The 126,971-nt window shown below is 52.4% G+C and overlaps 1 protein-coding gene across 1 annotated transcript; it reads right to left on the bottom strand.

Moving 5' to 3' along the window:
• Positions 1-23,898: 23,898 nt before the first annotated feature.
• LOC149273622 (plectin-like) lies at positions 23,899-126,128 on the bottom strand. Its single transcript, XM_089506104.1, is given in 38 exon segments — positions 23,899-30,207; positions 30,645-34,025; positions 35,294-35,392; positions 35,493-35,597; positions 35,770-35,853; positions 35,937-36,293; positions 36,433-36,571; positions 36,777-36,955; positions 37,048-37,205; positions 37,322-37,505; positions 37,619-37,745; positions 38,648-38,802; positions 38,904-39,056; positions 39,303-39,428; positions 40,142-40,237; positions 40,339-40,443; positions 40,738-40,899; positions 41,006-41,080; positions 41,208-41,520; positions 41,751-41,905; positions 42,186-42,279; positions 43,762-43,889; positions 44,383-44,478; positions 45,706-45,825; positions 46,026-46,132; positions 48,775-48,889; positions 51,292-51,462; positions 52,341-52,433; positions 52,564-52,641; positions 55,769-55,804; positions 58,302-58,391; positions 60,807-60,821; positions 63,513-63,574; positions 119,978-120,173; positions 124,072-124,147; positions 124,336-124,463; positions 125,258-125,315; positions 125,923-126,128. Coding segments are annotated over 38 exon segments (14,331 nt in total).
• Positions 126,129-126,971: the final 843 nt, after the last annotated feature.

The raw sequence follows: 126,971 nt of genomic DNA, 5'->3' as shown, positions 1-126,971 counted from the left end.
CCCCTCGCTGTATTACCCTCTACCACTTCTGCTGGGAGGCTGCTCCAAGTATCTAGCACTTTCTCAGTAAAGTAAAACTTCCTTCAATTCCATCTAAGCGTCTGACCCTCTAGTTTTAGATCATGACATTTTTTTTCTTCTTTCTTTTAAATAAATTGCAGTCCTGCGTTGAAATATTTAAGTGATGCTCTGCTTTTTATGTCCTGTTTACTCATTGTATAGCTCTGTAGAATATGATGGCGCTAAATAAACCAACAAATAATAAATACTAATAATACTAAATAATAAAAATAATAATAGCATTATTTTTGTTTATTACCCGCTTCCCAACAGTTTTCACAGCGCTCTCCATGGGACAAAATCCCACAGACAGATTAGCCTGAAGAAAAGCCCCAAATCCTTATCATTCCCCGCACTGCGGGACCAGAAGAAACAAAATCACAAAATAATCCCATCCTCATATTATATATTATATACTCTCCTGCCGTATAACTAATCCCGTCCTTATAACCCGTTATATCCTGTATATTCCTCATATTATATATTATATACTCTCCGGCCGTATAACTAATCCCGTCCTTATAACCCGTTATATCCTGTATATTCCTCATATTATATACTCTCCTGCCGTATAACTAATCCCGTCCTTATAACCCGTTATATCCCTGTATATTCCTCATATTATATACAATAGACTCTCCCCCCGTATAACTAATCCCGTCCTTATAACACGTTATATACTGTATATTCCTCATATTATATATTATATACTCTCCGGCCGTATAACTAATCCCGTCCTTATAACCCGTTATATACTGTATATTCCTCATATTATATACTCTCCATCCCGTATAACTAACCCCATCCTTATAACCCGTTATATCCTGTATATTCCTCATATTATATATTATATACTCTCCGGCCGTATAACTAATCCCGTCCTTATAACCCGTTATATCCTGTATATTCCTCATATTATATATTATATACTCTCCGGCCGTATAACTAATCCCGTCCTTATAACCCGTTATATCCTGTATATTCCTCATATTATATATTATATACTCTCCGGCCGTATAACTAATCCCGTCCTTTTAACCTGTTATATCCCTGTATATTCCTCATATTATATATTATATACTCTCCGGACGTATAACTAATCCCGTCTTTATAACCCGTTATATCCCTGTATATTCCTCATATTATATATTATATACTCTCCGGCCGTATAACTAATCCCGTCCTTATAACCCGTTATATCCCTGTATATTCCTCATATTATATATTATATACTCTCCGGCCGTATAACTAATCCCGTCCTTATAACCCGTTATATCCCTGTATATCCCTCATATTATATATTATATACTCTCCGACCTGGTTTTAAAGGAGATGTCCCATAGAAAAATTGTCTTATTCTCCCTAAGCATACCCCCAGTGCTGTATACAGTAATATAACCCCCCAGCGCTGTATACAGTAATATAACCCCCAGTGCTGTATACAGTAATATAACCCCCCAGCGCTGTATACAGTAATATACCCCCCCAGTGCTGTGTACAGTAATATAACCCCCAGAGCTGTATACAGTAATATAACCCCCTAGCGCCGTATACATTCATATACCCCCCAGCGCTGTATACAGTAATATAACCCCCAGCACTGTATACAGTAATATAACCCCACCAGCGCTGTATACAGTAATATACCCCCCCAGCGCTGTATACAGTAATATAACCCCCAGCGCTATATACAGTGATATACCCCCAGCGCTGTATACAGTAATATAACCCCCCAGCGCTGTATACAGTAATATACCCCCCCAGTGCTGTGTACAGTAATATAACCCCCAGAGCTGTATACAGTAATATAACCCCCTAGCGCCGTATACAGTCATATACCCCCCCAGCTCTGTATACAGTAATAAACTCCTTTTATCTGCAGACCTGGAGCCGCCGTCGCTGTCGGTCATGTGATATTTTGGGTGACTTTCCGGGCACAAAAACCACACTGAGCTAATGCTTTATGGTGATGCTAATGAAGTCCGTCCTCCATAGACTTGAATTACTCAGAGAGTCCGGCTGGGTGGTTAAGACTGAGCTGTTCTATTGTTCCCCACAGGCAGTATGATAAGGAGTCGGGGTGTTTAGTAGATCGGGGGTCAGATGACAGAGCGAGAATCATACAAATGGCTGATATGCAGCGGCCTGACAAAACATTACATTATGGGGCAAAAACTACAAGTGGGGTAAAAAGAAAATAGCGGAATATTAAGGAAATATATTTGAATCTAATACGAGGAATAAATAAATGGTGAAAGCATTGAATACATTTGATAGTGTAAACTCTGTAGGCAGCGACGTTCCCAATATCTACATCCCGACGGTAAATACTTCATCACAGAAAGAAAAAATCCAGAAAGGACCCCACGAGTCAGTTCTCTGCCAAACGTCTCAATCTCCCCCCGCTGGGAGCCGGGAGCAGTCAGGATGCGCAGGTTTTGTCTGGGGGATTAAACGGTCACCGGGTCTCGGGATTAATGATTGGCAGGAGCCTGATGGAGGGCCGGGGGCGGAGGATCCAGGCCCCCAGACGGCAAAAAACAATAATCCCCCTCCCGGCACCAGACTATCTCTAACCCTACAGTCTGTCCAATGCCCACAGAGACGATTTGCCCCACCTGGAGGCTATCTACCCTGCTACAGCATATCTGCCCCACGCAAAGCATACCTTCCATCCTCCAGAGTCTATCTACCCTACGGGGGGTGCATCTTCTACCCCTATCTACCCTGCCTTCAGTCTGCCCCACAAAGTGTATTTGCGCTAGCGGGGTATATCTTTCTCATGCAGGGTGTATCATCTATTAACCCCGTCTGGAGTCCATCTCAGAGTATATTTGGCCCTGCAGAGCGTATCTGCCCCGCCGAAGACTACTCCCGCAGCCGAACATGCATGGTGAGAAGACGATTGATACTCTCTGACAGCGTGAGCACTGGCTGTGGGGTCCGCAATTTTAAGGCGTCCTCTTTGGAGCCCCCCGCTTTCTCATGGATCCGCACAATGTATAATCTGAGACAACAGAAGCCAAATCCCAGCGACACGCCCCGGCCTCCCAGTCCCCCCCAGTCCTCCCCAGTCCCCCCCAAGTCCTCCCCGGTCCCCCTGGTCCTCCCCGGGCTGTTCTCACTTCATTAAGATCCCAGCTCCCATTAACACCCCATTCCATTTACCCAAAACTAGACAAAGAGGGGGAAGAAAGCCGCACCGGCCCGCCAGCTGCCCCGGCCTCGCACGCCTTTGTCCCAAAGAGTCGCCTCGTTAGTTAACTTCCATTGATATGAAAGGAGGAGAGCAGCCGCCATCTGCCAGGAGATCGACACAATGTGCGCGCTCGCCGAGTGGGCACTCTCTGGGCACCCCCGGCAGACGGGAGACCCCCGCTTGGGGCTGGTCCGCTGCCGAGAGGAGTTGGCAGGAAGAAGTCAAATAAAGAGGCGCTGAGATAGATTTATCATCCTGACACGGATCCCCCGCACGGGACACGAATCCCACGCTGAACACCCGCCAGGCCAACCCTCCCTCCGACAGCACAAAGGCAGAACCACGTGCCGGCACCTGCATCGGGCTGTTGCCATGACTACAGGTGGAATTTCCCTAAAAATGCCATGATAAAAACACAAACACTTAAACCCTTGGTTTTTGACACATTTTCAGCAGGTAAATTTATTACAATAAAGTGCTGCAGAAACGTCAGCGTCCCGGAATTCCGACGGTCAGAGGAGTGCAAACTCCTTTCATTAAAATTTTGTGAATAAAGGGAAGTTTGTAGAACAGATTCAGAAATTCCTGCAAACGCGGAAGTGCCGGCTGCTGCCACTAACCAGGAGTCAGAACACAAGGGGTTAAAGAACACGTCTGGCTCATACAGATGTACTTCAGGATCTCCTGGGCTGACTGTGGGCAGCAGAATGACGATCGTAGCTATCCCCACAGATCTAAGAGTTGGGAATGTTACACGGATTCTCTCTTCCAGTTATTATTATTTATATATCGCCGTCATACTCCGCAGCGCTGTACAATGTGTGTTACTATTATTATTTATATATCGCCGTCATACTCCGCAGCGCTGTACAATGTGTTATTATTATTATTTATATATCACCGTCATACTCCGCAGCGCTGTACAATGTGTGTTATTATTATTTATATATCGCCGTCATACTCCGCAGCGCTGTACAATGTGTGTTATTATTATTTATATATCGCCGTCATACTCCGCAGCGCTGTACAATGTGTGTTATTATTATTTATATATCGCCATCATATTCTGCAGCGCTGTACAATGTGTGTTATTATTATTTATATATCGCCGTCATACTCCGCAGCGCTGTACAATGTGTGTTATTATTATTTATATATCGCCGTCATACTCCGCAGCGCTGTACAATGTGTGTTATTATTATTATTTATATATCGCCATCATATTCTGCAGCGCTGTACAATGTGTGTTATTATTATTTATATATCGCCGTCATACTCCGCAGCGCTGTACAATGTGTGTTATTATTATTTATATATCGCCGTCATACTCCGCAGCGCTGTACAATGTGTGTTCTTATTATTTATATATCGCCGTCATACTCCGCAGCGCTCTACAATGTGTGTTATTATTATTTATATATCGCCGTCATACTCCGCAGCGCTGTACAATGTGTTATTATTTATATATCGCCGTCATACTCCGCAGCGCTGTACAATGTGTGTTATGATTATATATATCGCCGTCATACGCCGCAGCGCTGTACAATGTGTGTTATTATTATTTATATATCGCCGTCATACTCCGCAGCGCTGTACAATGTGTGTTACTATTATTATTTATATATCGCCGTCATACTCCGCAGCGCTGTACAATGTGTGTTATTATTATTATTTATATATCGCCATCATATTCTGCAGCGCTGTACAATGTGTGTTATTATTATTTATATATCGCCGTCATACTCCGCAGCGCTGTACAATGTGTGTTATTATTATTTATATATCGCCGTCATACTCCGCAGCGCTGTACAATGTGTGTTATTATTATTATTTATATATCGCCATCATATTCTGCAGCGCTGTACAATGTGTGTTATTATTATTTATATATCGCCGTCATACTCCGCAGCGCTGTACAATGTGTGTTATTATTATTTATATATCGCCGTCATACTCCGCAGCGCTGTACAATGTGTGTTATTATTATTTATATATCGCCGTCATACTCCGCAGCGCTGTACAATGCGTTATTATTATTTATATATCGCCGTCATACTCCGCAGCGCTGTACAATGTGTGTTATTATTATTTATATATCGCTATCATACTCCGCAGAGCTGTACAATGTGTGTTCTTATTATTTATATATCGCCGTCATACTCCGCAGCGCTCTACAATGTGTGTTATTATTATTTATATATCGCCGTCATACTCCGCAGCGCTGTACAATGTGTTATTATTTATATATCGCCGTCATACTCCGCAGCGCTGTACAATGTGTGTTATTATTATATATATCGCCGTCATACGCCGCAGCGCTGTACAATGTGTGTTATTATTATTTATATATCGCCGTCATACTCCGCAGCGCTGTACAATGTGTTATTATTTATATATCGCCGTCATACTCCGCAGCGCTGTACAATGTGTGTTATTATTATTTATATATCACCGTCATACTCCGCAGCGCTGTACAATGTATTATTATTTATATATCGCCATCATACTCTGCAGCGCTGTACAATAAATTATTATTATTATTATTTATATATCGCCGTCATACTCCGCAGCGCTGTACAATGTGTGTTATTATTATTTATATATCGCCGTCATACTCCGCAGCGCTGTACAATGTGTGTTATTATTATATATATCGCCGTCATACGCCGCAGCGCTGTACAATGTGTGTTATTATTACTTATATATCGCCGTCATACTCCGCAGCGCTGTACAATGTGTTATTATTATTTATATACCGCCGTCATACTCCGCAGCGCTGTACAATGTGTGTTATTATTATTTATATATCACCGTCATACTCCGCAGCACTGTACAATGTGTTATTATTATTATTTATATATCACCGTCATACTCCGCAGCGCTGTACAATGTGTGTTATTATTATTTATATATCGCCGTCATACTCCGCAGCGCTGTACAATGTGTTATTATTATTATTTATATATCGCCGTCATACTCCGCAGCGCTGTACAATGTGTGTTATTATTATTATTTATATATCGCCGTCATACTCCGCAGCGCTGTACAATGTGTGTTATTATTATTATATATATATCGCCGTCATACTCCGCAGCGCTGTACAATGTGTGTTATTATTATTATTTATATATCGCCGTCATACTCTGCAGCGCTGTACAATGTGTGTTATTATTATTATTTATATATCGCCGTCATACTCCGCAGCGCTGTACAATGTGTGTTATTATTATTATTTATATATCGCCGTCATACTCCGCAGCGCTGTACAATACATTATTATTATTTTTATTTATATATCGCCATCATATTCTGCAGCGCTGTACAATGTGTTATTATTATTTATATATCGCCATCATACTCCACAGCGCTGTACAATCTGTGTTATTATCATATATGATTTATATAGCGCCATCATATTCCGCAGCGCTGTACAATAAGGACATTTCCTGCCAGGTAAAGGCTCTAGAAAGTTCATCATGTGATGAAATGGAGCAGTCGGGGCTCCTCTGTATCTGTGCAGGGAGAGGTTCCAGCTGATACATTATATCACCCCCTCTCCCTCCTGATACAATATATCACCCCCTCTCTCCCTCCTGATACATTATATCACCCCCTCTCCCTCCTGATACATTATATCACCCCCTCTCCCTCCTGATACATTATATCACCCCCTCTCCCTCCTGATACAATATATCACCCCCTCTCTCCCTCCTGATACATTATATCACCCCCTCTCCCTCCTGATACATTATATCACCCCTCTCCCTCCTGATACATTATATCACCTCCTCTCCCTCCTGATACATTATATCACCCCCTCTCCCTCCTGATACATTATATCACCTCCTCTCCCTCCTGATACATTATATCACCCCCTCTCCCTCCTGATACATTATATCACCCCCTCTCCCTCCTGATACACTATATCACCCCCTCTCTCCCTCCTGATACATTATATCACCCCTTCTCTCCCTCCTGATACATTATATCACCCCCTCTCTCCCTCCTGATACATTATATCACCCCCTCTCCCTCCTGATACATTATATCACCCCCTCTCCCTCCTGATACATTATATCACCCCCTCTCCCTCCTGATACATTATATCACCCCCTCTCCCTCCTGATACATTATATCACCCCCTCTCTCCCTCCTGATACATTATATCACCCCCTCTCCCTCCTGATACATTATATCACCCCCTCTCCCTCCTGATACACTATATCACCCCCTCTCTCCCTCTTGATACATTATATCACCCCCTCTCTCCCTCCTGATACATTATATCACCCCCTCTCTCCCTCCTGATACATTATATCACCCCCTCTCCCTCCTGATACAATATATCACCCCCTCTCTCCCTCCTGATACAATATATCACCCCCTCTCCCTCCTGATACATTATATCACCTCCTCTCCCTCCTGATACATTATATCACCCCCTCTCTCCCTCCTGATACATTATATCACCCCCTCTCTCCCTCCTGATACATTATATCACCCCTTTTCTCCCTCCTGATACATTATATCACCCCCTCTCCCTCCTGATACAATATATCACCCCCTCTCTCCCTCCTGATACAATATATCACCCCCTCTCCCTCCTGATACATTATATCACCCCCTCTCCCTCCTGATACATTATATCACCCCCTCTCCCGTCTATCCTCTGTACATATGAAGGACTTTCTGTCTGTCTTGATACATTCTCTGCCGTCTCTTTCGCCCGGCGTGTTGTTTGTCCACGCACTCGGCCCATGTTGGCCCACGTTGGAGCTCTGTGTGCGATTAAAGGTTCTTTAAACTTTAGAAAAGGACACAAAGAGTGAACTTTTTTTTTCAGAGGAAAGAATTTGCGTAATAAAATTAGATATTGTTTTTCCCTGAAGGAGCTTGATTTGAGACCCCCGGTGACCTTTGACCTGCGTGAATCACGGCTGCACCCCCCTGATTCGCTTTGTCTGTGTGAATGGGAGGCTGCAGGGGGGGTCAGTGGCACATCCTGGAGGCTCTCAAAAGACAAAAACATCAGCTCACAAAAGGAGCGGACAGTCACTCCGGCTTCAATTCCACCAAAATAAAAGCTTTTGTGGGAAAAAGAAGATGGCAAATTTCAATGAGAAAAGTTTTCTCATGCGCAGTGGGGTCTGATGCTGAGGAACTCCCGGGAATCTCCGGCTTTAACCCTTACCAGGCCTTCCCTGAGCCGAGCTGGGGAGTATGTAACACTACTCACTCCCTGGGCAAACTGTGGAGCAGTCACCATGGAAACAGGACATCCCGCTGACTGCTCTGTGCGAAGAACCTGGAAATGCTAGATCTGCTAGGCCGGAGTCTGTTTCTGTCTGAGGTCCCACTTGCCCCCAGTAGCCCCCTGGGTGGTCCGGCTCCATCAGGAACCCCTGCCACGTTTTACTGTGAGGAACGCCAACCTTGTCTGTCTCTCTTTAATGTATCATTTAATATATGGAACCAATCAGAGGCGCCAGACTGCACCCCATGCTGTTTATACCCCCCAGCTTTTATACCCCAAACTGATTATAAACAACACTTTTTATACCCTGTCATTCATACCCCTCACTGTTTATACCCCACACTATTCATATACCTCACCATTTATACCCCTCACTGTTTATACCCCTATACAATGTTTATACCCCTCACTGTGTTCATATCCCTCACCTTTTTTACCCCCACTGTTAATAACCCATGCAAGTAAATGAATTGCTGAAATCCTGAAGTCTGGCCTTGATTAGGACCCTGATAAATCCGGCATTCACTGCTTATTCTGTTGGGCCGCTGCATTTATATTATCCGGGTACCTCAGGGGAGGTGGCTACAAAAACAAAATGGCTGCTCCCTGTGATCTTATTCTGTTGGCTAAATTCATGTCAGGCCTGGTGACCAAAGGGTTAAAGTTAAAATATAAAAGATGAATGGGATAAATTCCTATTTTTTGTAACAAACTCCTCATAAATACTCAAAGTGGGTAAAAATAGAGTGATCCGTAAATTCTCTGCTCCTGATAAATTATATCACCCCCTCTCTCCCTCCTGATACATTATATCACCCCCTCTCTCCCTCTTGATACATTATATCACCCCCTCTCTCCCTCCTGATACATTATATCACCCCCTCTCCCTCCTGATACATTATATCACCCCCTCTCCCTCCTGATACATTATATCACCTCCTCTCCCTCCTGATACACTATATCACCCCCTCTCCCTCCTGATACATTATATCACCTCCTCTCCCTCCTGATACATTATATCACCCCCTCTCCCTCCTGATACATTATATCACCTCCTCTCCCTCCTGATACATTATATCACCCCCTCTCCCTCCTGATACATTATATCACCTCCTCTCCCTCCTGATACACTATATCACCCCCTCTCTCCCTCCTGATACATTATATCACCTCCTCTCCCTCCTGATACATTATATCACCCCCTCTCCCTCCTGATACATTATATCACCTCCTCTCCCTCCTGATACATTATATCACCCCCTCTCCCTCCTGATACATTATATCACCCCCTCTCCCTCCTGATACACTATATCACCCCCTCTCTCCCTCCTGATACATTATATCACCCCTTCTCTCCCTCCTGATACATTATATCACCTCCTCTCCCTCCTGATACACTATATCACCCCCTCTCTCCCTCCTGATACATTATATCACCCCTTCTCTCCCTCCTGATACATTATATCACCCCCTCTCTCCCTCCTGATACATTATATCACCTCCTCTCCCTCCTGATACATTATATCACCCCTCTCTCCCTCCTGATACATTATATCACCCCCTCTCCCTCCTGATACATTATATCACCCCCTCTCCCTCCTGATACATTATATCACCTCCTCTCCCTCCTTATACATTATATCACCCCCTCTCTCCCTCCTGATACATTATATCACCCCCTCTCCCTCCTGATACATTATATCACCCCCTCTCTCCCTCCTGATACATTATATCACCCCCTCTCCCTCCTGATACATTATATCACCCCCTCTCCCTCCTGATACATTATATCACCCCCTCTCTCCCTCCTGATACATTACATCACCCCCTCTCCCTCCTGATACATTATATCACCCCCTCTCCCTCCTGATACATTATATCACCCCCTGTCTCCCTTCTCTCCTCTGATACATGTTATCCCCCGCTTCCAGTAAAATCAGAGAGACCCCCACAGAGGGAGACCCTGGAACCTGCCCCGGTGGTCCATTAAGCAGGAAGATATAATGGAATTTTTTCATGTTCTGTCACTATGTAAATTTATATGAGCTTTAGCACCACAGAGGTCTCTTCTTCAGATGACTCAGAGTTCCCTAAAACTGAATTTTTTTTCTATGTTGGCCCAATAAAAGGTTTTAACTTCGACCAAAGTCTCCGCTTCCTCCTGGACTAATATCAGTATGGCAATCTTCCCGATGGGATCCGGTGTGAGATTTTCACCCCATATCTCTCTAAATGTATCTGATATCCGTTAGCGTGCCCTTGTGGCGTGAAATCGCACGGGCCCTGTGACGTGCACAATGCCAGGGGCCAAGCACGACTATCCCACCCCCATCATGGAGCCCACAGAACATGCGCTGCTGGCGTCCCTCCGCTGACACATTTTACAGTCTGAGCTGAGTTTTTGGAGCTTTTTATAAAGAGCAAAACAGGAGCAAAGTGGTAGAACGGGAGCAATGGATGGGGATTCCATTGGTTGCTATGGCGATTGCTCAACTTTTACCCCTGTTCACCAGTGACGCTCTTTATACCTGTGCTTGGGTCTCTGTTTACTTGTCTCAAATAAATCAGATGATTTTCTTAATTGGGGGTAATTGGATAGAGGGTCAGTTAAAAATGTAATTAAACGGGGGCATTAACGGTGCCGGGATGGGGTGGATTGGCAGAGATATAGAAGTTGTTTGCAAACGGTTTGGTTTTCTGGGCAGGGTGGTGGATACATGGAAGAGCCTTTTAAAGAACATTCACTTGGGCTGACATAGGAATTTTGGAGAAATCTCCTTAACGTTCATGCACATCATGCAGAAGACAGTAAATTACCTCAATGTCTTAGGATGCTCCTCAACGTAGTCCGGGTGGTCTGCAGGGACAGATGGTGGGGGTCCTGGATCCACCAGTAACCGCTGCCTCCCAGTATCCACTACTTCCTGGCACCAGTTATCTCCCGGTATCCAGTATCTCCCGGTACTAGTTATCTCGCAGTATCTCCCGGTACCAGTTATCTCCCGGTATCCAGTATCTCCCAGTACCAGTTATCTCGCAGTATCCAATATCTCCCGGTGCCAGTTATCTCGCAGTATCCAGTATCTCCCGATACCAGTTATCTCCCAGTATCCAGAATCTCCCGGCACCAGTTATCTCCCAGTATCCAGAATCTCCCGGCACCAGTTATCTCGCCGTATCCAGCATCTCCCGGTACCAGTTATCTCTCAGTATCCAGTATCTCCCGGTGCCGGTTATCTCGCAGTATCTCCCGGACCAGTTATCTCCCAGTATCCAGTATCTCCCGGTACCAGTTATCTCCCGGTATCCAGTATCTCCCAGTACCAGTTATCTCGCAGTATCCAATATCTCCCGGTGCCAGTTATCTCCCAGTATCCAGAATCTCCCGGCACCAGTTATCTCCCAGTATCCAGAATCTCCCGGCACCAGTTATCTCGCCGTATCCAGCATCTCCCGGTACCAGTTATCTCTCAGTATCCAGTATCTCCCGGTGCCGGTTATCTCGCAGTATCTCCCGGACCAGTTATCTCCCAGTATCCAGTATCTCCCGGTACCAGTTATCTCGCCGTATCCAGTATCTCCCGGTACCAGTTATCTCCCAGTATCCAGCATCTCCGGGCACCAGTTATCTCCCAGTATCCAGTATCTCCCGGTACCAGTTATCTCCCAGTATCCAGTATCTCCCGGTGCCAGTTATCTCGCCGTATCCAGTATTTCCCGGTACCAGTTATCTCCCAGTATCCAGCATCTCCCGGTACCAGTTATCTCCCAGTATCCAGCATCTCCCGGTACCAGTTATCTCGCAGTATCTCCCAGTATTCCAGAGCTGCACCTGTTACTCGGCCGGTCTGATGGATCCGTAAGCCGCCTATGGGCTCGGAAATCCGGTACTCGTTCACGGGACTTCTGGAAGGTTCTGCTCAATCCGGTCCCGTAAAGTCCTCCGCTGGCCCTCGGCCCCCGGTCTGTCTCCCCGAGCCGCCTCCGAGCTGGGAAATAAGCGGGAGTCTGCATTGTCTTTCCACCTCTTTATCCTGCCCCGCTGGTGGGATGGGAGGGGGAGAGGGGGCTGGGAACCGGGGGGGGGGGACACATGGAGAAACAAACTTTCCAGGGATGAGCTAAATTGTAAGCTCTTGAGCCCAGAAAGCCAGACGGAGCAGGAGAAGCACGAACGACGATTCATAATAACAAGGAAGACATTTTCTACATAACTAATCTCTTTGGCAAGTGGCACGGAAAAACGTTTAGTAAACATGGCCCAGGACACAACTCCCCCCCCCCCCCACGAGCACCGAGGGGCCACAGAACATCACGGGGAAAAAAAGTTCTGCGTTTGTGGCGCAGGTTACAGCGGGGAGATCCGGGCTGAGGACGGACTGCAACTCCCATAATGCTGGGCCAGCCTGTGTGCTGAAGGATGGGCTGGCTGAGTCATGTGGGAGTTGTAGTTCCAAAACAGCTGGGGACTTCTTTGGTTCAGGTGATGTGGGAAGGAGAATGCGCGGGGTTAATTTGCAAATATAAATGTAATAAATATAAGCATTTTAAGGTTATTTTGCTAGTTTTTAGTAGCTTCATTTTTCAAATTTCACTTTTCTTATCTCAGAGACGCCAGATTCTAATTCCAGAGGTTTTCCCCCCAAACCCAGAGTTATAATTCTTACATTTGTTTATATGGCGCCCGCAGATGCTGTAGCGCTGTTACAGGGGGAGAACATTATTCCAGGAGGAGAAGAGCTTACAATCTATTAGGGGGAACGAGGGGCCGTTTTAAAATACAAATTCACGTGAATTCACCTTGATTTCTGTTACACGCAGAACACACGGATTACACATGCAGAACACACACGGATCATACAAATGGATCACACGCAGTTCACACACACATGTATCATACACACGGATCACATGCATTACACACACGCTGTCATACAACCAGTTGATAAAACTTGTATTTCCTAATCTTGGCACAGGGTAACAGACCCCGGGGCAAAAGCAGGGCACAGGGTTAGAGCGCGGGGCAGAATCAGGGCACAGGGTTAGAGTGCGGGGCAGAATCAGGGCATAGGGTAAGAGTGCGGGGCAGAATCAGGGCACAGGGTTAGAGCGCGTGGCAGAATCAGGGCACAGGGTTAGAGTGCGGGGCAGAATCAGGGCACAGGGTTAGAGTGCGGGGCAGAATCAGGGCACAGGGTTAGAGCGCGGGGCAGAATCAGGGTACAGGGTAGGAGCGCGGGGCAGAATCAGGGCACAGGGTAAGAGCGTGGGGCAGAATCAGGGCATAGGGTTAGAGCGTGGGGCAGAATCAGGGCACAGGGTTAGAGCGTGGGGCAGAATCAGGGCACAGGGTTAGAGCGCGGGGCAGAATCAGGGCACAGGGTAAGAGCGTGGGGCAGAATCAGGGCACAGGGTTAGAGTGTGGGGCAGAATCAGGGCACAGGGTTAGAGCGTGGGGCAGAATCAGGGCACAGGGTTAGAGCGCGGGGCAGAATCAGGGCACAGGGTTAGAGCGCGGGGCAGAATCAGGGCACAGGGTTAGAGCACGGGGCAGATATGGGGGGTTGCTGACGGACGCATTTATTCTTTTAATGAAATGATTGAAAAGGCGTCTCTGCACTAAACGGCGCGCCTCGCCTCGCTCTCTATTTATAAGGAAACGGGGAATCTCTGCGGGGCAAATGGGAGCAGGGGCTGTGTGGGGTAAATGAGCCAGACGAGGGATAATGCGGGGTTAATCTTCCAGCATCCTGACACAAATTCCTCCCCATTTACCCCCCTGCCCCCTCCCCGCATTGTTCCTAAACCCCTTGGAGTCTCCCTGACAACACCAGCTGGGGCGTCTGGTATGGCAGGAGTTAAACGGAGCTGCCTTATTGTTACTGAGGGTGTGGGGGGGGCAAGAGGGTACGATGGGGGGCAGGAGGGTGTGGGGGGGCAGGTGTATTCCCAGAGAAGACTGGTCGTTCTGCGGCCCACGGGCCCGGCCACTGGAAATATTCACTCAAATCTCCAGATTTTCCAGCCAATTAGAATCATAACCCCCCCTCAGACCCAACTCTGCCCACTGCAGTCTGAGCACCTGCCACCCCTGCTGGGAGGCGGTTCCATGTATAGTCGCAGGATAGCAGGCAATGTATGTGACAGTGTTTGATCCATGAGCTCTTTCTGGCCCATGTCTGCTAAGCAGTGCTCTGTCCCAGTTCCGTCTGCATCTCTCTGAAGTTTTAAAGTGACAGATGGGGTGGATTTGGGGCGTATTACCCAGCGGGGCAGATGTCGATCCGTCTCATAGGAAGTGGAGAGCCGGGATTAACGATAAGATGGAGCGGCGCTTTAAAGATTGCGCCGGGCGCTCGAGAGTTAATTCGAGAGATGAGCGCCGAGTCCTCACAATCTACAAAGTAACAGCTTCTGCGATACATCATTCCGCGCGCCGCTTATTACATCATAATAATCATTTATTCCAATAAATAACCCTTCAGCCAATCAGAAACACATGAAGCCCCCCCCCCCCGTGTACTGCGCTACCCTGTTTGTTGGTGCCATAGAAATAAACTCTTGAAACGATTGATTGCAGGTTTTTGGGGGGGCAAAGAAACAGTGTCCGGGTGATGTGGACCCCCCGGAGTCTGGGGCGAGAAAGAACCCTCCCTCCCCTCCCATTCTGGGGCAAAAGACCAGAGGAGGGGCATCTCTCCAGCTCAGGCCATTTGGGAGAAGCATGGATGCCACTCAGTGCCAGGCTGAGCCGCACCATAAACCTCTGGGGCATCCCCTCGATCTGTTATTCCAGCGATTAGCCGCGCATGACAGGCGCCATTGTCTGTCCGCTGGGCACCGCGCTGGGAGAGACGAGGGACGGGGGGATTATTACAGGGTCCGGGAACAGGCGGGAAGAAGTGGGGGCAAAGAGAGGGGTCAGGAGGGTAATTAGAATTTGGATTTATACCCCGTCCCAGAACCAATTAATTACGGCCCCCCCACACTTCCTGAATGTAATTAGCGCTGGCCTGAGACGTGGGACCCCGGGGGCAAATAAACAAGGGCGGGTCCTGGAGTATCACTCGCTCGTTGATTGCAAGCTCTGTGGGACAGCAAGTGTGGGAATTCCTTGTGACGCGGTGAGGGCAGGCGGGGGCAGGGAGGGGATGGAGCCCCCAGATGACGCCCCCGGTTCTCCGGAGCCCCCAATGCTGTCCGTTGTACCACGCGAGCCTCCTTCTTACCTCCGGGGGGTCGTCGTTTAAATCCGGCAGCGAGGTCTCCATCATCTCCAGGAGCAGCCACAGCGAGCGGACCTGACCCTCGACCTCCGACCTCCACGTCCTCCATAACTCCCTGCGGGGGGGCAGCATTAAAACCCCCCTATCACGAGACAGACCCCTCTATCACGAGACGGACCCCCCTATCACGAGACAGACCCCTCTATCACGAGACAGACCCCCCTATCACGAGACAGACCCCTCTATCACGAGACGGACCCCCCTATCACGAGACAGACCCCTCTATCACGAGACGGACCCCCCTATCACGAGACAGACCCCTCTATCACGAGACGGACCCCCCTATCACGAGACAGACCCCCCTAACACGAGACAGACCCCTCTATCATCCAGACTCGAGACGGACCCCTCTATCACGAGACGGACCCCCCTATCACGAGACAGACCCCTCTATCACGAGACAGACCCCCCTATCACGAGACAGACCCCTCTATCACGAGATGGACCCCCCTATCACGAGACAGACACCTCTATCACGAGACAGACCCCTCTATCATCCAGACTCGAGATGGACCCCTCTATCACGAGACGGACCCCCTATCACGAGACAGACCCCCCTATCACGAGACGGACTCCCCCTATCACGAGACGGACCCCTCTATCACGAGACGGACCCCCCTATCACGAGACGGACCCCTCTATCACGAGACGGACCCCTCTATCACGAGACGGACCCCCCTATCACGAGACGGACCCCTCTATCACGAGACGGACCCCCCTATCACGAGACAGACCCCTCTATCACGAGACAGACCCCCCTATCACGAGACAGACCCCTCTATCATCCAGACGGACCCCCCTATCACGAGACAGACCTCTCTATCACCAGACGGACCTCTCTATCACGAGACAGACCCCTCTATCACGAGACGGACACCCCCTATCACGAGACAGACCCCTCTATCACGAGACGGACCCCTCTATCACAAGACGGACCCCCCTATCACGAGACAGACCTCTCTATCACCAGACGGACCTCTCTATCACGAGACAGACCCCTCTATCACGAGACGGACACCCCCTATCACGAGACAGACCCCCCTATCACGAGACAGACCCCCCTATCAGGAGACAGACCCCTCTATCACGAGACGGAACCCCCTATCACGAGACAGACCCCCCTATCACGAGACGGACCCCTCTATCACGAGACGGACCCCCCTATCATGAGACAGACCCCTCTATCACGAGACGGACCCCCCTATCACGAGACAGACCCCTCAATCACGAGACGGACCCCCCTATCACGAGACGGACCCCTTTATCACGAGACGGACCCCCCTATCACGAGACAGACCCCTCTATCACGAGACGGACCCCCCTATCACGAGACAGACCCCTCCATCACGAGACGGACCCCCCTATCATGAGACAGATCCCCCCTATCACGAGACAGACCCCCCTATCACGAGACAGACCCCCCCCTATCACGAGACAGACCTCTCTATCATCCAGACTCGAGACGGACCCCTCTATCACGAGACGGACCCCCCTATCACGAGACAGACCCCTCTATCACGAGACGGACCCCCCTATCACGAGACAGACCCCTCTATCACGAGACGGACCCCCCCCTATCACAAGACAGACCCCCCCTATCACGAGACAGACCCCTCTATCATCCAGACTCGAGACGGACCCCTCTATCACGAGACGGACCCCCTATCACGAGACAGACCCCCCTATCACGAGACGGACCCCCCCATCACGAGACGGACCCCCCTATCACGAGACGGACCCCCCTATCACGAGACGGACCCCTCTATCACGAGACGGACCCCCCTATCACGAGACGGACCCCTCTATCACGAGACAGACCCCTCTATCACGAGACTGACCCCCCTATCACGAGACAGACCCCTCTATCACGAGACAGACCCCCCTATCACGGGACAGACCCCCCTATCACGAGACAGACCCCCCTATCACGAGACAGACCTCTCTATCACCAGACGGACCTCTCTATCACGAGACAGACCCCTCTATCACGAGACGGACCCCCCCTATCACGAGACAGACCCCCCTATCACGAGACAGACCCCCCTATCAGGAGACAGACCCCTCTATCACGAGACGGAACCCCCTATCACGAGACAGACCCCCCTATCACGAGACGGACCCCCCTATCACGAGACGGACCCCCCTATCACGAGACGGACCCCTCTATCACGAGACAGACCCCCCCTATCACAAGACAGACCCCTCTATCACGAGACGGACCCCTCTACGACACAAGGTCTATTACAGTCTCTATAAGAGACATCCGCGTTACGCTGAACGTCGCAGGAATGTGAGAGACGCGCCTCATGAGACGAGACATCGAGCGTAACGGGGTCTTACAGCCGAGACCCCATCACAGTAGGGAGCGCCGCTGAAGCTCTGGACTGTCTAATCCCTGAGTTTACAGACAGTCTCTCCTGTGTGGGCGACTCGATCCTCTCTAATTCGCTTTAATCTCTTAATAAAATGTAATCAACCTGCAGCGGCTCCAGACGGAGACCTCCGTGACCTGCGGCCCACTCATAATACAATTACCACGCAGGGCAGGGGCATTATGGGGACGATTTACCTACACAGGGGGCAAAAAATAATACACTAAACACTCTGCCACCAGGAATGCCTTTTAACCCCCTATATGCCAGATTATGCAAATTAGCATGGCAGGTATTTGTTCGCAAGAAAAGTCGCAGCCCTAAACATGTCAAATACCCCCAGAGGGGCTGTTTTGTTTTAGGGGAGTGAGAATAGGGGGGCCACGGGGGCCGCATGTACACGCAGGTCTGAGAATATACCGGGGGGTATTTAACCGCCTGTCTATGGGGGAACCTTGAAATGGGACGTCGGCTCATGTGGAGTGCTGCCCCCTGCCGGGCGTATAACAGAGTAACGGATTTACCCCACGCACTGCAGGGGCCCCTAGGCCATTGCACAGCCCCAGCATGGCAGTGGGGGCCGCCCCGGAGCATTTCCCCTGCCCCGGGGGTAACTTACCTCTGCTGGTTGGCAGCCCCAGCGCTGATCCCTGAGGAAGAGTTCAGAGGAAAACTCTGCGGGAGAAAGAGAGAGAGCGTTACCGGCCCTCCGGCCCTTCAGCTGTTTGATGGACACTAGATGAGGGTGATGGGAGTTGTGTCCGGTCACAGCTGTTACCCCATTCACCCCTTTGGGGTATTTAACGTTCGCCCCCGCTCTTCACAAGAGGCGCGCCGGCCGTTCCTGACGATCTGCTGGACTCACTTTATTTATTATTAACGCCCCCTGTATAATGTATAGATAAATCAGTGACCGGCTCCCTGTATAATGTATAGATAAATCAGTGACCGGCCCCTGTATAATGTATAGATAAATCAGTGACCGGCTCCCTGTATAATGTATAGATAAATCAGTGACCGGCCCCTGTATAATGTATAGATAAATCAGTGACCGGCCCTGTATAATGTATAGATAAATCAGTGACCGGCCCCCTGTATAATGTATAGATAAATCAGTGACCCCCCCGTATAATGTACAGATAAATCAGTGACCGGCCCCTGTATAATGTATAGATAAATCAGTGACCGGCCCCTGTATAATGTATAGATAAATCAGTGACCGGCCCCTGTATAATGTATAGATAAATCAGTGACCGGCCCCCTGTATAATTTATAGATAAATCAGTGACCGGCCCCCTGTATAATGTATAGATAAATCAGTGACCGGCCCCCTGTATAATGTATAGATAAATCAGTGACCGGCCCCCTGTATAATGTACAGATAAATCAGTGACCGGCCCCTGTATAATGTATAGATAAATCAGTGACCGGCCCCTGTATAATGTATAGATAAATCAGTGACCGGCCCCTGTATAATGTATAGATAAATCAGTGACCGGCCCCCTGTATAATGTATAGATAAATCAGTGACCGGCCCCCTGTATAATGTATAGATAAATCAGCGAGCTGCCCCCCTGTATAATGTATAGATAAATCAGTGACCGGCCCCCTGTATAATGTATAGATAAATCAGTGACCGCCCCCTGTATAATGTATAGATAAATCAGCGACCGGCCCCTGTATAATGTATAGATAAATCAGTGACCGGCCCCCTGTATAATGTATAGATAAATCAGCGACCTGCCCCTGTATAATGTATAGATAAATCAGTGACCGGCCCCTGTATAATGTATAGATAAATCAGTGACCGGCCCCCTGTATAATGTATAGATAAATCAGTTACCGGCCCCTGTATAATGTATAGATAAATCAGTGACCCCCCCCCGTATAATGTATAGATAAATCAGTGACCCCCCCCCCCGTATAATGTATAGATAAATCGTGGGGTTAGGGCACCGCGTGGTGGGATGAGGGGGGGTGGCTGATGTGGCCCCCACTTCATAAATAAAAGAAGAAAATCCAGAATTTCAAAGAATGGCCGCCTTTAGAGTGCGAATGATTTCCTGTTCGCCTCCCCCAGGTCCCCAGAGGGCTCCGGCCGCGCATGCCGGGGGCTTCCTCGTGGTTCTCCTGGACAGGGGGCTGTAAAGTGAATCCTTGTGGTCTGGACCTCTGGTGTGAGCAGCATTCGGCAATCTGAACAGCACACTGGGCAGACCCCCCACAATCCACACGTCGAAGGGGTCAGCAGGGCTCCTGTAGCTGTAATACCCCAAATACCCCTGATTTCACAGCTCAGGGAAGTTAGCCCCATAATCCTACACATTGTGACCGGCCGACCCGGGAGCTCCTCCCTGTATAATGTATAGATAAATCAGTGACCGGCCCCCTGTATAATGTATAGATAAATCAGTGACCGGCCCCTGTATAATGTATAGATAAATCAGTGACCAGCCCCCTGTATAATGTATAGATAAATCAGTGACCGGCCCCTGTATAATGTATAGATAAATCAGCGAGCTGCCCCCCCCCCTGTATAATGTATAGATAAGTCAGTGACCGACCCTCTGTATAATGTATAGATAAATCAGTGACCGGCCCCTGTATAATGTATAGATAAATCAGTGACCGGCCCCTGTATAATGTATAGATAAATCAGTGACCGCCCCCTGTATAATGTATAGATAAATCAGTGACCAGCTCCCTGTATAATGTATAGATAAATCAGCGAGCCGGCCCCCTGTATAATGTATTGATAAATCAGTGACCGGCCCCCTGTATAATGTATAGATAAATCAGTGACCCGCCCCCTGTATAGATAAATCAGTGACCGGCCCCTGTATAATGTATAGATAAATCAGCGGTAGAGAACATGCACCGGCGCTTGCAGTCCACACACATGTAATGATGGATCATGTAGACGTCACGGGCCGTGCCCCTCCCCCACACACGGACACGGACACGCTTCTGTATGATAACAGTTTACTGGTTGCATTGAGAGGCAGAAGTCACGGCGTTTACATCCACGTATGTACAATCTGCTAGTGTTGGGGGCCAGGGACTACGCTCCAGCACCGGAGGGGTTAAACTGCTGGGCGGGTTCAGGCAGCACCGGAGGGGTTAAACGGGGCTCTTATTACCCTCATTATCTATAAAGGAAATGCAATATATACACCGAAAAACCACAAGCATTCCTGTGACGGGTAACTGGATAATAAATACCCCTCGAAGGGCAATTAATCCAGTAAAAGGCAGAGTCTGTCAGCCATTGTCAGGACCCAGAGACCAATGAGAAGAGAAGGCACGTGAGACGCGGCCACGCGAGGATCCGCCGCCCAGCGGGGGCACACACAGGACGTCACGTGGAGTGTCGGGTGAGGATGAGGATGATCTGGAGGATGAGGATGCGTCTCCCTTCATGCAGACAGGACCTCCTCGGGCGGCATTAACCCAATCAGCGCTTAAAGAGACAGCACAGACAGGGTTAATGACTATAGGGGGTGGACGGACAGACGGAAGGGGAGGGATATGTTGGGGAAGGGGAGGGATTTCCAGCGGGCATCACAGCAGAGGACGGCAACGGAGAAGCACCCCCTTCCAACAGGACAGATGGTACATCCCGATGCTCTATAAAAATGAAAGGAATGAGGTGATAATGTGACAGTGACTGCGACGCAGCGAGCGGCAAGGACTGCGACAGCAACAATACCTGCCACTAACTGCGACAGCGCAAGACAATACCTGCGGCAGCGCAAGACAATACCTGCGACAGCGCGCGAGACAGGGGCACAGCGTGTTTTAGACAGCGTCAGTCCCCGTGAGGAGAGCCTGTGTGCAGCTCGCACTTACCCCCATATAATGCTAAGCGCCATCACCGGTCTGCCCCCTCCCTGTATCACTAATACCCCCTCTCTGTACGGGGGCAATACCCGGAACATCCCGCAGGGCCGGGCCCTGATTTACTAATTCCCAGTAGCCCCTCTCCCCGGGGCAGGCAGCATACAGGTACCTGGATTAGGGGGTGCGCAGGCGGTCCTGGGGTGCCCAGAGTTTCTGGCCGGTATCCGATCCGAGGGACGTCGGGGTGACAGGAGGAACAATCACTTCCGGAACCGGCTGGGGACAGACCCTGACGGGACGGGAGAGCGCGGTTAGTGGATGGCAGGGGCATAATAACATCCAACAACACAGAACCATGAACCCCGCTAACTGCCCCCACCCCAGTTACCCCCTTAAACTGCCCCTGACCGGGTCCCCCCCTCAATACTGATAATGGGGATTCAGAGCAAAACTTCCAACTTTCCCCTAAAGAGCATTTCAGAGTCTCAGGAAATAGCGGTCGGCCTTCGGAAAGAGTAACGCGGCTCCACATGCGGCCTATGAAAATGTCTCGTTACGGAGCAGACGCCGCGCATGGCCCGGGCCTCCTCGTCTGCAGCACATTAATCCCGAGGCACGCGTCCAACTAAACCCTCTCAATGACTGGAGTCCCGCACCAGTAATTAGACCAATGGAAAAAAATTGAAAAAGGCACAAGCTGAGCAGCCAATTAGGAAGAAGGAGCCAGTTGCATGCTGGGAATATTACAGGATAGCGGGAGATCTAAGCAGAACGAGTTCAGGTTAATGGAGAATGAGGATTAAGGAAACATATACACGGGTTTAGCACTCGAGCCGCAGTCGAGTGCCGGATGCTCGGCCTCGGCACATCATTCTAGGTCGGAGGTTCTGGAGTCACCGTCCCAACCAGGTAAAACCAACGGATCTGGGGCAATTGGAGTGTTTTGGAGGCAGGTGACGGACACCAGGCAGGAGCAGGACGTGCGCACAACGATCGCTTACTGAAGCCGGTTTCACCAAAAAGCAGTGAGCCTCATAAGGAAAGGACAGTGAGGGACATAGAGTTAGTCGAGGAGAAAGCAGGCAAGAGGGGAGCAGCCCTCCCCGTAATGTCTGACCCACAACGGACTTACAGTTGGGAGACCTTTGGGAGCCTCATGGAGGGGCATCTCGGAAGACGGGAGTGAGGAACACACAAGAGGGTTGAGGAGGAGGAGGAGGAGGACGGGTCGATGGCGATGGGTTTTCTCTCAATGGTCAGAGGATTGCGTATACGTTGCGTGAGGTTCTACTGCCGATGAAGAAGGGTCCAAAAAATGGCTTTGACTCTTGATTGTCCGCATAATGGTGGAGGGGGAGTGTTGGTTTCGTTATATTCATGAAGGAGGTAGGTCATTGGGGACATAAGGTAGGCAGCAAAGGGAAGACAATGGTTTTGATGGTCCATTGGGCTTAAGAAGTTGGGGCCCTGGATCCTGCGCAGGTTGATAAGCAGGTAATCCTGTGTAGGGGGGATGGACGATGAGTTCTGGGTTAATTGCTGCCTTTTCTGGTGGGTTTCGCTCTGCGGGTGGACAGTAACAAGTGCACACCATGCGAACCAGGGTAAATTCTGGGGCTCGATGATAGTGTTTTCAGGCATCGTAGTCATCTCTCAATATACAAACAAAAACATGAATATATGATGTTACCTGGCTAAAGTTTTCTTCTTTCTAGCTTTTTGGTTAAAATTTTAGGCACTGCTTTGTAGTACAGTAAGTAATAAACTGAGTGTTATAGATTTATATATATATATATATATTTATAAAATAAAAAAGTAAAGCTTCACCACATGCAGAGCAGGAAAAGATTGTTAAAGTTCATGAGATCAAAGGGGGTTTTGAAATTCCTATACTAGACCAGGCAAGGGGGCTCCAAACACGCCGAGACCCCGGTTTGCTTCTTGGCTGCAGCTTTGACTTAAGTTTAACAGTGCATCTGTCAAGTCTGCCACGTCAAACGGGATGCCCTGGGGACCAGTGGTGTATCTGCGACCATAGTTGCTAGAGGAGAACGAGGAAGAGGAGAAGCTCATTGAGAAGCCGGAGTTGCCAGTGGCATCGAAGCTGCCTCGTCTTGAGCCGGACCTGGATCCTGTTCTAGAACCGGACCTGGAGCCCGAGGCTGAACCGGAGCCGCTGACGTTGTATGGGCTGTAGTATCCTTTGCTGGACTGAGAGGATGCTTCCAGAAGTCTTAGGCCGGTCCCATCTTCCACCATGCTCTTCTCCATGGCTTCTTTGTAGGAGATCTTGAGTTTAGTTTTTGGGCAGGTCAAATACTTGGAGTACGTGTTCACATCTCGCAGTTTTTGGGCAGTACGAGCATCGATAGTGCCTTTCCGTAGGGCTTCATCCAGGTTGACACGTCCTTCAACATCTGGCTCTATAAGGCCACCGGTGAGGTACTGAACTTCCAAAAACCGCTGGCCGGCCTCGTAATAAAGCCAACCCTTCTTCAGAGCTTGGGCTGCTGACATTTTTGTCTTTGTCCTCGGGTCTTCAAATCCATTGTATGCCTTCTGGGCAAGGTTAATTCTGTCCACCATGATTTTGTCCACCAGACCCTTGTTGACGGCATCAATAACTGAGAATTTTTGCCCTGTGACGGGGTCAATGATTCCTCCTGTACACGCTTGGGCTTCTAGCAACCTCTGTCCGGTGATGTTGTCCACAAGGTTGCGATGCATGGCCTCGGTGACCGATACTTTTTCTAAGGTGTCAGTGTCCACGATACCTGCGATGGGGCCGGTTTCTTCAGTCGGATCACTCCAAGATACAGACTGAGCTCTTCCAGCTGGGCTTGCTGGATAAGAAGAAGAAGAGCCGACGGAAGATGATCTTGAGCGGAATCCACCCATATTCCCAGATAGCATGTCTGCAAACTCTGTGATGGACAAGGTGCCTGCGCGATACTGGTCCAGTGATGACTGATCAATTAGGCCTTTTGCAATTGCATCATCAATATCATATTGTCGCCCTGATCTTCTATCTGTGATCATAGACTTTACTACCCCATCGGAAGAGGAGATGGTGACCTCTTCCCACTCACATTCTTGCTCAGAGAGTTCCATGTAGGTCTGGTGATCGATAAGACCTTTGCGATAAGCTTCATAGACAGACATCTCTTTACCGGTCTCTGGGTCAACAATTACCACCCTGCGCTTACGTACTGAGGATTTGGAAGAGGTCTTTCTTTCGCGTTTCTTTTCTTTAAGGGGCAGAAGACAGAGGCCAGTTTGTGGATCTGTGATGCATCTCTCCATGAGCTGGAGGTAGGTCAGATTCTCCTCTGTGTTGGGATCAAAGAATCCCTTGGTGTCGTCACTTGGATCGGTGAGGATCTCATTCATTTCCTCATCAAACAGACCTCTTTTATAGGCTACCTCCACTGGCAGACGGTGACTTTCCTCTGGGTCGATGATGCCTCCGGTTGCAATCTGGGCTTCAAGTAAGCGGATTCCATGATCTTTTAGAATCAGCCCTTTCTTCATGGCTTGGAAGAGAGAGATTATCTTGCCCGAGTAGGGGTCCTTATAACCGGTCACCGCTCTTTCTGCCGACAGGAGCTTATCTTTGAATTCTGGACCTACAATGCCCATGCGCACAGCCTCTTCCACTGCTAACTTGAGTCCCTTGATTGGGTCAATCACATACCCGGTGGCTGCCTGGGCTTCGAGTAACTCAAAGGCGGTTCCTGGTCTGATCATACCTTTCTTCATAGCTTGATAGATGGAGAATCTCTCTTTGCTGGACTCCACGTAGACACCAGCAATGCAGCTCGTTCCCTCAAGGAACTTCTGCAGGTGTCTTGAAACTTCCTCGACAGAGGTTAGCCCATCTTGTAGCTGCTGAGCTGTAACTGCGTCGATTACTTCTGAGCGCACAAGTTCTTCCATAGTGATCTCTTTCCTCAATCCTTTGAATGTCAGCTTCCTCTTGTCTGCGAGGGGCAGAAGGAACATCTTGGTGTTTTCATCACGGTGGCACCTCTTGAGAAGCTGAGAATAGCTGAGCTTTTCATCGGTGGAAGGGTCCACATAGCTCCGGACTTCACTTGGTTCGGACAACATATCGACGGTGTCTTTGTTGAGATACCCACGCATGTAAGCAGTTTCATTTGGGATGTGGAAGCTGAAGCGTGGGTCAATGATGCCACCTGTCGCCAACTGGGCATCCAGAAGCCTAAGAGCTTGGTCAGCGGGGATGAGGTCTTTCTTCATTGCTTGGAAAATGGAGATCATCTGCTCCGTGTAAGGATCTCTGTAGCCTGTGACCGCTCTTTCGGCAGAGAGGAGTCGGTCGTGAATTTCAGGTCCGACGACCCCCTTTCTCACAGCCTCGTCTACCGTCAGGAGCTCATTCTTTACAGGATCGATAATGAAGCCAGTGGCCGCTTGGGCGTCCAGCAGTAAATGGGCCACGTCAGGAGATATGAATCCTTTTTTCATCGCTTGGTAAATGCTGACGGTTTGCCTAGAGCCAGGAAGCTGTAGCCCAGCAACGCACCCTGTACCATACAGGTATTTCCAGACGCTCTCGATCTGTATAATCTCTTGAATGGTCTTCGTCCCTTGCTTAAGCATGCTGTAGATTTCCACCGTGATAAGTTTAGACTCGTACAATTCCTCTGCCGTAATGCGGCGACGTACGAAGTCATACGAGTAGAGCTCCTGTTGACGGATAATTTCGGTTTTCTCAATAATCTCGATGATGATGATAATCATACGCTCCTTTGTCAATCTGCCCGCGCGGAATTCCTCCATCAGCCGGTCTCTCTCCTCCTGAGGGAGGAGGTCGGATTGCATGAGCTCCCATATGGTCATGGAAGAGCCGGCCAAGCTTCCAGAAGGAATGTCTACTTTAGTTTCTTCAAACACCTTCCTGGTCTCTTCCTCACTGTAGACTTTGCTGGTCTCCGCTGCAGCCGTCTTCTCTTGCTTCTTTAAGGGAAGGAGGCAAAGGCCGGTGTCTGGATCTCGGATGCATCTTTCCTTCAGCTGCAGGTATGTAAGGTTTTCATGGGTGTTGGGGTCGAAAAATCCTTTGGTATCATCTGTGGGGTCAGAGAGGATTTTGTTCATGGCTTCGTCAAAGTATCCACGCTTGTAAGCGACTTCCACTGGGACGCGATGGCTGTGAACGGGGTCGATAACGCCCCCTGTAGCTATCTGTGCTTCTAACAGGCGGATTCCGTGGTCTTTCAGGATGAGCCCTTTCTGCATAGCTTCAAAGACAGAGATTGTGTTTCCGGAATATGGGTCTTTGTAGCCGGTCACGGCTTTTTCTGCAGACAGAAGTTTCTCGTGCAGTTCGGGACCAACTACACCGGCTTTCACCGCCTCGTTTACATAGAACTTCTGGTTTTTCACAGGGTCGATGATGAACCCAGTGGCGGCTTGGGCTTCAAGAAGTACGAGAGCAGTGCCTGGCCTTAGCAAGTTCCTCTTCATGGCTTGGTAAATGTTCATTTTTACTTTGTTCTCCTCAATGAACACTCCAGCAATACTATCGCTGCCCTGGAGATAGCGCCTCACGGAGTCTGTTTCTGATAACTCTTTTACGGACTTCTTGCCGTCTTTGAGCTGTTCGTATTGAGACTTATCGATTATTTTGGACTCCAGTAGTTCCGTGGCGGGTACGGGTGCTCGAAGACCAGTAAACGTCAGTCGTTGCTGTTTCTTGGTTTCCGTTTCTTCCACGATGGTGATCATGATCTTGATGATCTTCTCGATCGTTACTTTACCGGTTTTGTACTGACGGATCAGTTCTCTCCTTTGTTCTTCCGTAAAGTATTCAGAATTAATTAACTCCCAAATAGTTATGGTCCTTCCTTTAAAGCTGCCGCTTGGAACTTCAACAGTTGTCTTCTCAAAGGCTTCCTTGGCTTGGGAATCATTGTAGACCTCTTCCAGTTGTGACTTTATGGCTTCTTCCGACAGAGGTAGCAAATAATGGCCGGTTTTCTTGTCTACTTTGCACTTTTTCTGTAGCTGGCCATACGTCAGGTGCTCTTGGCTATTTGGATCATAGAATCCAGTGTTTTCATCAACGGGCTCGGAGAGAAGTTTAGTAGTCTCCTCGTCCAGGTGCCCTCGCTTGTAGGCAACATCGAGAGGAAGACGGTGGCTATTTACTGGGTCGATTATTCCACCGGTGGCCAGCTGAGCGTCTAGGAGCCGAATGCCACCATCTTTAGGGATGAGGCCTTTCTTCAGTGCTTGGAACAGTGAAAGGGCCTGGCCTGTGTATGGATCTTTGTAGCCAGTGACGGCCTTCTCGGCAGAGAGTAGCTTCTCGTGATACTCTGGGCCCACGGTACCGGCTTTGACGGCTTCATCCACAGGGAAGAGCTTGTTTTGAACGGGGTCGATAATGTATCCCGTACCTGCTTGGGCTTCGAGTAGAGCAAGGGCTGTAAGGGGCTTCAGTAAATTTTTCCTTATGGCTTCATACAAAGTCAGCTTCTCACCAGATTTTTCCACCTGGACTCCAGCTATGGCTGTGCTTCCAGACAAGTACTTTTTCACAGAGTCCACCTCGGACACTTCTTTCACGGTCTTTTTACCTTGGTGGAGTTGGTTGAAAAGGTCTTTATCGATGATCTTACTCTCTACCAGCTCAGCCGCTGGGACAGGATCTCTCAGGCCGTCAAAGCAAAGCTGCTTCTTCTTCTCGTTCTCCTCCACTACGGTGATTATGATCTTAATGATTTTCTCAACAGTGATTTTGCCAGATTTATACTGCCTAAGGAGCTCCCGTCTTTGCTCTTCCGTAAAGTACTCAGAGTTTATTATTTCCCAGATGGTGACCGTCTTTCCTTGAAATTTGCCAAATGGAACCGAAACGGTGGCTTTCTTGAAGACATCTTTGGTTTCCAATTCGGTATAAACCAGTTCTCTCTTGCCAGCTTTGTCGGTCAAGGGCAACAAACACAGTTTTGTTTCAGGGTCTATCACACATTTCTCCATGAGCTGCAGGTACGTCAGATTTTCTTGGGTATTGGGATCAAAGAAGCCTTTTGTATCATCGTTGGGGTCAGACAGGATCTTGTTCATTTCCTCATCAAAGTAGCCACGCTTGTAAGCGACATCCAGAGGTAACCGATGGCTATTGACTGGGTCAACGATCCCTCCTGTAGCAATTTGAGCTTCCAGCAGGCGGATTCCGTGATCTTTTACGATCAAGTCCTTTTTCATGGCCTGGAAGAGAGAAATCTTGTCTCCGGTGTAAGGATCTTTGTAGCCAGTAATTGCCCGTTCAGCAGACAGCATTTTGTTGTGCAGTTCAGGGCCGATGACGCTTTCCTTCACCGCTTCGCTAACCGTCAGTTTTCTGTTCCTCGCCGGGTCGATTATGAATCCAGAGGCCGCCTGAGCTTCCAGCAGAATGAGGGCAGTTCCAGGGGTGATGAGGTTCTTCTTCATGGCATTGTAAATGCTTATCTTTTCTTCGCCTGGTTTTATTAGAAGCCCGGCAATACTGCTCCTGCCTTCCAGGTATTTCCTGACGTCGTCTCTCTGGGAAAGCTCATGTACGGACACCGACCTGTTGGCCAACTTATCCAGCATCTCTTTGGTGAGGATGCCAGCCTCGTAAAGCTTATTGGGAGAGACTTTCTGCCTTAAACCATCAAACGCGTTCTCCTGATCGCCATTCTGAGTGCTTCCATCTACAGCGGTGGTGTTGCCATTTGGCATGATGGAAGTCTGTGTGATGATTGTCTTCTCACGGATGATGGTTTCTCTTGTTTTCTCCAGAGCTATTTTATGCTCCTGCTCCAGCTGCTCCAGCTTCTCCCGCAGCTTTCTATTCTCCTCTTCGAGGAGCCGTTCTTGCTCATGTCTCTTTCTTTCGAGATCCTGAAGCTCTTCTTGTTTTTGACGTACTTTTTCCTCGGCCTCCATCTGCTTCCTTGTTGCCTCTTCCATGGTGACAGCCAGGAGTCTCTTCTCCTCTTCCAACTGGCTGAGCTGCCGCTCCTTCTCGGCCTTCAGGTTTTTAGCCTTGTTGACCTCGGACTCGAAGAGTTTCTCTAGCTTGGCCTTCTCCTCTTCGATGTACTTTTCTTTTTGGATCAGTATCTCTTTCTCGGAAAGGAACGTGGTTTGAAGTTGTTGGGTTTCTTGGCGTAGTATTTCCCTTTGACTCTTCTCCAACTGTAAAAAAACAGACGGACGAAGCAGGAGAAACGTCAAATATGTGAACATAGTAATTGGTAACACGTCACGTCTATCTGCGGGGTCAATGTTCTGGGGGAGTCAGCAGAACGCTGCGTATATATTGCCTATATTTACACCCTTTATTATTGGCTGAGCCAAAAAATGAATCAGCTGGCTGTGGGGCAAGGTCTAAGTGACCCAGATATCGTATAGCGCTTTGGAATATGATGACGCTATAATAATCAATAATAGTGTTTATGACTTAATATTAAAAAAAATGAAATGGGAAAAAAACATGAAACTTTTGGGAAATAAATGAATAAATCTAGTAAAATACGAGAGGTACCGCTGGGAAATACTGGCACCGTGTTGTGACTTTCTCTAGGTTACTAGCTGGACAGACAAATAACAGCGAAAGACCGTAAATGAAGTACCTCTTCGGACTTTTTCTGGAGCAGCTCTGCCTCCTGCTTCAGTTTCTGCTTCTCCTTCTCCAGTTGGGAAATGGCTTTCCGGAGCTCCTCTGCCTCCTTGTCGCTGTGCTGCCTTTGTATCTCCAGAGTCTGCACCACCGTCATTTTCTCTTTGGTGGACAGTTCTGTCTCGTGCAGCTTCTCGCTGATTTCTTCGGCCTGCTTCCTGAACTTCTTGGCATCTTCCTCAGCTTTGGCCTGAGCTTTGCTCATTTCCAGCACCTGCAGCTTGAGACGTTCGGCTTCAGCGCTGATGTCCAGCTGGCGCCGTCTCTCTGCCTCCAGCGTCTTCTGGAAGCCCTCGGTCTCCTCGGCAAGCTGCTGCTGCATCATCTCCTTGTCTTCCTGGAGCTTCTTCGCCTGTTCCAGAGCCAGCTCTTTTTGCTTCTGAAGCAATTCGGCCTCCGCTTTCAAGCGTGTGGCTTCCTGGACCGCTTGCATCTTCTCCTTCAGCATCTTCTCGGCCAGGGCTCTCTGCTCGGAAAGGTCATCCTCCGCGATCTTCCTCAGACGCGCAGCCTCCTGAGCCTCTATACTCAGACGAGCCGCCTCCTCGGCCACCTGCTTCATCTTCTCGGCCTCCTCCTGCAGGAACTTCTGGGTATTGTCTTTGTCCTTCGTGATGAGTACCTTGTTTTCCTCCTCGATGCGGATCTTGAGCTTGATGAGTTCTTCCATCTGTATCTTGACTTTAAACAGCTCTTCCTCCACGAGCTTCTTCTGCCGCAACGAGTCCGTCACTTCCTCCTTCAGGCGGTTCAACTCATCGTCCAGAATGGTCTTCTGATGGTCGGTTTCCTCCAGCTGAAGCTTCACCTTGGTTAGCTCGCTCTCGACCTGCTCTTTTTGTCTCAGAGTCTTCTCTGCAAATTTCTTATGTTTTTCCATTTCGGCGTCGGCCAGCTGCTTCTGTTTGAGTGCAGCCTGCTCTGCCTGGGCCCTCTTCGCCGCCTCCAGCTCTGCATCTTTGCGGATCCTCTCGGCTTCCTCCTGCGCTTGGGCTTTAGCCTGAGCCTCGTCCTCGGCCCTCTGCTTCAGGCGTTCGGCTTCCTCTGCCTGCTGACGCGACAAGATGGCTTCATGCTCGGCTCTGGCACGTGCGCGGTCTGCTTCCTCGGCGGCACGCTTGGCCTTCTCGGCCTCTTCCTTTAGCTTATCGAAAACGCTCTGCTCCTGTTTCCTCGTCTGCAGCAGCTCCTGCTCCTTCTGCTGGACGGCGGCATAATAAGCTTTCTCCTCGGCTTCGATTTTATTTCGGGCAGCCTCCTGAGCCAACTGAATCTGTCTTTCGGCCTCCTTTTCGGCTAGTTCTTTCTGTTTTTTGGCTTCTTCTGCCTTGGCCTTCAGCCTCTCCACTTCTTCAAGGGCTGATTTACGTTGTCTGGCAGCCTCCTGTTCTGCAGCTATGATCTTCTTGACCTTGTCTTCCGCTTCTCTGCGCCTGTTCTCCTCCTCTAGAGCTAACTGGCGCTGTCTCTCTGCTTCTTGCTCAGCCCTTTCCTTGCTTTGCTGGGTTTCTTCTGCGATGTTCTTTAGTTTCTGTAGTTCCAGCTCCAGATCAGACTTGCCGGCTGAAGCCTTTTCAAAGCTTATTTTGAGAATTCGGATTTCTTCCTCAATCACCCTCCGGTGCTTCACGGTCTCTTCGACGATGTTCTTCTGTCTCTCCAGCTCGCTGTCAGAGGACTGTTTTAGTTGGAGGATCTTCTCCTCGATGTCCTGCTTGTGTTGGGCCGCTTGCTCCTCCAGCATCTTCCTCTGATAAGCCTCGTCTTCCGCCACCCGTCGCAGACGCTCATTCTCTGCCTCCTTCTCCTTCAGGGCAATTTCGGCCTCGGTTTTCAGACGCGTGGCCTCGCTGATCGCTGCCAACTTTTCTTTCAGGATTCTCTCGGCCTCTGCTCTCTGCCGCAGGGTTTCCTCTTCGGCCAGCTGTCTTTGCCTCGTAGCCTCCTCCGAGAGGGCGCGCAATCTAGCGGCTTCCTCTGCCAATTCCCGTAGCTTGTTGGCCTCAGCTTCTAGAATCTGCTTGGACTTCTCACTCGTAGAGCGCGATTCTTCCTCTGCCTTGGATTTGGCCTGCAGGAGGATCTCCATTTCTGTGCGCATCTTGGCCAGCTCTTCCTCGAGCCCCTTCCTTCTCTGTATAGCCTCATTCACCTCGTTCTTCAGGCGGTAAAGATCTTCCTCGAGGACTATGCGCTGCTGCTCTCCATTATCCACTTCGGCTTTCAAACGTATGAGCTCCTGTTCGGCGGAAAACTTGTGCTGGGCTGTTTCGTCGGCGAGCTTTCTCTGTTTCTCCAGCTCGTCCTCAGCCAGTTCCTTCTGGCGTAAGGCAGACTCTTCAGCCTTGGCTCTCTTTCGGGCCTCCCGCTCTGCGTCCTCTTTCTGCTTCTCAGCCTCTTCCTGGGCCAGAGCTTTCTTGTGGGCAATTTCTTCTGCTTGGAGCCTTAAACGCAAAGCCTCGTTGGCCTTCTGCCTCCACTTCTCCAGCTCCTTCTCCGCTTCCTCTCTGGCTATCTCAGCGTCCAGCTGCTGCTTCTTCAGACGCTCGGCTTCTTCTTGCAGGTGGGTGACCGTGATGTGCTCCTGCTTCAGGGACATCTCCAGCTGAGTGGTCTTCTCCAGGAAGGACATGCGCTTGCTCTGCAGCTGGGTCTCTGCGCTTTGCTGGGCCATCTCCTGGGCCTGTTTAATCTGCCTCTCCTTTTCTAGTTCCGCCTGTTTCATCCTCCGCTCTGCCTCCTCCGCCTGCAGCCGTAACTTTTCCAGGTCTTCCAAAGCCTTTTGCTTTTCCCGCGCTGCATCTTTCTCCGCTTGTACCTTTCGCTGAAGTTCCTCCTCGGCCTCCCTCTTCTTCTGGGTCTCGTCCTTCACCTGTTTGCGCAGGCGTTCGGCCTCTTCCTGCGCGAGCTTCTTCTGCCTCTCGGCCTCCTCCGCCCGGGCTCTCAGGGCACTCAGCTCATTCTCGGCGCTGGACTTCTGCTTCTGACTGGTGTCCAGCTGCAGCCGGATGATCCGGATCTCCTCCTCCACCTTCTTGCGGCTGTACTCGGCCTCCTCTATCAGCTTCAGCTTGGCTTTGATCTCCATTTCGGAGTTTTGCTTCATGTGTTGCAGCTCCTGCTGAATGTTCTTCTTTTGCTGCTCAGCGTCCACCGCGACGACCTCTCTTTTGGAGACCTCTTCCTGCATGTTGAGCCTCAGTTCCCTGGCCTCGTTCTCGGCCAGAGCTTTGGCTTGCTCGTGGGCCTGGGCGAGCTGCCTTTGCTTCTCCAGTTGGGCCTCTACCTCGGCCAGTTTCCTCCTTTCCTCTTCCTTCAGCTTCTCGGCCGCTCTCTGAAGGAGGGTAGGAACAGAGGGGGGGGGAGGTGGGTAAGAGGGGACGGAGAGGGGCAATGGAGACAAAAAGGGAAAAAAAAGAAAAAGAAAAATAAAACAGATGGAAAAAAATAATTCTAGGCTTAAACTTAACTAAAAACAATGGTTGAACACAAAGGGATGGACGGGGTATGTGGGGTGATGGGGGTACCCAAAGAACTACAGGAACGCTTCCATCGGGGGTGAAGTCACACGGGTCACATGATTTAAAGGGAAAGTGTGCCAAAGATTTTTTTCGTGGTTTATCAGCGATGAACGTTTACAAAAAATGCAAATTTCCATAAGAAATGGCTCTGCGTTCTGTTATAACAGATCGTCCTCCAGCAGGACGGATGAAACCGGCGTGCGATTATCCTACTGCTCAAAAATTAAAGAGTTCATTCACTAGAAGTATTACGTGATTCAAGAAGATTAACGCAGTCGGGGTGAAGATCGGGGGCCCAAATGTCACATGATCATTGTGAGCCCCTGGAGGGATTGGGACCCCTAGGATTTTTTGTCTTGGGGGGGAGGGTATAACGTACCTATAAGCCTTTGGCAGAACCAAAGAAAACCTGGACGAGTTTGTTTCGCCAACCCACCAGCAGAGGGAGCCCCCCACCGGCCAGAAACCTCAGCATTCCCACGGCTCCGTGTGGTGAATACTTTCTAAAGCCTGAAAACCCGAGTGAAGACAGACGGACGGGGGACGGACGGGGGACGGACGGGGGGACAGACGGACGGGGACGGGGGGACAGACGGACTGGGACGGGGGGACGGACAGACAGACGGGGACGGGGACACAGACGGATGGGGGGGGACAGACGGACGGAGTCCGGAATGCTCTGCGGGGTCAGGGGAAGGAGCCAGACTCTGAATCCCAGCCGGTTTAACGCATATAATGGACGTCACCCGTGGGTTACTTTGTTGGCGGAATTAACCCTTACTCTTAAAGACTGGCTCCTCATCTCAGCAAAGCCGTCCAACCCGCAGACTAACGCCCCAACACCCGGGACTGCAGCACCTCCCCAAACTCTTGGCAGCGATGGCCGATCGCCCGGGATCATGCCAGGAGATCCTGAAATCCTTCTGCGCTTCACAGTCCTTGGGTCACTTTACAAGGACCGACCTTTTATCCCATTAACTCCGTCACTGCCATTAGGTCCCTGTGCCATTGGCACAGACCCGGCTACCCGTCATTCGTCACAATGAGTTAACCCATTGCCGGTTGCTTTCTGAGCTCGTACCTCCTCCTCCTCCAGGCGTCTGAGGGTCTCGGTGATGAATTTGATGTACTGGCTGGTCAGGGTGGTGAGTTCGCTGTATTTGGTCCTGAGCTCCACGTACTGCGGGAGAAACGGCGCATGGTTACACGGATTACCGCCAGAGCCGCGTGCGGGTAACGAAAGGCCCACCCCGACCCGCGAGATCTCGCCGGTTCCTCACCTCCTGGATGATGTTGTCCGACGCAGACTGCACTTTGGGTTTTTTAAGCGGCGACGAGGCCGGCTCTACCTGGGCTTTGTACGTAACGAGCTGCAGCTCGAAGTCCTAACGAAAAAGGAGAAACAGATTAAATATAAAGGGGGGCGGAAGGCGACCTCCCGGGGCCGTTACAGCCGGACCGAGCCACCGGAGGTGAACCGAGTAAGGGCCATGTCGGTTAACTGTGAGTCAGTCTCTGTTGTCCCCCGGGGGGTCGTGCCGAGGGCGAGACGCTCACCTTGATGGCATCGATGTATTGCTTGGCGTATTTCTGGCATTCATCCACCTTCTCCCGGTTTTTCTCGCTCTCCTCCAGGAGTTTCTGGCGGGATGAGTTACGCGTTAGAGAAATCTCCCCTCCGTTCCCCGCACGGCAGTTCTTGTTTAAAGGGTCCCTTCCCGTACCTTCTCCTGAAGCAGCTGCTCCTTGACGGTCTTGCTGTCTGTGATGGGCACAGACTGGATCTTCTCCTGCCGCTGCTTGGCGTCCAGGATCCACCTGATCAGCCACTCGTAGCTCTCGCGATAGTAGCGGAGCTGCTTGCCCAGCTGTTCCAGCTCTCTCTGCCGGATGTCGATCTGGAAGACAATGGCCTGCCAGCGCTCCAGCAGGAGCTGCACCTTCTCCCTGTATCTCTCCAGGTCCACGTCCCGCTCGCTGTGAGCCCGGACCATCCTCTCGCTCACCTCTCTGGCCCGGCTCAGCTCAGTCTCCAAGCTGCTGAAGAGGGGCTGGTGACCTTCCACCTGGTCGCGCATCCTCTGCGAACGCAAAGCAGAGAGCGCACCATGAAAACAGAGCGCGCGCCAAGGACAGAGAGCGGCCGTCGGACATTTCAAGCTCTCCTGACGAAGGCGGCTCGTGAGACGTCCGATATATAAAAGGAATTCTGTAACGAACCTTGAGGTCGGTCTTGGTGCTCTCCAGGGTTTTGAGGTCCGACGGCACAGACTGCACTTCCTTCAGCTGGTCCTCGTAGGTTTTCACCACCTCCTCGGCTCCGTGAGTGTTTCGGATCACCAGGTTGATGGTCTTCAGCCTGGAGGGGAGAGATTAATAAGTTCGTCTATAAGCAGCCTTAAAAAATACAGGTCCTGCTGACCACCTCAAACACCGACCCATTACCCACCATCAGAAGCATGGGAGATGCCCCCAAGTTCTTCGTAACACCCCCATTACTCTACAATGAAGGCACCCCGGCTGGTCAATATCTAAAACCTATGGAGTGCACGGAGGGGACTCACTTCTCCAGATAGATAGAGGACAAGCTGTATACCCGACCCATCTTCTGCAGCGTTAATTCCAGCTCAGAACGGAGGTTTGGAGCAGAGGCACCGAGGTCCGGCTGGGCCAGAATTTTCTGCGTCTTCTCGTTCACCTTGTCCAGGCTCTTCTGGATGCTCTCCAGTTCAAATTGGATTTGCTGAAAGGTTTTGGAGACATTAGAGTAGCCGGCAGAGGCAATGAGGGAGAGAGACGGACAGAGAAAGGCGACGGCCAACCCAAGGGACCTACCTGCTGCTCTCCGATCCTCTGGGAACACTCTTTGATGGGGTCCTTGTCCAGGGGGGCCCGGATTTTGCTGACGGTTCGGGATTCGCAGCCGTCCAGCTGCAGCTGGATGTTCTTGAGTTGGGAGATGTAGTTCTTACAGGTGCTTTCGTCCTGCTCACCTGTACAGCAAAAACAGCGGGTCAGGAGCACGGAAAATCCCCCCCTGCAGCACTAATAACACGCACGGCCCTCGGGTCACGGTATAGAGACAATGCTTAGTTTACGGTTTGGTTACCCTTCTCGAGGCTGCGCGAGAGCGTCTCGTATCTCTGGGTACAGGAGTTGTATTCTCGCTCCACATTCATGCGGTCGTCGGGGTGGAAGTTCTGGGAATCCTGACTGTCCCTCATGAAATCTTGGTAATGGATCTCCAAGTTTCTGAGTATTTGCTTGTGCTCCTCCGAGGTCATACTGCGAAACTGCACAGAGAGAGACATGTCAGTCCACGGAGGGCCTGGGGGCGCCTACGGGCAGACGGGCAATTCTGGCCCAATCCCCACCATGGAGTACGTCAGGTGATGCAGATACTGACCGAGACCAGAGACCACGACTGGATAAGCTGGATGTCTCTGAGCAGGTACTGGTAGGAGAGTAAGCTCTTCAGGTCAATGTGGAGCGTGTGCCACAGTGTGAGAAGATTCTGGTGACTGCTGTCTAGGCTGTGTTGGTGACATAAAGAGAAGAAGATGAAACGGAGCGTCAGGCGGGAGAGAGCGAGAGACGGAGCGTCAGGCAGGAGAGAGAGAGCGAGAACCGGAGCGTCAGGCGGGAGAGAGCGAGAGACGGAGCGTCAGGCGGGAGAGAGCGAGAGACGGAGCGTCAGGCGGGAGAGAGCGAGAGACGGAGCGTCAGGCGGGAGAGAGCGAGAGACGGAGCGTCAGGCGGGAGAGAGCGAGAGACGGAGCGTCAGGCGGGAGAGAGCGAGAGCCGGAGCGTCAGGCGGGAGAGAGAGAGAGCGAGAGCCGGAGCGTCAGGCGGGAGAGAGAGAGAGCGAGAGCAAGAGCGTCAGGCGGGAGAGAGAGAGAGCGAGAGCCGGAGCGTCAGGCGGGAGAGAGAGAGAGCGAGAGCCGGAGCGTCAGGCGGGAGAGAGAGAGAGCGAGAGCCGGAGCGTCAGGCGGGAGAGAGAGAGCGAGAGCCGGAGCGTCAGGCGGGAGAGAGAGAGCGAGAGCCGGAGCGTCAGGCGGGAGAGAGCCGGAGCCGGAGCGTCAGGCGGGAGAGAGCGGGAGCCGAAGCGTCAGGCGGGAGAGAGCGAGAGCCGGAGCGTCAGGCGGGAGAGAGCGAGAGACGGAGCGTCAGGCGGGAGAGAGCGAGAGACGGAGCGTCAGGCGGGAGAGAGCGAGAGACGGAGCGTCAGGCGGGAGAGAGCGAGAGACGGAGCGTCAGGCGGGAGAGAGCGAGAGACGGAGCGTCAGGCGGGAGAGAGCGAGAGCCGGAGCGTCAGGCGGGAGAGAGAGAGAGACGGAGCGTCAGGCGGGAGAGAGCGAGAGACGGAGCGTCAGGCGGGAGAGAGAGAGAGACGGAGCGTCAGGCGGGAGAGAGCGAGAGACGGAGCAGCACTTACCGGTTGACAGCATCCTGCGCCTCCTTGTTGGGGGGAGGAACAATAAAACAGACGGACGGGACGAGCGCGTCACTACCCGCCGGGCTGAGAACCTTCCACTTGTACGGCTGAGAATTATTCACGAGCAAACACTCATCTCCCTTGTGTACAGTGATCTGCGGGGACAAAATATAGCGTTACACACGGATACACGCGCATCGCATGGTACTAACGGCGGGTCCGTGGCGTGACACACGCGGTGCCGCCGGCTCCTCACCTCCAGCTGTTTGTAGTCACATACGGCCTGGACGGGCTGCTGGCCCCTCGGCGGGTTGGCAGGACTGCGAGGTTTAAGCTGAATGATAGACTTTGCACGTTTGGCGAGGCCGGCGACCTGAGCCTTATGTTCCGTCAGCTGCTCCTTCTCATCCTGCGAAAGGGAGAGACGTGTGAGGGGCAAACCCGTGGGGGCAAACGCAAGGGGGCAAGAGGCGAGCAGCTAACACAGCGACTCCAGCTATATCCAAAAGAACCCAGATATCCCTAACTGCTATCTATGGATTGCGAGCTCTTGTGAGCAGGCCCCTCCATCACGTTATCAGTGAACCTCAAATAAACCAAAGTAAGCCCCAACTTCATCCAGCGTGATAACAGTCTCAGTGTCTAGCACGCTCACCATGCTGTCCTGCACAAGGTCCTCGAGCCGCGTGACGGTGATGGAGCGGTCACACGTGTACTTCCTGCGCATGGTTTCCTGGATCTTCTTCAGTTGCTCTTCGGTCTCCTTCACGTCTGCAAAAAACTGGGGTGGGGGGGCAGAGTGGATGTTAAACCCAAAGAGTTGTAGAGTGATTGCAAGGGTCTGCGTATAAAGTTTGTAAATTCAATTCTAAAGGCAACAAAGTAAAAAAAAACAGAAAGGTTCCAAAAATATCCATGGAAAGGATATCAGACTACAAAAACCTTGTTGCGCATGAGACGAGAGCCGCATTCCTAAACAGAATCACAAAAGACACGGACATCGGTACACCCCCCGGCACAGAGACAGGCCATGTTAACCCTTTGTTTCATGGAACTGTATAGATCAAATGCAGAGCCCTAAAGGGGGATCTAATTTCCTTACAGTGACAAAACCTGTCCCCTCTGCTCCCCCTAGAGGTGCTACGTGGAGTTACACACTGTATGGAATGCTATGTATCAGTGCGGTGTGTTCTGGCGCCACCTAGTGGCATTACCTGGAGTTACACACTGTATGGAATGCTATGTATCAGTGCGGTGTGTTCTGGCGCCACCTAGTGGCATTACCTGGAGTTACACACTGTATGGAATGCTACGTATCAGTGCGGTGTGTTCTGGCGCCATCTAGTGGCATTACCTGGAGTTACACACTGTATGGAATGCTATGTATCAGTGCGGTGTGTTCTGGCGCCACCTAGTGGCATTACCTGGAGTTACACACTGTATGGAATGCTACGTATCAGTGCGGTGTGTTCTGGCGCCATCTAGTGGCATTACCTGGAAGTAGGCCGTGTTCTCTTTCAGGTGAGCCTCGATACAGCAGCACAGCTGTAGCATCCAGCTCCACTGGGTCTGCATCGCAGCCTGGAACGCCTGCAAAGAGAGAACACGGAACCATCAGCACCAGCCATGGAAACGAACGGCACGTGGGGCAGAGCCCGGCAGAGTTTAGGATTACATGGGGCACGTTTTACCTCTATGGTGCTCCTGGCGGGGTGGTCATCTAGAAGCAGCTTGTCTCCTGCGCTCTGGATCTCCTTAATCTTCTTCTCCTTCAGCTCTAGTTCTCTCATGAGCCCCTGGTAGGAGAGACAGAGGTCTCAGAACTCCCCGTGACCATCCCCATCGACAAGGTTAACCCTTTATATCCCTCACTATATTCAGCACCCCAACCCCTGGCCGCGTTAACCCATTATACCCCTTGTACTCTCCCACCCACCTGGACAGCTTAACCCCTTACACCCCTTGGCAGAGATCCTGAACTGTGCGCCCCTCTGCTAATCCCTTTATTAGACCAATCATATATTTTGGACTACACGCCTGTGCTGGGATGCCCTGCCACGTATCCCCCCCACTCTTTCAACTCCACTCACTGAGTAGTTGTCCTTCTTGCTGGTCATGTTGGAGTTTCGCTCACTCCAGTCGAAATTCACCTCTTCCTCCTCTTTCTCGTTTAACCACATAAGTTCTTTGGTGGCGGCTGCCACAAAACCGTGCAGAGACTCGAGGTGCCGCAGCCGGGCCTTGGAGGAATTCTGTAACAGAAAGCCAGACGCGTCGGCCTCCAAGTCTGCGGATCGGCCCCTCTCCCGCCCCCATAAATACAGTTCATCGTCCCGACAGACAGCGAGACCGTCTTACCAGTAGCCTGGCGTATTGTAAATCCAGTTTCCCTAAATACTCCTGGTACGCTCCACGTGCTCCTGAGAACTGCCCCTAAAGGGGGTAAAGAGAAGGGGTTAGGATTTGGGAGATAAAAGGCAAACATGGTACGTGTGAGTAAGTCAGCCATTGGGGTATAGATCATCCAGTCATTAATGCCCCTTGTGTTGAAGGCGCTCACCTCATCTGCCCGCGCACGCTCAATCTTCGCTCTGAAGTCGTTAATTGACTGATGGAGACCACGGTGGCTTCCAAGATGGGACTCGACGCTCGGGAGGTCAGAGCCCCACTCGGCGGCGCTGATGTGTTTCTGGTTGTCCTCTATCCAGCTGAGCAGATTCTGGAGGTAGCGCAGGGTGGCGTCTTCCATGTCTGGCCGAGGGGTCCGCACTGGGCTTGTGGTGGTCGAAATGATGACCTGGGGGGCTCCTGACTTGATGCGCAGGTTGTATTCTGTCCGAATAGCCACCAAGCGCTCGTGGAGACGGTACACCCTGTGGACCCACATAAGAACGGTGACCACAACGCGAGAGCGTCACACACACAAAACTGCCCCGGGAAAAGCTTACGGTTAAATCAAAAGTTAAATCTTTCAGTGCGGGGGGGGGGGGATTCACGAGGTCCCCACTACACGGAACGCACTGGGTTGGGGTTAAGACATCAGCCCGTATGACATATCTGCCCCCCTCTCCTTGCACAATAGCCCCGACGAATGGATTTTTACCTCCGGTACATCTGCTCGGCCTGCGGGTGTCTTCCATCTTTCAGCGCCTGCACGTCGTTGAACAGAACCCGGATCATGGCGTCCGCTTTGTCCAGATCCCGCTCGATGTCTGCGGAGCGCTGCGGCTGCTTCCCTGCACTCAGCAGGCGGATGTCCTACAAGAGAGCGCGCGAGACAGTCAGAGATCTCACTCCTCCGAGACCCTATCCATCTACACAAAACGCTCGTCATCTCGTGGGGAAAGCGTAACGTCACGCAGCCGGAACAGCCCGTGTATAATGCACGAGTGTACTCTGTGCTTTGCATTAAGTTCGGTACAGCCCAAGTGCCCATACGAGCTGTGCATATGTGCGTATATTCACTAATTGGCGCAGTCCCCAAACAGAAGCCACCGTGCATGCCCCCGGGGGCCAGTAAGAGACACCCCACACTCACCGTCTGCAGCAAGGCGTCCGCCTGGTTCAGCTGCTCCTCGCACAGACCTGACTCCATCTGTAATTTGCTGACGATCCTCTGCAGCCGCTCCAACCTGCGCAGCAGTGAAGAGACAGCACACAATAAGCGTCTGTGCGCGGCACCAGGACCTCATGACCAACTTGTTTATCAAAACCCAATTTAATCATCGGCCAGACGCTGCCTATTAAAGCCAATGCCCCTTGGCTGAGGAGCTGGCAGTCAGGGGCGGCTCAATATTTTTTTTTTATTATTATTATTAAAGCAAAAGGAATAAAACACGACTTGTTTAGTGGTTTCCCACCTGAAGACAGATAAAAGGACTTTATTCCAGGTGTAACAATTAAGAAAATAGTATTTGTTTTATGATATTGTGGGTGCAGTTCCCCTTCCTGCCTGTGGGTTTGGCGGGGGCGCTGTTCGTGAGAAGAGCACCAGCTGAGAACAGCAGAAGACAACAGCGCCCCCTCAACACACAATGGCCAACAAGGGAAGTGCACCAGGTTCCCTTACAGAAAATAGGATTTTCATTAAATTTAACAGGTAGCCCCCGGCAACCACATCATTTTATTTTTACGCAGCTGGAAAAGTTTTATTAAAAACATTTTTAAAATGTTTTTTGAGTGAATCCAGAGTAAAAGCGGTCTAGCAATGAAAGAGTTAAGCTTCTATACTCCAGCTTCTAATTTATTTTTTTCTTACAAAAAGTAATAAAAATTACCCCCCCCCCCCCCAAACCAGGCCCCTTCTGCCTCAGGGAGGAGGTAATAAGCTGCAGACAATGTGATCTGGATTCGATGCAATGCTCTGCAGGCCCCGCCCCCTTCCGCAGAAGCTCTCACCTATGCGCAGCGCGCTCTCTCCCCGCTCCCGGGCCGTGCCGCAGTGAAGTGAGGCAGCGAACGGGTCCCGGGGCTCGCGCCGCCCGCTTCCTCCCAGCCCCGGCGCCTGGATCCAATTACTCAGCCGAGTGACTCACTCACTAAACTTTCCACTTAAAGCGGCAGCAGCCCTCACCGCGTGTCACACGCTCCAGATTCCGCATGGTTTTAATGCGATTCTGGGCAGATTTGATTAAATCGTTTATTTGCGGGTTTTTTTTTGTTTTTTTTAAAGATCTGATTCTTGGGCTAGGAAGGGAGTTAAAGGGTTAAATCCCGAATGTTTCCGCTATGGGTGACGGCTGAATGCACCGCCGCTGCTGCTGTGGCAGGATCACGTTATATACATGTATGTTTCACGCCCCACCGCTGGCTCTGAGTCACGGGAAGCTCCAGCCGCTCTCTCTCACACGCTTCGTGGTTTGCCCCCCACCCTCCTGGCCGACGTCTCCAAAGCAAACACTGGTTACTAGCGCTGACGCGGGCACTGATTCCGCCCCGGGGCAAAACCCGCAACCTCTTCATAATCAGTGTGACCGGTCTGCTTAGTGAGGAGAGCCCCAAACTCCCGGGAACATAGCAGCTGCACGCCGGCCCGTCAGCCCCGTAAAACTCAGAGCCGGCTGCCGCTGGCAGTTTCTTCTCCCTCTTATGCCCCCACGCTCCGGGTCACCCACCTCTCCAGCTCTATCCGCAGCAGCTTCTCTCTCTCCAGGATGGACACATGCAGTTTGCCCCACTCTTTCTCCACGTCCAGCGGGTGGTAGCCGGGGGGCACCTTCAGCTGCCCAGATTTCACTGCCCCCTGAAACGAGGAAGAGAAAAGGCATCTTAATAGAGATTAAGGAGAAAGCAGGGACCCGGGGAGGAATAAGAGGGAACAAGGCAGGGGACAGCAGATTAGACCTTTATTGCAAGGAGTCATTGTGTGAGACTGAAGAAACTGGTGGGACCAGTAAAACTCAGGAGCCGGCGGGTGTGGGGGGAATCGGTAACGGGAGCCGGCGGGTGTGGGGGGAATCGGTAACGGGAGCCAGCGGGTGTGGGGGGCCAATCGGCAATGGGAGCCGGCGGGTGTGGGGGGCCAATCGGTAACGGGAGCAAACAGGTGTGGGGCCAATCAGTAACGGGAGCCGGCGGGTGTGGGGCCAATCAGTAACGGGAGCTGGCGGGTATGGGGCCAATCAGTAACGGGAGCTGGCGGGTGTGGGGCCAATCAGTAACGGAGCTGGCGGGTGTGAGGCCAATCAGTAAGGAGAAGGCGATCCTCCAATCGGTGAGGAGACCCGCCCACTCACCTCCAGGGACTGGTACTGCAGCTTGGACTGGTTCTTGTCGGCTTCCTTACTGGGGAGATCGGTCTCCTTAAACTTCAGGAACTGGCGCCACAGAATCTGCAAACACACGGAGAACGTCAGCGGGGGGGCAGAGATTACACCGGGGAGGGGCAGAGATTACACCGGGGGGGGGGCAGAGATTACACCGGGGGGGGGCAGAGATTACACCGGGGGGGGGGCGCTGGGGCAGATGATGGGTGCTGGGTAAGAGAGGGTTACACTCCAGGGGCATCTCGTCAGGAGCAGCTGTGGAGCTGGCATCTGGACATAAAGACTCATTTCAGCAACATGACCAAGAGTAAGAAGGAGGTCACGCGGGTCTTATCTACATCGTGTAGCAAGATAAACACCATCAGCATCCCAATCACAGGACACAGAACCGCGCCTCCCGACCCGTCACACCCAAAGCGTCTGGTGACCCTCTGAAAGCTGGCAGCCAGGAGCTGGCAGCCACTACCACCCCCCGCCTCTCTCTCTCTCTCTCCCCCCCGCCTCTCTCTCTCTCCCCGCCTCTCTCTCCCCCCGCCTCCTCTCTTCCCCCGCCTCTCTCTCTCCCCGCTTCTCTCTCCCCCCGCCTCTCTCTCTCTCTCTCCCCCCGCCTCTCTCTCTCTCTCCCCCCCCCGGCCTCTCTCTCTCTCCCCCCCGCCTCTCTCTCTCTCCCCCCCGCCTCTCTCTCCCCCTCCCTCCCCCCGCCTCTCTCTCTCCCTCCCCCCGCCTCTCTCTCTCCCTCCCCCCGCCTCTCTCTCTCCCTCCCCCCGCCTCTCTCTCTCCCTCCCCCCGCCTCTCTCTCTCCCCCCGCCTCTCTCTCTCTCTCCCCCCCGCCTCTCTCTCTCTCCCCCCCCGCCTCTCTCTCTCCCCCCCCCGCCTCTCTCTCCCCCCCCCGCCTCTCTCTCTCTCCCCCCCGCCTCTCTCTCTCCCCCCCCCGCCTCTCTCTCTCTCCCCCCCGCCTCTCTCTCTCCCCCCCCGCCTCTCTCTCTCCCCCCCGCCTCTCTCTCTCTCCCCCCCGCCTCTCTCTCTCTCCCCCCCCCGCCTCTCTCTCTCTCCCCCCCCCCGCCTCTCTCTCTCTCCCCCCCCCGCCTCTCTCTCTCTCCCCCCCCGCCTCTCTCTCTCTCCCCCCCGCCTCTCTCTCTCTCTCTCTCCCCCCCGCCTCTCTCTCTCTCTCTCCCCCCGCCTCTTCTCTGTCCATCTCTCTCTCCTCGGAGCGTGAGTCATTGAGCTCTCTCAGGTGCGGAGATGAGTTGGGGTTCGGGGTGAAATGAAATAAGCCGTCAGCTCGCTCTCTACCTCAATCTCTTCGTAGCTGGCAGGGAACCTCCGCTCCTCGAAGATGACGGTGTAATGGCGGATCCACTGCAGCAGCACGGTCACCCTCTCGTAGTACTCGTGCCACCGCAACTCCAGTTCCTGCCGAGAGACGGAGAGGTCACTAACCAGGTGCCGGGAACCAACAAGGTTGCTCAATATGGTCTCAGAGATTATCGCCCACTGGCACATGACATAAATGTTTATTCTGACAAGACTGGACCAATTTTGGGGTAAAATGCTAGTTTTTTTTTGTTTTTTTCTCCCAGTTCACCCTACTTATTCCTCCCCTGGATACTCACATTTGCTCTGACTCCATCCTGCACGTCAGGCACTCTGGGCATGGCGTCATACAGAGACGACACATATGTGATGATGGATTTCTCGTCGGGCTGTGGGACGTCCACGTCTGTAACAGAATGAACGCGTTTCAGCAAAATTATGGAAATTCTGAAAATCCACGAGTCTTCACAGCGCCATTTAAATAAAACGATTGGTTCATAATACATGCTACAGTTCTTTCAGTTTTCCTTTTTAAATGGGTCAAACTTTCACATTTACCTGGAAAAAAAGTACCAGAGGCTATGCTGCACTGACAGCAGACATCCTGTAGGTGGAGCACTAGAGACTGATTACACACACCGCCAACATAACTGCATATAATAACGTAGAGTAATTCTGTATCACGTATATTTATCATATATAATGTATATAATAATGTACAGTAATTCAATATCACGTATATTTATCATATAAAATGTATATAATAATGTACAGTAATTCTATATCACGTATATTTATAACATATAATGTATATAATAATGTAGAGTAATTCTGTATCACGTATATTTATCATATATAATATATATAATAATGTATAGTAATTCTGTATCACGTATATTTATAATATATAATAATGTACAGTAATTCTGTATCACGTATATTTATAAATATATATAATAATGTACAGTAATTCTGTATCACGTATATTTATAATATATAATGTATATAATACATGTAGAGTAATTCTATATCACGTATATTTATAATATATAATATATATAATAATGTACAGTAATTCTGTATCACGTATATTTATAATATATAATGTATATAATAATGTAGAGTAATTCTGCATCACGTATATTTATAATATATAATGTATATAATAATGTAGAGTAATTCTATATCACGTATATTTATCATATATAATGTATATAATAATGTACAGTAATTCTATATCATGTATATTTATCATATATAATGTATATAATAATGTAAAGTAATTCAATATCACGTATATTTATCATATAAAAAGTATATAATGTAAAGTAATTCTATATCACGTATATTTATCATATATAGAGTAATTCTATATCACGTATATTTATCATATATAATGTATATAATAATGTACAGTAATTCTATATCACGTATATCTATCATATATAATATATATAATAATGTAAAGTAATTCTATATCATGTATATCATATATAATAATGTACAGTAATTCTATATCACGTATATTTATAATATATAATATATATAATAATGTACAGTAATTCTGTATCACGTATATTTATAATATATAATGTATATAATAATGTAGAGTAATTCTATATCACGTATATTTATCAAATAATATAATAATGTACAGTAATTCTATATCACGTATATTTATCATATATAATATATATAATGTACAGTAATTCTATATCACGTATATTTATAATATATAATATATATAATGTACAGTAATTCTATATCACGTATATTTATCATATCTAATATATAATGTACAGTAATTCTATATCACGTACATTTATAATATATAATATATATAATAATGTACAGTAATTCTGTATCACGTATATTTATCATATATAATATATATAATGTACAGTAATTCTATATCACGTATATTTATCATAATGTATATAATGTATAATTCTATATAATATATATATCATATATAATGTACAATAATTCTTTAAAATGTATATTTATCATATATGATGTATATAATGTGTAATAATTCTATAAAAACAATGTATAGTAATTGTATATCAATTGTTTCATATAGCGCCATCATATTCAGTGGCTCTGTACAATAGGAGGTGTACATTAATTCTATATAACAATGTATATGAATTGTATATAATAGTATATATATAGTAATCATATACAATGTATATTTATTGTATATAATAGTATATATCCGGTAATCATGTATATAATGTATATTTATCATATATAATGTATATAATAATGTATATTATGCAGGTAACGGGAGATCATTTTTGGCATTATCCGTGTACCATAATCCTATTTCTGCACATTGGTTGAGCTGTATGATGACAGCGTCGAGGTCCGGACCGTACTTATCAGACAGACATGAAATTACACATTCGCTGCCCGGTCTGCCCGCTTCGCTTCTAATTAAAAGAGAATCTTCAACCCAGATTTTACTTCTGTATTACTACCACTTCTGCTGGAAGTCCGTTCCATGTAAAGTGAATTTTGTAGCTACCCGGGTTATCCCCAGGCGTTATTCCCCTCACCAGCTTGTGTGAGATCATCAAACAGACCTGGCTCTGCATTGAGATATTTTGGGTAGGAAATCCTTTATATCACTTTTTTCTTTGCATGCTTGGATCTGACGCCCAGCGGGGTTGATTATGAAGTGAAATAGGAATCAGGAGATGTCAGATTTCTCGTGACCCGGAGGCTATTCTCTGAGCTGCGCATGCTGGAAGCCCCGGGGTACACACACATGCACTGTAAGAGCTATTTAATAACCGGGCCCTTTAAATAACATCCCTGCGGGTCTGCAGCGAACGCGCCGGCCGGATCAGGGCCACGAACGTCCCTTTAACATTAAAGAGCCCGCAATGAGATTCAATAACTTCTAACCAAAGGGCTAGACGACGACTCCCATCACCCTGTAGGAAAATTGCTTATAGCCCGGAATCATGGGAGTTGTAGTCGCCCATAGAAGCGACAGATACAAAGAATAAGTGTGTGCCGGGCGGCCGGCGGTCAGCTTACCCTCGGGGTCCAGCAGTCTGGTGACTCCCAGGTCCTTCTCTGCCACGCCAAACGCCTGCTCCAGATTCTGCAGGTTGGTCTGGCGGTAGACACGGGTCATGTCGATGAGCATGGTCTGACCGGAGAGGAAAGGTTAAATTATTATATCCGCGCAATAACCGCATGTACGTATACAGGAACCCAGAGCGAGGCCGAAACACTTTAACCCTTTCAGCGTGTGGCAGACACGCCAGGAGCCACATACACACAGATAACACGCGAGACATGCGCGATCACGTGGATAGATCAGTGCGCGGACTGCTGCAGACACACAGAATTCCGAGACACTTAATCTGGTTGTGATGGTTTCAGGGTGCTTTCCGGCAGCTGACTGACACGCAGTATGACAGACGGGCAGTTTAAATGCCCCACAGGCTCTCCCGTCACCTCCCCGACAGTCGTTCTGGGGACAAGCGTTCCTCCAGCACCGCGCATGTACACAGACAGCACGTCCCGAGGGCATCGCAGACAGAAAGGCGCCCGGACGGCACGGAACCTGCGGCATTTACCCATCCGTCATACATCGACGCACCCGCCCGCCCCGCGCGGGGCACACAGACCCCACCGTAACATTTCTCGCAGCTCCAGCTCGGAGCGGATCGAGTAGACGGAGCCCAGGTAGGTGCTGCCGCGGTCGCTCCTGCACACTCGGATCCGTTCCCCCCACCGCCTCCTGCGCCTCTTCCTGATCCTCCGAGGAGCAGAAGCCGTTTTCGGAGGGCAAGTCATCGCACAGCATCACCACCTTGTCCAGCTGCCCCGCGCGGGGCGAGGACCCCGGCCGATGCCTTCTTCTGCCCCTTTCTCCTCCTCTTCTGTCCGCTTGGATACATGATGCCCCGAGATCTGTCCGCGGCGCGTCTGTCTCACCTGGCAGGGCTTCTTCTCATCGAAGGTGTTTAATTACCCCTCCTTCTTGCCATCACACCCGATACCTTCAGGGGCTCGAGTCCTCGGCCAAATCCTCCGCCTCCGCTCTCCGGTTACATAATAAGCCCCGGCTCCGTCTCCTAGCGGCCCCCGTGCCGAACGTATGAAGAGAGCACATCCACGGGGAGACACGGAGAGGGGAGTGTGTGTGCGAGACACGGCGCGGGGAGTGTGTGTGTGTGTGCGAGACACGGTGCGGGGAGTGTGTGTGTGCGAGACACAGCGTGGGGAGTGTGAGACACGCGTGACGCCGCGCCCCTGCTTATACATGTTACAGGGTGTTTCAAAGAGAATTAGGGAAAGAAAACGTGAGGGAGGGAGAGAGACGCACAAAATGTGGCCTCCGGCTACCAACTCACAGGGCTGCGCATGTCTGCACCCGAGAGTAATTCCAAGGATCCTGCAAAACCCAGGGAGAGCCGGACAAAGGTGCTGCGCCGACAGCTCCCCGGCGCCCCGTCCGCACCGATGCCAGGGGCTCCGCATAAAGTCATGGAGGGGGTCTGGGTGGGATCAGGAGGGCATGAGATCTGGTGAGTGTGATGGGCCGCTCAGGACCAGCTCCGTGCATGGCTTGGAAGTTCTGCACGCTATGGGTGAGATGCTCTGCAGGGTGTGGGAGAAATGCTCTGTAGTTCTCATGCAGTGGAGATGCTCTGCAGGCCCCATGCATGGCGGAGAAGCTCTGCACGCCCTGGGTGAGATGCTCTGCAGGCCCCATGCATGGCGGAGAAGCTCTGCACGCCCTGGGTGAGATGCTCTGCAGGCCCCGTGCATGGCGGAGAAGCTCTGCACGCCCTGGGTGAGATGCTCTGCAGGCCCCGTGCATGGCGGAGAAGCTCTGCACCCCCTGGGTGAGATGCTCTGCAGGCCCCGTGCATGGCGGAGAAGCTCTGCACGCCCTGGGTGAGATGCTCTGCAGGCCCCGTGCATGGCGGAGAAGCTCTGCACGCCCTGGGTGAGATGCTCTGCAGGCCCAGTGCATGGCGGAGAAGCTCTGTACTCCCTGGGTGAGATGCTCTGCAGGCCCCGTGCATGGCGGAGAAGCTCTGCACGCCCTGGGTGAGATGCTCTGCAGGCCCCGTGCATGGCGGAGAAGCTCTGCACCCCCTGGGTGAGATGCTCTGCAGGCCCCGTGCATGGCGGAGAAGCTCTGCACGCCCTGGGTGAGATGCTCTGTAGATCTCATGCAGTGGAGATGCTCTGCAGGCGCTAGGCGTGGGGGTCCGCCCAGGATCATGGTTTGAAGCCGACACGACTTCTCGTCCCAACAGGTTTAAAGAGCAAAAAGGAATGTTCTGCGGCTTCCTCCGGGCACCAAATTCCTCTACGAGTGAAGGCGGGGCTACGGCGAGCCGGCCAATCAGAGGACGCCCCCCTTGGAGCTGATATTACATAAGCAGGGTCTGCGCTGCCCGTCTAAACACGATGACATCACCCTCACACCCGACACATGCGCGGCACTTCATTTAACCCTCTGCTCGCCGCGCACGGGAAACTCCTTAATATACCAGAAATTAACCCCTCGGGGTATCGCCCAGGGGCCACTTACTTGTGCCGGTGGATGATGGCGTTGAAGAGGCGCCCGTCCCGCCAGTTGGTGGTGAAGTTGTCGCAGCGCATGCCCTGGTAGCCCTCCACCATGCGCTGGGACCACAGCAGCAGCTTCTCCTTGGCCGTCATGTCCTCCGACTGACCGCTGACCTGAATATCCGAGATCTGTGGGGGAGGAGACGCGTTTCACTCGCACGCCAGGATCTCTCGCACCCCCAATGCCTCCCCCCACCGCCAACCCCCCACGTCTCACGCAGCGAGCGCAAACTGTCAGCTCTTGGGCTCGGAATGAGGGGCCGCGTCCGAGGGCCCCCCCGCAGTGTGACTTTATTAAGAATCATTGGGATCACTGCGCTGATGGGGTATCGGGGGGTTTATTGCCCGCTCCCTGCAGCACCCAAACTGACCATTAGGGGGTAGCATCGGGGGATCGTTGCTATGGAAACGCTGGGCTCCATGAATTGGGACAGGGAGGACACGTGGGGGGAGTTAACGTACCCCACACCCCCCCAGGCAGCCGGGGGGGGGGGCACAGGGGTAAAGGGTAAAACGCACGGGCCGGCACGGACCCTCTTCGGTTACACGTTAGGGGCCACGCGTCCGTCTGCAGCCCAGGAGCTTAATACTCCATATTGCAGGCGACGGCACTGCGCTAACCCCTATCCCCGGCCCCGCTCGGCCCCGGGAGCCGTTTCGTGGCATCAGGAAGCCGCGGCTCCCCCTTCTCCCCCCCAGTGGGCAGGAAGCGATAATCCCCGAGCTCAGAGGCAATAAAGCGGAGGGTGAGTCACGGAGCACCACGCCCTGCGGTCACGCCAACCGCAAAGGGCCACGTGACGCGCCAGCCAGCTGCACGCGGCAGCACCGGGGAGGAAAAAGGGAAGCAGTTACTTTGGGCAGAGTTACGGGGCATAAGAGGAAATTAGAGGGTTTGGTGGAAAGACCCCAATTATCTCCACGCACGGAGAGTCCTATTTATACCCCCGCCACCCAGCATCTGATAAAGAGACCCCCGTGGCTGCCCCCCGAAATGTCCTCCTCACCTGGAAGTGAAGGATTATGGTCCATATTAAGCCCAGCGTCAGCTTGGGGTTCCCGTCAGCGATGTCATCGTTGCGGATATTCACCAGTTTCACCTGTGAGGACGAGACGGGTGAGCGGGGAGGAATAATAGGACAGGTGTTGGAAAGAGATTGGAGGGCAGCAGCGGTGGGACCCGCAGACAGGTGTGTGTTTGCGACGTGGCTCCGCAGGGGCCACACTCACCTGTCTCTGCTTCAGGAAGTCCAGGGCTATCTGCACATTCTGGAGCTTGTGGAATCGCATGCGGCCCTTTTCCCGAGGCTGTAAAATAATGGAGACCTGGGGGGTCAGTAAGGAGCCGCCAGGAGGGCCACGCACCGCACACGCACCGCACACGGAACCGCTCTGCGGCGTGTGACGGCTCCACACCGGGACAGAGCGGTCAGCATACGCGTGTACGGAGGTCCCTGAGAGGAGTCAGACCCCCCAACCCCCCCGGGGGTCACACATTCTGGAGGAACACGCAGGGGCCACACATACTCTGCCCCTAAAGCAATGCCGAGTACAACCATATACAGACACAATGACCGCGTCGGCTGCGCTCCCTGCCGGGGCTCGAGACCTCCCACCGAGTGTAAAGAGACCACGGAGGACACGCGCCAAGCCCAACACCCCCTGATTAGCCCTCCCCGGTCAGGGGCAGTACAACCACTCGCGCCCCATTCACCCCCCCAGCCGGCACACGGAGGGAAACCCGATAATATTGCATGTAAACAGCCTCGTCTTAAAGCTGCCAACAGCCCCGAAAATTCCCAAAACGGGCCCGGCTGAGCCCTGTGCAGGCATTCTGCATGACCTGGAGAATATATAATATTATTATTATTATTAATCGTTATATATATATATATATAATATATATACAGCCTGAATATATATAATATTAATTATCTTTTTATATACAGCCTATTTATATATAATAATATTATTTATCATTATATATATATATTTTACAGCCTGATTATATATAATATTTTTATTATTCATCGTTATATATATATAATATATATACAGCCTGAATATATATAATATTAATTATCTTTTTATATACAGCCTATTTATATATAATATTATTTATCATTATATATATATATTTTACAGCCTGATTATATATAATATTTTTATTATTCATCGTTATATATATATAATATATATACAGCCTGAATATATATAATATTATTATCGTTATATATATACACAGCCTGAATATACGCAAGCACACGGCTCCAAAATCCCGCAAGCATTTGGCAATGCCCGACAGGCAAGCAGCGTTTAACCTTTCAGTGCCAGTGACATGCCTTGTGCTCACCCCACGAGTGTCTAAAGGGTTAACTACAGCAAAGCATAGAAAACAATGGGATTCAGAATGAAATGCCAAGAAAACCTACAGCTGCAGACCCCACGCATTGCGCTGCCACCAGGGGGAGCCGTTACCCGAGCCCAGGGAAGCTGTAACCGGGGCCCCCATAGTGTGTCCGGATTAAGACCCCCCATAGCAGCAGAATACAGGATTCCCACTTCATTCCGTAATCCTGCTAAATCCCAACGACGCCTAACAGCGGGACAGCCCCACCAGCAGAGGAGCATTTTCCTGTTGTAAGGGATTCAAACTCCTATCAGTCCACAGTGAGGACAGCCTTATCCCTACCCTCACTGTATTAATCCCTACCACTTCTGCTTGGAGGCTGCTCCACTTATCTACTGCCCTCTCCGTAAAGTAAAACTTCCTTCCGTTCCATCTCAGTCTCTGATCCTCTAGTGTTAGAGTCCGGTCTCTTGTAACTTTTCTCCTCCTTCGAAATAAATTCCCTCCTGTCCTTTATGTATTTAAATGTCTCCCCCATTCTCCTAACATTAAACTGCACCCGCCGCACTCTCCCCCATTCCTCTAACATTAAACTGCAGCCGCTGCGCTCTCCCCCATTCTCCTAACATTAAACTGCAGCCGCCGCGCTCTCCCCCATTCTCCCAACATTAAACTGCAGCCGCTGCGCTCTCCCCCATTCTCCTAACATTAAACTGCACCCGCCGCGCTCTCCCCCATTCTCCTAACATTAAACTGCAGCCGCCGCGCTCTCCCCCATTCTCCCAACATTAAACTGCAGCCGCCGCGCTCTCCCCCATTCTCCTAACATTAAACTGCACCCACTGCGCTCTCCCCCATTCTCCTAACATTAAACTGCAGCCGCCGCGCTCTCCCCCATTCTCCTAACATTAAACTGCAGCCGCCGCGCTCTCCCCCATTCTCCTAACATTAAACTGCAGCCGCCGCGCTCTCCCTCATTCTCCTAACATTAAACTGCAGCCGCCGCGCTCTCCCCCATTCTCCTAACATTAAACTGCAGCCGCCGCGCTCTCCCCCATTCTTCTAACATTAAACTGCAGCCGCCGCGCTCTCCCCCATTCTTCTAACATTAAACTGCAGCCGCCGCGCTCTCCCCCATTCCCCTAACATTAAACTGCAGCCGCCGCACTCTCCCCCATTCCCCTAACATTAAACTGCAGCCGCCGCGCTCTCCCCCATTCCCCTAACATTAAACTGCAGCCGCCGCGCTCTCCCCCATTCCCCTAACATTAAACTGCAGCCGCCGCACTCTCCCCCATTCCCCTAACATTAAACTGCAGCCGCCGCGCTCTCCCCCATTCCCCTAACATTAAACTGCAGCCGCCGCACTCTCCCCCATTCCCCTAACATTAAACTGCAGCCGCCGCGCTCTCCCCCATTCCCCTAACATTAAACTGCAGCTGCCACGCTCTCCCCCATTCTCCTAACATTAAACTGCAGCCGCCGCGCTCTCCCCCCATTCTCCTAACATTAAACTGCTGCACAAGGAGCTAATAGGACGGGAACATAAAGAGTTAATAGAGCAGATCCCGCTGAACCCTGAACATTCACGAAATGACCAGATTACCCCTGCCCCCCCCCCAAGATTACTCCCTGCCCCCCTCCCCCGGGATCATGCCATGTTTACATTAAATACATTAACGAGCGGGTAAGGCAATCGGCCCCGGGAACGGTCACTAAACCCGGAGTTCGGTAATAACTTGGAGGGGGCCACGGGGGCCGAACCCAGAGGGGGGAGGTAACATGAAATTCATTGAATTTTCTATTTTTCAGCACTTTTTACTTAAGTCGAAAGAACTTGGGGTTTAGTGAATCCGGCCCTTTACTGGATGGGGCCGGACGACAATGTGAACTAACATCGGAGCGTCAGCTCTGCAGTCAACAGCGCGCACGCACGCACGCACGCACGCACACACGCACGCACACACACACACACACACACACAGGCCATCAGTAACAGGAAGTGACATCACACACGTGACCGGCCATAGGCAGAGCGGCATGCAACAAGAGCGTGCAAACACCGGGGGCACCAGGGGCACTCACCAACCGCAAGTTCCTGATAACGTCCCGTTCCCGCGGCTACCAAGCAAGAGCAAGAAGGGGGGTAAAGGGCAGAGGGCAAAGGTCAGGGCAGAGAACAGCAAACAGGTATCAAAATAAATGAAAGAAAACAAAGGTGTATCCAGGTGTTAATTGGTTAATACCACACGGTGATGATGGAGGGAGGAATGGATGAGATGAACGCATGGGTCAGCGTGTATTACCCCCCCCCCCCCCCCCCCGAGTCTGCTACTGCCCCTCCACTCCTAAAACCAGCCGGGGGCCACCAATGGCACGGCGGAATGCGTGGGTCAGCGTGTATTAATTAACACACACCCCCCCCCCCCCCCCCCGAGTCTGGTACTGCCCTGCCACTCCTAAAACCAGCCGGGGGCCACCGATCTCCGACCAATGGCACGGCGGAATGCGTGGGTGAGCTTGTATTATTATCCCCCCCCCCTGCTACTGCCCCGCCACTCCTAAATCCAGCCAGGGGCCACCGATCTCCGACCAATGGCACGGCGGAATGCGTGGGTGAGCTTGTATTATTATCCCCCCCCCCCCCTGCTACTGCCCCGCCACTCCTAAATCCAGCCAGGGGCCACCGATCTCCGACCAATGGCACGGCGGAATGCGTGGGTGAGCTTGTATTATTACCCCCCCCCCCCCCCCCCCCGAGCCTGCTACTGCCCCGCCACTCCTAAAACCATCTGGGGGCCACTGATCTCTGACCAATGGGTCAGCGTGTATTACACAACCCCCCCAAACCCCCGGGCCTGCTACTGCACGGCACACGCGGCGGGGCCTCCATTCACGGATCCGTCACGCCAACAGCACACATTCCTCCCGCCTTTCCTGTTATTGTCCAGACGGGGCTTTCCTTTTGTTTGTTTTTTGAATTGGAGAATGAAGGGGTTAAGTCTGACACCCCGGGGTCAAACGATTTCATTCAAAATTCCAAATCAGAACTTCAGACCAATCAGAACGGTTACAGTTTTTGGGGTGAACGTGTAAGTTGGGGGTTTAATGAATTCACTTTCTAATCTTTTTTACTGCATATTTAACCCCTTTGGCACCGGAAAGCATGGAGCTCAGGGAGTAACCTGCAAAGCATGAGTAGTAGATACCTAGAACCGCCTTCTGATTGTAGAGGGGTTAATTGTGAAACCCCCAGCCATTAGCTGCCTATTTATTTACCAAATAAGAAGGGTGCGGCCGGAGGGGTAAATAAAGGGACTGTGTGCAGAGATCCAGGTGCGTTACGGGGATGAGGTCATCAGATTATATTTCCCTGGGTACATAATGTGCCGCTACTCACCGACCAATCACAGAAACAGGGCTATTCATACTATTTATAGGTGGGCTCACACCGTGGCTGGCGCCAGACGGAAGAATGACTGCAAAGGGTTAAAAGCACTAGGTTTTTATGTCTTCTCTCCACCCCCCCTCCATTAAAGAGTCCAAGGAGCTCTGCTGTCTTTATACAGGGGTTGAGATTCTTCAGAGACCGAGACAGACAGACATAGACAGAGGGGGAGACAGACAGACACAGACAGAGAGGGACGGGTCCGGACAGGCTTTATGAGACGCTGACAGCGGAGCTCTCCTCATAAAATCTTTCCCTCCTCGCCGGTCGGCGTCAACAAAAATCTCTCATTTTCTCCCAATAAACCCCCTTTATCTGCAGACCCGGAGCCGCCATCGCTGTCAGTCATGTGATATTTTGGGTGACTTTCCCGGCTCAAACACCGCACTGAGCTGATGCTTTATGGCGATGCTAAAGAAGTCCGTCCCTCCATAGACTTTCATTAGTCAGAGAGTCCAGCTGGGTGATTAAGACTGAGCCATTCTATTGCTCCCCACAGCCAGTATGATAAGGAGTCGGGGGGTTAGTAGATCGGGGATCAGATAGAGCGAGAACCTCATACAAATGGCTGAAAACGTTATATTATGGGGCAAAAACTACAACTGGGGTAAAAAAGTAACAGCAGAATATTTAGGAGATTTATTTTGAATCTGAATCTGCTCTTAAAGGTCTCCTGAGTCTCCTACAAAAATGTTATCTTTCGATCAGATACCGGATTTACCAGAAACCAGAGTATTTCAGGTCAGGTTTCTTTTTTATCTCGGCCATCTGCCCAGGTGGATCATTAACCCTCGGAATACATTCCATTCCAGTAACTCCCCGACCTCTGTATAAAACCTCTGCAAGGTCAAAGCCATAAAAGTCGTAACGGTCCTTATCAGCAGAAGGTTCCTCTCTCCCACATTAAGCTGATAGGACTTTATATCCTCTCCCCCCTCTCCACTGAACTCCGTTGATAAGACTAAGAGCTGCAGCTTCTCCCAATCAATTCATTGCTATTAACCCTTCACACATCTGACTGCAGGGAATAGACCCCCGGGCGGCCGGTGAGAGGATGAGGAGACAGACAGGATGGAGAGTGTTAGTGGCGAGAGGTTAGGGAGACGGCGGACACATAGCGGAGCGAAAGCTTGGGCCGGTTCTGCGCCGTCCGGCTGAGCGCTCACTCACCAGAGTCTCCCCGGAGAGCACCTCGAGGAGCGAGATGAGGTTGTGTCCATCCCGTAAATCTTCATACAGATCATTGACGTGGCGATGAGCCTGCGGAGAGAGAGGGAGAGAGTTATTAGAGCGCGCCCCAAGTTATTCAACCGCAGGGGGTCCGTGCCCCCCAAAATACCCATCAGCAGGGGGGTCGGTGCCCCCCCAAAATACCCATCAGCAGGGGGATCGGTGCCCCCCACAATTATCGGTGCCCCCAACCCAATTATCAGCCCCAGAGAAGCGTTCCCCCACATGTGTTAAAGCAGAAGCAAGGAAACAGCAGCAAAGGAGGCCATGACCTGTCAGATAAAAGCCCTGAGCTCTGTATTGCCTGGGCTGGTTTAACCCTTTCGCTGCAGCGCACATCCGGCACTGAAAGGGTTAGACCTGGCATCGCATGCGGCTCGCGCACCAACGCCCAGGGATCTGCCACCCCCCTCTGGGGCAGAATGTAACCTTTCATCTGGAATGTGGTGGAGACCTCACCCACGGCCACGTTATCCACGCTGCATGCGCAACGAGGGACTGCACTTAGTGAACATGGGCCCAAGCTGGGGGTAATAGAGTTTAACCCCTTGAAGTCTACAAACACATGAAGTGGCCCTTCTGAGTGACCAAACTAATCGGGCCAACCTGCAGTATGTCAGTGATCAGCGCTCGGAACCGGTGAGTCTGACACGAGAGGGTCGAGATCCCACCCAAGGGGCCGGCGAGACCCCCACGGAAAACCTGCCAGTGAAACGTGCCAGAACCTGGTTAACATTAACTCCCGAGATATTACCGGCCTTCCTTAGACTAAAAGATCTGGGGACGAGGATTCAAATTTGAGCTTCTCAAAGGGGTTAGGTAGCGTGGGGTCAGTTTATAGAGTGTCAGCTCCCGTGGCCACCGCGCTCTCCCATTCGTAGCCCCTGAAGGTCTGTTCCTGGCCGGGGTGGAAGGTTTTCCTGGCACACGATACGCTATTCGTATAATTTCATTGTACGGAAGGGAAAATGCGAATAAAGCGGGCTATGAATCCGCACGTCCCCGGACCCCCCGCCCAGCACAGCCCGGACCCCCGCCCAGCACAGCCCGGACCCCCGCCCAGCACAGCCCGGGGGCCGATAGCACAGAGCTCATTCACATCACGCTCTCCGTGTCTGTAATAACACTTTAACTTCCAGCAACTACCCAGAACTAATCATTTGGGATAATATCTGGAATTATGGGGGCCGGCCCTGGGTATTAAAGGGGTTTATTCTTATAACGGATAGATAAATCAGTGACCGGCCCCCTGTATAATGTATAGATAAATCAGTGACCGGCCCCCTGTATAATGTATAGATAAATCAGTGACCGGCGCCCTGTATAATGTATAGATAAATCAGTGACCGGCCCCCTGTATAATGTATAGATAAATCAGTGACCGGCCCCCTGTATAATGTATAGATAAATCAGTGACCGGCCCCCTGTATAATGTATAGATAAATCAGTGACCGGCCCCCCGTATAATGTATAGATAAATCAGTGACCGGCCCCCCGTATAATGTATAGATAAATCAGTGACCGGCCCCCCGTATAATGTATAGATAAATCAGTGACCGGCCCCCTGTATAATGTATAGATAAATCAGTGACCGGCCCCTGTATAATGTATAGATAAATCAGTGACCGGCCCCTGTATAATGTATAGATAAATCAGTGACCGGCCCCTGTATAATGTATAGATAAATCAGTGACCGGGCCCCCTGTATAATGTATAGATAAATCAGTGACCGGCCCCTGTATAATGTATAGGTAAATCAGTGACCGGCCCCCTGTATAATGTATAGATAAATCAGTGACCGGCCCCTGTATAATGTATAGATAAATCAGTGACCGGCCCCCTGTATAATGTATAGATAAATCAGTGACCGGCCCCTGTATAATGTATAGATAAATCAGTGACCGTCCCCCTGTATAATGTATAGATAAATCAGTGACCTGCCCCTGTATAATGTATAGTACAGTGGATGGATGCGTCAGGAAATTAGTAGCACACTCAGGATGCAAAGTGTTAAACGTGGAGGGACAGAACACTTAAAGGGAGGGCAGTAAGGCATAGAAAGAGTTAATTAAAATAAAAAATTAAGGCATGGCCACCCAGCACAGGAAGAGTTAAGTTACGTGCGCGGCTTCACCTTATTAGTAAACATTCTCTTTATCAGCTGGAACACACTGGCGCAGATGTTTAGCCATGGCTATCACCTCTGCTGGGCAACCGCTTCAGAAAAAACTGCTAGTTCTCTGAAGTGGTTATTCCAGGAGGTGGGTGACCCTCTTGGGCGCTGGTGTCAGGGGTTCCGAAACCAAAACTGCATGCGCAGCGCCACACCGGCATTCAGGGGGTTCAGCACAGCCACGCCTTCACACGCATGTTAACATGATTATGAGATTCAGGAGTGAGGGGGCCACATGCGGACAGGAAGGGGCATCCAAGACACACACGTACCTCCGCTCTCCAGTGCTGCAGGACGGACGGGGCACGCGGGAGGGAGGACGGGGCACGCGGGAGGGAGGACGGGGCACGCGGGAGGGAGGACGGGGCACGCGGGAGGAAAGAGGGGGACATAAGACAGGAAAGAGAAAAGAAAAGAAGAGATTTAGCAGCTCTGACGGCAACAGCCCGACAACCAAGGGCAAGTTAATGGATGGGGGGCACCGCCGCGTTCCAAGCGACCCATCCGCATTTAGAACTTTGCCATAGAAAAGTTTATCTGTACGACTCCCATGACTCCCAGCCAATCGTATGGCGCAGTCTATTAAGAAAACATGATTCAGGTGCAACTTTTGAGACGTGGTCACCCTAGCAACCATAGAATTTCCCCCAAACAAGTACATTGGTTGCTATGGTGATAAAATCACTTTTCAAACTTTGCACCAAAATAATTTTTTATACATAATCCCCGCCGCGCGCAACATTCGCTCGCACGGAACCCGCCGCCCCCAACATTCGCTCGCACGGAACCCGCCGCCCCCAACATTCGCTCGCACGGAACCCGCCGCCCCCAACATTCGCTCGCACCGAACCCGCCGCCCCCAACATTCGCTCGCACCGAACCCGCCGCCCCCAACATTCCCTCGCACCGAAGCCGCCGCGCGCAACATTCGCTCGCACCGAACCCGCCTCCCCCAACATTCACTCGCACCGAACCCGCCGCGCGCAACATTCGCTCGCACCGAACCCGCCGCCCCCAACATTCACTCGCACCGAACCCGCCGCGCGCAACATTCGCTCGCACCGAACCCGCCGCCCCAACATTCGCTCGCACCGAACCCGCCGCCCCCAACATTCACTCGCACCGAACCCGCCGGCGTGCAACATTCATTCGCCCCCCCCCCCCCCAGGTCATCTGGATCCCTTTTTTTTTCTCCCCACACTCCAGGCGAGGGGCCCCATAGTTGTGCATTTATCTCCAGGTCCCCCCCGGGACATCCTCCACCATCTAATGCCAGGAACCGGGGCCACGCCAATTCACGCAGACACGCGATTTTACCACACAATGAATGCGGCCTTATATCAGAGAACGCCGTGACTTCACAAATTACACCCCGGGGCAATAAATTCACACAGGGAGACACCACCCAGCGGCCGGCTGAGAGTGAAATCACAAGACTGTCTAATACAGGGGGGTGAATACACTATACAGAGAGGCAGAGAGCCCATATATGGGGGGGTGAATACACTATACAGAGGGGCAGAGAGCCCATATATGGGGGGGGTGAATACACTATACAGAGGGGCAGAGAGCCCATATATGGGGGGGTGAATACACTATACAGAGGGGCAGAGAGCCCATATATGGGGGGGGTGAATACACTATACAGAGGGGCAGAGAGCCCATATATGGGGGGGTGAATACACTATACAGAGGGGCAGAGAAACCGTATATGGGGGGGCAGTTTATGCACTGAGAGGGGGTATTCCATGCCCTTGTACTGTGCTAGGGGGGCAGGTTTAGATGAAAAGCAGCACACGGTGAGGGGGTAACACACGCAGGGAGACAGTTCCGTGCCCCGGGCCAAACCACATACAATGTCCAGACACTGGCCCCATTCACACGGGAAAGGGCACAGACCGGGGGAGGAATAACCAACATTAACCTTTTCTGTACAAGGAGTGTTGGGGTGGAATATTGTGTATAACGGGGTATAGGCAGCTGTAAGGGGGCAAATGTAATTACATAAGGGCAGTTACTAATAACTTACAGGATGTGAGGAGGGAGGGCCCACTGCAGCATATAGGGGGGTATAAGACAGACAGGGAGGGCCCATCGCATGGTATGGGGAGCTGCAATTATGATTGGGCTTTAGCTGTGGACTCCCAGCAGCTGGAGGGCCAAAGAGGGCCGTGTCTGGTACAGAAGTATCCGAGGGGTCCTGCAGTCTGTATGGGGTGATAATAAAGGGGCCCCGTGGCTCCTGGGCACCGTGTGGAGGGCCCCCCAGCTGTGAGCAGTAAAAGATGTTGAGGTTTTCCTGTCAGACCGAAACCCGGTGGAATGCGCCCCAGGGGTGGGAATTCGCACGTTCCTCCAGCTGCAGCAGGGCAAACCGGGACGGGCCGGGGGCCGGTGCACCTTCAGGGGATACACCCTGCCCGCTCCATGCAACCCCGGAACCGTGACACGGAGCGGAGACCACGGAGGGCTCCAACACGGCACCGGGTTACACATTCTGCGAATATCTGAGCCGGCCACTTCCTGTGTGAGTCAGGGGCCGCCTGGCAAGCGTGCCATTTCCTTTGTGGTAAGGCTGGTGACTGTGATGCTTCCATGGTAACTACATTCCCCACACATTGAGGATAGGAAAAAAATGATTCTGGGCAAAGTTGTAAAAGTGCAGCAGTTGCCATGGAAACCAGCGAAACACGCCTGCCCACCGTGTATAGTACTTCGGGGGAAGCACGTGTCACAGATGACATCACATTCCCGCCAACCACTGCAAGGTATTTCCGCGGGATGCTCTTCCCTGGCAGGTGTTTTATTCCGCCCCGCGCATTAAGCACACGCCAAGGGAGCGGCAGAGAGGGGTCGCAATATGGTGGGAGTCCCTGATTTTAAATGTACGTCCCCAACGCCTGGAGATGCAAACACCCGCAGCGCCCCCCCTCCCGGCTGGGGGACCCCCAGACCCCCCCAGCCGCAGCGATCCTCACCTTGATGAGATGCTTGTTCACCCATTTTGTGAAGGTTTTCTTCTGCACGCGGTCTCTTTCATCTGCAAGAGAGACGGAGACGAGACGGTGATTAGAACTCCGCTTACCCCCCGAGATACCCCGAGCCCCCACGCCAATTACCACAACATAACCCCCCCCCGAGGCTGTGACAATTTCTATTTTAGAGGGCACACCTGGAGACCACCTCTACTGGGAGCAGAGAAACTGCAGGCACAGCCCGGCCCATAATACCAACAAGAATTATTAAACGTACATTTTATTTAAATAACTATGCGGAATTACCCCCAAACAGCACATCCGGGGGGATACGAGGGGCAGGTAAGATCTGCTGCAGATAGGCAGGTGAGATCGGAAACCCCAGGGGCCCCGGAGGGCAGCGTGGAGCAGTCAGGCCAGAGACCGTCTGCAGCCACACTCCCCAGCATGGGAGGGGTTAATGCACACTCTCCATAAAGCCGGCAGGTTTAACTCGTCCAGCGACCGGAAGCAACTCCCATCAAGCTACAGGGTGACGCTTTACGGCGCTGCAAAACCCCAGCTACAACACAACGGCCGGCACCGGTCACTGCACGCACGCCCCACTCCGGTACCGGTCACCGCACGCACGCCCCACTCCGGTACCGGTCACCGCACGCACGCCCCACTCCGGTACCAGTCACCGCACGCACGCCCCACTCCGGTACCGGTCACTGCACGCCTATCCCACTCCGGTACCGGTCACTACACGCCTATCCCAGTCCGGTACCGGTCACTACACACCTGTCCCAGTTATTACAGGCCTATCCCAGTCCGGTCCCAGTTATTACACTCCTATACCAGTCCGGTACCGGTCATTACACTCCTATCCCAGTCCGGTACCGGTCATTACACTCCTATCCCAGTCCGGTACCGGTCATTACACTCCTATCCCAGTCCGGTCCCAGTAGCAGCCGTTATTCCCATTGGCTCCCGGTTCTCCCCAGGCGGTACCTTTCTTGCCCTCTGTGGCCCTCAGCACAGCCAGGTACAGGTTATCCTCTGAGCTGGTTCTCTGTCGGAAGGCGCTGTCCTGATTGGACGGCAGAGCAGCATTGCTGCGGTACCGATTCTGTTCCATGGAGCTTGCAATCCACCCGTTACTGCTGCCAATCCACAAGCTGCTGTCTAAGCGGGTTTGTCTGTCTGTCTCGCAGCCTCTCGCACACACAGCTCTCCTCCTTCTGCTGTCTCCGTGTCCCTCCTTCCCTTCCTCCCCTCTCGCTGGCTCTCCCCAAAGTGCCTGCAGGCTAAACAATTCCAGGCCTGCCCCGTCTGCCCCGGCCCCTCTCCTCCCTCTTCCGAGGTGTGTGCGAGTGAGCCACACTTCAAGGTGTGCCCCGGCGCCACTCCCCAGGGCTCTCCCACCCCCCCATTACTCAGAGACACTGCACAGGAAACCTCTGGATGATACTGACTGTGCTGGGGAGCGGCTCCATGTACAGAAGCCACTGACACTACGGGGTATACGGAGGCTGCCCGGTGGGGGGCTTTATACAGGGGCTACACGCGGCTATATATAGATTGTACGCTAATAATAACACACATTGTACAGCGCTGCGGAGTATGACGGCGATATATAAATAATAATAACATTGTACAGCGCTGCGGAGTATGACGGCGATATATAAATAATAATAACACATTGTACAGCGCTGCGGAGTATGACGGCGATATATAAATAATAATAACACATTGTACAGCGCTGCGGAGTATGACGGCGATATATAAATAATAATAATAACACACATTGTACAGCGCTGCGGAGTATGACGGCGATATATAAATAATAACACACATTGTACAGCGCTGCGGAATATGATGGCGATATATAAATAATAATAATAACACACATTGTACAGCGCTGCGGAGTATGACGGCGATATATAAATAATAATAACACATTGTACAGCGCTGCGGAGTATGACGGCGATATATAAATAATAATAACACATTGTACAGCGCTGCGGAGTATGAGGGCGATATATAAATAATAATAACACACATTGTACAGCGCTGCGGAGTATGACGGCGATATATAAATAATAATAACACACATTGTACAGCGCTGCGGAGTATGACGGCGATATATAAATAATAATAACACATTGTACAGCGCTGCGGAGTATGAGGGCGATATATAAATAATAATGAAGTCCTGCTTCCCCACAGGGCCCCTGCGTGGTATCGCCGGGTATCGTCAGGGCGATCAGAGCCCGGTCTGACATGTCCCGGACTGTGATGGGCTCCGTGGAATCCGGGTGCCCGGCCCCTGCCACGCGGGTTGGGCCGAGCCTCACATTCCTGTAACTTGCTTTGACAGAGCTGGCTAAATATCTCGCAGCTACGCATTCCTGCCGGCTGCCGCTTCCCCACCTGCGCCCCACCCCCGTACCTGCCAGAAAGCGGGGCAGCCGCGCATGGGACACAGCCGTGCAGCATCGCTCCGCAGCGCGCAGCCTGGCAGGAGCCGACCCCCGAGATTTGGCGCGGGGGCACATTACAGAAGGGCTAATAGCCAGAGAGCCGGGGCAGATCGGGGGTTGTCTGTGAATAGGGTTTGGAGAATATACTCTGCCACGGGGACGGGAGCTTAACAGAGCCACCCTGGGCTCCCGAGGGCCGGGCTCCTCCCTACACACTATGGGCCCTGGCATTGGAAGGGGTTCTGTTTTTGGGGAGGTGGGTACAGGGGGTCCCAGACACGGATCTGACAGGACAGAGACCTCTATGGCCAGTATTTGCACCTGGATCTCCAGCAGGTTTCAGAAGTCAGGGAGCCACCCGGGTTTCCCATCCTCCCCACAGCGACCCGCTACTGGGCTGAGGTGGGCCGAGTGTGAATACTGAGCCCACAAACACGGAGGACCTGATGGAGAACTGTGTGTGGCTAGCTGTCTACTGTATGAAAATTACCCCCCGTGTTGTTTAAATACCCCGGTGTTTACAAATAAACAAGTCCTGGTTTCACCTCAACAAATACTTCCATCCTTTATCGTCCTGAGGGGATTAAACATGCATGGGATAGACGAGACCGACGGGGGCCGGGCTCCTGGTGGGTTCTGGGCTTCTATTACCACCTCCCCTGGGAGGCCAATCCACAGAGGGTGAATGGAATATTTGAGTAATGAGTCTCCACTGGGTGCTGCTTCCCTTGGGACGCTGCGCATGAGTCACGCAGGGAGCCGCACCTTCTGCTGCAATAACGAGCGTCAGCTCCTCTGCTCAGCACTTACTGCTGATCGTATCTCACAGGGAAGGTCAATGTTCAGCACAGAGCGCACTGAAGGGGGCAATAAAACTGCGCAGAGCTGCCTCCCAGGGTGTAACTGTATGACGGCCCGCAGGAACCCGGGGGCCGAACCGGACAGCGCTGGCAACGGGACTCCCAGCGGGCTGCTGCTGCGCGCTTCTGTGTCTCTGCATGTGCGGGGGGGGGCGAGTGTGAGTGCAGGGGGGGGCGAGTGTGAGTGCAGGGAGGAGCGAGTGTGAGTGAGTGCGCTGCGCCAGAGGCTGTGGATCTGCTGCTGGATTTGTTTGTTTTCAGGGAGGATGAAGAGTCGGACGAGAATATCCGATCCGCTGAGCAAACTGTTTACACCTTACACTCACCCCCCCCCCCCGTATCTGCCTCACTCACCCCCCCCCGTATCTGCCTCACTCACCCCCCCTCCCCGTATCTGCCTCACTCACCCCCCCCTCCCGGTATCTGCCTCACCCCCCCTCCCCGTATCTGCCTCACTCACCCCCCTCCCCGTATCTGCCTCACTCACCCCCCCCTCCCCGTATCTGCCTCACTCACCCCCCCCTCCCCGTATCTGCCTCACCCCCCCCTCCCCGTATCTGCCTCACCCCCCCCCTCCCCGTATCTGCCTCACTCACCCCCCCTCTCCGTATCTGCCTCACCCCCCTCCCCGTATCTGCCTCACCCCCCCTCCCCGTATCTGCCTCACTCACCCCCCCCCTCCCCGTATCTGCCTCACCCCCCCTCCCCGTATCTGCCTCACCCCCCCTCCCCGTATCTGCCTCACTCACCCCCCCCTCCCCGTATCTGCCTCACCCCCCCCCTCCCCGTATCTGCCTCACTCACCCCCCCTCTCCGTATCTGCCTCACCCCCCTCCCCGTATCTGCCTCACCCCCCCTCCCCGTATCTGCCTCACCCCCCCTCCCCGTATCTGCCTCACCCCCCCTCCCCGTATCTGCCTCACTCACCCCCCCCTCCCCGTATCTGCCTCACTCACCCCCCTCCCCGTATCTGACTCACTCACCCCCTCCTCCCCGTATCTGCCTCACTCACCCCCCTCCCCGTATCTGCCTCACTCACCCCCCTCCCCGTATCTGCATCACTCACCCCCCCTCCCCGTATCTGCCTCACTCACCCCCCCTCCCCGTATCTGCCTCACTCATCCCCCCTCCCCGTATCTGCCTCACTCATCCCCCCTCCCCGTATCTGCCTCACTCACCCCCCCTCCCCGTATCTGCCTCACTCACCCCCCCTCCCCGTATCTGCCTCACCCCCCCCTCCCCGTATCTGCCTCACTCACCCCCCCTCCCCGTATCTGCCTCACTCACCCCCCCTCCCCGTATCTGACTCACTCACCCCGCTCCCCGTATCTGACTCACTCACCCCCTCCTCCCCGTATCTGCCTCACTCACCCCCCTCCCCGTATCTGCCTCACTCACCCCCCCTCCCCGTATCTGCCTCACTCACCCCCCCTCCCCGTATCTGCCTCACTCACCCCCCCTCCCCGTATCTGCCTCACTCATCCCCCCTCCCCGTATCTGCCTCACTCATCCCCCCTCCCCGTATCTGCCTCACTCATCCCCCCTCCCCGTATCTGCCTCACTCACCCCCCCTCCCCGTATCTGCCTCACTCACCCCCCCTCCCCGTATCTGCCTCACTCACCCCCCCTCCCCGTATCTGCCTCACTCATCCCCCCTCCCCGTATCTGCCTCACTCATCCCCCCTCCCCGTATCTGCCTCACTCATCCCCCCTCCCCGTATCTGCCTCACTCACCCCCCCTCCCCGTATCTGCCTCACTCACCCCCCCTCCCCGTATCTGCCTCACTCACCCCCCCCCGTATCTGCCTCACTCACCCCCCCCCGTATCTGCCTCACTCACCCCCCCTCCCGTATCTGCCTCACTCACCCCCCCCTCCCGTATCTGCCTCACTCACCCCCCCTCCCGTATCTGCCTCACTCACCCCCCCTCCCGTATCTGCCTCACTCACCCCCCCTCCCGTATCTGCCTCACTCACCCCCCCTCCCGTATCTGCCTCACTCACCCCCAACACACCTGAAACCTCAGACCCCTAATCTACCCTGAAAGCAACACCGACTCCCCCCACGCACCTGCCCCTGTCTCAACAACACTCCCCAATTCTTATAATGTCCCTTGCTCTGCATTGTATCACACTTGAGTGTGAGTGTGAGTGAGACCACCTGACTCCCCTCCTTGGATCTGTTATCGTGTAACCTGCATCCTCTCCTCCTCCACAGCGTGAGAGAAGAGTGCCACCCAGTGGGAGCGCCGGGGAACGGCACAGAAGTAACAAAATAAAGTACATTCAGGGCTGTGAGCGATCACTAAACACGCAGCCGGAGACATCCGCCACCCGGCACTGCTGGCCATTTAACGCTTCCAATACCTAAAATCTGCCGTCAGATCGGCCCCACCCGGCCCCCAGCTGTAACGACTCAAACCTTAATCAGTCGTTGGTCTCGTCTTAGATTCAGGAGCCGTATGTCTATCCCACGCGTGTTTAATACCCTCACTGTATTACCCTCTACCCACTTCTGCTGGGCGGCTATTCCGCGTATCCACCACCCTCTGAATCGAGTTCCTATGCATTAGATCCCACCTAAAGTAAAGCACGGCTCCGTGGTAAGGTACATATGTGTGACGTTTTATCAACATTAACCCCTCCGGTGCCTTGCAGGGATCATTATTTGTATTGCAAAGCCCCCAGCACACAAACAGTTACAGCATGGGCAACTCACAGCCCCCTTTTACCCGGGTCGGGGGTATTTTCGCCCACAGGTCTGGGTGGAGGCGCTTGGAATGCGTGCCCTGGATGGGTTTCTACTTTCTGATTGGCCAGGGGTGGCAGTTAGTTATACCGGCCAACTCCCGGTTTAGTGAATAGAGCCCTAAGCCCCAGCGGGAGGGTTCTTTTTGCTGCCGGATGGCAGAGTGTCGGTGGGAACGCGAGCCGTGTCAGGCGTGTCTGCGCTTTCATCTGAATAAAAGGATGCTGCTTAGGAAATGAATCAGCTCCCCGCAGGCCTCAGCGGTCTCCTCTATAAATATCCGCGATTCATCTCTCAATACAGAGAAGTCATCTCGGAAGAGGTTGGGGCAGTTTTGTATCCATGGCCCCCAGAGACAGCACTGAAACCCCACACCGGCCCATCACTGCTTGAATGGTGGTGGGGTGGTGAGATTCTGCCCCCCCGGGGGGTAAAAGCTCAGATATCCTCTGTTCACCTGGTTTAACACTTTCTTGCCTGGGGAGCTGAAGATCATGTTCAAGGTGATGGAGCGACTACATTCCTGCCCCGGAGCTCGAAGGGTTAAGAGGGCACAAATCTGCCCCAGAGCCTCCAGCTACACTACGGAAGACATGCAGTCGTGGCCCTTACTGCCCCGCAGCGAATGACCCCGCGTGATCTGCCCCACACCTGCTGTGTCACCCTTCAAAAGCATTCCTGTCTGCAGTCACGGCGTCTGTCTGTCCCGCAAGAGACAAACCGCCAGCCCAACCACGGCCCCAAAACACCCCGGGCACCCCCACGGCTACAGGCAGTCTGCGAGGTGACAGGGGCAACAACTGGAGCAAGACTCACGACTTCCTACAACCAGTATGCATTCCACCATCCCACGCCTGCCACCAACCTGCCCCCCCCGTATCTGGATCCCACGTCTACCACCAACCTGCCCCCCCCCCCCGTATCAGGATCCCACGCCTGCCACCAACCTGCCCCCCCCTGTATCGGGATACCACAGCTGCCACCAACCTGCCCCCCCCTGTATCGGGATACCACAGCTGCCACCAACCTGCCCCCCCCTGTATCAGGATCCCACGCCTGCCACCAACCTGCCCCCCCCCCCCCCGTATCAGGATCCCACGTCTACCACCAACCTGCCCCCCCCCCGGATCAGGATCCCACGCCTGCCACCAACCTGCCCCCCCGTATCAGGATCCCACGCCTGCCACCAACCTGCCCCCCCCCCGGATCAGGATCCCACGTCTACCACCAACCTGCCCCCCCCGTATCAGGATCCCACGCCTGCCACCAACCTGCCCCCCCCCCCGGATCAGGATCCCATGTCTACCACCAACCTGCCCCCCCGTATCAGGATCCCACGCCTGCCACCAACCTGCCCCCCTTGTACCGGTTTGCCCCTCCCCACCGCCCTGTATGACCCGCGTCTCTCACTCGCATTATATCGTTTTTGCTTTAGTATTTAGTGCACGAGGCGGCGCAGCCCAAGGTAATCCAGTGCAAGGGAAGCTCTGATTGGTCCGTTATTCTGATTGGATCATCGAGGTGTACGCAATGGGGGCTTTCCTCCAACTTTATTCAGAAAACCCGATTGCCATCCGCGCGGCCGATCAACATAGCGACGCTGTGTATCACCACACCGGCACTCGGTAACCGCCCGGTAACAGCGGCCTGCTGAGCGGTTTGTTTCTCTAGCGTTGCTGAATCCAACACAACTGTACACAAAAGCCACGATAATACCCCAGGGTCAAATCCTACCCCGCCGCTAACCCCTCCCACGCCGACAGCTCGGCAGCATGCGCAAATGACCTGCCGGAGCATCCGGTGACACAACAGACAACAGTCGCTGTCATTTATCAGGCATGGCGGCTAATGCAGGGTGACGGTGCTGCTTCCGCCCCCCCGGGGGTAAATATATTACCCCAAAGTGCACGCTGCCCCCACCAGGGCCACAAAGGAAAATCCCCCTGAATCCCCTCTCCGAAGGTGCAGCTCAGGTGACACAACAAGGGACCCATGAACTCTGCAAACCCCTTAAACTACCCCATTACTAATGCCCTTTAAATAGACAGCTTCTGGAATTGCCCCCAGACCCCCGCCATCTGATTGGCCAAGAACCCGGAAAACATCAGCGCAGCAAACAAGTTGTATAAAGTGTGGCATCCGTGAAATGGTTAATAAATTCCAGCAACAGGCCAGCACCTGAGGGGTTAATCCATCTGCACTGAGAGCATTAACTCCTTCAACACAGTAACTATGCCCTCCATTAACCCTTAGTGTGCCTGAGCACTACATACAGAAGCACTTGCAGGGGTTAGTGCCTGTCCGAGTACAGGGGGCATTAGTTGGTGGCAGTGTGTGTGGGGGGTATTTCTGGGGCAGTGGGGGGGGGGGACAGGGGGGAGGAGGGGGCAGTTGTCGGGGTCCCGCACCCACCTACACAGCAGAGCTTCTTGTACAGGTACCGTTTCCGCTCCGGCTCCGAATCCCCGCTCAGCCAATCAGAGTGCTCCAGGAGCATCTCCCTCTTAAAGGTGTAGTACCAGGTGGAGGACGCGGGCCGCTCGGCCGACTCAGCCATCTTACTCTGCCCCGGACACGCAACACAAACACGCGTGAAAAGTTACGCGGGAGCCGCCTGAGAGTGAGCGGTGACGGTCGGGGGCCCCGCGGTTCGCATTCGGTGTTTCCGACCGGGGAAGAGGCTCCGACCGGCTCTCCCTCCTCGGCTCTCCTCCCTCTCTCTCCCTCTCCGTGGAAACCGCTCCACGCCCATCAACAGCACAGAAGCCGCCCAGAGTCCCGCCGCCCGCTCTGCCGCTCTCACTACCCTCAGCCAGGCCGGGGGCAGCGGGGGAGCTGCGGCCCGATGACAGGCGCCGGGCCCCGAGTTAACCCTTTAAAAGCATGAAAGGCAAGGGACTCGCCGTAAAGGGTTAACCCCCCCCCCCCGCAGACATGTCAATGCAATTAGATTGTCAGCTCACAGGAACAGAATGAACACCTGAGAGACAGGTGGGAGCTCCCTGCCTCAACTACTCCCTGCCCCTTTCATCACAGTCATTAATTCATATAGCGCCATCAAAGGAGGAGAGAAGTTACAACAAGAGACCGGAATCTAACACTAGAGAGTCAGAGACTGAGATGGAAGGAAGATTTACTTTACTGAGAGGGTGGTAGATAAATGGAACAGCATCTGAGCAGAAGTGGTAATACAGTGAGGGGGTAGGATGGTGAGGCTGGCGGTTGGTTCGGAGGGGAGGACGCCTCGTTACACGGATTACAATCAAGTTAAACAGGTTTGCCGGCATCGTTACAGCAGGTTAGGGGTTACAGGGCAGCTGTTGTAGTAGTAGGTGCGGTGCCATCCCTAGGAGGAGGCCAGGGAAGTTGGGGGGTAAATGCAGCAGGGGCAGTTTGGGTATATATACATCGTTTTATAATTGCCCCCCCATTGGCTGGGGACAGCGCTGGTAGGGGGTCTCTCCAGTGTTTGCAGATTAAGGTGTGAATATGCCCAGCGAAGGGTTAACAGATAAAGACGCGCTGATACATTTCGTGTAATAGATTGTAAGCCCAGTGGCCGAGGGTCCCCTGCTGTGGCATTAGCCTCTAAGCTGTCTATGATACGGGGTCTCTGTACCATTAGAGTGCAAGCTCCTTTACATGGAATCCCATACACATGCCTCTGGCGAGCGGGGGGTTAATAACAGCGGCACGTGCCCTCCATAAAGCACTATGGACCCAAGAGCTTACGCTTCAATGAGGAATCGTGGGGTACGATCATCCGAGAGGTCAAACCCCCCCCCCCCCGCAGACCCCCGACGTCACACATTGTCCCCAAAGAAAGAACCTTTTGTCCCCATTTTAGAACGTGGGCAGTAAGAGCGGCCCCCAGGGGCCGGGGCAGCCACGTCGCAAGGCATGTGGGCGTCACTCCAGAGACATGGCGTTAGAGTGCCAGCTCTTCAGGACACTTATCCAAGACATCCTGAAGTGCCAGTAACCAGGCCGGCTCCCTGTCCCGGGGCAAACAGTACACCCCCCCCCAGCTGCCTGCCCTGGTATGTTACCATGGAAACGTCCTGCCGAGAGGGCACGGGAATGCCATTTGCCCCCCTGCCCCGCTGGATTAATAAAGTAACCCCTTCCCGGACAGAGGCGGTCTCGTCCCTCAATGTCTGCAGAATGAGGGCCACAGCCACGTATCCGCGAGCCACTAATAAATCAGAGATCCTCAGATAAGTGGAACAGCCTCCCAGCAGAAGTGGTAGAGACTAATACGGTGAGGGAATGTAAACGTACACGGGGTAGGCGTATAGCCCGGATCCCACAGTCACATCTGCTTCTCCACATTTTACCCCGTGGCCCCCCACCCCCCCCGCTCCCCTTCCCCCCATCTCCCCGCTCAATTTTTCCAACTTAAAAGAAAAACGAAGAGAAGAAAATCCTCTTTTATGTCGTTTTTTTACACATGGAAGTTTCCAAAAATAATAAGCGGAAAGCGAGGATTCTTTGTGTAGCGATGACTCAGATCGGCTGGGGGGGGCATCCCCGGGGGGCTTTCACAAACCCCGCTACTGGGAGTAGTGCCCGGCGGCGGCGGCGGGGCGTCCGTCCCATTCCCAGTGTATAAAATCCCGGCATGAATGGAGATTTTCCTCGCAGAGTAAATATTTCCAGATTTTTGGAAATTACACCCAGAATGTTCATTAACCCTTTCATAGCCAACAGACTGAGGCTCTGCACGGGCTTCCCGATACCAGATTAACCCTTTCATAGGGGAGGAGTATAAAGAGGACACGGAGGGCTCCCAGGTGTCAGTTTAACCCCACGTTAGCCTTTAGCAACACCGAGCATAGGGGGTGCGATCCGCTCGATGCAGCGTCTTGCTTATCATTTGGTCCATCATCTTTCCCATGTCTATCCCATGCATGTTTAATACCCGCGCTGTATTACCAGATACCACTTCTGCTGGGAGACTGTTCCACTTATCTACCACTCACACTTCTTTAGAGCGCGGGTGAGTGTGGCTGGGCATGTGAGATGTCCCTCTGCCGGCTGTGAGTCAGACCCTCTCTTTCCATAGATCTCGCCAGCGCCCCGCCAATCGCTTGCCACGGTGGCCAGGAAAAGTGTGGGTGGGGTGCGTTTCCTGTGGCTTTGGGATGAGTAAGCATAGAAACACGCGACTGCCCGCCGGACACCAACACGCATCATACACATCGATTCACTCAAATGCTGGGGGGCTAGATAAGTAGAACAGCCTCTCAGCAGAGGTGGTAGAGGGTAATACAGTGAGGGGATTAAACATGCATGGGATAGACATACGGCTCCTGAATCTAAGACGAGACCAACGACTGATTAAGGTTTGAGTCGTTACTGACGGGGGCCGGATGGGGCCGACCTGGGGCAGCTTTTCCCGGTAATAATATATTTTGGGTGCGGAATAAGCTGTCTCTCCGCCGCCGCCGTCTCGCTCTGAAGGGGGCTCTCTTTGCCCGCAGATGGAGGCCGAGCGTTTCCAGCCGCAGGGAGCCGGCCGGGTGCCAGAAACGGATTCCAAATCCCACGTCTCACAGCCGGGGGGCGGCGTGTACCCCGCGTGTAATGCAGAGCAGATGTGCGCCTAATGCATGCCCTGCCAGCGAGTCTAGACCCAGGAGCGCCAGCCAGAGCGCTAACGCAGAGAGCTAATACAGAGAGCTAACGCAGAGAGCTAATACTGTACTGTATAATGTATAGATAAATCAGTGACCGGCCCCTGTATAATGTACAGATAAATCAGTGACCGGCCCCTGTATAATGTATAGATAAATCAGTGACCGGCCCCCTGTATAATGTATAGATAAATCAGTGACCGGCCCCTGTATAATGTATAGATAAATCAGTGACCGGCCCCTGTATAATGTATAGATAAATCAGTGACCGGCCCCCTGTATAATGTATAGATAAATCAGTGACCGGCCCCTGTATAATGTATAGATAAATCAGTGACCGGCCCCCTGTATAATGTATAGATAAATCGGCGAGCCGGCCCCTGTATAATGTATAGATAAATCAGTGACCGGCCCCCTGTATAATGTATAGATAAATCAGCGAGCCGGCCCCTGTATAATGTATAGATAAATCAGTGACCGGCCCCCCTGTATAATGTATAGATAAATCAGTGACCTGCCCCTGTATAATGTATAGATAAATCAGTGACCGGCCCCCTGTATAATGTATAGATAAATCAGTGACCGGCCCCCTGTATAATGTATAGATAAATCAGCGAGCCGGCCCCTGTATAATGTATAGATAAATCAGTGACCGGCCCCCTGTATAATGTATAGATAAATCAGTGACCTGCCCCTGTATAATGTATAGATAAATCAGTGACCGGCCCCCTGTATAATGTATAGATAAATCAGTGACCGGCCCCCTGTATAATGTATAGATAAATCAGTGACCGGCCCCCTGTATAATGTATAGATAAATCAGTGACCGGCCCCCTGTATAATGTATAGATAAATCGGCGAGCCGGCCCCTGTATAATGTATAGATAAATCGGCGAGCCGGCCCCCTGTACCGCGTGGAGTAGGTGACACATTGTAGGTTTGGGTTTTTGTGATGTTTCCATGGTTACCAGAGAATCACAAACGGGGTGAATCCGAGGAGTTACAAGAAACCCCCCGGACTGAAACACCTTCCGTTACTGCAGTAGAGTGTAAGCTCTGGGGGTTTGTTGCTGGCGCAGAGCAGTGGATTGTGGGAAGGGGGGGCGGGGGAGGCATATTATGCCAATAAAGCTCTTATCGGCGTCAGACGGCAGCCGCAGCGGCTGCCAAAACCCGTGACGCTTCCTGCAACCGCGCAGACATTAACCCTTCCCCGACCGGGCGAGTCTCTCGCCCCACTGCATCGCCCAGCCGGCAGCGCGAGCCCCGCTACAACTACTCCCAGCCGGCAGCGCAGCTCTCTTGTCCGTATCGCTCCAGCTGGTTACAGCCCCTGGGTGTCCAGGAGGTGTTTGTGGACATAATACCTCCGGTACCCCTCTGCCCCCCCACCTGATCCTGGCCAGGTGCCCCCCAGCAACCTGTCGGAAACACGTAAATAATTTCCAATCGGCGCAGACTCCGCCCTCCGCCGGTAGATAGCGAGCGACCTTGAAAGGAGACCGAGGAGGCTTCCCAGGAATAAGAGCAGCAGAGATTAATAACCACAAATTATTAACCCCTCCCTGACATGTCAACAATCTGTCTGCCCTACAAGAGTCTGCCCTACAAGAGTGTTTCTGGGGCAGAAAGCCGGGCACTAAGCGAGGGGATTAAACACGCATGGGATAGGCATATGGATAGATAAGTGGAACAGCCTCCCAGCAGAGGTGGTAGAGGGTAATACAGTGAGGGGATTAAACACACATGGGATAGACGTGATCCTAAGACGAGACCGACGACGAGTGAGTCGTTACAGCCGGGGGCCGGATGGGATCGGCGGGTTCTGGGTTGCTATGATGTCATGCGCAGGAATACTGGCGTCGATTGGATTGGTCCCTTGTTGCTGTGGATACTGCGCGGTATAATTAGATTGCCCGCTCTTTGCGCCTCCTCCCCGCGAATCACTTTACGACGTTGTGTTCAGGTTTATAAATCTATATTTAATGCTCGGCCCAAAATACCTCATCCGGACACCCCTCCCCCCGGGATTCCCTTCTACCACCGGCGGGGTGTCTGCAAAGGGTTAAAGATAAACATCAAACAGGCGCATGGATTTCTGCGAACCCCCCATATAACGCTCACTGTCGGTTTTTACTTTACTGAAAGGGGGGGTGGATAAGGGGAACAGCCTTCCAGCAGAGGTGGTAGAGGGTAATACAGTGAGGGGATTAAACATGCATGGGATAGACATACGGCTCCTGAATCTAAGACGAAGGATCGAGTCATTACAGACGAGGGCCGCCAGGGGCCGATGTGCGGGGAGGCCGCCAGGGGCCGATGTGCGGGGAGGCCGCCGGGGGCCGATGTGCGGGGAGACCCCCGGACCGCAAGTATAGCAGGGTTCTCGTCCCCTGCACAGCACTTCCATACTGGGGGTAAAGTCCCCCCCCCGGGGCAGATCGTTTCGCCCGGCACCTGCAGAACCTCACCTTCTGCCCTCCTGTTTACATTAAACCCCATCATAAAAATATTTTGCCAGAAACATTTGCCCCTGGCGGGTTAACCCTTCCCCTCCCAAAGGAATCCCGATGGGCCGGTCTGTTGGGAGAAGCCATCGCACAAACCGGACAACGCCTGATTCTACGGCAACAAAGCCTCTCGTCCAATCAGCGGCCGGATACTGCAGGGGGGGACAAACCATCCACATTAATACAGATTTGGGTTCTGCCGCAAGAAGGGCATACGGGGCGGATACGGGGGGGGGGGGGGGGGGTATATTAATAGCCATAGAGCCCCGGGCCATAAAGGGTTAATAGTATCCAATAGCGATACACAATACAGAACATCCATTACCAGGAGTAGTCAGTACTGATGTACAGCGCCCAGTACCAAACAGGACAACAATGCACAGCCAATGGCTAGAAAGGGGTTAAATCCCGGCACTGGCAGAGTTAATCCTGCGGCAGAGTCCCGGCACTGGCAGAGTTAATCCTGCGGCAGAGTCCCGGCACTCGCAGAGTTAATCCTGCGGCAGAATCCCGGCACTCACAGAGTTAACCAGGAGCACACATGGTTTTGTTTAGGTTTACTTGCCGAAACCCCGCCCCCCAGACCCTGTAACCCTTTCTTGTCCGGAGAAGACCGCAGCCCCGCTGTCTACATAGCGGACCTGGGCTGGTGCGTGCCGGCGGCGGAAGGGTTACGGGACCGGCCCCTCTTACCGTCCGCCTCCTCCCGGCGCCGCTTCCTCCAGCCCCAGACCAGCAGCAGCGTGACGGCGTGTCCCAGCACCACCAGCGACGGGAAGAGGCCGGGCGGCTGCATGGCGCGGAACCCCCGGCCGGAGTGAGCCGCTCTGCCCGGGACACTGCTGCTCCGTGCCCGGCGGCCTCGCCTCCCGTCCCGTGCGGCCGCCCTCACTTCCTTATACAGCGGCCGCCTCCCCGCCTCCCGCCGTCCCTCCGCCAGGGCGGGAGCTGCCCGCCTCAGGGGTTAATCCCCCCCCCTCCGAAACCTCAGGGGTTACTCATCTAGCCCCCCGGGACACAGCCCACCGCAGCTGTGATCCCACTCCATGCACCTACAACTATTTCAGGGGAAACAAAGTTTCCAGTGCACCAATGAATGGTGGAGCTCAGAGACTCCAGTAACCAAAGGGTTAACCCCGTGCCAGGGGCGTCTCCCTGCTAATGCCACCGAATGCCCCCTGTGTGGGTGAAGGTCGCACCTGTTCCCCGCCCCTCCCCCACTCCCTATGTTTAAAGGGAAAGCGTTTGCTGGCTGGGGGCCACGAGATGCCTGGCGCTGCCACGTGGCCCTCCCCGCCGGCCTGGGAGCGAGGCGCCATATACCCCCCATCAACTATATACCCCCCCATCATCTACCGTATATACCCCCTATCACCTACCGTATATACCCCCCATCAACTATATACCCCCATCATCTACCGTATATACCCCCTATCACCTACCGTATATACCCCCCATCAGCTATATACCCCCATCATCTACCGTATATACCCCCTATCACCTATATACCCCTCCTCCTCGCCTACAGTATATACCCCCACATCACCTATATATCCCTCCTCGCCTGGGCTCATAGGTAAAGTCACCGTTACCATCTGCCCCGGGTATAGAGTAACCAGTCCCTCCAAAGCAGAGGAGATTGCAGCAGGGTTTCTGCGGGTTGGCGGATGCTGCGGCTACGAGTCGCGTTGTGGTAACGAGTAACGATTTGACCTTTTCCGCCCCGTCTATAACCCCCTCCAGACGGCTTCCCACCCAGCGTACAGACCGACCCCCCGGACCGCATCGCTGGGGGGCAATTAAAAGGGAAAAGAGACTTCTGGGGACAGGATCTGCCCCACCGAGGGGGTAATACCCCCCCCCCAAGTCACACACCACCCGTAACCCCTTCAGTGCTGCAGCGGATCAGACACGGGGTGCAGTGGGCGTGGCGTTTGGGTGTCACTGCGTCACGAACGCTCTGGCAGGGAAATGGTTAACGCCTGCAGACTTCTCTGCCAGAGATCCGGGAGCCGCGGGGCCCACAGCACACGCCACCCCCACTCACACGCCACCCCCACTCACGCGCCACCCCCACTCACGCGCCACCCCCACTCTCACTGCTCCCACTCACACGCCACCCCCACTCACACGCCACCCCCACTCACACGCCACTCGCACACTGCTCCCACTCACACGCCACCCCCACTCACACGCCACCCCCACTCACACGCCACTCGCACACTGCTCCCACTCACACGCCACCCCCACTCACACGCCACCCCCACTCACACACTGCTCCCACTCACACGCCACCCCCATTCACACGCCACTCGCACACTGCTCCCACTCACATGCCACCCCCACTCACACGCCACTCGCACACCGCTCCCACTCACACGCCACCCCCACTCACGCGCCACCCCCACTCACGCGCCACCCCCACTCTCACTGCTCCCACTCACACGCCACCCCCACTCACACGCCACCCCCACTCACACGCCACCCCCACTCACACGCCACTCGCACACTGCTCCCACTCACACGCCACCCCCACTCACACGCCACCCCCACTCACACACTGCTCCCACTCACACGCCACCCCCATTCACACGCCACTCGCACACTGCTCCCACTCACATGCCACCCCCACTCACACGCCACTCGCACACCGCTCCCACTCACACGCCACCCCCACTCACACGCCACTCGCACACTGCTGCCACTCACACGCCACTCGCACACTGCTCCCACTCACACGCCACTCGCACACTGCTCCCACTCGCACTCACACACTGCTCCCACTCGCACACGCCACTCACACACTGCTCCCACTCGCACTCGCCACTCACACACTGCTCCCACTCGCACTCACACACTGCTCCCACTCGCACACGCCACTCACACACTGCTCCCACTCGCACTCACACACTGCTCCCACTCGCACACGCCACTCACACACTGCTCCCACTCGCACTCATACACACGCCACGCCCGCTGCACCGGAGCAACAGGAGGCTCCCCCTCACAGCAAATTCACAAACCTTTCTTCTGGAGGGGGAGGGGGTGCAGTACCCTCAACCATCACTGCCATGAACACGCAGAGTCCCGCCGGTAACACTCACAGTACCCCCAGCCAGCGACCATGTCCACTCACAGAGCACCCACTCAGATCCCCCACTACCAAGTGACCACTCAGACACCACGCCACGGCCAAGTGACGGCGGGAAATCCTGCCAGGGGCCCCCATGTCTGCGGACACTCACAAGGAGCCACAGCCTAGAGGAGAGCTGAGCGTCCGCTCATACCCCGCTACACCGAGTGACCGCAAACACATCCCGCTCGGGCCCCAGGGACCACAAAGAACATCAGCGTTACCCAGGGGCCCCGGTATAGAGCGAGCGCTACGGGGGAGAGAGAGAGAGAGAGCGCTACGGGGGGGGGGGGGGGGGGGGGGGGGGGGGGGGAGCGCTACGGGGGGGGGAGCGAGCGCTACGGGGGAGAGAGAGAGAGAGCGCTACGGGGGAAAGAGAGCGAGCGCTACGGGGGAGAGAGAGAGAGAGCGCTACGGGGGAAAGAGAGCGAGCGCTACGGGGGGGGGGGAGCGCTACGGGGGAGAGAGAGAGAGAGCGCTACGGGGGAAAGAGAGCGAGCGCTACGGGGGGGGGGGAGCGCTACGGGGGAGAGAGAGAGAGAGCGCTACGGGGGAAAGAGAGCGAGCGCTACGGGGGGGGAGCGAGCGCTACGGGGGAAAGAGAGCGAGCGCTACGGGGGGGGGAGATCGAGCGCTACGGGGGGGGGGGAGCCGTGACATTTTCACTCTGCCTGCCCATTGGCTGTCGGCGCGTCTGGAGGCGGTTCCCGGGCGAGTCGGGGGGTCAGTGAGATTGGGTGAGTGAGAGGGGGACTTCCAGCTAGTGAGGGATTACACTACGCATCACACGGGGCCGGCTTGGCCCTTCTTACACCAGAGGCCCAGTCTTGTTGGCCCCTCGTAATGCATTGTTAATACGTCGGCGTGGAACAACTCCCTTACCCTCTGACAGCTTAGTGAATAAACCCCTCGGTGTCTGTAAAACAAGATAACCCAACAGGGAGCAGCAGCCGCGCATGGACGACGCCGGGGCCACAGGCGGATTTACACGCAATAAGAAGGAAATCATACTTATGAGGCACATGTAGTCCTGGACACGGGACATTCAGCCAGCAGCAGCGGAACGGCAAGACGCCCCAGCCCCTCGCTGTAGGGTTCCGTGCCCCATGTTTTTGCCCCCTCCTGACCGCAGGCGCCCTTAGTGTTTGTTTGTAATGCGGTCGCGCAGGAACGACCGAGTCACAGCATGTCTAGGAATACCCCTTCCCAAAATAATCAGAGGGGGCTGCCACCTACAGCCGCCTGGCACCCGTCAGGAAGGGAGTGAAGGGGTTAAGGGAGCCACTCTCTGCACGCACCTACCTGGGACAATCTTCATGTGAGCCCCGCAGCCCCCTGACCTCAGACGGAAGACCCCGAAACCTCCGCAGACCCCGCTTATCAGCAGAGAGAGAGGCGAAATGTCAGCCGTGGGGCGGAGGGGGCGAGTATTAGCGGGTTATAAATAACAAGCGAGAGTCATCCGTCAGACTTAGAACATTACTGGGACCTTACAGGACGGCAGGGAACGCGGGGTAGCCTCCGACTGGCAGGGGAACGCGGGGTAGCCTCAGACTGGCAGGGGAACGCGGGGTAGCCTCAGACTGGCAGGGGAACGCGGGGTAGCCTCAGACTGGCAGGGGAACGCAGGGTAGCCTCAGACTGGCAGGGGAACGCGGGTGTTACAGGGTCACCGTACCCAAGGCTGGGTCCCCCTGTTTGAAGGCTGAGGAATCACCAGTCAGTCCCTCATACGGATCGCACTCAGCTATCCACGGATCATCCAGACCACCATTCGTAGTAAAACAAGAACTTTATTTACAAACACACAGAACTTTATATATAATCTCAATGCAATGTGTACCGAACCCAACCCCCAATCCCATCACTCACATCCCATCACAAATCCCATCAGTATACAGGGGATGTATCAGGTGAGGGGATTACAGAATACAATGGGTTCCCCCACCTGTGTTATCCCCCCTGTAGTGCGGGGGCCGTCTGGGCAGACAGGGCTGTGCTGGCTGATTAAGAGCCCCAGCCAGATTATAGGATCGTCTCTTTGAAGGCTGGGGCTAAATCCACATCAGTCTCTGGGCCGGTTACACAATAAACACAATATAATATATTACCGGGTCACGGTATACGGAACCGGACACAAAAGTGCTCCGTGACCCGGCTAAACTTCATATGACATATGAGCCAGCTAGCCTGGCCCTGTCACAGCGGGGTAGCCTCAGACAGGCGGGGGAACGCGGGGTAGCCTCAGACTGACAAGGGAACGCAGGGTAGCCTCCGACTGGCAGGGGAACGCGGGGTAGCCTCAGACTGGCAGAGGAACGCAGGGTAGCCTCAAACTGGCAGGGGAACGCGGGGTAGCCTCAGACAGGCGGGGGAACGCAGGGTAGCCTCCGACTGACAGGGGAACGCGGGGTAGCCTCAGACTGGCAGGGGAACGCGGGGTAGCCTCAGACTGGCAGGGGAACGCGGGGTAGCCTCCGACTGACAGGGGAACGCGGGGTAGCCTCCGACTGACAGGGGAACGCGGGGTAGCCTCAGGGAGGGCATTTCACTGGCTCCTGAATCTAAAACTGATGGGGTATCCTAGCACTGGGCTCTGTTTGCGGCCCTCGAGGGCCGGACCTACCCAGCATTCGCTAACGTTTGCAGAGTCAGACCCTGGGATCCGAAATGTTTTCACCAGCTTCTGGCAGATGCTGTAAAGTAACCCCTTCTCTGCTGGGTTACAAATACATGGTTCTCTGCGCCAACCTATTCCACGGCGCTGTACAACATTTCAACAACAAAGCTGCCGGGGCAGGCGCCCTCGCCCGGAGAGCTTACAGTCTAAAGGTAGTGGCCATAAACAGGTGAATGTGTTACCCGTGAGACCATAGGCGCCGTGCACATCGCTATATACCTGTCCATACTGAGTGGTAACCCCTTCAATGCCAGCGTGCAGTGAAAAGGTCTTAGCTGCTCACTCCCAGCACCAGAAGCCATCCTAGGAGAGGATTAACCCACTCACTGCCAGCCCAGGTACACCCGCTCCTGTGTAGGAAAATGTTAACCCACTCCCTGCCAGGGTACAGTGTCCCTGTATGAGTTAACCCACTCTCTGCCATCACCCACAGCTCCTGCCCGCGGCGCGCTCCCCCATCTTGCCTATTTTAGGAAATGTGCCGTTCCGTTTGCATATTTCTGGCACATGTTTAGTGGCTGGAGGGGGACTCAGGTATGTAACATGTGTGCACAACGTGTGCTGTTAACCCTGTGCAAACCAGGAGAATGCATGTACTGCTTTCACCCCCCACACCCCATATCACCCCTCCCCAGAATAATCTGAGCGCCCCCCAAACCCTGGGACGGACTGACCGCTTACCCCCAGCACACAGTAACCTGCTGTAAAAACGCAACACGCCAGACACACGCATGGCGACATCCCAAATACACATTTTCCACCCCATTTCTAATGTCAACAACAAGCCTCAAACATACGCTTAACCCTTCAAAGACCGCCGACCCTACCGCTCGGCCGAATTCTCAGTGACATTGCTGCCGAACGCCGCCGGACCCCAAACCCAACGACCGGAATGCCCCACGAAGCCCTTACCTTGGCCCTGCAGTATCAGGTCATCTATATAACACCATCCGTCCTCCGCATCCATTCCTCCCCAAATCCCGTCTGAGGGTGCCCGGAGTGCTGCCCGGCTGAGGGTGCTCGGTGTGTGCCCCAGCTAAGGGTGCCCGGTGTCCCCCGCGGCTGAGGGTGCCCGGAGTGCTGCCCGGCTGAGGGTGCTCGGTGTGTGCCCCAGCTAAGGGAGCCCGGTGTCCCCCGCGGCTGAGGGTGCCCGATGTGCTCCGCGGCTGAGGGTGCTCGGTGTGTCTGGGACCGACGCAGGGTTTGCTGCAGCTCACACCTTCCGCCAGCCACCACCTCCCTCCAGCAAGTCCACGCACGCCTCGCACGGCCCCGGCAGGCGCAGCGTTAAAAGCCGCCAGATGTAAACCAGAACTCCCCTATATGGTCCCGAAACAGCAGGGGGAAGTCGCAGGGGAGGAAAAAATCCATTTCAACCTTTCCATAGTCAGCTAGCCCATAATAAGGAAGCCTTTCGCTATTTGGGATGGATAAGCAGAGGCGCGGAAGCAACGCATGGAACCGTCACCCGGTAACGGGGGCCACAGCTGCATTCTGACACATGATCTAACCTACGGGAATGATGCGGAGAGCATTTCTGGTGCAATCTCCATGGCGACCAGTGCCAACAGCCAACGTAAATAATTGCCCCCTCTCCTTCACACTGAGGTCACTTTAACCCCACCAATGGTGGTCTGCACCGCATTTCGGGGGTCAGCGAGAGGGGCGCAGTATCTGAGGGTCACTGCCAGGGGGTCATTGAGGGTCAGGGGTCACTGGGATCCCACCCCAGCAGGGCAGATCAGAAGGCGCCCATTCATTCAGAAAAGGCTTATTTTACTTATTTACCCCCCTGGTTATTGCCACCCTAGGCACAAAAAGGAAGTGGGGGGCGTAAAGCATACCTGCTAAGTATACCCATTTAGTTTGAATAGTCCCTCTCTGGCCCCCAAATCCATGATTCCCCCTCTCCCCCCCCCCGATGCCCCTCTTCTCTAGGAGGTGAGAATGTTTGCGGGGTATGAGGGGATCGCAGGGTTCTACAGCCCTAAAAGCCCCGTAATGTGTATAGAAACAGCAGGAAACGGCTTTATAAATTAAACGGGGTAATTAAACCCCGTTATTCTTCTCCTGAATGCTTCGCTGGGAGGGACTGGTCAGACTAAACCCGGGACAGTTTGTAAGTGTCACAGGATTTCGGGTGAGGACCCCGTTCTGGATCCGGATGGCATTTAGAGGAGAGATGAGCTTCCGGATCCTCAGAACCGACCGCGGGCCGCGCAGGAGCGAGAAGGACAGATTGGGGCCAGTGTTCCCAGTACAGAATCCCACTCCGCACGCCTCCTGCCCCCCCAGGGATCTATTTGCCCCGCCGGCTGCTGGACAAGACGGATTTAAAGGAACTTTCTACCTAAAATCCCCCACCCTGATGCTGATTGCAGACACACCTTCCCATCGCTGCACATGCGCAGGAACCGGCCACTGCTCCGATCCCGGAAAATACCCCGGGGGGGCAGATTGCACCAATAATGGCAGATGAGTCAATATGTCTTTGTAGGTAAACATGGCTATGCTAAAACCTTCACTGAGTGGGGAGTATGTAAGTGGAACAGCCTCTCAGCAGAAGTGGTAGAGGGTAATACAGTGAGGGAATTTAAACATGCCTTTTTCCAATGAGGAGCCTGGGTAACTATTAACTGTATTCGGGGGTCATATTACTGTATACAGCGCTGGGGGGTTATATTACTGTATACAGCGCTGGGGGTTATATTACTGTATACAGCGCTGGGGTTATATTACTGTATACAGCACTGGGGGTTATATTACTGTATACAGCGCTGGGGGTTATATTACTGTATACAGCGCTGGGGGGTTATATTACTGTATACAGCGCTGGGGGTTATATTACTGTATACAGCGCTGGGGGTTATATTACTGTATACAGCGCTGGGGGGTTATATTACTGTATACAGCGCTGGGGGTTATATTACTGTATACAGCACTGGGTGGGTTATATTACTATGTACAGCGCTGGGGTTATATTACTGTATACAGCACTGGGGGTTATATTACTGTATACAGCGCTGGGGGTTATATTACTGTATACAGCGCTGGGGGGTATATTACTGTATACAGCGCTGGGGGGTATATTACTGTATACAGCGCTGGGGGTTATATTACTGTATACAGCACTGGGGGGTTATATTACTGTATACAGCGCTGGGGTTATATTACTGTATACAGCGCTGGGGGTTATATTACTGTATACAGCGCTGGGGGTATATTACTGTATACAGCGCTGGGGGGTATATTACTGTATACAGCGCTGGGGGTTATATTACTGTATACAGCGCTGGGGGGGTTATATTACTGTATACAGCGCTGGGCGTTATATTACTGTATACAGCGCTGGGGGGTATATTACTGTATACAGCGCTGGGGGTTATATTACTGTATACAGTGCTGGGGGTTATATTACTGTATACAGCGCTGGGGGGTATATTACTGTATACAGCGCTGGGGGTTATATTACTGTATACAGCGCTGGGGGTATATTACTGTATACAGCGCTGGGGGGTATATTACTGTATACAGCGCTGGGGGTTATATTACTGTATACAGCGCTGGGGGGGTTATATTACTGTATACAGCGTTGGGGTTATATTACTGTATACAGCGCTGGGGGTTATATTACTGTATACAGCGCTGGGGGGGTTATATTACTGTATACAGGGCTGGGGGGTTATATGACTGTATACAGTGCTGGGGGTTATATTACTGTATACAGCACTGGGGGGTTATATTACTGTATACAGCGCTGGGGTTATATTACTGTATACAGCGCTGGGGGGTATATTACTGTATACAGTGCTGGGGGGTTATATTACTGTATACAGTGCTGGGGGGTTATATTACTGTATACAGTGCTGGGGGGTTATATTACTGTATACAGCGCTGGGGGGGTTATATTACTGTATACAGCGCTGGGGGGTTATATTACTGTATACAGCGCTGGGGGGTTATATTACTGTATACAGCGCTGGGGGGTTATATTACTGTATACAGCGCTGGGGGGTTATATTACTGTATACAGCGCTGGGGGTTAATTCCGTACACCGCACTATGGGACTGCCCCTTTAAATAAGAGATACTGCAGGTTTTGCCCCGGGGCAGCGGGGGGGGGGGGGGGCAGGTTTCTCGGTATGTGAAGGAATGTTATGAGATCTGCCGTGGGAAAGGCGCTCGGTGCGCAGACTGGATGTGAATGTGAGTGCAGGCTGTGAATGTGAGTGCAGGCTCCCCGCCGCCCCTCTCTGTTGTGGGCCCCGTGACTTTCTTGCTGGGGGCCCCAGGCGGCTACGGAGCGCAGTCTCTGGGGCCAAACCCGGGTCTAACCGGCGAACTCCCCTAAAGGAATTGGCATTTTGTGGCAGAACCTGTTTCCCAGTCCCTGCGCTCCATCGACCTGCCAGGCACTCAGGGAGTAGGTAAAGTGGAGCTGTGGCCCCTGGGCCCCTTGGCAGCTCCTGTCCGGCACTCGCTGGGTTACACACCGGCTGCAGAGAGTCCGTCTGATTCATTCTTCCTGAATTCATTCACCGTGACTGCGCTCAACATACGCCTCTCCTACCCCCCCCCCGACCTGCACTGCCCCACCCTACTGGCACCAGCACCCCCCACCTTGCTGCCCATCTCCCCACCGTCCCCCCACCCTGCTGCCCTCAACCCTCCTCATCTCCTCACCCCCCCCCCACTCCTCTCCCTCTCTCTCTCTCTCTCTCCCCATCCCTTCTTCTACTGGGTTCGGTTTCGGAATGAGTTCATATTTTCCGGGTGGGGGTTGGGGGGCGACGTCTGTCTGCTCGGGGTAAAAATAGTCGTTAAGATATACATTACCGGCCAATCCGCAGCCGGCTCCCCTCATCCCCGCTGGCGTATGAACACCTTCCTGCAGCCCCCGCTCCCCTTATATTCCCATCTGCCCCGTACCTCCCACTATTACTGCCCATTTGCCCCTCTGGGACTTGCACCCACTTGCGGACCCTCACATGCTCTGCTGCGGAATCACTCAGGCACTTGTGGGGGATGTTACCCTGAAACAGACGGAGTACGGGATCTCACGCCCAGAAACACGCTTATGTCACGCCAGAGAAACCATAACATGATGCGGGCCGGATACATTCTTACAAAGTGAAATATGTGGTGCAATCACCATGGCAACCAAAGGAAACATTCCCACACAATCTCCCGTTTTTGCATTCTGGCCCAAAACAGGCCGATAACTCGGCGGAGAAACACCGGACCCCCGAGACGGACTGACCCTCTATTAATAAACACGCAGCAAACATGAGACGGGGCCGGGCTCCGCTCCTCACTCGCCCTCCCCCAGCCCTCACATCTGAGTGCATGCGGTGACTGACCTTCATCAGGCGTGGACTCTGGGCCCGGAGAAGACACTCGCACCTTGGCCTCATCTTCAGCACCGGACGTTTGCTCCCCACGCCGAGGCTGGTCCCCTGACGCCAAGTCGGGCCCTGGCTGGGGCCCCGGAGGATTCTGGGAAGAGATGGCTGCCGTGGGCACGACCTGAATGCTTTCTTGCTCGATCTCCGGCTCGTGAGCCCCGTGCGGTTCCTCTAAGTCAGCCGGTGGTCCCGTGAGGTTCTGGTTCTGTGCAGAGTGTACCGGACCGGGTTGGTTGGGGGTAACGCTCAGTGGCTTTGACCGGTCCGCGTCGTGCGAGTCAGGAGTCATGGCCACGTCACCTGGCCCGCTGGCCTCTGACCTCACCGGGGCACTTTGGGCAGGAGGCTCCTGGGCACCCCGTGGTGGGGCAGGTGTCAGGCTGCACACCACTTCCTTCATTATCGTTTCGCGTATCTCCACGTAGGTCACCGTCTTCGTAACCTTCTCTACCTCTCCGTCCGTACCTGCCCTCAGCCCGGCCTCTAAGTGACTTTTGCCCCTCTTACTGCTCTTCATCTGCCCCTGCTCCTGAATAACCTCTACATTCAATGGTCCCTCCTTCCTTTGCTCCTGTCTAGCCCCGTTATCTGCCCCTTCTATCGCAGCATCCATGCGTTCTTCCTCCCCCTTGGACCTTTGCTTGGGTGCGGATGTTGGCGGTTGGGTGTCCGGTTCCGGCTCTCTGGCCTCTTCCACCTTCTCCTGACCGATTTCTGTCTTTGGATCTTCCAGAGTCTGCAGCGTGACGCCTTCTTTCTGAGACACCACCACGTTCTCCTGCTTGAGTTCTGGTTCTCTCTCCTGCTTGAGTCTTGGTTCTCTCTCCTGCTTGAGTTCTGGTTCTCTCTCCTGCTTGAGTTCTGGTTCTCTCTCCTGCTTGAGTTCTGGTTCTCTCTCCTGCGCAGCCGCCTCTCCCTCCTTCTCCGTTTTCCCTTTCTTCTTATTTTTTTTCTTGCCCTCCGGCTTGGTCCCCGTCGGTCCCGTCACAGACATTACAGTACTTGCCACGTGTGGTGCCTCTAAACTTCGCAGCGGTTCGGGTTCCTCTTTCACCGGCTTGGACCCTTCGCTTTGTGGCTTCGGCGGCTCTGAGGTAGCTGGGTGCGGAACTCTCCCCGCGTCGGCGGCCTCTGTCTTCGCTGCTTTATCGTGGCCTCCTTTCTTCCCTTTGGCCTTTGAAGGCTCGGGGGTTAAGACGTCTGGGGCGAGGCTGGCCTCTGCCTTCGTTTCCAGTTCAGTTTCTAGAGAGGTAGAAGTCGCTTGGGTTTGGGCTTCCTGCGCCTCTTTCTTCTTCTTCCCCCCTTTCTGTCCCTTGCTTTCCTGCTTGGCCTCTGCATTAATGGGGGCCGGGGCATTTGTCGCCGGGACCAGATCCTTCTTAAGCTCAGCTTTTTGGAAGGTCTCTAGCGCCGGCTTGGCCTCGGCTTTCTGCTTCTTCTCTTGCTTGGCCTCCTTTCTGGTCTCAGCACCCGGCAGCTGAGCGCGACCCGAGCCCCCCGCTCCACGCTCGTCTTCCCCGACCTCTTGTGGCCGGCAGCCGGTTACTGCAGTCTCGATGACAGATGTCACCACGTGCGTCTCAGTCACTTCTTCCCTCAGCGGCTCCGGGGGCTCCGGGCTTTTCTGCCCCCGCTCTGCGCGTTGAGGCTCAGGTCGCGAGGTCGCTCTGCCTGTTGCCCTCTCTGGCCATTCCTCCCTCCTGACCTCCGCTCTCTCCTCTGCGGACGCGCTTGGTCTTGTCGGTAGCCGCTCCTGGCCCCTCGCCGTCACCTCCTGCACGATCTCCACTACACTGGCCTTGGTGACGGAGACAGGGGTCTCGGCTTTTGCCCTGCTCTGTAGCCCCCTCTCTGCCTCCCGTTCATTCCTCCAATCCCCCTCATTCTTTCTCAGCAGTTTTTCTTCTGCATGAGGCTCTTGGGCTCTCGCTCCTCTGGATAAACTGCCCCGCTCGTCGCTCTCTGCCCACCTCTGCCACCCGCCGCCTTGCCTGCCGTCCTCCTGCCCGCGGCTGCCGTAGAGGCCGGGCCTGGCCTCCTGCCCCTGCTGTGGGAGCGTCTCGTCCCGTTTGCGGTACTCTCGCCTCTCGGTGTCGCCGGCAGGTTTCGGGGCGTAAGACGTGGGCCCGTGCACCGTCTGGGAATGGGGGGCCGCCGCACGCCGTGGCGCGGCCAGCACGGGCCTCCTCACCCTCTGCAGGGAGGCGGGTACGATCTCGGGGGGCAGGTGCAGGTACTGGCGCAGATAGTCGATGCCTTCGTTGGTCAGGTACCAGTAACAATGTTTCCACACAAAGGTCTCCCTGACCAGTCCGCGAGACCTCAGCGAGCCCATGGCTTTGGTTACCTGCAGGTTGGTGACGCCGGGGACCTCGGCGTGGCGGCTCTGGGGCCTCTCATCACTCTTGGCTACCATCACACCATCTCTGAAGAGGATTTCGTATATGGCGCGCAGGCGGTCCAGCGGCATCAGCATTCCGGCCACCATGTTGGCTGGCTAGCGTTGGCGCAGAAAAGAAGCGCCGGGTCCCACGGGAACGAACGATGTCAAATAAAGAAGAATGAAATAAATAAAAAAGCAGGAAGCTGTCGGCGCGTGACGGGTCCTCCTGCCAGCCGCACTCCCTCAGCAAACACGTTGGCGAGCCGGCAGCGTGCGCTCTGCAGAGCTCTGTGCAGAGCCTTAAAATGGGAAGAGAGCTCCGGGGAAACTTTCTCTCCCTGCCCTCCCTCTTTCTATCGGCCCTCCTCCCCTCCTCGGCTGGGGAGAGGATCCGTGACTCCACCTCTGGGGTGTGAGAGACGCCGGACAGAGCGCAGAGACAGCTGGAGTGCAAGAAGAGAGCGAGAGAGACGCACATGCATTCTCTCACACTCGCAGGCTCCACTCACACGGGGAGGGGGCAGGAATTCAACCCCACAGCCTGACTCGGCTGCCAAGCTGCCACTCCCTGCGCAGACTGCCCATTCATTCGCCCGCAGTGACGTGGGCAGAGGTGGGCACACGCTCAGCACGGGGTCAGAGCGCAAACCCAGTGCTCCGTGCTTTAGTCTCTGGCACTCAGGGGGTTAAACCACATTCCTTTACACGTGGTTAAACCAGATTCCTCTGGCAGGGGCATGCGGGGCGGCGGGTATATAACACATGACGGTATGCGTGTCTCTAAGTATGATCCATACCCGGGAGGGCAGGATCCTGGGTGCCTGAATATTTAACCCCAAGGAGCAGAGGACCGGCACCTCCCGGGGCATTAACCGGAGTCACGGGGATGGCTGATGCACTGGTTTACATGCAGTCATGGAGTTTAAATGGTTAATGATACATATATGTGGGTGCAGTCCATGTGTGTGTATATGAATGATACATGTATGTGGGTACAGTCCCATGTGTGTACATGAATGATACATGTATGTGGGTGCAGTCCCATGTCTGTGTATATGAATGATACATGTATGTGGGTGCTGTCCCGTGTGTGTATATGAATGATACATGTATGTGGGTGCAGTCCCGTGTGTGTATATGAATGATACATGTATGTGGGTGCAGTCCCGTGTGTGTATATGAATGATACATGTATGTGGGTGCAGTCCCGTGTGTGTATATGAATGATACATGTATGTGGGTGCAGTCCCGTGTGTGTATATGAATGATACATGTATGTGGGTGCAGTCCCGTGTGTGTATATGAATGATACATGTATGTGGGTGCAGTCCCATGCATTTACATGAATCACCTAATTATTTTAACTCCTTAATGTAAGTACAGGAGAAGAACCTCAGCATCTTAACCAGGACACTGAGGTAGCATGGAACATCCGCCCGGCAGAGGTGGTAGAAGGGAATGATTTTAGATATTATGTAGCAGCAGGGGCACCTCATGCCTCTTGGGTGATTATAGTGAGTGAAGGGCACGGCAAGGGGGCTGCTGCCCACAGGTGGTTATAATGACATCACCCGCACTCAGCATGTGACCACATGTATGTATATAAATATAGACATATTCCGGGACAGCTGCTGCCCCGCGTCACTCACACGGAAATGTCTCATCACTGTCACAAACTACAACTTATTGCCTCTCATGGCGATTACGCTATACAGATTGTAAGCTCTTCAGCCAAAACACTTTATTTCTTGGTTGCCCTATTCCAGACCTAAGAGCCATGGAGGGTCAGTGAGCACGATTACTCGCATCGCTCGCTCAGTGCTTAGACCGTGTCCGGCACACAGAGGGTTAAACAGAAATCAGAGGGGCGGCTGTGCAGAGCGCTGACAGGAGAGGGTTAACGGGAATTTTAACAATGAGGCGAGCGGCCTGCGCAGGAATGTGCCCTTTAGTGAATATTTGGGGGTCAGGGAGGACCCCGGGGTGAGAGTGGGGGGGCTATGACATCATCGCATACGCCAATAAAACAATAATTACGCCGCAACAAAGAAATCAGCCAGCGTCCGGCATCATAACCGGCGTCCCACGCAGAGCCGCTGATCCGGGATCAGTCCGTGTGACACCCCTCCCCCGCGTGCTACAAAGCTGCACAAGCAACAGGAATCAAACAGCAATGATCCGCCTCCCAACAGAGGAGGTAGACGCAACTTCCCATAATAAGAATGCAATGGAGCAAACCTCCCAGGATTATTCCACCTGTGCGCAAGCAGGTATACCCAGCTGCAACTGTGCGCAGGCAAGATACCCAGTGGCACCTGTATGCAGTCAGGGCCCCTAGTCGCAGATTTGCACCGCGTGGGCCCCTGTCTGGGGGGCAGTGTATTAATACCCATATCTGCGGCGCGGCTGAGTGTCAGGACAGCTGGGAGGTATTTCCGTCCCGTCGCCTTGTGATCAGTATACTCAGACTGCGCGGCCCATCAGCCAGCGGAATCCGGATGGCCGTTATATGACAGCCGGCACACGTTACACGCTACACGCTGCCACATTCTGCCCCACGTCTGCCAATTCACACCCCATCAAGTCACCCGCTGGCATCACATACGCGATGATCACACGCGTCACGGAACACGCGAGCTGCATGCAAATCAACCACAGGTTAACATGTAGCTCTGCAGACAGCGAAGCGTTAATGCCAGGCTTATTTGCATGCGCCAAGAGGATTCTGCGGAGGGTACAGGGGGGGGCAGAATAAAGGCCTGAATCATAATATTTACCCCATTTCCACGGCAACAGAGACTATTACAGGAAGGCACGTAATAACGAGACACTTGGACATTAACCCCTCGTATGTTTTGGCATCATATTTATATATATATATATACACACACAGTATATACACACTATATATATATACACACACACACAGTATATACACACACTATATATATATACACACACACACAGTATATACACACTATATATACACACACACAGTATATACACACTATATATATATACACACAGTATATACACACTATATATACACACACACAGTATATACACACTATATATATACACACACACACACACACAGTATATACACACACTATATATATATATACACACACACAGTATATACACACTATATATATATACACACACACACAGTATATACACACACAGTATATACACACTATATATACACACACAGTATATACACACAGTATATACACACTATATATATATACACACACAGTATATACACACAGTATATACACACTATATATATATACACACACAGTATATACACACTATATATATATACACACACACACACAGTATATACACACTATATATATACACACACACACAGTATATACACACACAGTATATACACACTATATATACACACACAGTATATACACACAGTATATACACACTATATATACACACACAGTATATACACACTATATATACACACACACAGTATATACACACTATATATATATACACACACAGTATATACACACTTTATATACACACACACACACAGTATATACACACTATATATATACACACACACACAGTATATACACACACAGTATATACACACTATATATACACACACAGTATATACACACAGTATATACACACTATATATACACACACAGTATATACACACTATATATATATACACACACAGTATATACACACTTTATATACACACACACAGTATATACACACTATATATACACACACACAGTATATACACACTATATATACACACACACAGTATATACACACTATATATACACACACACAGTATATACACACTATATATATACACACACAGTATATACACACTATATATATATACACACACAGTATATACACACTTTATATACACACACACAGTATATACACACTATATATATACACACACAGTATATACACACTATATATATATACACACACACACAGTATATACACACACAGTATATACACACTATATATACACACACAGTATATACACACAGTATATACACACTATATATACACACACAGTATATACACACTATATATACACACACACAGTATATACACACTATATATACACACACACAGTATATACACACTATATATATACACACACAGTATATACACACTATATATATATATATCTTATAATTATATGAAACGTTCTCGTTATATAGTATAATTGTATATATTATAAAGTAGGAGAAAAGTCTCGTTAAAACGACGCCATTTATTGGCTGACTGAGGACCGGACCGGTCTCGAAAAATAAACTCAGCCAATAAACGGCCAACACGGTGCAAACCTCTATATCATTATATTACACAGCATAACATACCATATACAATATTACACTCCCCACACACGTATCGCACACGCAGATCGCACACACACGCAGATCGCACACACGCAGATCGCACACACGCAGATCGGACACACGTATCGCACATGCAGATCGCACACGCAGATCGTCACAATGTACGCAGCGCCCGGTGGCATGGGGTTAACCCCCGCATCGCCCGTCTGCCCTTAACCTTCTGAAAGAGATTTTTGAGCTAAAAATACAGCGGAGTGATGGGGGAGGGGCGCTCGGCGTCACTCTATATCTGGGGGTGCAGCGAGACCTCTAACTGCTATCCGGCAGGACGACCGCGTCACGCCACGCACACGGCGGCACATGTCTGTAACACGCTCGTTATCACCGCGCACCTGCCCCCGTCACTCCCCGCGACCTTGGCACAAACGGGAGCCTGTGCGCACGTAACGACACGTGTATGTATGGGAACACCAGCAGAGTCTTAAACAGAGGCCGGTAGATAAGTGGAACAGCCTCCCAGCAGAGGTGGTAGAGGGTAATACAGCGAGGGGATTAAACATGCATGGGATAGACATCCGGCTCCTGAATCCAAGACGAGACCAACGACTGATTAAGGTTTGAGTCGTTACAGACGGGGGCCGGATGGGGCCGATCAGGGGGCAGGGTCTCTCTGTGCATATAATTCCTGTAACATTAAACCAGAACATGGTTCCCCCGATATCTATACACTCAGCTCCAGAAACCCTCTGCTGGGAGGCAGATCCAGGCTTTGCATAGAGCAGAGCGTTTCGTGTCTCATGTGTGGTCTGCTGACGCCCTCTGCAGGCGCTCCGTGGCGCTGCCTACCATCGGAGCCGTCACTGCATTAAAAGCCCCTTCAAAGGACCCCCCCTGCAGCCGCTTTAATGCTTGGGGTATCTCTCAGCCATTTAACCCCCTAACCCCCACTCCCTGCCCCGGCACTGGCTTCTTAATTACCCAGCAACCAAACAATAAAGCCCAGGGGGGGGGGGGGCGCACATCGTCTCAATTCACATGGTAATCCCTCCCCTAAACCAGCCCCCGCCTGACCCCCGGGGCCCTGGGAACGAGGAGGAAACAGAGCCAGGGAGACCAGCAGCAGCCGCCGAGGAATGTGCCATCCGGCTCGCTGATTTATCTATACATTATACAGGGGGCCGGTCACTGATTCATCTATACATTATACAGGGGGCCAGTCACTGATTTATCTATACATTATACAGGGGCCGGTCACTGATTCATCTATACATTATACAGGGGGCCGGCTCGCTGATTTATCTATACATTATACAGGGGGCCGGTCACTGATTTATCTATACTTTATACAGGGGCCGGTCACTGATTTATCTATACATTATACAGGGGGCCGGTCACTGATTTATCTATACATTATACAGGGGGCCGGTCACTGATTTATCTATACATTATACAGGGCCAGTCACTTCGCCGTAGAGTCACACAGATGGAACATTTTGTGTAAAACAATGTTATTCCGGGCTCAACCACTGGGGGCAGTGTGGCCCTTCATATTCTCAGCTTTCTCCAGGTATATCTGCCCACCTGTGCTCAAGCACAAGACCACATTCATGATGATTTCAAATTTGGGGAATTTCCCTTAAAAAAAAACCAAAATTCCTTAGTGGAGGAGATTCCTTTTAGCCACGCCCTGGAGTTAAAGGGTTAATGCACAAATCGTGAGCCATCGCAAGAAAACAATTCGGTTTCTCTATTTCCCTACCAGTGGGATCTGGCGCAAGCACTGCAGCACTCAAAGAGTTAATCTTGGCAGGAAACCCAAGCCTGTCACTTTAAAGGTCATTGCTACAAAGTATCTCTTACAGATTAACCCATTGCACCCCTTGGCACTGCTGGGCTGCAATCTTCAGCTGGTCCTCGTCCCACGATGCACCGGTAGCAGCCCCCCGGCACAGAACAACCCTCCGTGCCGACACCGCAGGGGCAGCCTGAGCCTCAAAGACATACCCCAGGGGTATATAACCAGGGCGTGGGGACCCCCGGGAGAGGTTACAACAAGAGAGCAGAATCTAACACTAGAGGGTCAGAGGCTGAGATGGAACGGAAGGGAGTTTTACTTTACTGAGAGGGTGGGAGATAAGTGGAACAGCCTCCCGGCAGAAGTGGTAGGGGGTAATACAGTGAGGGGAATAAACTGCGTGGGCTCTCGTATTCCCGTGTCTTGTAGGTAACCTGTGCGGGGAGCTCAGGAACAGCGCAGACCCCGGCCTCACCCACCAAACGCACAAACTCTAATAACGCTCCTTATAGATACAATATACACAAATACCCCCCCCCCCCCGACCCCGAGAATCCGAGCCCCCGGCCTCGATCGCACGCAAATATACCTCACGGACACGCGGCGCAGCACAGAATACACTGCAGGTTCCCTCTGTACAGGATCAGTAGCGACTGCAGGCTGGTTTGGGTGATTTACAGACCCTGATCGGTAATATCACCGGTGTTATTATTATTTATATATCGCCGCCATACTCCGCAGCGCTGTACAATGTGTTATTATTATTTATATATCGCCGTCATACTCTGCAGCGCTGTACAATGTGTGTTATTATTATTTATATATCGCCGTCATACTCTGCAGCGCTGTACAATGTGTGTTATTATTATTATTTATATATCGCCATCATATTCCACAGCGCTGTACAATGTGTGTTATTATTATTAATTATATATCGCCGCCGTACTCCGCAGCGCTGTACAATGTGTTATTATTATTATATATCGCCGTCATACTCCGCAGCGCTGTACAATGTGTTATTATTATTTATATATCGCCGCCATACTCCGCAGCGCTGTACAATGTGTGTTATTATTATTTATATATCACCGTCATACTCCGCAGCGCTGTACAATGTGTGTTATTATTATTTATATATCGCCATCATATTCCATAGCGCTGTACAATGTGTGTTATTATTATTAATTATATATCACCGTCATACTCCGCAGCGCTGTACAATGTGTTATTATTATTTATATATCGCCGTCATACTCCGCAGCGCTGTACAATGTGTGTTATTATTATTAATTATATATCGCCGCCGTACTCCGCAGCGCTGTACAATGTGTTATTATTATTTATATATCGCCGCCATACTCCGCAGCGCTGTACAATGTGTGTTATTATTATTTATATATCGCCGTCATACTCCGCAGCGCTGTACAATGTGTGTTATTATTATTTATATATCGCCGTCATACTCCGCAGCGCTGTACAATGTGTTATTATTATTTATATATCGCCATCATACTCCGCAGCGCTGTACAATGTGTGTTATTATTGATATATCGCCATCATACTCCGCAGCGCTGTACAATGTGTTATTATTATTATTTATATATCGCCGTCATACTCTGCAGCGCTGTACAATGTGTTATTATTATTATTTATATATCGCCATCATACTCCGCAGCGCTGTACAATGTGTGTTATTATTATTTATATATCGCCATCATACTCCGCAGCGCTGTACAATGTGTGTTATTATTATTTATATATCGCCGTCATACTCCGCAGCGCTGTACAATGTGTGTTATTATTATTTATATATCGCCATCATACTCCGCAGCGCTGTACAATGTGTGTTATTATTATTTATATATCGCCGTCATACTCCGCAGCGCTGTACAATGTGTGTTATTATTATTTATATATCGCCATCATACTCCGCAGCGCTGTACAATGTGTTATTATTATTTATATATCGCCGTCATACTCCGCAGCGCTGTACAATGTGTGTTATTATTATTTATATATCGCCGTCATACTCCGCAGCGCTGTACAATGTGTTATTATTATTTATATATCGCCGTCATACTCCGCAGCGCTGTACAATGTGTTATTATTATTTATATATCGCCGTCATACTCCGCAGCGCTGTACAATGTGTGTTATTATTTATATAATACAGCGTTTAGTTTTTATTGCAGGGCCCGTGGGGGGTGGGCGCTCGGAGTATATCGTGGAGGCAGTGTTGGGGGGTTCGGGTCGGACCCTCGCTGTGATGTCAGTGTCTGTAACAGAGACAGCTGAGTCAGCACAACGGACGCTGGCCAGACCAGGCAGCCAGAAACATCGCTTTATACAGAACCTCCCTCCATCCAGGATCTTCCCGCATCCAGAACCGCACTGCATCCAGGACCAGAACCGCACTGCATCCAGAACCCTACTGCATCCAGAACCAGAACCTCCCTCCATCCAGGATCTTCCCGCATCCAGAACCAGAACCGCACCGCATCCAGAACCGCACCGCATCCAGAACCGCACCGCATCCAGAACCGCACTGCATCCAGAACCCTACTGCATCCAGAACCAGAACCTCCCTCCATCCAGGATCTTCCCGCATCCAGAACCAGAACCGCACCGCATCCAGAACCGCACTGCATCCAGAACCGCACCGCATCCAGAACCGCACTGCATCCAGAACCCTACTGCATCCAGAACCAGAACCTCCCTCCATCCAGGATCTTCCCGCATCCAGAACCAGAACCGCACCGCATCCAGAACCGCACTGCATCCAGAACCGCACTGCATCCAGAACCCTACTGCATCCAGAACCAGAACCTCCCTGCATCCAGAACTGGAAGATTTTCATGTGTAAATCTAGAACCTCCCCACATCTAGTACCTCACAGCACGCAGAGCCGGAACCTCCCCATACAGAGAATCTTCTCTTAAACAGAACCGCATGTAGAGGAGGAATCACAGAATTTCCCAGAATGCAGAACCTAAATGCACCCAGAACCAGTCCCTCCCTACAAACACAACCAGCACCTATGCACAGCCAGGACCTCGCTCACACGCATGTAGCGTGTAGTAATGCAGCGCATGGGATGTGACGCCCCTTACGGTAAAGTCCATTAACACATTCACTGCCACCTACCACACTCACAATGCCGGCCCACTTCATCCGCAGGACCCCCAAAGCACGGACCAAGCCCGGGGGAAATAGCGCAGTCAGCATTACACAGAACCCCAGCTGGGAATCAGAGAAAGGGACGCACTACTAGCAAAAGAACATCTAACCTTTATTACGCTGGGAAAGAGACCTCAGTGACCTGTATGCACAGACTCTAATGATCGCTGTAAGGTTATTCTGCCTGAATTAAGCCCCGCAGACCGCCTTTCCAGGTTATGAAGCAAAAGTAACAACCCCTGAAGTGCCAGCCACTCAATGCCCCATTTATTGCATTAAACCCCAGCTCCCTGTGTTTCTGTGGCCAGTCCTGGCTCTTGGTGCCACACCCTTTAGTTCTTCCTTGCTGGAGCCAATGACTGGTTCCCCCATCCCCTGCAGTACTACTCCCCCGGCTGGTACCGGCTCTCCGATACCCATCCCCGGCGTGTCCCCCGACCCCGGGGCTCTCTCCGTTACCTGCCCCATGTGGCGGGGGCCACAGTCCCTACCTTTCAGGGAGCTGATCTCGTGCTGGATAGACCGTGAGGAGTCCATCGGGGCTGAATCCAGAGAATTGCCCTTGCTGATGCCAGCCGCCAGCTCCTGTGTGCCCACACAGCCTGATGATACCACCCTAATGCCCTGCGCTGGAACTCCGTGCGTCCAGTCCCTCCCTCCCTCCCCTCTCAATGCAGCCCGAGAGCCAATCCCGGGGCAGCAGGAGGGGGCTTCCTGCCCCAACCCATTCATTGATCCCAGGCATCGATAATCTGGTATGCGGAGGGGCTGGAAGCGGGATCTCTGCTAGGCAACAAAGGCTGAACGCGTGGGTTAAACCGCAGCACAGAATGGGTTAAACCGCAGCACAGAATGGGCTAAACCGCAGCACAGAATGGGCTAAACCGCAGCACAGAATGGGCTAAACCGCAGCACAGAATGGGTTAAACCGCAGCACAGAATGGGCTAAACTGCGGTACACAATGGGTTAAACCGCGGCACAGAATGGGTTAAACCGCAGCCTGTGGTCTGACCTTTAACGGGTTGGTTTCCTACTGGTTTGCTTGTGCATAGGGGTCAGGTGTCCCTGTTTTGCTTGTCCAGTCCCTCTCTCAAACCCCACAACACCTAAAGCAAAAGGGTCCATCTACAGCCATTTGGACTGCTGGGGGGGGGGGGCATGAAATGGGTTAAGGTTGGTCTACAAGAGGTTAAACTCACTTCTGTGGCACTGAATGGGTCAAACTAGCAATGAATAAATTAAGTGAGAGGATTGTGCAGCGGACGGGTTACACCGTGGCGGTGAACGGGTTAAGCCGTAGTAGTTGTTGGGATACGCCGTGGCAGTGAATGGGTTAATTGGCAGTGTCTCCGGCGGCAGTGTTGCCACGGGATGCATGTGGCTGCAGGTAATGCAGCAGGGAAAGGGGGGGGGGGGCAGCGCTCTGCAGTGACAGCGTGGGGGGGCAGCGCTCTGCAGTGACAGCGGGGGGGGGGCAGCGCTCTGCAGTGACAGCGGGGGGGGGGCAGTGCTCTGCAGTGACAGCGGGGGGGGGGGCAGCGCTCTGCAGTGACAGCGGGGGGGGGGCAGCGCTCTGCAGTGACAGCGGGGGGGGGCAGCGCTCTGCAGTGGCGGATGCGACATTTTATATAAATATAGAGACAGAAGAAAGTGATTTAATCTGCATAACAGACCCATCCCCCTCCATACAACCCCAACCAATCCCCCGTAAAACTACAGGCAGCCCCCAAATCTCAATTTACTGAGGGGGTGGTAGATAAGTGGAACAGCCTCCCAGCAGAAGTGGTAGAGGGTAATACAGTGAGGGTATTAAACATGCATGGGATAGACATACGGCTCCTGAATCTAAGACGAGACCAACGACTGATTAAGGTTTGAGTCGTTACAGACGGGGGCCGGGGGGGGGCGATCCGCTGGTGGGTTTTTATTATAATGGTCGGCTGGATGCAGGTATTTTTTCCGGGACTCTATAAATAAGGATAATTGATGCGAAAAGAGGTTTCTGGTAAAGAATAAAACAGTTTTCCGGAAAAATCTAGAAATGTGATTTCTGTGTTTTTTGACATAAAAAATATTTCATAGAAACAGCCCCCCCTACGACCCCCTAAAGCCCCTCCCTGAACGGCAGGAATGACCCTGAAATGACTCAGGGAGGGGGGCGGGAGTCATGTGACTCGGGGAGGGTCAGGGGACTCCGGATCATGCATCAAAATCAATGCACTCTGCTGATAGCTAAATATTGATCCGATTAACCCTTTCCTTACTACCTACGGCCGGCAGAACCCGACGCATTCCATTAAGAAGGGGGATTGCAGTGGCGCTCTGCAGGGGGGGGGTGTATGGGGCATCGGCGTAACGCTCCGCAGGCGGGGTGTACGGGGGACCGGCGTAACGCTCCGCAGGCGGTGTACGGGGGATCGGCGTAACGCTCCGCAGGCGGGGTGTACGGGGGACCGGCGTAACGCTCCGCAGGCGGGGTGCACGGGGATCGGCGTAACGCTCCGCAGGCGGTGTACGGGGGACCGGCGTAACGCTCCGCAGGCGGGGTGCACGGGGATCGGCGTAACGCTCCGCAGGCGGTGTACGGGGGGACCGGCGTAACGCTCCGCAGGCGGGGTGCACGGGGATCGGCGTAACGCTCTGCAGGCGGTGTACGGGGGATCGGCGTAACGCTCCGCAGGCGGGGTGCACGGGGATCGGCGTAACGCTCCGCAGGCGGGGTGCACGGGGATCGGCGTAACGCTCCGCAGGCGGTGTACGGGGGATCGGCGTAACGCTCCGCAGGCGGGGTGTACGGGGGATCGGTGTAACGCTCCGCAGGCGGTGTACGGGGGATCGGCGTAACGCTCCGCAGGCGGGGTGTACGGGGGGATCGGCGTAACGCTCCGCAGGCGGGGTGTACGGGGGATCGGCGTAACGCTCCGCAGGCGGGGTGTACGGGGGGATCGGCGTAACGCTCCGCAGGCGGGGTGTACGGGGGATCGGCGTAACGCTCCGCAGGCGGGGTGTACGGGGGATCGGCGTAACGCTCCGCAGGCGGGGTGTACGGGGGATCGGCGTAACGCTCTGCAGGCGGGGTGTACGGGGGGATCGGCGTAACGCTCCGCAGGCGGGGTGTACGGGGGGATCGGCGTAACGCTCCGCAGGCGGGGTGTACGGGGGGATCGGCGTAACGCTCCGCAGGCGGGGTGTACGGGGGGATCGGCGTAACGCTCCGCAGGCGGGGTGTACGGGGGATCGGCGTAACGCTCCGCAGGCGGGGTGTACGGGGGGATCGGCGTAACGCTCCGCAGGCGGGGTGTATGGGCTAAGGAGGCGTTGCACCCCAAATCCTTTCACAGGGAGGCCAGGCGAGGAGCTGCAGAGAGCCTCTAATCTCACCCCTCGGGGGCCGGCCGCTGGTTCCTGGGCAGGGGCTGGTTTCTCTTCTTCGTGGTTCACCGATGCCCCCGGGAAGCCCCCCGCATCACATCTCCTGCACCGCCCCAAGTCAGGCAGGGGTTTAATTCTTTTGTTGGATTTGGCTACCTCAGGGGTGTTGAGATCAGTGGCAGTGGCAGCGTTATCCATTTCCCGCCCTCCCACACGCAAAGGCTGCCTGAACCAATCAGCAACAGCCAGCAACTTAACCATAGGGGAGAGACAACGCCAGTGACGGGGGCATCAACCAAATACCCCTCCCACCTACCCCGAGGCATCCGCGCAAAATGCATGCAAATGCGACAGGAACTGGGAATAGCCAACAGGAACCCCCGCTGAATTATTATTTAAATAGCGCCATCATACTCCGCAGCGCTGTACAATGTGTGTTATTATTATTATTTATATATCGCCATCATACTCCGCAGCGCTGTACAATGTGTGTTATTATTATTTATATATCGCCATCATACTCCACAGCGCTGTACAATGTGTGTTATTATTATTATTTATATATCACCGTCATACTCCGCAGCGCTGTACAATGTGTTATTATTATTTATATATCGCCGTCATACTCCACAGTGCTGTACAATGTGTTATTATTATTTATATATCGCCGTCATACTCCACAGTGCTGTACAATGTGTGTTATTATTTATATATCGCCGTCATACTCTGCAGCGCTGTACAATGTGTGTTATTATTTATATATCGCCGTCATACTCTGCAGCGCTGTACAATGTGTGTTATTATTATTCATATATCGCCGTCATACTCCGCAGCGCTGTACAATGTGTGTTATTATTTATATATCGCCGTCATACTCCGCAGCGCTGTACAATGTGTGTTATTATTTATATATCGCCATCATACTCCGCAGCGCTGTACAATGTGTTATTATTATATATGATTTATATATCGCCGTCATACTCCGCAGCGCTGTACAATGTGTTATTATTATATATGATTTATATAGCGCCATCATATTCTGCAGCGCTGTACAAGCACAATACAGATACAAGAGGACTGGAGGGCTGTGTCCCGCAGGAACTTACAATCTAGGCGGTGAGAAATGGTACATAACAAGCAGTGCATCAGCCCCCAGGAGATGCCCCGCCAGAGAAGCCCCACGCTGCGTTGCTGCCCCTGAGAAGTTCTCATGCGTGAGGAATTAGCCCCTCCTGCCCCTTTTATCCCCAGCGAATTCCCCGCGAGCTCCCGTCAGACTCATTGTCCCCTCTATTCACTCCCCGGCCACCAACAGCCGACGGCGGCCACTAACCCCCCCGCCCCAGACAGGGCCTCTCCGCCCCAGATACAAACACGGGGCAACCTTGGGGTAAAAAATCCGTTTCAAGAAATCCGTACGACCAGAACTCACCGGAAATGGGTCTAGTAAGAAAAAAAACATAATCTTTGTAAAGTGACATCATCAGCGGCAGTATTTAACCCTTCTGCATGAAGTGACAGATCTGCTTAACCTGCTGACAGAGATCGGCCCCCGGGTAGGACAGCAGCTTTAATATGGCATTTATATATAGCGCCAGCACACGCCGTAGCGCTGATAAAAAGGAGGGGCTGCAAATAAGCAAGTTATGTGAACAAATACCCCAGTAGGGGGCAGAAAAACTCAACAGCCACACGCACCGTGGGAGTTATCATATAATAAAATCTGATTATCACTAATTACCCCCCATGCTGGACCCAACCATAATCTGATACCCCGCCACGCGGCCAAGGTCCACGCCGGCTGTCCCCCCGACACCGGAGCCGGCATCAAACAACAACCATTACCCTGCCAATATCACAGCACTCCTACCAAGCGTCCCCGTTTAGTTTGTCCAGTCCCTGCTTCGGCCCCAAAACACGCTGACCCCCCCCCCCCCAAGATCATAAATTAAATGGGGTAAATAAACCCCATTATTCTTCTTCTAAATGCCCCACACAGTTACAGAAATTCCCCCCGACCCAGCCACTAACCACACCCCCTTAAACAAAAGTGGCCCTCATTGGCTATGTAAGATGTTACAGGCAGTGGGGGAGGGGTTTAGGTTGGAGGAGAAAAAGCAAAAGGATAAAAAGGCTAGAAATTCCTGAAATACCTTCCAGAAAGAATGCAGCAGCTTCTGTGTACCCAACCATGGCGCCATGGATACCTGACCCCCCCGTGCCCCCACAGCCGCGCCCCCTGGCCACACCAGAACCGCGTCCCTGCCACACCAGAACCACGCCCCCGCCACAGCAGAACCGCGCCCCCGCCACAGCAGAACCGCGCCCCCGCCACAGCAGAACCGCGCCCCCGCCACAGCAGAACCGCGCCCCCTGGCCACACCAGAACCGCGTCCCTGCCACACCAGAACCACGCCCCCGCCACAGCAGAACCGCGCCCCCAGAAGCGCCAAACCAGAACCACGCCACCAGAACCGCACCCCCACCACACCAGAACGCCACACAGAGCCGCGCCCCTGCCACACCAGAACCGCGCCCCCGTTACACTGGAACCACGCCTCTGCCACTCCGGAACTGCACCCCCCCACTGCGCCGGAAAAGCACCCGACGCCGGAACCGCACGCCCGCAACCGCGCCCCCCACGCCAAGAAAGCACCATGCCCCTGCCACGCCGAGACGGCATCGTGCCATGTGATACCCGCCACCCAATCCCCTACCACAGTCTCAGTAAAGTAAAACTTCCTTCCATCCCATCTCAGCCTCTGACCCTCTATTATTAATAATAATAATAATAATAATAATAATATTACCGTATTCACTCGATTATAAGACGAGGCTCAAATACAGCTCGGGCTACGGGTCATCTTATATTCAGGCTTTTTTTTTCCTAATTTAAAATTCACATTTCGGGGTTCATCTTATAATCGAGTAAATACGGTACATAGCGGCAAAACATTAAGGAATAAAAAAAACCTGGATTTAATCTGAACCTGAAAAAAGTTTTCAAAAGGCAACCAAAGAACGGGACTGAGCCTATTCTGTGCCACGGGGGTCCGCCAGCCTGACAGACACAGAAGGGGCGGGGTCCGCCAGCCTGACAGACACAGAAGGGGCGGGGTCCGCCAGCCTGACAGACACAGAAGGGGCGGGGTCCGCCAGCCTGACAGACACAGAAGGGGCGGGGTCCGCCAGCCTGACAGACACAGAAGGGGGGGGTCCGCCAGCCTGACAGACACAGAAGGGGCGGGGTCCGCCAGCCTGACAGACACAGAAGGGGCGGGGTCCGCCAGCCTGACAGACACAGAAGGGGGGGGTCCGCCAGCCTGACAGACACAGAAGGGGGGAGTCCGCCAGCCTGACAGACACAGAAGGGGGGGGTCCGCCAGCCTGACAGACACAGAAGGGGCGGGGTCCGCCAGCCTGACAGACACAGAAGGGGGGGTCCGCCAGCCTGACAGACACAGAAGGGGGGGGTCCGCCAGCCTGACAGACACAGAAGGAGCGGGGTCCGCCAGCCTGACAGACACAGAAGGGGCGGGGTCCGCCAGCCTGACAGACACAGAAGGGGCGGGGTCCGCCAGCCTGACAGACACAGAAGGGGCGGGGTCCGCCAGCCTGACAGACACAGAAGGGGGGGGATCCGCCAGCCTGACAGACACAGAAGGGGCGGGATCCGCCAGCCTGACAGACACAGAAGGGGAGGGTCCGCCAGCCTGACAGACACAGAAGGGGGGGATCCGCCAGCCTGACAGACACACAAGGGGCGGGGATCCGCCAGCCTGACAGACACAGAAGGGGCGGGGTCCGCCAGCCTGACAGACACAGAAGGGGCGGGGATCCGCCAGCCTGACAGACACAGAAGGGGCGGGGATCCGCCAGCCTGACAGACACAGAAGGGGCGGGGTCCGCCAGCCTGACAGACACGGTGGGGTTCGCCGGCCTGACAGACACGGGGGGTGACAAGGGCAATCATCAGAGCAAACGGACAGCGCGAGGCCCGCAGGCACCTGGTGGCGCAGGTTACCCCATATAAACTCCGCCAAACTTTAGTGAATAATCCTGGGGGGGGCGTAGTTTTATGGCGCGCTGCTCACACTTTAATTTGCTGAAACGCATTAACCATTTATAGCCCAGTCACCTTGAGACTGGGACACAGGTCATTAACCGTTTGATGGGCAGTCAGTGAAGACATTCAGCGTCCACAGACAGGAAATGACACAGAATACACAAAACCGGCTAAATACACCTGACTTCAAGCAGAACAATTCTCACGTATTTTTTTAGAGGGTTATTTTAAAGGCAGCACCACGCAGGTTCCAAAATCCTCTCTGATATTTCCGTGTCACCAGCCATGGCCCCCGGGTGACGTGTGTCCCAGAATGTGTCCCCCACCGTCATCCCGACAGACAGACCGCCACAGCTGCAAATGCCTCCAGGATGAGCTATTCCTGGGAGGTCAGCGCCGGCCCCATCCGAGACGGAGTCACACTTTATTTGGGGCAGTTTATCTCCACTGAATGCAGGGCCACAGGACACCGGGGGCCACTGCCCCACCAATGAAACCCACTGCCCCTTTTGAGTCCCTAGGACAGACTATGGAGAGGGGTACATGATATCATAGGCCCCTGTCACGCTGGGGGCCACTACCTCATCCCTGTAACAAAGCAGGGGGTCCTGGGGGCTGCAGGCTCATATCAGTGAGACCCCCACATGAGGGAGTCTGGGTGGGATGAATCTGGGACCCCACTCCCTGCTTATTATATCCTTATTCACCCCGTCACGGGGGCCAAGGGGTTCAAAAAATGAAATCAGAATATGCCCCGGGCTGCAAATAAAACATCACAGCTCCCTATCTGCGGTTATTACATAATACCCTGTGCACGGTGCATCAGTGACATCACACACCCTGTGCATGGGAGAATAGTGACATCACAGACCCTATGCACGGGAGAATAGTGAAACCACACGACTCTGTGCACGGGAGAATAGTGACATCACACACCCTATGCACGGGAGAATAGTGACATCACACGACTCTGTGCACAGGAGAATAGTGACATCACACACCCTATGCACGGAGAATAGTGACATCACACGACTCTGTGCACAGGAGAATAGTGACATCACACACCCTATGCACGGGAGAATAGTGACATCACACGACTCTGTGCACAGGAGAATAGTGACATCACACACCCTATGCACGGGAGAATAGTGACATCACACGACTCTGTGCACAGGAGAATAGTGACATCACACACCCTATGTACGGGAGAATAGTGACATCACACGACTGTGCACAGGAGAATAGTGACATCACACACCCTATGCACGGGAGAATAGTGACATCACACGACTCTGCACAGGAGAATAGTGACATCACACACCCTATGCACGGGAGAATAGTGACATCACACGACTCTGTGCACAGGAGAATAGTGACATCACACACCCTATGCACGGGAGAATAGTGACATCACACGACTCTGCACAGGAGAATAGTGACATCACACACCCTATGCACGGGAGAATAGTGACATCATGCGCATTGTTGTGTAGACCCCGCGGGGACCCACAGATCCCACAGGTGTTGAAGTCCCGTATAATGCCCTGAGTGGGGGGTAGTAGATTCTAGGAGGGCAGTTCACAGCCCCAAACTTTTAAGGAATGTAAAGATAAGGCCGTCCCCGCCGCTCAATCGATGAATGAACCAGATTCGCAGGAATTCCTCCCCACTTTCCAGCGCTAATGATTACCTGCGAGCATGCCACTGGCAGGGGGCCACGGGGCCAGGGGGCATGAGTCACCTGCGTTATCGCTATATAATGCTGCACAGGTGAACTTCCACAGGTAACATTAATAAATCCAGGCAGAGACGCGGCAGGGTTTGCCCCGGTGCCCCAGCATCTTTACCCCAGTCTAGGTGTTTCGGTGTAAAGGGGCAGATGCTCAGTAAGTTTACCCCAGACTTACTGGGGCCCTCAGCCAAAACTCAGTGACACTCAGGACCCCCCACGCGTTTCACGTTGCTGAACGTTACCCCCAGCAGAGGCAAATAAACATGGAGATCTCAAGAAAGACATTATGTTACAAGGACCAGAAAGAAAGCCGGGGGGGGATACACCCCGGGTTGCCACGCCATAAGAATGCCCTGGGGCAATTACATCTCTGCCCACACAGGAAGCTAAACCATGAGCCACCGCCTCCTGTCTGCCATCGCATCGTATACCCTTAGGAGACTAATAGGTCACCGCTCCAGTGTGGCACAGAAACATGACATCATGACATCATAACAACAAAAAAAATGACATCACTGGGATACTGGCGCAAGTTACGAGTCCCGGACGATACAAGCGTGGCAGCCAAATAAATGTAATGAACACATCGCAGAGCGATGACATCACTGGAACACCGGCTGATATAAATGTTACAAACATGTCGCAGAGCGATGACATCACTGGAACACCGGCTGATATAAATGTTATTAACACGTGGAAGAGCAATGACATCATGGAGAAACACAAATCCATGGCTATATTCAGAATACACGTCAGTAAACAGCTGCTGCCGGCTCCCGGGTAACATACAGAACCCGACACGTGTCACGCCATTTACACAACAATCCAATCTCTTACACAGTGCCCAGAGTGCCCTGATCTCACCGCTCAATCACCCCATCACACCCGACTCTTCAGGGGCAGCTCTTTTTATCGTTACAAATAAAGCCTGGGATCCAACAGCGGTCGCTTCAGGTAACATTTCCACCTTGACTGGCTCCTTCCTCTGCTCCTTCACACATGCGCAGAGACCCCACCTCAGGTGCCTCATACACATCTTTCCTACAACGAAACCCAGCAGCTGACAATCTAAGTTTCCGTATTGCGGGATCGAACGTGTTCTTAAATGTCCGCGCCGGGGTAATAAGGGCTCATGGCTGGGGACCAGTAACACCAGTACACCGACTGGGAATTCAGGTCACAAAAACAGTGCGGAGGGGCTCAGGCTGCAGCGCGGCTTTCCAGACCTGAACCCAGAAACGATCATTAGCATACCGGACCACCCTGTGATGTCACAAAGAAGTCAATACAAATGATGTTACAGATCCATTTATATATATAGCGCCATCATACTCCGCAGCGCTGTACAATGTGTGTTATTATTATTATTTATATATCGCCGTCATACTCCGCAGCGCTGTACAATGTGTTATTATTTATATATCGCCGTCATACTCCGCAGCGCTGTACAATGTGTGTTATTATTATTATTTATATATCGCCGTCATACTCTGCAGCGCTGTACAATGTGTGCTATTATTATTTATATATCGCCGTCATACTCCGCAGCGCTGTACAATGTGTGTTATTATTATTTATATATCGCCATCATACTCTGCAGCGCTGTACAATGTGTTATTATTATTTATATATCGCCATCATATTCCGCAGCGCATCACATAATCTGGACACAAACAAGTGAGGAAGCCCCTGTTTACATGAGCTTACAAATTACTGTTCTGCAAGATGTTCCAAATGCTATTAAACGCCGTTTAGGTAACATGTTCCCATTAAAGGGACATTCCCATTCTATTGGGTGAAGGTTTCATAACCCGACTCCAGCATGAAAGGGTTAAAGGCTCGGTCCGCCGGCTTTTTCCTGGAATATTGTTTGATTTTGGTAAAGTAAATACGCGCAGGTTGAAGGCAGGGGCGGGGAGGCTGCCCCCCCCACATTCTTTATATTTTGAATTGAAAAAATTTTTATGACTCCACCGGCTTGGATCAGGGGCCACCGGCTTGGATCAGGGGCCACCGGCTTGGATCAGGGGCCACCGGCTTGGATCAGGGGCCACCGGCTTGGATCAGGGGCCGTAGCGCAAGGAATGACGTATCCCTGGGCTGGAATCACAGTGTGGAGAGAAATAGTTTGTCCTTTAAGCAGATATGTGTCAAACTCCTTTCTGAACAGGAGCCTGTTGTGGCGCAGATCCCAACCGGCTCGAGTCACTCGGTGACGAACAATAAAAGATCATTAATCATTCACCAAAAACACCGGAGGAATTCCACGCGCGCCCCGCGCCAGAGCACTCATCCGTTTACCCCGGCACCCGGGGGGTTACACGCATCTGCTTTGGGGGGGGGGTGACACGGCCGAGATCCGCACCCCCACGCGTTCCTGGCAGAGGAAGGGCTCTTTCTAGCAGGTGAGTGTGAACCCTCGTGTCACGCACATAAAATCCCACCGGGAGGGGCTCCTACTGATTAGACATCCAGTGGAGGTGGTAAATTGGAATAAGAGATGCCAGTGATGGTTCAATCAATTAAAGTGCATGGCCCCAGTGGGGCGACCACCAGCCCCGCATCACACCCCGTAGTGTCCTCAGGGGTATTATGGGGGCAGTACCCACCACCTCCTGTGGTGCTCGTTACAGCAGGAAGGGGCCTGAAGTAGCCGCGGCCATTTGGGCTCCTCGGAGGCGAGGGCCCCGGCAGCTTAATACAAAACATGGTCGTGGACAGGATACCCAATGACAGAGAGGGGCAGGTGCAGATCCTGGGGGTAACTCCTGGGGGTAACTCCAGCTCTCAGGGGCGCCATAAAGAACTGGAGCAAAGCCAAACATGCAGCAATTGGGAAATGTTTTGGTGGTTGCCATGGTAACTGCTCCACATTTACTGTCCAGACTATGTCCCTAAGTGACCTATCAGCTACAGCGACTCGACACACATCTGTCCAGCACTAAGAGAGGGGCATCGGGGGAAGAGAGGGGCATCAGGGGAGGAGAGAGAGGGGCATCAGGGGAGGAGAGAGAGGGGGGCATCAGGGGAGAAGAGCAGGGCAGAGAGCTGAATGTCACAGAGTGGGGTCTCCGATTTAGGGGCCGTTATATATAATACCCCCGCCACTCACTCACTTTCACTGTTTACACACCTGTCTGGCAGTTAAAGTGCGTGTAATATTGGGCATACGTGACAGTAGCGTGTTGCGTGTGCTCTCCCCCCTCCCCACGCTGCAGCCGATTCTCTGAGTAACGGGAGCTATTTTTACTCCCTTCCAAGTTATAAACCCCCGGCTTCCAGTAAGCAGCTCGCCCGGCAGGGGGTCTGCGGGGGTCCGCAGGGCTCTTACACTATCTGCCCCAGCTGCTGTTACCTCCTGGCTGGGCACCCCCTGCCCTGGGCTCAACAAAAATAATGTATCCAGACATTGTGCTTCCAAGTAGTCTGCTGCTGTCCGTCTCTCTGTCCCCGGTGTCCCTGTCACCGTCTGTCTTTCTGCCCCTCTGTTCTCTGTCTGTTGCCCTTTGATTGCCTTCCTGTTACTCCCCGGCCGCTGTCCTGCCCCGCTTCATGACAAACCCTTCCTGAAATCTCCCTAATCCCACCCTTTCCCAGAGGCTCAGCCATGCACAACTGCACCACTCCGACCACGTAAACGCCAACTGCCCCGCGCAACTCACACAGCGCCAACTGCCCCCGCGCAACTCCCACAGCGCCAACTGCCCCCGCGCAACTCCCACAGCGCCAACTGCCCCCGCGCAACTCACACAGCGCCAACTGCCCCCCGCAACTCACACAGCGTCAACTGCCCCCTCGCAACTCCCACAGCGCCAACTGCCCCCGCGCAGCTCACACAGCGCCAACTGCCCCCGCGCAACTCCCACAGCGCCAACTGCCCCCGCGCAGCTCACACAGCGCCAACTGCCCCCGCGCAACTCCCACAGCGCCAACTGCCCCCGCGCAGCTCACACAGCGCCAACTGCCCCCGCGCAGCTCACACAGCGCCAACTGCCCCCGCGCAACTCCCACAGCGCCAACTGCCCCCGCGCAGCTCACACAGCGCCAACTGCCCCCGCGCAACTCCCACAGCGCCAACTGCCCCCGTGCAGCTCCCATAGCGCCAAATGCCCCCTCGCAACTCCCACAGCGCCAACTGCCCCGCGCAACTCCCACAGCGCCAACTGCCCCCGCGCAACTCACACAGCGCCAACTGCCCCCGCGCAACTCACACAGCGCCAACTGCCCCCGCGCAACTCACACAGCGCCAACTGCCCCGTACCAATCAAAGTTGCTCAATTCCAACCACCCCGCAAAATCTCAGAAACAATTACCCCCGTATTTGGTTATTCACTTATTAACCCCCTGGGTACTGAACAGGCATGTCATGGAAAGGCTGTTTGCGTTCTCCTGGAATCAGTGATTTGTCTGGGAGTTCGAGGGTTAAGCGCACGCACGGCACAGGTCAGGGCTGAACACACGTGTAGCGTGACCGCTTACCTTTATACTTCTCGCGGACGTCTTCATACGCCTGGATGAAGTCCTTCTCCTCGGCGTCCGCAGGCATGTTCCGCATGTTGAAGCTGGCCATGGCCACAGAGCTGACACTCACTGTCCCGATACACCCCTGCCAGTCCCTCTACGCCACACCCACTGTGTCTCCTGTCTGCCGGCCGCTCTCCGTACGCTCCGTGTCTGACAGTCTCTCTCTCTCTGGCAGTCTCTCTCTGTCTCCCAGCTGTCTGGCTCGGTTCTGCCCGCTCTCTCACACACAGACCATGGTGGGGCAGATCCCAAAAAGCCAAACCCCACGGCGGGGTCAGTCCTCAGGCCCTACCCCTTAAAGCTACAGAGAGACAGCTGCAGCCGGAGGAAGCCGGTCACCCGACACCGAGTGCCACTCATTGCCTCCCCGGCATCCGACAGCATGCGCAGAGAGAGAGAGCGCCCCACGGAGGAACGGCGAGAGCGCCCCATGGAGGAACGCGCAGAGAGAGCGCCCCCCGGAGGAACGCACAGAGAGCGAGAGCGCCCCCCGGAGGAACGCACAGAGAGAGAGAGAGCGCCCCCCAGAGGAACGCACAGAGAGAGAGAGAGCGCCCCCCAGAGGAACGCACAGAGAGAGAGCGAGAGCGCCCCCCCGGAGGAACACACAGAGAGAGCGCCCCCCGGAGGAACGCACAGAGAGAGAGAGAGCGCCCCCCAGAGGAACGCACAGAGAGAGAGAGAGCGCCCCCCAGAGGAACGCACAGAGAGAGAGCGAGAGCGCCCCCCCGGAGGAACACACAGAGAGAGCGCCCCCCGGAGGAACGCACAGAGAGAGAGAGAGAGCGCCCCCCTGGAGGAATGCACAGAGAGAGAGCGCCCCCCGGAGGAACGCACAGAGAGAGAGAGAGAGCGCCCCCCGGAGGAATGCACAGAGAGAGAGAGTGCCCCCCGGAGGAACGCACAGAGAGAGAGACAGGCGGTGGGGGGGGGTGGCGTTCAAGATGAATTAAAACTTGATGCTACAAAATAACTAAAGTCCCAAATAAAGCCAGATGGAGATTCCCGTACGCAGACAGTATACTCCGGACCGGTAAGTCCGGCTCTGAATACCCCGCATTCTTCAGACACAGTTACCCGAGACCTGCCCTCACCCTGCGGCTCTGGAAGGGTTAAATGCCACCCCCAGCGCTGGGCGGCGGTGCACTTTTCGGTATGTTGCACCTCTGTGTGATGAGGCAGAGCGGGTAATGAAAATCCCCAGTGCAAACTCTAACGGAGCAATCACCATGGCAACAGGAGGAATGTTACAGCCGGGTTTGATTATAGAATACTGCCCGGTATCACTTCATACACACAACACACACTTTACATACATAAATACATTCATATAGCGCCACTATGTTCAGTAGAGCGGCATATTTAGCCCTCGTTTTCTTGACGTAAACTTTAATCAGTCGTTGGTCTCGTCTTCAGGAGCCGTATGTCTATCCCATGCATGTTTAATACCCTCACTGGATCTACCACCTCTGCTGGGAGGCTGTTCCACTTATGTACCACCCTCTCTGTAAAGAGGGAACATTTTTATAAGAGCTGTGAGATAAACATATTATTTTCTGGAGGTGACGTTGAGGAAATTCTTGGGGTCTCGGCGAGTCAGCGTATCACAGCGGGGGGGGGGGTTGAGGGGTAGAATCCCTCGGACTGAGGAAGTGGGATGAACTGGTGTGTGATGGGATCCCCCCGCTGACAGACGCTTCCTCTGGCCCCCCCGGACAGCAGCGTTTTGGGTGGTAAAAGCACAAAGCTAGCCAAAAATCCTTTGTTTTTAGGCTCTGGATCCGGACTCAGGAATGGCAGGAATCCGGAGAGGAGTCGCCCGGCGATCCGCACCTCGCCCAGACCTGGCACCACAAGAGCTTTCAATCTACATCCGGACGGGCCGGGTAAACACAGCTGTGTGACATCCCACGCCAGAACAGGAGCTAGAGAAAGGCCAGAGCTCCCGAACCACAACAGTCTCCTGCTCATCATCCTCATCCCGCTGTAACGGCTCAGACCTTAAACACTTGTTGGTCTATCCCATGTATGTTTAATCCCCTCACTGTATTACCCTCTACCACTTCTGCTGGGAGGCTGTTCCACTTATCTATCCATATGCCTATCTCATGCATGTTTAATCCCCTCACTCTACTACTTCTGCTGGGAGGCTGTTCCACTTACCTAGCGCCCTCTCAGTAAAGTAAAACTAACTTCCATCCCATCTCAGCCTCTGACCCTCTTGTTGTAACTTTTCCCCTCATGTAAATTATTTACATGTCTCTCCTGTCCCAGTCTATAGCTTAGCGAGTCGCGCCCGTCGAGTCCCAGAGTCCGGGGGATATAAGGGAAGATTCACCCAGCTGTGTGACCGAGGGGTTAAAAAGTACCTTCTCCTGTATGAGGCGCTATAAAAGATTGGCGCGCATGCGCGTATAAAGGCGCTTTACCACCTACCCATCCTGTATGAGGCGCTATAAAAGATTGACGCGCATGCGCGTGGTTTACGCGGGTCAGTTTTCTCCCCTGCTTCATGTAGCTGTAGGTAAGTGTGCCGGCAGCGCATGCGCAGTAGTAGTGTATATAGCGTTTGAAGCAGCAACAAGTGACAGAACCACGGCCCGGGCCCCGGTCTGCCGGCAGCGACACGCACCGGGGGCCCCGCAAAATGTGCGTTTCCTAGGGAGCCAAAGCACGAAGGGTTATTGGGTTAATAGCAATACTTCTACAGAACGTGTTGTAGATCGGAGGAGCCGGACTCCCTGCCCCTCGGCTCCCGTTTCTCCATTGAAAATTCGACTTTGCTGAAACTCTATTTACCCGCCGGGATCGCGACGCGAATAACCCCGTCATTGCCGCACGCACGTTAACCATTTCATGATGAAGCATACAGCGGTGCAGCGCCGCCACCTGCTGGTCTCACAGCGCAATTACACCGAGCAGTCTGTCCGGTAAAGGAGCTTCCGAGCGCCTGACTGCTGTATACATATCACAGCCATCAGCGCTGCCCTGCGGAATTCCCATACAACGTAACTCATAACCCGCCACTTCCGCACGTCCCTCGCCCCGTAACCCAGCACATAACCCGCCGCCGATGCGCTTCCCTCGCCCCATAACCCAGCACATAATCCGCCACGCGGCCCTCGCCCCGTAACCCAGCACATAACCCGCCGCCGATGCGCTTCCCTCGCCCCATAACCCAGCACATAAACCGCCTTCGCGTGTCCCTTGCACCGTAACTGTGACAGGGCCAGGCTAGCTGGCTCATATGTCATATGAAGTTTAGCCGGGTCACGGAGCACTTTTGTGTCCGGTTCCGTATACCGTGACCCGGTAATATATTATATTGTGTTTATTGTGTAACCGGCCCAGAGACTGATGTGGATTCAGCCCCAGCCTTCAAAGAGACGATCCTATAATCTGGCTGGGGCTCTTAATCAGCCAACACAGCCCTGTCTGCCCAGACGGCACCCGCACTACAGGGGGGATAACACAGGTGGGGGAACCCATTGTATTCTGTAATCCCCTCACCTGATACATCCCCTGTATACTGATGGGATTTGTGATGGGATGTGGCTGATGGGATTGGGGGTTGGGTTCGGTACACATTGCATTGAGATTATATATAAAGTTCTGTGTGTTTGTAAATAAAGTTCTTGTTTTACTACGAATGGTGGTCTGGATGATCCGTGGATAGCTGAGTGCGATCCGTATGAGGGACTGACTGGTGATTCCTCAGCCTTCAAACAGGGGGACCCAGCCTTGGGTACGGTGACCCTGTAACAGTAACCCAGCACATAATCTCTCGCCCCATAACCCAATATATAACCCGCCACGCTTCCCTCGCCCCGTTAACCAACACATAATCCCTCGCCCCGTAACCCAGCGCGCTATATTCACATTTATCAAGCTTTTTTGGGGGGTTTGTGTTGGTTGGTAGCACATAAACCGCACAGACACGCAGTCACTATTCAAATAAACGTTCCTAATAAATAACGGCATGCGGGTCACTCTACACGCAGTGACTGCACGGGAGGCGTGTGTCACCGAGATAACACGCATCACACGCCACAGGCCACGCTGCTCTGGCACACACATCACCCCCATCCGCTGGCTCACACCCAACATTCGTTATACGTTACACGTCCTCTGATAGAAGAGGCTCTGCGCGTCTCGCTATACGTTACACGTCCTCTGATAGAAGAGGCTCCGCGCGTCTCGCTATACGTTACACGTCCTCTGATAGAAGAGGCTCCGCGCATTGATTTCATGTTATTCACAGAGGGATGTTTAGGTGACTGGCCGGTGCTCTTGGCCGTGGTACGGTGTGACCGGCCCTTTAAGAACAGACACCCTTATCAGCCAGTGACCTCGGCAGGGAAGTTGGTAACGGCTCGCACTTCCTGAGCACGTGGTCACGGCGCGTGGCTCTAAACCACGGCCCCCCGGCCCTCATCACACTATACAGTGTCACTTTACTGTGCCGTAAACCTACCTACATGATTAACCTCCAACACTCACAGAGTTAATATGGCCACGGATTTCCGTATTCTAACCTTGTGTGTACACAGCTCTGGAGACAGCGGGGTTAAACACGCGTGTATTCAATAACAAATTATATAACGGCCCGACACGGTGATAATAATCGCAGCATGGACTGTAAGCTCCTGTGCACCGGCCCTCTGTGACTGTCTGTCCATATTGTTATATCATCTAATTTACCCCACTGTACAGCGCTGCGGAATATGATGGCGCTACATAAATCAATAACAATAAATGGCTAATTTATCTATACATTATACAGGGGGCGGCTCGCTGATTTAGCTATACATTATACAGGGGGCCGGTCACTGATTTATCTATACATTATACAGGGGCCGGTCACTGATTTATCTATACATTATACAGGGGGCCGGTCACTGATTTATCTATACATTATACAGGGGGCCGGTCGCTGATTTATCTATACATTATACAGGGGGCCGGTCACTGATTTATCTATACATTATACAGGGGCCGGTCACTGATTTATCTATACATTATACAGGGGCCAGTCACTGATTTATCTATACATTATACAGGGGGCCGGTCACTGATTTATCTATACATTATACAGGGGCCGGTCACTGATTTATCTATACATTATACAGGGGCCGGTCACTGATTTATCTATACATTATACAGGGGCCGGTCACTGATTTATCTATACATTATACAGGGGCCGGTCACTGATTTATCTATACATTATACAGGGGGCCGGTCTCTGATTTATCTATACATTATACAGGGGCCGGTCACTGATTTATCTATACATTATACAGGGGGCCGGTCGCTGATTTATCTATACATTATACAGGGGGCCGGTCTCTGATTTATCTATACATTATACAGGGGCCGGTCACTGATTTATCTATACATTATACAGGGGCCGGTCACTGATTTATCTATACATTATACAGGGGGCCGGTCACTGATTTATCTATACATTATACAGGTGCCGGTCACTGATTTATCTATACATTATACAGGGGCCGGTCACTGATTTATCTATACATTATACAGGGGGCCGGTCGCTGATTTATCTATACATTATACAGGGGGCCGGTCACTGATTTACCTATACATTATAAGATGCTGTGAATCCTACCTGCTATCCTGATGACGGCTCTCTCTGCCGCGTCCAGCACGGTTCCTCCGCCAGACGCCGACGACGACCTCTTAACCCGCTGGTTCTTGGACAGATTCCAGGGCAAGGTGTCCCCCGGGGTGGGAGAGCCGCTGCTTGCGCTGGAACTGTCCTCCGCCATCTTTATCCTGCCCCTCCGGTCCAGTGACATCAACCCCTACAGGGGAGAGAGAGGGTTAAATATCTAGAATATCCACAATTTCTCATAACCCCCCCCAAATCCTTTTCTAAAACTTGTTTTTTTTTTAGTAAAAACACACTTTTCTATCCATTAAAGTGACCTTGATCAGTCGTTGGTCTCGTCTTAGATTCAGGAGCCGTATGTCTATCCCACGCATGCTTAATACCCTCGCTGTATTACCCTCTACCACCTCTGCTGGAAGGCTGTTCCACTTATCTACCACCCTCTCAGTAATGTTAAGGTTTAATTTGTTATCTTCCTGATAAGGTAACTTCTAGGGAGGAAGTAGAGATGTGGACGTCACGCAGCATATCTATCGCCATGTCACTTATCAGGCACTCGCTTTGTCTTGTTCGTGAGATGCGTCACCTTGTACAGCGCTGCGGAGTAGGATGGCGATATATAATCAATAATAATAATGGGTACCTTTTAATAATCCTGCGGAATTCCCTTTAACGGACCTGGCTGCTTTCTGCAGGTAAAGCTGCGTGTGCGTGTGCGTGCTCGCGTGTGTGCGTGCGAGGGGGTAGGTACGTACACTGCCTCCCAGCCCAGCGTCAGAGGTCAGCAGCTGATGGCCCGGGGGCTAATGTACCGTCCATCTGGTCTATAGGGGACATGGGGATTATACAGAGAAGAGCCGGACCCAAAACACACAGGTCCGGCCCTTCTGCCATTACTGGTCTGTCCTGCCTGACCTCTTTCTCCACCTTCACCGGGGCAATCGCCCTGAAACCCCTACCCCCCCCCACCGGACAGTCACCCGGGGGCTGGATTATAGGAGAGAGGAGGCTCCTTAATCTGCTAAATACCTCCAGCCAGACACCAGGATGTTAGAAATAACAGGTTTATCACTTGAAGCCCCTCACCTAATGTTCTCTTAATACATAATTCTAAATTATACACACACAGCCCATGATATATATATATATATTATATAAACACCCCGCATAATATATAAATTATATACACCCCCCATAATATATATATATATATTATATACACACACCCCATGATTATATATATATATATATATATATATATATTATAAACACCCCCCATAATATATATATTATATACACCCCCCCATAACATATATATATATATTATATACACACCCCCATAATATATATATATATATCATATACACACCCTCATAATATATATATACACACACCCCATGATATATATATATATATATATATTATATATACACCACCCATGATATATAATAATATAATATACACACTCCGCATAATATATATTTTATAAACACACCCCATGATATATATATATATATATTATATACACACACCGCCATGCTATTTATATATATATATATTATACACCCCCTGTGATACACATATATATATTATATACACACACACACACCCATGATATATATATTCTTATTATATACACACACCCCATGATATATATATATATTATATACACACACCCCATGATATATATATATTATAAACACACACACCCCATGTTATATATATATATATATTATATACACACACACCCATGATATATATATATATATATATACACATTATACACACATCCCATGAGATACATAAATATATTATATACACACATATATAATAAATATATCTATCTCATGGGGGTCTGTATATTATATATATGTATATATATATATATGTATATATATATATATATATATATATATATATATATATATAATATTATACACACACCCCCGTGAGAAATATATATAGATAATATATATTATACACACACACCCCATAATATATATATATATATATGATGTCCTGATGAAAGTCAGTAATGACTGAAACGTTGACTTTGAATAAAATGAAATTGTCTATTTAAAGACCTGGAGTGCTGACCATCTTTTTGAAAGTGTTTTACATGGAAACTGCTGGTTACTAGCACCGGGCTTGGAATATTTGGAATGGTGTGCAATGGACTCTGTGAGTAAATATATATATATATATATACAACCTGTCAAGAGAGTTTGTATATATACTCTGTATGGACGCTGCGTGTATATATAGGGCACCTATAGACATTCTATGTATCTATATTCAGATGAAACATATCGTCCTTACAGATATATTCTATCAGGTCCACTGACAGTGTGTACATATACCCAATATATTAATGATCGGGGGGCCTGTATCATATACTGATGTACAACGTAGTCAGTATATATAGGAAGTGACAGTATGCCCGGCGCTGTCAGTATATATAGGAAGTGACAGTATACCCGGCGCTGTCAGTATATATAGGAAGTGACAGTATACCCGGCACTGTCAGTATATATAGGAAGTGACAGTATACCCGGCGCTGTCAGTATATATAGGAAGTGACAGTATACCCGGCGCTGTCAGTATATATAGGAAGTGACAGTATACCCGGCACTGTCAGTATATATAGGAAGTGACAGTATACCCGGCGCTGTTAGTATATATAGGAAGTGACAGTATACCCAGCACTGTCAGTATATATAGGAAGTGACAGTATGCCCGGCGCTGTCGGTATATATAGGAAGTGACAGTATACCCGGCACTGTCAGTATATATAGGAAGTGACAGTATACCCGGCGCTGTCAGTATATATAGGAAGTGACAGTATACCCGGCACTGTCAGTATATGTAGGAAGTGACAGTATACCCGGCGCTGTCAGTATATATAGGAAGTGACAGTATACCCGGCGCTGTCAGTATATATAGGAAGTGACAGTATACCCGGCGCTGTCAGTATATATAGGAAGTGACAGTATACCCGGCGCTGTCAGTATATATAGGAAGTGACAGTATACCCGGCGCTGTCAGTATATATAGGAAGTGACAGTATACCCGGCGCTGTCAGTATATATAGGAAGTGACAGTATACCCGGCGCTGTTAGTATATATAGGAAGTGACAGTATACCCAGCACTGTCAGTATATATAGGAAGTGACAGTATGCCCGGCGCTGTCAGTATATATAGGAAGTGACAGTATACCCGGCACTGTCAGTATATATAGGAAGTGACAGTATACCCGGCACTGTCGGTATATATAGGAAGTGACAGTATACCCGGCACTGTCAGTATATATAGGAAGTGACAGTATGCCCGGCACTGTCAGTATATGTAGGAAGTGACAGTATACCTGGCGCTGTCAGTATATATAGGAGGTGACAGTATACCCGGCGCTGTCAGTATATATAGGAAGTGACAGTATACCCGGCGCTGTCAGTATATATAGGAAGTGACAGTATGCCGGCACTGTCAGTATATATAGGAAGTGACAGTATACCCGGCGCTGTCAGTATATATAGGAAGTGACAGTATAACCCGGCGCTGTCAGTATATATAGGAAGTGACAGTATGCCCGGCACTGTCAGTATATATAGGAAGTGACAGTATACCCGGCGCTGTCAGTATATATAGGAAGTGACAGTATGCCCGGCACTGTCAGTATATATAGGAAGTGACAGTATGCCCGGCACTGTCAGTATATATAGGAAGTGACAGTATGCCCGGCACTAAGTACGTAGGCGTGTTAACCCCGTCTGCATTCAGTGGAAATCCTTATAACGTGTAATAATAGTAATTAGGGCGATGCGGGTCCCGCTGCTTCAGGATAATGAATGCGTCTCTGTGCATGCGCTGCTGCAGCCCACGGGACCCACATACCCCTCTGCCTCCCCTACCTCAATAACCAAAATAATTAACCCATCATCTACCTCTGCACTGAATGGTGCAGCGCTCTCTGTACCGGTATAGAGGGGGGTACCCGCTGGCTGTACCCGCATGGAGGGGGGGGGGGTACCTGCTGGCTGTACCCGTATGGAGGGGGGGGTACCTGCTGGCTGTACCACTATGGAGGGGATACCTGCTGGCTGTACCCGTAAGGAGGGGGTACCTGCTGGCTGTACCCGTATGGAGGGGGGTACCTGCTGGCTGTACCACTAAGGAGGGGGGGTAGATGATGGGAAGCTGGGGGTTATTGGCCTTGCCAGCCACCTTTTTCAGCCTCCATGTGCCCCTGACATCCTTCTCACCCTGCACCTGCCAGCATGTACCTGCCCTCCGCCAGTGCCCTTTCCTCTGCCCCCTGCTGCCCAATGGTTTCCCCCCGTGTCCCCCCTGTCCTCACCGCAGAGTCAGCATCCAGATCCCTGCACCAAATCCATCCCAGCCGGCGGGGAAATGCTGAGGAGAGGAGAGAGAGGGGGAGGAGCCAGTCGGAGCCACGCCCAGAGAGGGAGGGCAGCGCTGCAGATCCTGAAGAGAAGGGAGAGAGGGAGAGAGACACAGAGAGGAGAGACGGGGATTTAGCCAGCGCTGTATTATGTATAGATAAATCAGTGACCGGCCCCCTGTATAATGTATAGATAAATCAGTGACCGGCCCCCTGTATAATGTATAGATAAATCAGTGACCGTCCCCCTGCATAATGTATAGATAAATCAGTGACCGGCCCCCTGTATAATGTATAGATAAATCAGTGACCGGCCCCCTGTATAATGTATAGATAAATCAGTGACCAGCCCCCTGTATAATGTATAGATAAATCAGTGACCGGCCCCTATATAATGTATAGATAAATCAGTGACTGGCCCCCTGTTTAATGTATAGATAAATCAGTGAGCTGGCCCCCTGTATAATGTATAGATAAATCAGTGACCGGCCCCTGTATAATGTATAGATAAATCAGTGACCGGCCCCCTGTATAATGTATAGATAAATCAGTGACCGGCCCCCTGTATAATTTATAGATAAATCAGCGAGCCGGCCCCTGTATAATGTATAGATAAATCAGCGAGCCGGCCCCTGTATAATGTATAGATAAATCAGTGACCGGCCCCCTGTATAATTTATAGATAAATCAGTGACCGGCCCCTGTATAATGTATAGATAAATCAGTGACCGGCCCCTGTATAATGTATAGATAAATCAGTGACCGGCCCCTGTATAATGTATAGATAAATCAATCACCGGCCCCTGTATAATGTATAGATAAATCAGTGACCGGCCCCTGATTTGTCTCCATGGGGCCCCCGCCAGCAGTGTGTTACGGACTGAAGGTTACACTCCGGCTGGCGCTCTGTGGCCCCGGACCCCGGCAGGATATCCCTGGGGAGAGAAAGATTGGGGCCCCAGTGTCCCCCGTCCTCATCGGGCACACCAAGCGGGGTATTAGGAGCAGTTACCCCTGTGTGCACTGCCTGGGGTAATAGTGATAGTCTGTGGGGTGATAGGGGGATTGTTTCCCGCTGCCGGGGTCTCGGGGTAAGTGGCCCCCGGCCTCTGCTGATGGTTTTTCCTGCTCCTTTTCTGCTGAGGCAAAAATAAGTGAAATTTAGCAAATTCCCAGAATGTAGGAGACTCTGAGTCCGGTGGGGCATGGGGCAGATGTTGGGGGTATTGGGGCAGTTTCTCGGGGTCACCCGGTATGAAGCTGATTCATGATCTGTTAACCCCCCCGTTTGCTGGGATTCCCTCCGGGTAGAATATAGATGCCTGCAGAGAAGAAGCGCACGGTGCGCCCCTAATAATAACCCCCCTGGGGTAAATACTTATAGAGGCTGCCACAGGATGGACACAAGCGCGGGGTCTCCGGCGGAGAGATACAGGGGCTTCAGGCACTGGCAGGAAAGCCACACTCCGGTGTGACCCGCTGCCAGCCTGGGTTCAATTGCAAGTCCCATTCCGGTCTGATCCCGGTTCCAGCTTGGGTCACTGGTGCCAGCTCCGTTCGGGTCCAGTCCCGGTGCCAGCTCCGGTCCAGTCCTGGTGCCAGCTCTGCTCCGGTCCCACAGGAGGCGTCTTTGTTCCCTCGATGTTCTGATCAGAGGATTTGCGTTCTTCCTCTAATAAAGAGACTTCATTGTCCTCGCTGCCCCTGGCCGGCTGCGCGGGGCCCCCGGGCCCCCTCTGCCCCGTCATGCCAACCGCCGCATACCAGCAAAGACAGGCTGTTCCCAGACTCACTGTCATCATCATTAAAACTCCGGAACAGAACCAACAGGAATCGGATCAGAGACCCCAAATATACTGAGTGGGTGTAACGGGCCGTGTTACCTAAACGGTGTCAGCAGCATTAAAACTAAGCTCGGAAATCACGCGACCCGTTCACAATGGATGCAGAATCCACAAACCAGCGGCTACAGCTATGACATCATCATGTGACATAATATGAAAACGAACTATAACTACCAGGAATAATCACTCGGAATACGGCGGAGGCCGGACGGGTTTTATGGGCGAGAATAAAAAGAGGTGCAGTTACCCCCCGTGAACACGAGGAGCCCACAGGAAGTGACAGGGAACTTTGGGGCAATAAAGGGGTAGAAAGTTTCCCAAACGTACTTCTTAAAACCAAATGCATAAATAAATAAAATAATTTCAGCGCAAAACCGCTATATTTAGGCAATAATGCCCGCTCCCACAATGCTCTGCCCATACCTCGTCGAAACGTGGAGAAGGGGCAATGCGGTGTAATACAGGGGAGAAGGGGTAATGCGGTTTAATGGAGGGGTATATCGTGAGGTACATTGTGGGGTATATGGTGGGATACATCTTGGGTATATTGCAGGCTATATGGCGATGTATATCAAGGTGTATATGGTGGGGTACATGGCGGGCTATATCCAGAGCCCCCACTATTATTAGAAGTAGTTACTATGAGGCTGCCGGCCGGCGGGTGGAGGGACTGGTGCTGCTGCCGGGAGCCGCTTCCCCTTTAATTCCACGTCTCGTGTTTGTTACTCGTTTAGAAGCCGGGACTGG

This window comes from Sceloporus occidentalis, unplaced genomic scaffold (assembly GCF_023333645.1).
Source record: "Sceloporus occidentalis isolate IW3139 unplaced genomic scaffold, rSceOcc1.0.p SCAF_363, whole genome shotgun sequence".
NCBI lineage: Eukaryota > Metazoa > Chordata > Lepidosauria > Squamata > Phrynosomatidae > Sceloporus > Sceloporus occidentalis.
The sequence above is the reverse complement of the archived record's forward strand: the minus strand, read 5'-3'. Positions and strand labels throughout refer to the sequence as shown.